This window comes from Natrix helvetica (assembly GCF_964273705.1).
Source record: "Natrix helvetica genome assembly, chromosome: 5".
Taxonomy (NCBI): Eukaryota; Metazoa; Chordata; class Lepidosauria; order Squamata; family Natricidae; genus Natrix; species Natrix helvetica.
The window spans coordinates 64400217-64544395 of NC_138551.1; the positions used below are offsets into that span (position 1 = coordinate 64400217).

At 42.6% G+C, this 144179-nt stretch overlaps 3 protein-coding genes across 3 annotated transcripts; all 3 read left to right on the top strand.

The window, feature by feature from the left end:
- Window positions 1-3536: 3536 nt before the first annotated feature.
- LOC309392643 (putative DMBT1-like protein) lies at window positions 3537-16406 on the top strand (the record flags this gene model as incomplete). Its single annotated transcript, XM_081954073.1, has 5 exons — window positions 3537-3618; window positions 12412-12726; window positions 13678-13698; window positions 13968-14012; window positions 16339-16406. Exons 1-5 carry the CDS (start codon window positions 3555-3557, stop codon window positions 16404-16406), a joined length of 513 nt encoding a protein of 170 aa, XP_081810199.1. The 5' UTR covers window positions 3537-3554.
- A 7763-nt stretch (window positions 16407-24169) lies between these two features.
- On the top strand, window positions 24170-35335 carry LOC309393456 (scavenger receptor cysteine-rich domain-containing protein DMBT1-like). The gene is made up of 8 exons (XM_081955728.1): window positions 24170-24296; window positions 25341-25382; window positions 26960-27104; window positions 28026-28222; window positions 29867-29908; window positions 32296-32474; window positions 32959-33347; window positions 34033-35335. The coding sequence occupies exons 1-8, from the start codon at window positions 24185-24187 to the stop codon at window positions 34301-34303; spliced, it is 1377 nt and encodes a 458-aa protein (XP_081811854.1). The 5' UTR covers window positions 24170-24184; the 3' UTR covers window positions 34304-35335.
- Window positions 35336-76984: 41649 nt separating this feature from the next.
- LOC309393430 (scavenger receptor cysteine-rich domain-containing protein DMBT1-like) lies at window positions 76985-99517 on the top strand. The gene is made up of 8 exons (XM_081955675.1): window positions 76985-77111; window positions 84390-84431; window positions 89982-90126; window positions 91047-91243; window positions 92889-92930; window positions 97399-97577; window positions 98059-98447; window positions 99140-99517. Exons 1-8 carry the CDS (start codon window positions 77000-77002, stop codon window positions 99408-99410), a joined length of 1377 nt encoding a protein of 458 aa, XP_081811801.1. The 5' UTR covers window positions 76985-76999; the 3' UTR covers window positions 99411-99517.
- Window positions 99518-144179: the final 44662 nt, after the last annotated feature.

The window sequence follows — 144179 nt, forward strand, 5'->3', positions numbered from 1 at the left end:
TTTCATCTCTTGTGCTTTTCCTAAGAAATTTAATGTGCACCTCCCTGGGGACATTGTGTGTTCTAGCATATGTGGAGTTCACTCTATAGACCAGGTCTATTTCCCACCCCATCTGTTGTTTTTCTTTCTGGGTATACTCAGCCAAGATAGTTGTCATGATGTCCCTAATGTTTTCATCATCTGTCTCCATCACATTCTGAAATCTAAGATAAAAGGACATTCTCTCAAACTCTATTTTCATTTGTTGGGTGTCAAGCTCTTTGTTTCCCTTTTGCACGCCCTCCACCCCCCCCTCATCTCAGCAGCCCCCTGCTCCAAGAGATCCAATCTCTGTGAGTTCTTATCAATTTTTTCCTGGTTCCCTCTAATTTCTTCTTTCATCTCCTTCAGCTGTTTCTTAATTTCCTCTTGTCCCTGTAGAATTTGTTGAAACATTTGATGAAACTCCAAGTCCGTAGTTTTAACTTGTTTAAAAGCTGTCAATGTTGATTGTGTGCTCGGACTTGAGGTTGCAGATGTCGGGGCAGAGGCAGCAAAGCCGGACTTTCCAGGAGGTGGTCTTTTAGATGTCATTGTTAGTAATAAAGAGTCCAGTCAGTATAGAAAAGAATCAGTCAGAGTGGTAGAGCAGCCAAGGGAGTTCGGGGGGGTAGAGAGACCAGGCACAAGGGAACACTCTAATCACCTTGGCAGGGAACAGACGTTTTTCACTCCAGAAAGTTCAAAAGCAAACAATCCACAAGAGAAGTATCCAAATAACACGGAGACAAAGACCGGAAGCCTGAACCTAAAAGGTGGAGTCAAGTTCAACTTTCATGAAGACAACGGAAGTGTGCCATCTTGCCCTGCCAACTTCGAGTACTGAGGCAACAAATAAAGTTTTCAGAATTCAAAGTTCCCAAAGATCACATTTTCTTAAAGCCTAAGGGTTTAAGTCTGAAGATCCTTTAGTTGGAGTGTGACCTCTTTGGTTTGGCTCTCCCCCTCCTCCTTCCCTGGGGCTACGAGCACTTTTGTTTCTAGCTGCTTGTCCAAGGGGGGGGGAAATCCCCCTCCCCTCCAGCCGCACTTCTCCAAGTTAAACAAAAGTTCCAATTAACACAACTGACAAGTTTTAGGATTGGTAATAGGTATGAAGGGAGTCTACGCCACACCGCACCGCCGCTGCATCCTTCAAGTATCTTTTTTTCTTCCGGACAGCCTCACAGCGAAGACGCTTCAGCGCGCTTCCCCTTCGCGCTACTTGGTGCCTGGAGCGAAGCGAGAGCCCCCCAACGGCCGCCGCCGATGCAGGGATCCTCCCGCTGCACCGCTCCTCCGGCAGAACGCCTCTCCGGGGCGTCCTGTGCCCCCCAAGGAGTGGGGAGCCCACCGGGGATACGCGGGGCGAGCAGTCTCTGCCCGTCGCCATCAGCCGCCGGAACTGGAAGCCAATTGCATTAGATGTTATTGTATGTGATTACCAAGCTTTTCCACGAATATTGGAAACTTAGCCACTTCCTCACTTCTCCTAAGTAGTAACTCTGTGTTCCCTGGACTAAATATTGTGAAATGAAAATATTACTAACTTCCTTGATACAGACTTAGGGGATGAAGATAGAAGATCAAATTGCATGCTAAAAATTTTCCTGTTTGGATTGGAACATTTATAAATTCTCAAGTTTCCTGTTTCTTTAGATTAGCAGAACACAAGTTGAAATATGGTCCCCCAGAAACTATTCCCTTGGATGCTGCTAATACATGCTGCACTTCTACAAGAATCAGGTATTGTGGATATATTATTATATTACATCTCATCTGGAGAAAGGGGGCGGTCTAGAAATCTAATAAATTGATTGATTGATTTGATTGAGATATATTAGAACTGAGGAAAAATTTCCTGACAATTAGAACAATTAATCAGTGGAACAGCTTGCCTCCAGAAGTTGTGAATGCCCCAACACTGGAAGTCTTTAAGAAGATGTTGGATAGCCATTTGTCTGAAACAGTATAGGGTTTCCTGCCTAGGCAAGGGGTTGGACTAGAAGTGTCTCAGTTTTGATCATGTGACCATGGGGATGCTGCATTGGGCTTCAATATGACAAATGGTCATACGTCACTTTTTCACTGCTGTTCTAACTTTGAACAGTCACTAAATGAACTGTTGTAAGTCGAGGACTACCTGAAGGCATTCTTCAAGCTGCCTATGGCTTAAAAAAATGTGAATCCTATCAAACATCTTTTGCATAAATATCACCTAAAATGTTCCGCACAAGCCCTTAGTTATACAAAGTCAAACCCAATTAAACAAATGAGTCAAAAACATTTTACTTCTTCATTTATTTACTGAGCAAAATGACCCAAAGCTACATATTGATAATTAAGCACATTAAGGTTTAGAACGGGGATGAATAATATACACTGCAATAATATACACCCTCTTGGAGCTCAGTGACCTGCACCAAAATGTGTTTTTCCCTATTACTTTGAGGATAGAAACATATGAAAACTATAGTACGTACAATTCTAAAGAAGTTGACAGTTGCATCTGGCTTTATCCTTAGAGAAAACCAATCACAAACCACAAAAAGCACAAGCACAAATTACACAATTTTTTTTGTTGCTTTTCTGAAGAAAATAAACAATCTCAATTCATTGCAACTCCTCTTAGAGTGGAGACTTACTGTAGGCACTCAGGCCAGCAGCAGAGGAGATAGTATGCTTTTTCAAATGCATTATAGGTAAGTCTTCATTTAATGATGGTAATTGGGACAGGAATTTCCATTGCTAAGCTACATAAGGATCATAAAGCACAATATCACATGCCTGCACTGCTTAGCAATGGCATTTCTGGTTGCCGGCATTTAATGATTCACTGCAGGTTGTTCAGTGAGGACTTGACGGGGTTCCTATTTGCAACCTTTGCCTACCTTCTCCACTAATTTGGCTTGTGGGAAGCCAGAAAATGGTGCAAATGATGACCAATGATTGCAGGGACATTGTGATTGACATAAATGCAAGGATAGGTCATAAAAACCACTCATTCAGCCAGTGCCTTCATATGTTTGAACAGTCACTGAATGAATAGTTGTTAAACGAGAACCACTTGAAGTTAAATATGTTTCTGGGCTACATCATCACAAACTTCACTTGGGGATTTATACCTCATATGGATAGATCTCAGAACACAGAACGCCCTGTACCTGGTGAATGGTTCTAGCCTATTTCTCAGAGATTGTATATAATTGGATAGCTTTGATATGCATAAACTTTGCTATTAACTTTTAAAACGAACATTTCCTGGAGCAATTGCATTAGATGTTATTGTATGTGATTACCAAGCTTTTCCACGAATATTGGAAACTTAGCCACTTCCTCACTTCTCCTAAGTAGTAACTCTGTGTTCCCTGGACTAAATATTGTGAAATGAAAATATTATTAACTTCCTTGATACAGACTTAGGGGATGAAGATAGAAGATCAAATTGCATGCTAAAAATTTTCCTGTTTGGATTGGAACATTTATAAATTCTCAAGTTTCTTGTTTCTTTAGATTAGCAGAACACAAGTTGAAATATGGTCCCCCAGAAACTCTTCCCTTGGATGCTGCTAATACATGCTGCACTTCTACAAGAATCAGGTATTGTGGATATATTATTATATTACATCTCATCTGGAGAAAGGGGGCGGTCTAGAAATCTAATAAATTGATTGATTGATTTGATTGAGATATATTAGAACTGAGGAAAAATTTCCTGACAATTAGAACAATTAATCAGTGGAACAGCTTGCCTCCAGAAGTTGTGAATGCCCCAACACTGGAAGTCTTTAAGAAGATGTTGGATAGCCATTTGTCTGAAACAGTATAGGGTTTCCTGCCTAGGCAAGGGGTTGGACTAGAAGTGTCTCAGTTTTGATCATGTGACCATGGGGATGCTGCATTGGGCTTCAATATGACAAATGGTCATACGTCACTTTTTCACTGCTGTTCTAACTTTGAACAGTCACTAAATGAACTGTTGTAAGTCGAGGACTACCTGAAGGCATTCTTCAAGCTGCCTATGGCTTAAAAAAATGTGAATCCTATCAAACATCTTTTGCATAAATATCACCTAAAATGTTCCGCAAAAGCCCTTAGTTATACAAAGTCAAACCCAATTAAACAAATGAGTCAAAAACATTTTACTTCTTCATTTATTTACTGAGCAAAGTGACCCAAAGCTACATATTGATAATTAAGCACATTAAGGTTTAGAACGGGGATGAATAATATACACTGCAATAATATACAGCCTTTTGGAGCTCAGTGACCTGCACCAAAATGTGTTTTTTCCCTATTACTTTGAGGATAGAAACATATGAAAACTATAGTATGTACAATTCTAAAGAAGCTGACAGTTGCATCTGGCTTTATCCTTAGAGAAAACCAATCACAAACCACAAAAAGCACAAGCACAAATTACGCAATTTTTTTTGTTGCTTTTCTGAAGAAAATAAACAATCTCAATTCATTGCAACTCCTCTTGGAGTGGAGACTTACTGTAGGCACTCAGGCGAGCAGCAGAGGAGATAGTATGATTTTTCAAATGCATTATAGGTAAGTCTTCATTTAATGATGGTAATTGGGACAGGAATTTCCATTGCTAAGCTACATAAGGATCATAAAGCACAATATCACATGCCTGCACTGCTTAGCAATGGCATTTCTGGTTGCCGTCATTTAATGATTCACTGCAGGTTGTTCAGTGAGGACTTGACAGGGTTCCTATTTGTGACCTTTGGCTACCTTCTCCACTAATTTGGCTTGTGGGAAGCCAGAAAATGGTGCAAATGATGACCAATGATTGCAGGAACATTGTGATTGACATAAATGCAAGGATAGGTCATAAAAACGACTCATTCAGCCAGTGCCTTCATATGTTTGAACAGTCACTGAATGAATAGTTGTTAAACGAGAACCTCTTGAAGTTAAATATGTTTCTGGGCTACATCATCACAAACTTCACTTGGGGATTTATACCTCATATGGATAGATCTCAGAACACAGAACGCCCTGTACCTGGTGAATGGTTCTAGCCTATTTCTCAGAGATTGTATATAATTGGATAGCTTTGATATGCATAAACTTTGCTATTAACTTTTAAAACGAACATTTCCTGGAGCAATTGCATTAGATGTTATTGTATGTGATTACCAAGCTTTTCCACGAATATTGGAAACTTAGCCACTTCCTCACTTCTCCTAAGTAGTAACTCTGTGTTCCCTGGACTAAATATTGTGAAATGAAAATATTATTAACTTCCTTGATACAGACTAAGAACAGACAATTAGAACAATTAATCAGTGGAACAGCTTGCCTCCAGAAGTTGTGAATGCCCCAACACCGGAAGTCTTTAAGAAGATGTTGGATAGCCATTTGTCTGAAACAGTATAGTGTTTCCTGCCTAGGGGTTGGACTAGAAGACCTCCAAGGTCCCTTCCAACTCTTCTATTGTATTGTATCTCATCTCATCTCATATTATAATGTTTTATGTTATATATTTTCTTGGATCTTAGAAGGTGATAGGTGGTTGTTAAATCTCAGTAAACTGGGAAATTGTTGCTGCTTTGCTCACAGTATTCAGAAAACACTCAGCAATATTGTAAAGCATGAATCAGCTATGCTGTCAGCGTTCCAAATATCATGCAGAATTAAATCATTGTCCAAGGCAAAGTAGTCCTTAAAACTCCAATTTAATAAGACAGGCATGTTGGCATTAAGCTGGTGAAATTTCAACTCTAAGGCACATCCGGTGAATTCCCCAAGTTAAAAGTTCATCATCTATCCCCACACCCCATAATTCATCACATGGTCCAATCTTCATCTTCCACTCTGGCATGTACACCCCTCTTCTTCCGGCCAGGTGTCGAGGTGCGGAGACAAAAGACGACCTTGAGCTTCTAAGAAATCCATAACAATACATTCCACAATCCTACTCCTTTCTATTCCCCCCTCCCAACTACTATACCAATGAAACAGCATAATATGTATGTTTTAATTATGTGGCAGGCCAAAGATCCTAAAAGGAACAGAATTACAGGCCTGACAGGCGGCCTCTCCTCAAGAGATAAACGTTTCCTGAAAAGAGAATAACATAAATGTTAACTATCAAAATTTAACCACCTCTTCCTCCCCCAGGGGGACCCTTTGGCTTATCAGGGAATTTCTCATGGAATTGCTTCACTAATTTATCTGCTTTCAGATCCCAACTTTTCACCCACGTAGCTTCTGACAAAGGGTATCCCTTCCAAGCTACGCCATCATTAATTGTTAGGATGTCTTTGTTGTTGTTGAACCATGGGTCTGTCTGGAGGGCTGCTTTCAGTTCGGTTCTCAGTTTATCTTGGCTTCGACTGGTGACTTGAGCTGCCTTTTGGTGAGAAGGAGATATGATGGGGTGGAAAATTTCTTCCTTCTTACTGTCAAACTGGGGTTTTCTCGACAGTGCATCTGCTAACAAGTTCTTCCCTGTGGGGATGTGTTTAATTTCAAATTTGAACCTTTGGAAATATTGGGCCCAACGGACCTGTTTGGGGGATAACTTTCGATGGGCAAGGAGAGTTTCGAAGTTTTTATGATCAGTCCATACCTCGAACGGTATATCCCCCCCTTCCAGGAGATGCCTCCAGGTGAGCATGCTCCATCTGATCGTGAATGCCTCCTTCTCCCAAATGGGCCACCTTCTTTCCGTAGTGGTGAGTTTCTTGGAGATGTAAGCGCATGGTAAGAGGTGGCCTTCTTTATTCTTTTGTAGTAGCACCGCGGCTATCGCGACATCACTGGCATCCGTTTGGATTATGAAAGGTCGCTCTGGATCGGGGTGTTGCAATATGGGTTCTTGAGCAAAGAGCCGTTTTAATTTCTCAAAAGCCTTTTGACAGTCGATTGTCCATTTTAATGGTTGGTTTGCTTTTGGTTTAGTAGGGGAAGGCCCCGTTCTTAATAGGTCAGTCAATGGTAGGGCAATTTCAGCAAAGGTTGGAATAAACTGCCTATAAAAGTTTGCAAATCCAAGGAAGCTTTGTAATTGTTTGCGAGTGCTTGGAGGTTTCCAATCTAACACCGCTTTCACTTTTTCTGGGTCCATTTCTACTCCTTCATTGGAGATACGATATCCCAGATAATCTAGCGAGGTCTTGTGGAATTCACACTTTGACAATTTTGCATAAAGTTTGGCAGCTAGAAGTTTTTTCAGGACTTGCCGTACCAGTTTCACATGTTCTTCCATGTCTCAGAGAAGATCAAGATGTCATCTAAATAAACGAGTACTCCGCGGTACAGGTGGTCATGTAGCACTTCATTTATGTACTGCATGAATACTGCGGGTGCTCCTTGTAGTCCGAAAGGCATGACTTTATATTGGAAGCTGCCTAAGGGAGTATTAAAAGCGGTCTTCCACTCATCCCCTTTCCGGATTCGTATACGGTAATACGCCTCTCTCAAATCCAGCTTGGTGAAGATCTTGCCCTTAGCCAAGTGGTTCAACATATCTTTCATGAGAGGGAGGGGATAGGTATTCTTTTCGCATACCGCATTCAAAGCTCGTAAGTCCACACAGAGGCGAACCCCCCCATCTTTCTTTTCCCTGAAGAGCACTGGGGCCGCTACTTTTGATTTTGCTGGTTCAATAAACCCTCTTTTCAAATTGGTGTCGATGTACTTCCTCAATTCTATCATCTCTTTAGGCGTCATAGAGTACATTTTGGGCTTTGGTAAGGTTACCCCAGGTTTGAACTCTATGGCACAATCTGTGGCGCGGTGAGGTGGAAGGTAGTTTCCGTCTTCCTCACTGAACACCTCCGCCAGATCCCAATAGATCTTTGGGACTCGTTGGATTCCCGGAAGTTTAGTGTCTGCTGCGGTTGCTGCAGGTTCTGGATGGGTTGGGCTGTTAGGTTCCAATGTTCCTGGGTGGCCTTTTGGTTCCACTGGTGGTAACGGCCCAAGTCCAATAGTCACCTTTCTAACGCCATCCTCCCACTTTATGGTAGGTTCCCACTTGTCCAACCATGCAAGCCCTAGGATAACTGACTCCTGCATTCCAGGGGCCACGATGAATCTGAGGAACTCATAGTGGCGGCCTATCACCAGTTTTACTAACTCAGTGATCTTTGTAGCCAGAGCTCCCCCAATTAGGGTTCCATCCACTTGCTCAAACGGAATGGGTTGTTTCAGGGGTCTGGTGCGTATACCTAGTTGCTCCACTATTGACATGCTGATTAAGCATCGGGTGCAGCCAGTATCTATAATCACCCCAACTTCCCCTTCTACCCCCGTTTTCGGTATTTGGAGTTTGGCTTTTATTTGGAAGGGGCGGATAGGTGCACTCACCATTGGGTCGTCTTCTGGGTTTCCTTCCTCTTCCTCCTCTGAAGTGTCCAGGGCGTTTTCAGTGGCTCCGCTCTCTGCCCCTGCTGGCTGTTGTGCCAGACGACTTTTTTCTGGTGGTTTTCTGGGGGTTTTCTTGACTGTGCTGGCAGGTGGTTGGCGTGGTTGTGGAACTGGGGCTGGAGCCCAGCATGTAGATGCCCGGTGGCCAAGCTGACCACAACGGTAGCACTTTATTTTGGGGCCCCAGGAACGAGGGGTTGGCGGGAGCTTTTCAGTTTGCTGCCTCTGCGTTCGGTGGGCTAACGGTTTTTTTTCAGGGGTTCTGGTACCAGGCTTTGGATAGGTATTAATCTCATGGTCCAGTATGATTGCAGTGGTGTACCATTCTTGGATACGATCTGGGGTCCCCCTTACGGCACAAGCTTGTTTCAGTTTGGGATCTAAGGCCTTTTTGAACGTATAGACCAATAGTCTCTCTGGCCAGTAACGTAGTCTTCCAGCTATTCTCAGGAATTCCCAAACTAATTCTTTGACCGGCCGACCCCCCTGTCGTAATTCCTGGATCTGGTCTTCAGCATCTACCTGTTGGGCCACATCGTAAAATCGGGCCCGCATCAGTTGGATGAACCCCGTTATGTCATCTAACTCAGGAGCTGCTTCTTCATGGAGTTCCGCTATCCATTGTGCTGCCTCTCCTTCATTCATCCCCTCTGCTTGGATCAGTTCTCGATCCGTCAGGTATTGTGGGCCTACTTGGTCAACGTATGCCAACACTCGATTCATAAAGTAAGCTAGTTTGTCTCTGCTGCCATCATAGGTTGCACGGAACCTTGGGGGTGTGGGAGGAGGAGGGGGTGCTGGTGGTTGAACCGGAGCAACCTGTTGGCCTGCTGCTTGGGGTGGTAAGCTTCTTTGTGGGGCCACACCCATCGGTTGGGCAAAAACCTGCTGAGGCATTGGTGGGGGGGGCTGGGCCCTGTGGTGGTCCCATTCCCTGGCTCTGCCTCTGAGCAGCTATTTGGGGTGGCGCCATTGGTTGGGAAGGGGCAGGCGTCCACTGGCATTGAGCCCATCCATGACCCGGGAAGAAAGCCCAACCTGAATTGGCTTGATTGATGGGTCCAGAGCCATCGCTTTGCAGAGGGGGGGGGAGGTGAACGTGTTCCAGGCCCCTTTCGGCTGGTTAAGTTTTACTTCCCAACTTTTTTCACTCCAGGAGGGGGGGGTGCTGATTCGCTGATGGCTGTGTGGAAAGACCCAAGGTCTCCGCTCCACTGCGCAGCAGTTTCTCTGCTGGGGAAGGATAATGTGGGCTTTGCTAGGCTCCACCCGGGTGGTTCTGGGGGCCCCAGGGGTTTTTGTTCACTCACATTTAGGCGTCGGAATTGGTCCTGAAGGCCCATCAAAGACTGGCTGCGTGAGAGCGACTGAGATCTCCATTCATTTGCTCTTCTCCCCATGCTCCAGCCGTCTGTCAGAGTTCCCTTGGGGGGCCCCCCTCCTTCCAGCAGGCATTCCTGAGAAGCAATAAATCCCGAAACTTCCTCTCGCAGGTCTAACTCTGTCTGTGAGGAAAATCTTGGTTTCGGTTCCTTTTCCCTCGCCTCTGCCTGTTGAACTATTTCTTTAGAAGGTGCATAGATAGTCTCGACAAAAATAAGCAATCCATCATCCTTAGCTTTCTCTGCTGCATTCTTTCCCTCCTCCATCTTCACTGAAATTTCGTCCTGCCCAGGGTTGGGTCAGAACTGGGATTCAGTACCCCGATGAAAGAAAAAATTTATGGTAGAGTTGAAATAATGTCAGCGTTCCAAATATCATGCAGAATTAAATCATTGTCCAAGGCAAAGTAGTCCTTAAAACTCCAATTTAATAAGACAGGCATGTTGGCATTAAGCTGGTGAAATTTCAACTCGAAGGTACATCCGGTGAATTCCCCAAGTTAAAAGTTCATCATCTACCCCCACACCCCATAATTCATCACATGGTCCAATCTTCATCTTCCACTCTGGCATCTTCTTCCGGCCAGGTGTCGAGGTGCGGAGACAAAAGACGACCTTGAGCTTCTAAGAAATCCATAACAATACATTCCACAATCCTACTCCTTTCTATTCCCCCCTCCCAACTACTATACCAATGAAACAGCATAATATGTATGTTTTAATTATGTGGCAGGCCAAAGATCCTAAAAGGAACAGAATTACAGGCCTGACATATGCTTGGCTCAATATTACCTCTTGATTCTATGAATTTGGATGCACAGAATCAAAAGAATCAGTGTACAAATCTTGTACAAAAAGCACAAGGCCAGTGTGTACCAGTGACGTGCAGTCAGGTGAGGCAAGTGAGGCATAGCCTCTGTCAGGCCTGTAATTATATTCTTTTTAGGATCTTTGGCCTGCCACACTTTTTAATAATTCTCTATGCTGTTTCATTAGTGTAGTAATTGGGAGGGGGGAATAGAAAGGAGTAGGATTGTAGAATGGATTGTTGACATTCTTTTGTAGAAGCCAAGGTCATCTTTTGTCTTCGCATCTCGACACCTGGCCGGAAGAAGATGGGTGTACATGCCAGCGTGGAAGATGATGATTGGAACATGTGATGGATTTGTGGGTGTGGGGAGAGATCATGAACTTTCAACTGGTTGAACTTAGAGGATGTAATTTAGAGTTGAAATTTCCATAGCCGTGCTAACATGCTTGCGGAATAAATTGCACCATTAAGGATGTTTTGCCTTGGACAATGATTTATTTCTGCATGGTATTTAGAACCCTAACAGCCTCACCACTCTCATCATGAAAAAAAAAGTAAAAGGAAAAAGCTGAGCTAGTTGCTGCCTCACCGTGGATGACTCTGCTTAACCTCACTGGTGCTCTCCCTCCCCAAGTGTAGTGACTTCCTCCCCAGGCCCCCATTCATTTCTCTCTCTCTCACACACACAGCTGGATAAAACTATATAAAAATCTAGCCCAGCTTCACTGATTACAAGTTTGAAAAGGCAACGTGGCTCCACCTGCAATCAAACTACACTTGGGGAGGGAGAGCACAAGCGAGCACTGAGGAGACCACAGGAGGAGGCAGGAATCCAGGCAAAGAGCCATGCTGTAGTACGCACACTTCCCCCCAGCCTCTTTCTTTTGGAAGGCTCAGCTTCTCTGCCTCTCCTCTCACCCCAGCCTGCCAGCAGGAGGTGGTGGGTGGGCTTTATTGTGTTCCAGGCATTTCCCACCCAGACAGCAAGCTGCATTTGCAATGGTGGAGGTGTTTGGGAAAGGCAGCAGGGGAATGGGGGGGGGGGATGGCAGAGGAGCTGCTTTCAAGCCACTGGAAAAGATATCCAATCCAACTTTTGTGTGTGGAGGGGTTTGTTTGAGAGTGAGTGAGAGAGGGAAGGGGTAGGAGAGATAGTCCAATCCAACTTCTGTGTGTGTGTGTGTTTTTTTGTGTGTGTGTGTGTGTGTGTGTGTGTGTTTGAGAGAGGGGGAGGAAGGGAGAGAGGGAGGAAGGATGGGAAGGAGAAGAAAAAGAAAAAGAAAGAAGGAGCAAAGGAGAAAAACAAATGCTGTCACTTTAAATTGGAACTGACCATGCCTGGCTGTGGAATTCTGGGAGCTGAAGTCCACAAGTCTAAAAATATTTGAAACTCAGCACTGTGTCAGTGCCTCACCAGTCATAAACCTCACCGCACGTCACTGGTGTGTACACATTTTAATGCTTTTATGCTAATCCAAAAATGGTTTTCATGAGAATTGTGAAAAGACACCATCCAATGTCTTTGGATAGTGCTAGCAATCATTCATCAAGAAATGCCCACAAAACCACTCTCAGTTAATCCCTTTCGGTGATTTCTATGAATAAAATGAATCAACTTAGGAATTATGGTAAGACATAATAAAACTACTATGAATCCATCATCTACCATGTTGATCTAAAGTTATTATTTTGCAGATGATATTGTAGCATTATTCAGAACAGTATTGAGAAAATTCAGAACAGTATTGAACTGACCTAATTGTATTTTACCACAACCACTTACTATAATATCATTTTTGTTTTTGAAAGGGACACAGGAACTACGCTTAGTAAATGGATGGAACAGATGTGCCGGAAGATTAGAGGTTTATTTTAAAGGAGTTTGGGGGACTGTTTGTGATGACTACTTTGATCCGATTAATGCACAAATAGTGTGTAGACAACTTGCATGTGGCAATGCAACGAAGGTGGTAGGATGGGCATACTTTGGCCAAGGAACAGGGCAGATCAGTCTGGATGATGTAAGATGCACAGGAAGTGAGCCCACCATCTGGGATTGTGTTCACCCTGAGTGGTTCAATCATGACTGTGGACACAATGAGGATGTCGGTGTCGTTTGCTCAGGTATACATCTGTCTGTATATTTATATATGATGTAGATCTTTAAAAATGAAGCCAAGCCAGATATCTCAACTAAAAAGTTACTAAAGGATGACTAAAAGTAGAACATTTAGTCAGTGTACAAACTAACATCATTTGGTCGAGTAATCTGAATCAGATAGTACCAAGTCAAAAGCTGAAGAAACAGAAACATATATAGGGTTTATCTGAAATGCAGAACTAATGAAGTTAGTGAACTATTATTCTTATTAGCTAAGAAAACTGTGTTCTATAAGAAAAGGTAACTGCTTCTTCAGATTAAACTCAGCTCCTTTTATAACTAAATTAACACATTGGCCTAATGAAGGACTTTACTATTGCCTTATTTGGTCTAACCTAAAATTCTGTGGCCTTGCATGCAAATATTAAATAAGTCAAACCCTCTTTAGTTTTATTGAGATCAACCATGTGAGTTAAGTGCTGGTCTCTGTTTGATCAATGTCTACTAAGTAACATATATGCAATTGTTTCCTAAACTGAAAGTTTATAAATGGCAATGGACAAACATTAGCCATCTACTGTAATCAAGATGAAACAATCCATGATAATCTCAAAGTGGACTATTATAGTCTTTCTAATTGACTATTAATGACAAGTTATTTGTTATTTACAAATGGGAATGCAGTGCCTTATGCAAAAGATCAAAGAACTTATTAAAATGCTATTACTCTGTATTAGTAATTTTATAATCCTTTTATAGTCCTTTTATAGTATGTAAATTATGAAGCTAATTGCAGTTTTTGTTAATCTGATTCGATCATAAGCATCATAAGCATCAGTGAGAGATGAAAATGCAAATGATTTCTTGTAACTAAATATCTAGATTTTCATAAAAATAATATATGATAATATTATAATTTATGCAGTAACAAAATTAAATAACATTATCAACATTTTCTGCCTTTTTGTTAAAAGATGCTGCATTACTACCAACAGGTAAGTTTCTTTATTTACACTTGGTTAAAAATGAGAGCGGGTTGATTTTTCTTAAATCCATAACCATTCTGGGGAATCATAGTCATGATTTTGTTCATTGAGTTTATTTATTTTTATTTATTTTATTTATCAAATTTATTAGCCGCTCCCTCTCCACAAGGGACTCGGGGCGGCGTACAATAAATAAAAGCACATATATATATTACACGTCTATACTTTACAAATTGAAATGTGGTTTCTCTGAAATGTTTTGCTTTTCCTGATGACAGGCAGTACAAAAATACCAACCCCAACTCCATTTGCTACATCTAAAGGTAAGCACCTTAAAACACTATTTATTTATTATATTTTCATCCCATTTCATCTTCCATTTATTATTTTACAAATAAATGGTGGCAAATATGCCTAATACTCTTCTCTTTCCATCTTTCCCACAAAAACCCACCCTGGGACATGAGCTGAGTTAAGAAAGGGTGAGAGGCTCAAAGTCACCCAGTCGGCTTTCACGCCTAAAATGAGACTAGAACTCGGTCTCCTGATTTCTAGGCCAGCACCTTATCCACCTCTGCAAAAGGAGTACAAAGATATAAAATATGGGTGAGGGCAGATGAAGCGAGGAAGGTTAGGTTTGTCAGCAACTTTTACCAAGAGTTTGCTCCATTGATATCAGGGGTGCTTTCGGCATAAATAGCGTTTGTTCTTAACTTTTAGGAAGAATAACAGTTTTGTTCCCAATATACCACTGTTAAATTTGTTAACTGCTATTCAGGAAGCAGTACTATATAATAAGATAGTGTGAGTCTATATGGAAACGGTATGAGTGTGTGAGGCGTCTGCACCCAACTTTCAATTTTGCCAGAGGTAGTCTGTTCCTTCAGATTATAATGTGGGTTTTTGGTGAGAAAAACAATACTTGGCTCCAGGGTCACATGCAGTTCCCCCAAAACTTGGTCGTGAGCTTGGGCCTCTCTGCCATTCATAATATGTCATAAAGAGAACATTATTCAATATTTGTAAAATTTAAATTAATTCAATTTAAATCAATAAATAATGTGAAATCATTTTTTTTTCATCTTGAGCTTTCATCTGAGGCATTTCTGGATCCCAATTTATTTCTTGCACTGTAGCTCTAACACCAAAGTCAAAAATTCTTGATCTGAAAGAGGTGTTGTACCCTGCTCTAAATATATCTATTTATTAATTAATACCTGATAAATGGAGACCAAAGTTGCAGAAGTGATGCTGACCTTTGCTATAATGGGGTACAAATTTTTATTTGTTGGGGAAAGATAGGTGCAGGTGTAGTGTGCCAAAAGATTAATTGTGATGTTACCTTGCCTGTGCGTGGAAAGGTTTATTTTTGTGATGCCTCAGAAATACAGGTAGTCCTCAACTTTCAACCACAATTGAGACCAACATTTCGGTTACTAAGCAAGACATCTGTTAAGTGAGTTTTCCCCACTTTGCAACCTTTCTTGCCACTGACAATTGACCCCGACAATTAAATGAATCACTTCAGTTGTTAAGATAGTTAACATGGTTGTTAAATGAATCTGGCTTCCCTATTGACTTGCTTATCAGAAGGTTGCAAAAGGTGATCGCATGAACCTGGGACACTGCAATTGTCATAAATAAGAGTCAGTTGTCAAGTGTCTGAATTTTGATCATATGATCATGGGGATGATGCAACAGTCATAAGTGTCAAAAAAGGTTGTAAGGCACTTTTTTTAGTGCCATTACAACTTTGAACAGTCACTAAATGGACTGTTATAAGTTGTGGGTTACCTGTAATCCTTCTTGAATATGTTGAACATAAAGACCAGCCTGGGGCCAATGTTATTGCCCAGAATGGTTTGAATGTTCGGAACTGATTATGGTGGAGACTGAAGTGTAATTTTGTGCAGGTAATTTCCAATTTCGTGTAACGAACTGCCTTGATTGTGTAACCAGAGGTAGGTTGCTCCCGGTTCGGCCTGGATCAGGAGGATCCGCCATTTGCCCAGATCTATGCGCATCTGCCCAAGTGTATGCGCATAAATGAGCGCACAAACAAACCAGTATTTTAAAAAATGGAAACCCACCAGTGTGTAACATATTATACAGTATCAGGGTACTTCCACACATTGTTTTTTTATATTTCTCAACCCTCAGAATCAGTCTGAGAACAATTGTTCTTCATCTTTAGTGTTGCCACTTCAGAAATGCTAAGAAGCAAACTCAGTGCTCCACCCAATAGCTTTATATCTTCAAAAGGGAGAGGTGGGAGATGAAAAACATCCAGTTAGCTGACACTTTGTTCTTTGACATAAGATGCTTGCTTTTTTTTTTCCCCCCCCAAGAGGCAACTGGACTTTCTGGAGTTGCCTCTTGGGCAAACAAAGCACCTTTGGAACCTTTTGTGAAATTACTGAGAATCTCCATATACATTTGACAAAAGGTCTGTGCAATTTCACTTGTTCCCATTTTGTCTGGATGAATGAAGTGGAGCTACGAACAGATCCATGAACTCTGTCTTTGATGGAGATACAGAAATACAGATTCTCAAAATAAGTATACAAACAAACAAAGCAGGTACACAGAATGTTTTAGTGCAAGCTGTTTGCCTAACAAGTTAACTCTACAATTTATTGTTTTTGTCAGACCTTTCTACAACCTCCGTAGATCTGACTACACAGGAAATAAGAGGTATTTCTTATATGCTGAAATAGATTTACCTTTTTGTGTGTGTCGTTCTGTTCAATAAATGATTATGATTAATGGTGAGACATTTGTAAAGCCTGTTTTCTACACTTGGGTGTACTTTTTTTAAAGTGGACAACATTGTTCTGTGTGATAAAATATTGCATCTAAATAAAATATACACAGACTGTTGGGCAAAATTCAACTATTTTCTGTGTTCAATGTAGCTTAATAAAACTGATCTGTTATGTCATTGCATAAGCACCCAGAGACAAGAGTTTAAAAAAACCTCTTATGTAACTATTTGCTGAATAGCATTAGTGTTGTGGTTTTTACATTAAATCGAGTGCCTTTGAATCTAAAGAAGATATTTTAAAAGGATTTAAAAAATAAAAAACACAGTTAAGAACCTGAATGTGTCAACAGATACAATTCTATTAAAACTTGTTATTATCACTTGCAAAAAGCATCATCTTTAAAAATGGCTGATTACTCTGAGCCCTTTTTTCCTTTTTCTTGATTTCCTGCTATTCTTAAAATTGCACACATGGCAAGTTGGTTACCCAAGCTGAAATTCATTTAGTGAAATAAAACAAATCCTTATTGAGATCACAGGTGGATGTGTAAGAATGGGATTTTTTGTTTCTGAAAAAAAAAAACTTTTATTTATAAACCGCACCCTTTCCTAAACAGGACTCGGGGCGGTGTACAGTCATTATTAAAAACCATATACATATCAAAATAGAATACAAATACATAAACATAGACATAGACAGAGGAGGTAGAAAATATACTGTACCATATTTACTTAAAATACAAATAAGATTAAAATTCCCTTAAAAATTCCACGATAAGATGTTTGCCAGGAGGTGAAAGATGGAGCTATAAATAGGCTAAGCCAGCTAATTGGAACAGGTGGGTCTTAAGCTTCTGTTGGAAGGAGCGGAGGTCATTAATAGTTCTAATATCGGGGGGAAGGTCATTCCAGAGGGTTGGGCCCATCACAGAGAAGGCTCTACTCCTAGGCGTCACCCGTTGGCACTGCTTGGCGGATGGCACCTGGAGGTGTCCCTCCCTGTGAGAGCAGATAGGTCGTAGAGATGTGTGAGGTGAGATGCGATCCCGCAGGTAACTAGGTCCCATGCCATGGAGTGCTTTAAAGATAGTAACCAACACCTTGAAATATATATATATATTTGTCAGCCCTTTCTACACCCTCTCCTAAGCTGACCACTCAGGGAATAAGAGGTATTTATTATATGTGGGACTTTCATCCTTATAACAGTAATAACTATTATAACAATAAACCTACAACACTTCCAGCTGATCACGAGGGTTGCAAAACAGAACAGCAGAGGTGATTCCTCTCTCTTTGGTAAGACGGGCAACTCGTTGCTCGCTCCGGCTCCCCGGTGGGCTTCCCCACTTCTTGGGGGGCACAGGACTCCCCGTAGAGGCGTCCTGCCGGAGGGGCGGCATCGCGGGGGATCCCTGCATCGGCGGCGGCCGGCGGGAGGTCCCCTGCGCGCTCAAGGCACCGGGGAGCAGATCGGAGGACGCGTGGGCGTCTTCGCTGACAGGCTGTTCGGAGTGAAAAAAGAAAGCTGAAGGATGCGGCGGCGGAGCAGTGAGGTGTACACTCCCTTCATTCCTATTACCAACTTTAAAATCTGTCAGCTGTGCAAACTTGAACTTTTGGCTTGATTTGGAGAGGTGCGGCTGGATGGGAGGGGGATTTCCCCCCCCCTTGGAAACAAGTGAGCTCTCAGCCCCAAGGGAAGGAGGAGGGGGAGAGCCAAACCAAAGATGTCACACCCCTACTAAATGGATTTTCAGATTTAAACTTTTAAGGTTTAAGACAATGAGATCTGGAAGCCCTGGGAACTTTGAACTTTGAAAACTTTATTTGTTGCCTCAATATCCGAAGCTGGAAGGGCAAGATGGCACACTTCCGTTTTCTTCATGAGATGTGAGACTTGACTCCACCTTTTAGCTTCAGGCTTCCGGTCTTTGTCTCCGTGCTACCTGGATAATTCTCTTGTGGATTGTTTGCTTCTGAACCCCCTGGAGGGAAAAACGACTGCTCTTTTGCCAGGGTGATTAGAAAACTCCCCTATGCTTGGACTCTCTGTCTCCTGGATTCTCTTGGCTGTTCTATCTCTCTGACTGATCCTTCTTTATACTGACTGAACTCTCTACTTGATAAACAATGGCATCTAAAAGACCACCTCCTGGAAAGTCAGGCTTTGCTGCCTCTGCCCGAACATCTACAACCTCCAGTCCTAGCACTCAATCAACGTTAACAGCCTTCAAGCAACCTAAATCTACGGACCTGGAGTTTCATCAAATGTTACAACAACTTCTACAGGGACAAGAGGAAATAAAGAGACAATTGAAGGAGATGAAAGAAGAAATTAAAGAGAACCAGGATAAAATTAATAAGAACTCACAGAGACTGGATCTTTTGGAAGATGAGGCGGCTGAGATGAAGGGGGGGATAGAGGGGGTGCAGAGGGGAAACAAAGAACTTGACACCCAACAAATGAAAATAGAGTTTGAGAGAATGTCTTTTTATCTTAGATTTCAGAATGTGATGGAGACAGATAATGAAAACATAAGGGACATCATGACAACCATTTTGGCTGAGTATATTCAGAAGGAAAAACAACAGATGGGGTGGGAAATAGACCTGGCCTATAGAGTGAACTCAGCGTATGCTAGAACACACAATGTCCCCAGGGAGGTACACATTAAATTTCTTAGGAAAAGCACAAGAGATGAAATCCTGAATGCACAAAGGGGGCAAGCCTTGACATACAAAGATAAGGAGATAACCATTCTGAAACAGATCCCCAAGAAAGTGAGGGAGAAAAGAAAATCTTATTCGCGATTGGCGAATAAACTATACCAGAAGGGGGTGTGGTTTCGATGGTTACTGCCTGAAGGTATGCTAATATTCTGGGAGGAGACAAGAGTTAGAATTAATACACCCATAGAGGCGCAGGCCTTTATGGAAAAAAATAAACTACTCCTAGAAAAACCAGAAGATACTTCAGTAGATGTACAAGACACGGGAGGGGCCGGAGCACTGGCAACTGGGGGACATGGGGCAACATCAAGAAAGCTCAGATCACACAAATAAGTAAGAAAATCCATGTGATATAAACTGACCGAAATTACCAATTGAATTTACCACACTGACTATATGCTATTATGTAATATTTGAATTTTATGTAAATGTATACTATGAGTCTGGAGAGGGGGGTGCACCTACCGCATTTCGCAGCTGTCAAAATTTGTAACCTTTCCGTTACCTTTTCCCTATGTAAAACATCAAAAAACCAATAAAAAACTTTGTTTTTTAAAAAAAGAAATCTGTATAACAAATAAAAAACAAATTCATACACTAGACCTTTCTTTCTATTACATATATCAGATCAGTAAAAATCCATTTTAATTCCAATTACTCATTACGTCACTCCCACTATCTTGTCCGTATAGAATAAAATATTTTTCTTCTGTGCAATAACTATCAAGCAATTATAAACTTCTTTTTCTCAAAGGATTCTCAACCTTGTTAGTATCTATGAAGAAAAAAATTCCACGCCTGTTTTCTTGAGAATTGTAGATTTACTTGGAACTTTTCTTTCAACTATATGGAAGGCTTGTAATTAAACGATCATCGTAATAGAGAGTAGTACCAGATTTATATTCCAAAATTGCAGTTAAATTATTTGCATTGTCTGGTACTTGTGAAATTGCCTCAGTGATTTGATAACTTTCTACACTTAATGGCACCTCTGAATTAGTCATTATTATTCCAATTACTTAAATAGTTCGTTCCTCTTGCTTTTCTAACATTTTTAGAACATAATTGAACCATAAAGTGAATTGTTTTATTTAAATACTTCTCAAGCATACTCTGGCAATCTGATAAAGGCCACGATTTTTTTCCATGTTCTTAGCCCCCTCTTGTGGTCAAGGAATAATTTTTTAATACATTGTTTATGCTTCCTGGCCAATCAGAATTTATACAAATTGAAAACTTTCAGCCACCCACAACTAAACAATCCAAAGCTGCAGAGCACAAAATAAATAAATAAATAAATAAAACCACAGATTGTTATATTCTTATGTTTTCCATCAAAGTTTAAAAAAAAAAACCTCCATTCTTCCTTATTTTAACTTGTCTCCAACAACCCTCTTCCCTGTCATTTACAATACAATACAATAATAGAGTTAGAAGGGACCTTGGAGGTCTTCTAGTCCAACCCCCTGCCTAGGCAGGAAACCCTATACCGTTTCAGACAGATGGCTATCCAACATCTTCTTAAAGACTTCCAGTGTTGGGGCATTCACAACTTCTGGAGGCAAGCTGTTCCACTGATTAATTGTTCTAACTGTCAGGAAATTTCTCCTCAGTTCTAAGTTGCTTCTCTCCTTGATTAGTTTCCACCCATTGCTTCTTGTTTTACCATCAGGTGCCTTGGAGAATAGTTTGACTCCCTCTTCTTTTTGGCAACCCCTGAGATATTGGAACACTGCTATCATGTCTCCCCTAGTCCTTCTTTCTCTTAAGCTAAACATACCCAGTTCCTGCAACCGTTCTTCATATGTTTTAGTCTCCAGTCCCCTAATCATCTTTGTTGCTCTTCTCTGCACTCTTTCTAGAGTCTCCACATCTTTTTTACATCGTGGCGACCGGAACTGAATGCAGTATTCCAAGTGTGGCCTTACCAAGGCATTATAAAGTGGTATTAACACTTCACGTGATCTTGATTCTATCCCTCTATTTCTGAAGCCTAGAACTTTGTTGGCTTTTTTGGCAGCTGCTGCACACTGCTGGCTCATATTTAAATGGTTGTCCACTAGGACTCCAAGATCTCTTTCACAGTTACTACTACTGAGCAAGGTATCATCTATACTGTACCTGTGCATTCCGTTTTTGTTGCCTAAATGTAGAACCTTACTCTTTTCACCATTGAATTTCATTTTATTAGATAGTGCCCAATGTTCAAGTTTGTCAAGATCCTTCTGTATCTTAAGCCTATCTTCTGGAGTGTTAGCTATTCCTGCCAGCTTGGTGTCATCTGCAAATTTGATGAGTTCCCCATTTATTCCCTCATCCAAATCATTGATGAAGATGTTGAAGAGTACTGGGCCTAAAACAGAGCCTTGGGGTACTCCACTGCATACTTCCCTCCATGAAGATGCAGTTCCATTGAGGACTACACGTTGAGTGCAGTTGGTCAGCCAGTTACGAATCCATCGGGTGGTGATGCTGTCTAACCCACATGCTTCTACTTTCTCTAGTAGTAGGTTATGGTCTACCTTATCAAAAGCCTTACTGAAGTCCAAGTAAACTATATCGATGGCATAGTTATTATTTATATAATAACTATGTTTATTATTTATTATTATTATTATTTATTTACCAATAAGGAAGTCTCAGAAATGAGACAGATCTTCAAAATGTATAAAAGGCTGTGACTGCAAAAAGTTTATTTTAGCTTAATAAAGATAATAAACTTACAAACTGATTAAGAGTAATATGCACTTCTTATTATCTGTTTAAAAAATAAAATCCAAAATGGCTGCTATTTAAACAGCAAAGTGATTGCAACCCTGTCCCCCAGCTGCTCCTGAAGCTTCTTGCAGACCATTGTTGTATGGAGGGTCTTGTGGGGTGATACTAAGACTATACCTAACCTGGGAGAGTCATATAAATGAAAGGAAAATGGTTCCCTTATTAGTAGTTAAAGAAATCTTGGTCCAGAGGAAATCCCACCAGACTGATCATTCGGCCATTTTCAGGAAGGTCAATTGTTTGAGGATATATCACTCACTGGGGGAAAAAGACTTCATTAAGTCACAACAGCTGCTGTTTTGTATTATAAATGTTAGATACTTGTTCTAACTATAGTGGTTTCCACCAAGGTCCTCTGTTCCAACGGGAACAGAGGTTTAATCCTATTGGTCGAAGGGTCTGACAGCTCCCTATAAAAGGGCTGGTGTCAGACTTAACCTTCACTGGATTGTTCTCACTTGTACTTAATAAAGAGGTGTTGTTACCGTTGAGCCTGTGTGTGCCTATCCATTACCTAATCTAACAATAAACATTGTAAATGTTTAGCATGCAAAATCCTTCCTTAGTAAGTGATTATATATAAGCCCTTTATATCCTTAGTAAGTGAACATATATAAGCCTTTACTACTAAAGATATCATCCACAGTCTCATACTGGGGAGTAAGGCAATTTCACGTACTGTATACAATTTATTTCGTGCCTGTATTCATTGTTATTATCTCATAAATATGTTCTGATTTTTTGGGGTGCCATTTTTAGCTCCAGCTACTCCATCTCCACCTCCTATCAAAACAACCATCAAAACAGCCATCACGCCAGAAGTGGCCCCTAGTAAGAAAATTCACACTTTTATTTTCTATAAGAATGCACTGATGAGTGATCAAAAATGTAGTCTAGTAATAATTGTTATATTCACATCACTTATTGCACTTCAAGTGACAAGGATCAAAGGAAGGAACATGTAGGGAGTCTTGGGGGGAGGAGTTATAAGCCACTTGGAGAGGTAATTCTCAATCAAATGAGAGAAGATTAACAATATTCTATGAATCAATGTCAGAATTCTATGAAACAAATAACTAAAGTTATATCGGACAACACACGTTTTGTATCTTCCCATACTTTTTCAGCACTAATTTATTGTCAAATTATAAAATAAATATGAACTATCTTATTTTTTTTCAAATAAGAATGTTATATACAAAAGGATATATTAAAATAGATGCATGAAAGCTGACCATTCTTCATGACAGAGAACTATATACTTGCCATATGAACCTTCTTTAATTAATTTTGAATACACACACAGAGACAGACATATATACACACATACATGTATACACATACATATATTTACACACACACGTGCACACATACAGGGAAATTTCCTTTTCCACAGTATAACATTGAAGGAAAAGTTTATATGTATATAAACTTAGTACAAGATCATATTTCAGTCACAAATATGAAGATACATCATTAAAGAAAATGGACTTCATGAGTAATGTTGAAAGTTTATGTGCTAATATTAGTTCTGCAAATACTAGTATAGAAATATCGTTAGAAATGTCCACAGGTTCAATGTTTTTTCTCTGAATATTTTGCCCCTGCAGCTTTATACTGTGGGGGAAAGAAAATTTCACTAATTACCAGTATATATCATTTTTAGTGATGAACTGTAGCACTGTTACCCCAAAACTGGGAGTAATTATGCTCCACTATAATTAACCTAATTATAGATTTTATGCCTTATTTCTTTTCTTTAATGTAACTATTTCACATGATGCTATTTCACACTCAGAAATGTTGCCTGGTAAGTCTGCATAAGAATTCTAAAGTTGAATGCTATGAACTATGAATACTATGAAGTAACATATATTATGTTTTTCATAGAAGAAGTTTATACTAATCCTAATTAATTGGCAACATTTTGAAAAATTGTTTGCTCATCTTTAGAGCATCAAATGCCTCATTATTTCCAGTTTCACATTCAAAAACATGGATTCTGACTCATCTTTCTCAGATAAATCTATAAGACTGGTCAATGGAAAAAATATGTGTGAGGGACGTGTTGAAATCTTACGCGATGGATTGTGGGGGACCGTCTGTGATGACTCCTGGGATATAAAGGATGCAAAGGTCGTGTGCAGGCAGCTCGGTTGTGGACGTGCTAACAAAGCATTTCAAGGAGCTTACTTTGGTCAAGGCTCAGGAAACATAACTATGGATGATGTGAGTTGTAAAGGGACTGAAGACAGATTGGAGAAATGTTCTCATAGTGGATGGTTCCTTCATAATTGCAACCATGGAGAAGATGCTGGTGTCATGTGCTCAGGTATCATCTGAAATATAAGGACACAACAGGAAAGAAAATGCAATGTGTTTACATATTTTTCTTCCAATGGAACAGGTTTAATGTTTTGAATATATGTGTGTGTGTGTTGTATTTGTGCTGATAAATAAATAAAGGGAGACTAGTATGGATCCATTTCAAGCTATTTAGCTCTCATCAGCTAGCCATACCCTTACTGTGATTTGAACCTGGGCTGCATTACCTATTAGGCAGGAGTCTTAGCCACTAAGCCACAGGCTCTCCTCCTTATCAGCTGAGCCAGGGAAATAGGTATGTATTTGTGTTACAACCCCTGGTATGCCCAAATATGGGAGGAAGCTCACTACTCTCTCTTTCTGTTCTTCGGCTCATCACAGAAAACCATCCAGGCAGAAAACCATATTTTTATTTTTAATGTTGCCTTTTTATATTTGTGTTGTATTTGTGCTGATAAATTTATTTATTTATTTATCAGCACAAATACAACACACACACACACACACACACACACACACACATTCAAATAAAGGGGGGTAAAGCAGCACATAGACTAAACAAATCCAGTTTGACATCTCTAATGGGCATGTTCCTCAACAGAATATTAAGTTGTAATCCTCAGGCTTGTTATAATGAAAAAGAACTAAAACATTTTTTTTATCAGACCATCATGCAAAACTATATATATATATTAGTTTTGAGATGAGAATGCAGTAGACACAGTGTACGTGCCCAAATGCTGCTATTAAATAGATTGGCAGTTGGCCAAATGAATCACTGTATCCAAAGAAAGCTCATGGGTGACTCAGGCTTGGAGGGAAAGTCTATTCACCTTCATTTGAAAGGCCTTGAGCACCACAGGGATCTCTTCCCTTTATTAACCGACATTTTAATAATAACCTGGTTGCAGCAGTTGGGATAACGCTGATAAATTTTGGCAGACGAATAAGACTAATTTCATTTAGCAGGTATAATGTTCTCTGTTTGTCTCCAATATTAATCCCTCTGTATTTATGTTTCATTGCTTGATTAAGTTTGTTTTCTTAACAGGTTCTCCTACACCTGCTCCTCCAGTGATAGAGACCACCCCTAGTAAGTCTGCATCTGAGATCCTCATTTGTTAATTCAGAGAAATGGCTATTGACATTCTCTGTATCATTCATGTTGCACATATGTTTTGTAATAACAGACAATCCATTTAATTCAATTCTTATTAATAATTGCAATGAACCACCTGTTGACACTGGAGAAACAAAGTAGAAGCAATGAATGTTACCTAAAGAAAACTGCCCTTCAGGCTCCGGAAACAGCAAAAGCATGAGAAAGAAGCTCAGACTGACTTCCTCGTAACTTTCTTCTGATAGCATCTGAAGGAAGGAAAGAGAGTAAAGTTCAGTCAGGCCTTGAAGACTGATATCAGCCCTATAGGATGAAACAGATTAAGAAACCAACTGGGACTGTAGTGCTATAGCTACATACACAGATTCTTGAAAGCCTGACGAGAATGTGTCTCCTCTTCCTTATTATACTGAATTAGGGAGAAAGTGCAGGGGTGGGTTCCTGCCAGTTCAAATCTACCATGCCGTTTAGAACTGGTTCCAGCTCCCTCCCCCCGCCCAGTTGCACCACGCTTGCCCCGCCCACCACTCACTGATTGGATGGCTCAACAAACGTCCTGCCCACCTCTAAGAATCCTATCTAAACCTTGAAGTCTTAAAGCTGTCAAGTTTGAACATCCCTGGGGGTTTTTTTCCTAAAGGGTTAGGGGTGCAAGGGTCTTGTAACTTGACAGCTTTAAGATTTGTGTGCTTCAAATGCCAGAATTTCTGAGCCAACATTTTGGTTGCTAAGCAAGAGCGTTGTTAAGTAAGTTTCACCACATTTTACAAGTTGGCCACGCCCCCAGTCACATGACTGCCAAGCTACTTCCACTCAGTCACATGGCTGGCAAGCCACTCCCACAAAGCAGGCCACACCTACAGAAGAGGTTCTAAAAAAAATTGAAACCCACCACTGAATCAGTCTTACCTTTTTTTCCTCATCCTTCCTTTTGGAAGTTTCAAAAACTGAAAGGATGCTTTTGTTTATGTAACTGTCATTTTTACAGGTAGTCCTCAACTTACAACCACAACCGAGCCCCAATTTTCTGTTGTTAAGTGAGACATTTGTTAAATAGGTTTTGCCCAATTGTGGATAGTTTTCCCCAAATCCGACTATATTGGGCTTTACCCCCCAGCTATTTTGCTTCACATGTTTATATATATAATCTCTGTGTGTGTGTGTGTGTGTGTGTGTGTGTGTGTGTGTGTGTGTGTAACAATAGCACAGGTTTTCAGAGTCAGCAAATAGATATTTATACATCTATAATAGTGATTGTGTGTGTGTTATTTCTTTTTTTAAAATCATAAATCATTGCACTGCACTTGCCTTGCAGATTCTCCTAATTAATTCGGTTTAAAAGTAAAATAATTTATTGATGGTATTGCCTATGTTGTATTCTTCCAAATTCTCAGAAATTTTAATTTTTTTCTAAAACACTGGCAGGAAAGGAATTCTTGATCTCATTTCCTATAACAAAACGAAATTAACTGTAGCATGGGAAATAATTCTTAAAATCTACAAAGTTTCATGTGCCTTACATGCACAATATTTGTCTTTGTGTTGTCTAGCAAATCAATGTGGAGGGCAGCTGACAAATGCTTATGGATCCTTCTCTGGACCTTATTATCCTGGAAATCACACCAATATGACCTGTGTCTGGAAAATTCAAGTGAGGCCCCTTGAACGCATAAATTTAAAGTTCTCTTCTATTAAGTAAGTTGAATGATCCGTTAACTATTTCCTTCTATATGCTTAATAAATGTGTTTTTGGCTTTGTAAACAACTAATACATTATCGGGGTACATCAGCAAATAATTATTATTCCAGAGTGAACCAGACTGAGTTAGCAAGGCATAATATACATTTGGGATGAAGCAATCAACTCCATATTTAACTGAATTCAACACAGTTTGACTGAGATAATGTCTTTACGATTTTAAATATCTCCCTTAAAAGAAACTCTAAGTACGGTACTCCTTTTGGCTTAATGTGATTATTTCTTCCTTAAATGATTTAACACAATTTGTTAAGTGAGGTGTACCACCCAACTTTATAACATTATAATCTATTTTGGCCACAGTTGTTAAGCAAATCATTGCAGTTAAGTGAATCATTTGGTCATTAAGTGAGTCCAGCTTCAACCGTTGGCTTTGCTTGTTGGAAGCTGTCTGGAATGGTTACATATGGCAATCACATGACCCTGGGATAGTGCAACTGTCATAAATACATGCCGATTGCCAAGTGCCCAGATTTTGATTGTGTGATGCTGGATTTGGCAACGTTTTCAAATCCAAGAACCAGTCATAAGTCCCATTTTTTCAGTGCCATTGTAACTTTGAATGGTGGCTAAATGAATAGTTGTAATTGAGGACTAGTGGTTAGGGCATCAAGCTAAAAACTGGGAGACCGTGAGTTCTAGTCCTGCCTTAAGCATAAAGCCACCTTGGGTCAATCATTTTCTCTCAGTCCTAGGAAGGAAGCAGTGGGGAAAAAAATCAATTCTGAAAACAGTTTGCCAAGAAAACCACAGGGACCTGTCCAGGCAGTCACAGAAAATCAGTGATTGAATGGAAGGGGGAAAAATGGTGGCATAGTAAGAGATAAGGAGTGAAATATTTATCTATTTCTGTACAGCTTGGACTGTGATAAAGAATATGTTGAGATTTATGATGGATTCCGATATGGTTCATATCCACTTGGAAGAATTTGTTCTAGCGCCTATCTCAATTATACCTATTCATCAACTTCCAACATAATGACAATAGTGCTGCATAGAGATTCAGGTGACTCAGGAAATGGGTTCTCTGCTCGTTTCCAATCTACTCCACCAGGTAAGGTTATTTATGTAATTCATTTAACCTGTATCCTGTTAATGATGTAATTTAGGGATTCAATATTGTTTTAAACTAACTTCTATTTAGTTGTATACTGTGAATGAATGAATGAATGAAATTTAATTTGTTAGCCGCACCCTCTCCTAAAGGACTCGGGGCGGCGTACAATAAAACACATACAATATACATATATATACAATACATATACAAATAAACACATACACATACATGTACCTGGAGGAGGTAACACTCATAAAATATATATAAAAATAAAATTAAAATAGCTATTTAAAACACCCTCAGTTAAAATTAGAAAAATTTAAAAAACCCGTCAGGAGCAATAGGATAAAACTATGGTTGAGCCAGGCCAGCTAATTGGAAGAGGTGGGTCTTGAGCTTTACACGGAAGGAGCGGAGGTCAGAGGTAATCCTGATATCAGGGGGGAGGTCATTCCACAGGGCTGGGCCCGCCACAGAGAAGGCTCTGCTCCTAGGCGCCGCCCCCCGACACTGTTTGGTGGACGGCACCTGGAGAAGTCCCTCTCTGTGCGAGCGAATTGGTCATAGGGATGTATGGGGCAGGACGTGATCCCGCAGGTAACTAGGTCCTGTGCCATGTGTAGGGCCATTGGTTCATATGAATATTTCAACAGCCTATCTTCATGAACAAAATAATCTTTATCATCTTTGAACTTTCTGAAACTGAATAATATTTAAATAAATGAAACAAAATAAGGACACAACAATATAACAATGCTATAATTAATTAGAAGAGGCATCAGATGCAACAGAGCAGAACACAACTAATTTAATTTAATATTTAAACTAGGAGAATCAACAATGTTTTAAAATGGTGCTAGACTACTGGCAGTGTACCAGTTGTATCGAAAGGTTCCACAGTTGAGATGGCATAATAGAACATATTTTCTCTAGTTGTGCCTTATAATGTATTTAAAATGCTTGGAGAAATGCCTTTTTTAAAAGTTCAAAAATAGATAAATGGAATGCAGATCTTATTTTCAAGTCATTTAGAATTTTAAAAGTAAACCTGAAAATCTTAAAAGAAGTATTCAGTACAACCCTTTCAATACTTGTATAATCCAGTTTGGTTGTACAAAGTTTGTTCAACAGCTATACTTCTATATTTCAGTAGAAGCCTCACTATATGTAATCCAATCACATACGTTCGTAGCATAGATCACCCAACCCTTGTTCTCCCCATCTTACCCATTGCTTTTATGAGATTTCAGATTTGGTTCCAAAGCAGCCAATCACTGCTTGACACCAGATGACTGATGCAGGGGCCAGAAGGAGGTTGGAAAGAATGTGGGGATAGAGCCCACTATCTTCCCCTATGCCATGCAACCTATGGGTTTCTGGGAAGTATAGTTGGAAGTTGCAGTGGTTCTGAAGTGACCACAATTTCCCCAAATTTCATTCCCACAATTGCCACAGCACCTAGCATTCTGTAAATTAAGCCATTTGAATTTCTTCAGTTTAATAACTGTTGCCCTACGCACTTTCCAATTTCACCCAATTTTAGGTTACAAACAAACAGACCAAAGAGTTTTAGTAGTATGCAGATTGGATGAAAGTAATAATCATCTCATGTTTAATGAAATTGTTTTATTGTGTTCACAGAAATGAGACCTACTACACCAGTTTCTACTTCTAAATATACAAGTAAGATATTCTTTTTTCTCTGATATTGTTTAATTGATGAGCTGTAAAGAGTTAAACCTTCACTGGAGATGGTAGGTAAAGTTATCTAGGAATAAACGTGCAAATGTTGTACAAGTATCGTGGCATGGAGGTAGGAGGATTTGAATCCACTATATGAGATGAATCAGGCATGTTTATTTGCTTTGTAAAAAATATGAAAAGCTGGATTTACCTACCCCTCTCAGTTTGGATCAAAGTAGCAGCAGGCATATTAGAATAAAGTTTTCTCGAGTTTTCTTGTTCTTTTGTTCAAGACCCATTCATAAATTACTACTGTCATATTTAGTGTATTCTCGGCATGTCAAGAGTCTAAAATTTCATAATCATTTGAGTAGGTTAACGGGTGTCAAACTGATGGCCTATGGGCCGGATGAGTCACACACAGACCAGGTCCACCCCAGCTCTGAAAATGGGGAAAATGTCATGAAACAGTTTGTAATATGGCGAGTTTGACATCTGTGACCTAGGAAGTACTTTCCTTCTCTGCAAGGGATTGTCTACCTAAGTTTTAAAAATATTATGTTTTCACCATTTATATGTCTAAATCAAGCAACAGATTAAAGTCTAATAGTTAGACTTTAACTATTAGATAGCCCAGCAATCATGAATATCATTTTGAATCAATTTCAGCATTAGCCTAATGAAATGGTTCTATTCACAGACCAACGCTGCTATAATTGCTTAATAATTTAATGAATATTTAATTCCAAATCAGCTTTCCTTTTACTTGGTTTTAAGTAAATCTTTCATCCCTCTTTAAACTGAATTTAGATTACAGGCTTACTCCTTTTTCCTACTTTCCTTTTGAAATTTAGAATGAGAAATTTAGAAATTTAGAAGTGCAGAAGTTTGAACATCTATCTTAGCAACCCCTTCAGCCCTTTTTCCTTCAGAAAATCTTGCATTTATTTCCTTTTCATGGTTTCTAGAGATATAATACCATAATATATGTCTCATATAATGAATTTGACATGTCAGAAATACATTTCACATATAGTACTTTAATATGGTATTGTCCCATGTGTTTGAGTGGCAAGGATTCAAGCTGACCACAGTGTGTGCTCTGATTCTTGATCCAGATTTTTGAATTTCTTAGTTGCATGTAAACTTGTGAAGTTATCCAGCATTAAAATCCTAAACTAATAAAAAAAGAAAAATATTCTCATTATCATTATGTTGGTAGAAGAAAGTGGGTTGGTTACTGTAAATTGAACTGTTGAACCACTAGTTCGGTGAAGATATTCACCTTGGTTGTATTTTCAGATTCCCAGTTTGCATTACAGATGCAAGAACTATAACTTTTCTTTTTTAGAATCTTGGTTGTAAAATATATTTGTAAGAATCGGAAGCGTTCTGGAATCATTTGTACATAACTGATAGTCTTCTCAAAGCTAGAATGCCGGGACAACAGATTGAGGAAGGCTTAAACATGACATTTATCCTTTGACACAATTATGAAAAGATAGTAGAGATGAAGTTGTGGCATGATAAAGCAGTTTATTTCTTAGTTTTGACTGAAACTTAATATATGGTGACAATACAATACTGAGCTTAGTATTGTATTATGTACACACCATACACAAAGAAGTGATTTCAGATGGGACTCATCTAACATTATTTTGATTATATAGAACATGAGCATTTATAAAATGAATTGTTTAGCTTCTAGAGAGAAGTGGAATTTGACATTCTAAATAAGGTAATAAAAGTTTCACTGAAACCAATTAGTTGTGTTAAGGCTTGTGATTTTCCATTTTTTTTAGTTCAAAGGTCCATGACTGTACTTCTCAGAACACAATGATCAACTTCTCTTACTGACATTAAGCACTCTGAAAATTGGTTGATGATTGTGTGGTTTGCATTACTGGCATGTGGATCTCTCTCCCTCTCCCTCTCCCTCTCCCTCTCCCTCTCTCTCTCTCTCTCTTCCTCCCTACCTCCCTCTCCCTTCCTCCCGCCCTCCCTCTCCCATTCTCCCTCCCTCTCCCATTCTCCCCCCTCTCCCTTCCTCCCTCTCCCTCCCACTGTCTCTCACTGTCTCTCTCTCTCCCCCCTCTCTCTCCCATATGGGGAGAGGGGGTGACTAATAAGTTCAAATAAATAAATAAATAAATATTTCTGAAAAGATGAAAAGTTCATAACTATTTCTGATAAACCCACTTTTCTATGCATTATTTGATTTGGATGCTTCTACTCTCAGGAAAAATGAAAGTTTCCTTTGCTGGCTAAGTAGAAGAGATATTTCTTAATTAGTTTATTTGGTCCACAAGCAGATTCAATAATTAAAATAATAGTAATCCTTGGATGTATTTGTATTTTGCTTAACGTTTCTCTGTGTTATTATTTAGGACTTTCATGTGCTGATGGATTCATGCGTGCACGGATTAGCATACCCTATCTCAATTCACTCGGCTATAATGCATCACAGGTTTACCTGAATACCCTAGATGGATCATGTAGATCCCAAATTATAAGAGGTTTTGTTTATTTTGTTATACCATTCTATGGCTGTAACACAAAGACAAGGGTGAGAATCATTTGTTGTTCTTAAAGCTAATAACGGTTTGCTCTCTCTTCTTGTCTTAACTATTACTATAAGAAAATGTACTCTGGATTGGGTTTTAAATTGAACTAATGTTACAAACAATTATGTTTAATAGCAATATGAAATGTAAGTTTAAAGTTAATTTCCGATATTGGGTTTAAGAAATTCTGCTTAACTTTGAACACATTAACTGGATCTAATATTACAATTAAAATTTTAAAAGGGGGAATTTTGGAAGGGAGAAAAAAAATCAATGTCTTTGAGACTGATTCCCTACTTTATAATCCGAGGAAAAGCCAGGATTGGGGCTGCTGAAATGTTTTGTAATGGGTAACATGGTTTTTGTTAACATCACTTTTGTTACTATAATTCTAAAATAATAGTAGTCTTTAAAATGATGATGTTTAATTAGTGTTTTTATGTCGCTACTGTTGATTACTTTTTCTGTCTTTCTGTGCTTTTTTAGGTGAAGAATGAGACAATAATTTATTACAATGTAATCAAGACTATCGACTCCGATTATATTATTACAAGAAAGAAAAACTTTCAATTTCATATTATGTGTGAAATGAAGCAAAACACTATAGTAGAAACAATGTTTGTTGCCCAAAATGCTGTTGACCTTACTGAAAGGCGTATTGGCCATTGCAATGTGTCTCTGGCATTCTATTCATCATTATCCTTCGCCCGTAAAGTTGTGGGATCACCATACTACGTTTCACTCAACCAGAATTTATATCTCCAAGCTACTCTGCACACTGCTGATCCAAATATGTTACTCTTCTTAGACACATGTATCGCATCTCCAGATAGTAATGATTTTAGAACATTGACCTATGACTTAATCCGAAGTGGGTAAGTGTGTATTAAATATGTAAGAACCATAATCCACGTTGCCACAAAGAAATTGCCATTGTGTCAGACACATAGATTCTGAATGAGATTTTCTGCATATTTCTTAACACAGTATAGAAAGAACTGCAAACTATAATAACTCATTTTCAAACAAAATAATACCAGGTGATGTTAATATTTCACTTAAATTATCGAATGTTAAGTGTTAATATCAAATTATAAAATTAAGAGTTAATATCAAATAATTCAATCACATATACAAAAACTAAGGCGAATAAAAGGATATTATGGGCTGAATTGATTGGTCACAAAATGTATACTAATGACCAAACTTTCTTTAGATTATGGTCAATTTCACATACTTTGTACAAAAATAGTTATTACTACAGAGCCATTGCCTTGCTCTCACTATACAGTCCTCTGTACTAACAACATATTACTTTCCCTCCCAAGTACATATCTTAAAGCACTTTTACAAGCCCCAAATTTGGGTTTTATTTATTCATTTTGATATTCCAATATTGCAATATATGCTTTCCCCATTGCTCTCTAGTGCATCTTATAATCATCAGCTTTAATCTAATGCAGAAATTTAGGAATTACATACATCATTACCCTGTAATAAAATATTTGAAATAAGCATCTTGGCATACCTGACACAACAATATTTTCTTTTATTTTTCAGATGCCCACGAGACTCTACTTATAGAAGCCTGCCCGCACCGACAAACAATGTAGTTCGTTTCCAATTCAATTCCTTTAAGTTCCTTAACATGCACAATTCAGTATACCTACAATGTAAATTCGTAGTGTGTAGAGCAGATGATCGTTCATCTAGATGCCACCAGGGATGCTTAATGAGAAAAAAGAGAGGCCTGGATGAGTCTCAGGAGAAGGTTAATGTTGTTGTGGGACCACTTAGACTTCTGAAGGATGAAAATGAAGTTCAAAAATAAGGATCTCCCCCATTTGACTATGTTTTCTGGTTAAAATGATGAAAGCTAGATAGATACCTAAAAAAATAATCATACCCATGTTACTCGATGGAGAAAATATTTCAAATCCACAGCTGAATACTATCTTTTATACAAGTAACTAAAAGCGAATGAAATATTAAAACAACTTTTTAAAGATCTTCAGAGCTCTTCATCAGGCAATATTAGGGGGTGAGGGAAAGGAAAATTAGTCTAAACAGCATTTTACATAGACAAGGACTTTTCCTAAATGGCTGTGCAATTTGCTGATGTAGTAGATCATAACATAAACAGGCCGTTTATATAAGCACTTTATATATAAAAATGCCAAAGTCCAGTTGAGGTTTGTGTTCCTCATGATGATTGTTAGCCTTTAAAATATCTGAGAGTCCATCAATAACATACTCTTAGTAAAACGATTAGAAAACAGCTAACTTTTAAAACGTTCTTCATATGTTTTGTCATTCTTATTTTATTAAAGTCTGACACAGAATATATACAAATTTTAATAGTCAACCTACACAGAAAAAAAATATGTCCCTGTATTTCACACAGGAAGGATACATACTAGTTGTATTTAATATCTAAATTGTATAAATCTATCATGTATTGTAACATCCCTTCATGCTCTGAAAAGCAAAATTACTTCAACTATTTCTGAAAATGATTGTGGATTATTCTTCTTTCTCTCACACACCAATGGCACTTTATGAGGCAGCTTCTGCTGTCTGAGAAGTTACATGATATATTAAGATTTGGTCAGACTTTTAATAAATTGAATAATTTGTTGAAGACTAAAGGGGTCAATATAGGCCAACATGTGGTTTGCTAAACTAATGAGAGAAAGGATAATTTTTAAAGGACCCCTAAGGTGAATGAGCTACAAAAATAAAAAGTTTTAGTATTCCATGCTGTATATATGAATACAAAAGCTTTGTCACTAAATTAATTTCAAATTATCGGAAATTGTATTTTGCTTCCAATGCATTGCAATAAAATTGCTATCTTTGCAAACTAAGAGTGAGCTTATTATTTTGGTACAAGGAGAACTACTTTTATAGAAAAACCAAACCTATGAATTACTATATGTATTTACTTTTGAAGATTTCTTTTTCTTTTATTTCAAAATTTATAGACCGCCCCCTCTCCCCGAAGGGACTCGGGGCGGTGTACAGGCATCTCATTAAAAAACCAAATACAAAAGATAAATACCCTTAAATACCCTTAAAATTGAATTAAACCTAATAGCTGTACAAGATGATAAAAGTTAAAAGTCAACCTAAAACTCACCCCTAAACATTAAAAATACGGATTGGAGGGACTAAAGCTGGGATTAGGCCAGGCCGGCTGAATTGAACAGGTGGGTTTTATGCTTCTTACGAAGGAGCGGAGATCGGTGGTGGTTCTGATATCAGGGGGTAGGTCATTCCAGAGGGTCGGGCCCATCACAGAGAAGGCCCTACTCCTGGCCGTCGCCCGCTGGCACTGCCTAGTGGACGGCACCCGGAGGAGTCCCTCTCTGTGAGAGCGGATTGGCCAAAGGGATGTATGGGGCAGGATACGATCCCGCAAATAGCTAGGTCCTGTGCCATGGAGCGCTTTAAAGATGATAACCAACACCTTGAAACGCACCCGGAAAGCCACAGGTAGCCAGTGCAGCCCGCGCAGGAGAGGTGTTACGTGGGAGTATCTAGTAACTCCCGCAATTGTCTGCGCGGCCGCATTCTGGACCAACTGCAGCCTTCGGGTGCATCTCAAGGGGAGCCCCATGTAGAGAGCATTACAGTAGTCCAGTCGGGACGTCACAAGTGCATGGGTGACTGTGCAGAGGGCGTTCCAGTCCAATAGGGGATGCAATTGGCGAACCTGGTGAAACGCCCCCCTTGCCACGGCCGTCACATGGTCATCCATTGACAGCCGGGCATCCAGGAGGACGCCCAAATTGCGTACCCGATCCACGGGGGCCAGCTGTTCACCCCCAATGGACAGTGATTGCAGCAACTGGTTGAACCGGGGTGCCGGTAGCCACAGCCACTCCGTCTTGGACGGGTTGAGCTTGAGTCTGTTACTTCCCATCCAGATCCGCACAGCTTCTAGACACCGGGGCATCACTTCGACGGCATCGTTGGGGTGGTTCGGGGTAGAGATGTACAGCTGAGTGTCATCAGCGTACAGATGGTAATCTACCCCGAACCCACGAATGATCTCGCCCAGCGGCTTCATGTATGCGTTGAACAGGAGAGGCGAGAGGACTGACCCCTGTGGCACCCCGCAAGTGAGCAGCCTCAGGGTCGACCTCTGCCCCCCTGTCAACACACATTGAGCTCGGCCAGAGAGGTTGGAGGAGAACCACCGCAAAACGGTGCCCCTCATCCCCAACCCCTCCAGACGATGCAATAGGATACCATGGTCGATGGTATCAAAAGCCGCCGAGAGGTCTAATAGGGCTAAGATGGAGGAACAACCCCCATCTCTGGCCCTCCAGAGATCATCCACCAACGCGACCAAAGCCGTCTCCATGCTATGACCGGGCCGGAAGCCGGACTGGCGCGGGTCCAGATAATCCATTTCCTCCAAGTGACGTGGGAACTGTTGCGCCACCACACTCTCTACAACCTTCGCCAGGAAGCAAAGGTTGGAGACGGGACGATAGTTAGCTAACATAGCTGGGTCCAGGGAAGGCTTCTTGAGTAGGGGCCTCACCACCACCTCTTTTAAGACGGCCGGCAAGAACCCCTCTCTCAACGAAGCGTTCACTAGCTCCTGGAGCCAGCCTCGTGTGACCTCCCACGATGCCAGTATAAGCCAGGAGGGACACAGGTCCAGTAAACATGTGGTGGCTCGCAGTCGCCCACGTAACCTGTCCATATCGTCAGAAGTAACAGAGTCAAACTCCTCCCAGGATGGCGCCTCAAGACCCACCTCCGACGTCCCTTCTAGACCGCTAAAGGGGACCCACTCGCTGCGAATCTGAGCGATTTTGTCCTGCAGATATTCCCCAAATTCCTCTGCTCTACCCTGCAAAGGGGCTTCCCGCGGCCTCTGTGAATGGAGGGAGCGGGTCACCCTAAACAGGGCGGCAGGGCAGTTATCTGCGGACGCAATAAGAGTGGCACAATACTGCTTTTATTTCATGAAACAGTCCCAGAGAAAAATACAACATATGTTAAATTTTACAAGAAATGAAAACAATTTAAAATAAAAATATTTTTACCATATAAACTGTAAAAACCAGAAGAACCCTTATTTTGGGAAACCTAAGAATATCTACATCTTTAAAATAATAAAATGCTATTATGTGTACCAAAAAGATACAGTTCAGAAGAACTTCAGATTAAAAAGAAAAAATAAAGATTCAAAAGCCCAATTTGACCACAAGCTAGTAACGTGCGGTGAGGTTTATGGCTGGTGAGGCTGGTGACGTCATCAAACCGCATAGTTTCTCCGATCTCACGGGCACAGCTGACCAGAGAAGTTTCTCTTCTCAGAAATGTCAGAAAGGGACAGGCAGACTGCCACAGCTCCACTGAGAAGACATTTCTGAGAAGAGAAACTTCTCCTTTCTCCTCCTCCCCCCCCCCACTCCCTTCTAGCACTGATGATGTTACCTAGGCATTTTTTGCATCGGGCGAGCCCAGGATCCTTGCAAGGGGAATGGGATCACGTGTGCAGGAGGCTCCTCAGCGCCAGCCTCAGATCAGCGCGAGCCGCGGTCCCCTTCCCCTGCACACGTGGTCCCATTCCCTTCCTTCCTGAGCCAACATGAGGGGGATCTAGGCTGCGCTGATCTGAGGCTGGCGCTGAGGAGCCTCCTGTACATGTGGTCCCTTGCAAGGATCCCAGGCTCACCCGATGCAAAAAATGTCGAGATCGGCACACTTGGGGTTGCTGCTGCGATGTCCAGGGAGGCTAAACCAAGGCGCGCGCCTCTCACAGCCACTTTCGCAGCTTTCCAGAGTAATTTTTTTTATTTTCATGGTGAGAATGGTGAGGCTCTGCCTCCCCTGCCTCCCCTGACTGCACGTCACTGCCACAAGCCTTACAGGAAAGGATATATTTTGAAATGGAGACAAGCATCTATTGTGCTATATGCGAACTGTAGCACAATGGGCAAATAATTTCACAGACTTGTTATCAAGAATGGCTTTTTTTAGGTGGCAGCATGAAATTTCTAGCAAAGTAATCTTCTAAAAAATATCTACTGTCTCAGATATACCGTGTTTCTCTGAAAATAAGACAGGGTTTTATTTTCTTTTGACGCCCCCCCCCCAAATAAGCGCTTGGCCTTATTTTCAGGGAGGTCTTATTATTTTTGAGATGCAGGAGGTGGGGAGCATGGTCACCTCATGGCTGCTGCTGTGTTGCAATATTTGGGAGGGGCTTATTTTGGAGGGAGGGCTTATTTTAGCACATGCGCTAAAGCCCCACTGGGCTTATTATCCAAGGAGGTCTTATTTGGGGGAAAACATGGTATAAGAGAGAGGGAATGATCTTCAGGTTCTAACTTACATACAGATTTGTAAATTGTTATAGTCACACCAAACACAGTTCAGCGTCAAATTGGAAATTGGTACAGCTCCTTCAGAACCAATATTGCTGTAATGCTTGGGTTATGCATTTTTCTGGCCAAGCATAACTGTGGCTCCAAGCACAGCAAATTGCTATAATCCAACATAGATTTAGACACTCAGGAAAACTTTTAAAGCTCAGGCAAGCTTTTAAAAATAAAGTGAAAAACAAGCATTGTTTCTTATGGAATATGATTTACTGAAAGTAATGGCTCAACATTCTTCAAGATTTTGTAAATGCTTTTTGGCACAGTTTCCAAACCTTTCACCTGGAAACCCCTCAGACTATTCTGGAATTCACCAATCCTTACAAGCGTAATGGATCCCTTCCTACTATAAGAAAAACAGATGACTATCAATCCAACCCTTACCAGAAAATTATTTGATTATGAGAACAGGGGGCTAACAAAGCCTTCCCATGCATAACCTTTACACAATACTTATTATGAAGAGGCTCTGCTTTATGTGCTACTGACATAGACTGATGATATAGTAAAATTGCCCATAATGGAAATCATGAGGTCTTTAGATGGAAATATGAAAAAGACCATACGTGAATGCTTGTGAGTTTTAAAGAGCCTCAGATTCTCTACATCAGGGGTATCAAACTCATCACATGAAATATCATGACCTTTCCCCCCTTCGCTAAACCCGGCATGGGCGTGGCCAGTGTGTGATGCCCTGCTCTACATCATAGGTAGATCACATAGAGTGGCTTTTAGGCAATGGGATGGACACTGTATCAACAAGTCTTTGTGCTGCTGCTTTAACTTAACTTACAATGTAAATTCTCAGATCCTTCAATGAAGCAGAAGAGTCTCTAGATAAGACTAGTAAACTACAACCGTTCTTCTCAATTCCTTCAGTCTGGGCTGATACAGCATCATATAGTCTAGCCAACTACGTATATACAAGTTCACTCATTCAAATTAAAACTAATTAAATATGCCAAGTTGGCCCTCTCACCTACTAATTACACTTAAATGATAAATTAAGCATACCCTACATTCAGTAACAGAATCATTAGAAAACCTGGTAGGCTGATTCGATGATATAGATTATGACTTGAGGGATATCTCTGTTTTCTTTTATTTCCGCACTCCTGTCCAACTTTTAATGCTATCAGTCCCCTTGTTTCGTTTGGTTAGAATTATATTATTCAGTTAGAACTATGTTATTTGCCTAAGCTGATGTACAACAACATTCAACAAAATTTATATATGTACGCGCGTGTGCACATACAGAGATTCACCCTCACACATAGATCGTATGAAAAGGTGGGGGAAATAAATATTCTTTCAGATTTTCAGTTATTAGTATTAGTCCCCTTGTAAAGAGAAAATTTTAACACAATTTCACAGTCTTTCAGAATTTCCAGAGCTATTAGAAGTAGTCAAGTTGTTACTTTAGTTCAATCAAGCTCTTATCTTGGTTCAAATCGACATTGCAAATCAGGCTACTCAATGGGTTGGGAGAAAACCTGAAAGGAGATACCAGGGAAGGTTGAAAAACGAAACTGATCCAAAGTTTTAGTAGGAATCATATCCTAATTATGGCTATCTTCATAAATGTACATACTACATCAGACGCTTTACTATCAAAATGTGTAAATTTTTGCATTATTCATAATAACTATATTAGAGCAAGTGGTAAAATGTAGGAATGAGAGGTAAAGCTATGTAAAGGCATGCGTAGAAATTACCATGATCTCAGTAGCTGGTTATCTTGGAAACCTACAAGCTCACCTAATTAGCAGAACCAGATGCGGGAATAAGGGAAAGGTGATGCACAGCCGTTATCTATTAGCTCATTAATTCACCAGAGCAAAGGCATGAGGTATCCTTGGCCTGAATAGCATTCTTGATTCACTAGGGAAGATTTGGGGGAGTGAACCGAAAGCAATGTGTTGTTACTCTGTGCTTTGCTTGTAAAAACTTTATAAAAGCCAAATAAACTCAGTGAAAGGAAGACAGATATTTTGGACACAATATCCGGTTTACCTTGAGTTTGCCTGTGTATTATTGAGGTTTTCCTATATACTAGGAATTTTCCTATATATACTAGGAATATATAGGTTTTTTTTAATAATACTAGGAATGTGAAGAAGAGCGCTCCATGAAGGCTTACTGAGTACTGGAGAGACCATGCTTCCCTCCAAGAAAGTGACATGGCAAGACAAATATCCACGGCCAGTACATTAAAAATAATTCTACCAGGTAAAGGAGGTAACAAAAAGACCTGTCAATGGCTAAGAACGGAATGTTGAAGAAACATTCCGTTCTTAGCCATAATTTTGAATGCACAAGACCAAGGCTTAAGAGTAAATTCATACAACTTCAGAACTGAGAAAACAGCAATAGGCAGGAAATGCTGCCTATACCATGCCGTGTAAGGACTATGACAGCAACTATGTACTACAGAGAGGCAGAAGATTAGCAGAATGCATCCACATCAACTAGCAGTCAGAATACATGATGAAAATTCCTTAAACTCATAACACATGGACAGACTCACCCATAGTTTCACCTGGGAAACAGTGAGCATCCTAGACCAAACTAAATTCAAAAAATTATAGGGAATTCCTGGAGACTTGCCATTTAAACAAATCAGCTATCAATAGACACATAGATAATAGCCACATTTAAACACCAGTCAAAAGAGACAATAAAAAAGTGAAGAAAGAAACAAAAAGACCTCTTCAACAACCAACATATAAGTATGCAGAGTTTAATACTAGACAAACTTTTCTTTTTTTGGTCCTGTAAACCATTAATTCGGGTAGAGTCAGGGTAACTCAGTAGAGCTCAGCATTTACCTACTTGGAGTTCGCAGGAAATATGTTTTCCTTGCACTCTGAGAGAAAAATATCTGCCGCTATCTAGGAATGAATTCTCAACCTTCTGAATCTGAGGCAAATGTTTTCACCACTAAGCCACCACATCATTCAGAAAAACTCATTTTCTTTTTTCTCTTTCTCACTCTCTCACTCTCTTTCCTTCCTTCCTCCCTCCCTCCCTCCCTCCCTCCCTCCCTCCCTTGACTTTGAGTTCCCTTATCAATTCTTTTACTTTAAAATAAATATTGAAGCAGGCTTGAAAGATAACATTGAAACACAGATCTGGATGTTGAGAGAAGAATGACTCAGTTAATGAACTTGCTAGGATGGCAGAAATACTATCATTTTTATGGATATTAGATGGAATGTACAGATTCATTTATTTAAAATATGATGTCCTTTAGAGCAGTTGCAAAATATAGTAAAATGAAACCCAATAAATTTTCCTTAATGTAAATAATTGAATAACAGACACTTCATATTGTAAGCATGATTCTGTATAAAGAACATTTTTATAATGAAGAACATTTCTCATTAGGCCAAAACACCTGCTTAGTCCAACATCCTGTTTTCTATAATAGGCAATCAAATGTTTTTGGGATATCTACATTTAACTATCTACAGTCCTTTGTCAGTAAACTATAACATTTGAATCAGTAGAAGTACATTTATCTAACAAGACACAGGAAATATAGAACTAAAGTGGTCCATTTTCTGCTACTTAATATGAGAAATTTTATATCAAAATATATTTTATTCTTTATACTGTTTCCATCTCCGTTTAATACATTAATATACAATACAATAGTAGAGTTGGAAGGGACCTTGGAGGTCTTCTAGTCCAACCCCCTGCCTAGGCAGGAAACCTTATACCGTTTCAGACAGATGGCTATCCAACATCTTCTTAAATACTTCTAGTGTTGGGACATTCACAACTTCTGGAGGCAAGCTGTTCCACTGATTAATTGTTCTAACTCTCAGGAAATTTCTCCTCAGTTCTAAATTGCTTCTCTCCTTGATTAGTTTCCACCCATTGCTTCTTGTTCTACCCTCAGGTGCCTTGGAGAATAGTTTGACTCCCTCTTCTTTGTGGCAACCCCTGAGATATTGGAACACTGCTATCATGTCTCCCCTAGTCCTTCTTTCTCTTAAACTTAACATACCCAGTTCCTGCAACTGTTCTTCATATGTTTTAGTCTCCAGTCCCCTAATCATCTTTGTTGCTCTTCTCTGCACTCTCTCCAGAGTCTCCACATCTTTTCTACATCGTGGCGACCAGAACTGAATGCAGTATTCCAAGTGTGGCTACTACTGAACAAGGTATCATCTATACTGTACCTGTGCATTCCATTTTTGTTGCCTAAATGTAGAACCTCACTCTTTTCACTATTGAATTTCATTTTATTAGATAGTGCCCAATGTTAAAGTTTGTCAAGATCCTTCTGTATCTTAAGCCTATCTTCTGGAGTGTTGGCTATTCCTGCCAGCTTGATGTCATCTGCAAATTTGATGAGTTCCCCATTTATTCCCTCATCCAAATCATTGATGAAGATGTTGAAGAGTACTGGGCCTAAAACAGAGCCTTGGGATACTCCACTGCATACTTCCCTCCATGTAGATGCAGTTCCATTGAGGAGTACACCTTGAGTGCAGTTGGTCAGCCAGTTACGAATCCATCTGGTGGTGATGCTGTCTAACCCACATTCTTCTACTTTATCTAGTAGTAGGTTATGGTCTACCTTATCAAAAGCCTTACTGAAGTCCAAGTAAACTATGTCGACGGCATTCCTCTGGTCCACTAATTTTGTCACATTATCAAAGAATGCAATAAGATTAATCTGGCATGATCTGTTTTTGACAAACCCATGATGACTTTTAATAGAATGCACAATGGTCTGAGAATCAACGTCTCCCTTAGATAATTGACAGTCAAGCTGAAACTAAATTAATCAAATAAAAAATAGCAAACGGAAAAATCCTTTACCCAAATTTGTTCAAACTTCCAAATTAGTTACCCAGACCTAACTCTCATATCAAAGGAGAAAAGCTGCAAAACCAGTTAATTAAATTAGGTCTCCCATCAGAACTGCATGTTTACAAGAATACATGCCTACAAACACATGCCCCTCAAGGGTCACTCTAGAATCAGCACACAGATACTTCCACACCCTGGACAAGCTCCCCCTATATGGGGTGCTGCTGTACCCTATTTCTCTGCAGCTGCCTCTAAAAGCAAACTGTTTTCTTTAAGGAATAAATATTTCTCCTTTCCTCACAGCTGTCTGGATCTCATTTTTATTCTTGCACAACCCTAGTTTGAGTTGGAACTCCAAATTATTCTTCCGACATTAACTAATTAGTTAGAACTAATAGAGTATTAACTGAGAATTTTAAAAAAAAGTATTCTTAATTGTAAGCTACAATGATTTAAATATTGCATAGCTTACGTTGCTAGTTAAGTAGGGTTACATAGGGTGATCATTCAGTTTGTCACATATATTTAATTTTTTCAGCTTCTGACAATGATCCAAACAGAAAGAGAAAAGGAAGTACCTCTTCAGAGCATTAAATGTATTTCATTGACATGCGGAAAAAAGCAGCACTTAAGAAAAGAACAATTAGTTCCCAGAAGTCTCATTCTACCTGTTATAGATATAGACATGGTCTTCAACTGTTACATATGCTCTTTGTTTTACTTGGAAGTTAGATGGAGGTTTTTAAACTAGAGGTTATAATAAACAACTTTATAAGCATGCCAAATCCACAAAGGTCACCCTCGGAGCTCATTTCTTTTTTTTTTGCATTTTAAAATAATATAATATATTTCATATTAGTGACTAAGCATTCATTTATTCTTTTACAAAATTTACTGCCTGTGCAAGAAGATAAAATTTGCTATTCATTACGGTTGCAATTTTCTTTAAAATCAGTTGGCACCACAATTATTCGAAGGTAGCAGATCGTCTGTATATTTGCATGCTAAAGAGTTACAGCAAAAGAAAGAAATGAAGAGGATTTTTAGATCTTAGCTCTCAAATCCAAAACATCTGGGAATGTATATCAGATCAGTGTTTTCTTTATTTTGATCTAAGGAACACATGAGGACATGTTGCAACTGAAATTCAGAATGGTATTGTGGCAATATAGTTTTCAAAATAGGTGTATCTGTTCCTAGTGAACAGCACTTTTCTATGTGTATTAGGACTGAATGAACCAGTTCTAAGGCCAAACATGGCCCTTTAGATGTCACTGAATGACATTTCCCAGAAGGTCCTGGGAAGCTCATTGAAAGGGCTGCTGGGAGTTGTAGTTCATCAACCCAGGGAAAACCACGCTTACTATTGCTGACCTTCATTTTAGGTTGTACAGAAAAAAATCAAAACTGTTTCCAATCAAACGTAATATAGAAGAGAAAGGTAAATTTCATCAAGACCTCAGTTCGCATGGAAGGTAGGCTTGAGTTTGATCCTCCAATTGAAGAAATCCTTCCTGGCATAAAAATTAGTCTAGAGAAAAATAAATAGCTGCTATAGAGTTTCTAAGAAGAGTAGGACTGAAAGTCCTTCACTTCCCACTTTCCAGGGGTAATTCAATTTTCTCAAAGTGTGCCACTAACTTTTCAGAAAGGGAACTGCTCATCGGATGGATGAAACCGTGTTTAATTTCACCGTGTGATTTTAGGAATGCAAGATAAATTCTGCTTGTGGGATTTTATGTCTTCCTTTTCTCTGATCTTTTTATCACAAAGTCATTCCATACGTAACAGTAGTACATATGGAAGCTTAATAAATGGAACTCCACAATCCCAAGAAATTGTCACTTGTGTGTATTCTAAGCAGGCGATCAGTCTTACAGTGAGGTTTATTTTGATTTGATTATGAACCATCAAGTTAGTGTTAACTTTTAGCAAATGCGTAACTACAGGTAGAGTTTGAATTAGCACCAGAATTGAGCCCAAATTTTCTGTTGCTAAGTGTTAGGTTCTAGTGCGATTAAGCACTAGCAATGAACCCCAGGTCGAGGTTATAACAGAGCAACCCTGTAAAGTATACGCAGCGTGCGATAGATAAAGCAACCACACTGAATAATGGATAGTAAAGTAACAAAATAAACTTTACTTTTTGAAGAATATAGCAAAATCCATAAACACAGCCAAAAAGTCATACACAGAAAAAACAGTCCAATACTACCAAGATAACTTGGATACAAGTAGCAAATAACTTACACACAGTAAGTAATAGCAACAGTAGTAACCGTTATACAGCAGTTATCATACATCAATCAAGAGAGAGAGAGAGAGAGAGAGAGAAAAAGAGAGAGAGACAACATCAGCTGCAATTTAAATGCTGTAATCTACTAATTAGCAGAGTTCCTCTCTTAAAGATACATAACATGCCTGGTGCAATATATTGTCTACCCAACTTGTTGGTTACACCCTAACATTCTCCCCTTTGGGTAGATCAATATATCCACTCACAATGTAAGATGATAACCTTCACATGATGAGGTATGTTTCACTGAACTTTGTGCCTTAGTGAAGTTGTCTGCTAAATTGTCTTCAGTTGAACAATATTCCAACTTTATCAGGCCATCCTTAATGCTTTGTCGAACATTAAGATACCTCAAATCAGTATACTTCGATCTCGTCTTAATAGCTAAACTAGTCGCCATTTTTATTGCTGCCTGATTATCTTCATAAACAGTAAAAGGTTCATTGATACTTAATCCCATATCTATAAGCAACTGCTTATAATATATCAGCTCAGTACATGTCAACGACAAACATGAAAACTCAGCTTCCATTGTGGATAAGCTTATGTGTTTCTGTCGTATCGACTTCCATCCAATCAGTACACCACCTAGCATAAAGGCTATGGCGGAAGTTGACTTCCTATTATCTATAGCAGCTGCAAAATTAGCATCAGCATAAACAGTCAAAACTAAATCCCTATTCGGTTCTAAATATAATGCATAGTGGATAGTTTTCTTCAAATAACGCAGCACACGCTTTGCTGCTTGCCAATGCCTCTCTGAAGGACTATCATTGAATCTAGCCAGTTGGTTCACACTAAATGATATATCTGGTCTAGACCAATTACTTAGGTACATTAGGCTACCTATCAAAGATTGATAGATTCCCTTATCAAAACCAGTACCCTCAGTAACCTCAGGTTTAAACTCCAATGCCATTGGTGTCTTTGCAGTCTTACATAGCTCCATGCTATATTTCTTAAGTAAATGATTAATTTTACCAGCCTGCGACAGCTTAAAACCTTTACTGGTTCTAACCATGTCTAAGCCCAGATAATGCTTAATTTCACCCAAATTCCGGATTTTAAATTTACTCTCTAATTGTGAAACAATGTCAATAGCTTCCTGCTCAGACCTAGTAATAATAGCTATATCGTCCGTGAACAAAAGCAACAACGAGATCAAACCATTTTTCACCCGTCTAAATAAACAAGGATCAGCCAAACCTGGAATAAATCCCATAGCTTTTAGTTCATTTACTATGCATCTGTTCCACTCAAAACCGGACTGTTTTAAACCATAAAGGCTCTTTTTAAGTCTCCAACAACCAGTCTGGCCATTAGAATCCACACCTGGTGGCATCTTCATATAAATGGTATGCTGCAATGGAGCATGCAGATACGCTGTTTCAACATCAATATGGGTAACATTACACCGATACTTAGCAGCCCACACCAATGCTGCCCTCAACGTAGAGGCTTTCAAGCTCGGAGCAAAAACCTCATCATAATCCCTCTCAGTTTGGGAAAACCCTTGAGCAACTAAACGAGCCTTATAAATGGCATTGCCAGCAGCATCGTTTTTAATTTTAAACACCCATCTACAGCCAATTGCACTCTCCCCTGAAGGGAGCCTAGCTTCTTCATAAACCTTCAATTCCTGTAAGGATTTCAACTCCTTCTCCATAGCTGTTTTCCACAATTTCTTTTCCTTTTCAGGATACAGCCTTAACTCTGCAAAACTAGAAGGTTCTATGCTAACTTGCAATACTACACTGGCTTGGTATCTGTCGGGTGGATGCCTGTCCCTAGTAGACCTCCTAGGCAATACAGGACTTACAGAATCATCCTGTTCCACCTCACGAGTAGATTCTACATCTACATCTTCCTCCCTTTTCAGAGTAATAGATGGACCATCCTGATTCTCTAACTGCTCATTTGGTGTATCATGATTAACTAAACGATCAACATCTATATCATCACAAACCTTGTGAAACTCTTGTTCTAGCTTCTCCCAACCAACATGTTCTGAAAATTTAGCACTAGCACTGTGCATAATTCTCCGAGTTCCAGGTTCCCAGAACCTAAACAATCTATGATTGGAATTGTACCCAACAAAAACCATCTTCCTAGCTCTGCTTTGATCCTTCCGTCTAGTCTGTGAGGGAATATGCACCCAAGCAGGGACACCAAATGTGTGTAAATAACTCAAATCAGGCTTCCTACCATGCCAAAGAGTATAAGGAATCTTACCTGTAGTTGAGTTAACTACTATGTTCAGAATATGGTTTGCACACATTATAGCCTCACCCCAAAGCTTTTCTGACAAACCAGAATCAACCAGCATAGTTCTGGTCATTGCCTGCAATGATTGACCACGTCTTTCAATAAATGAATTATGTTCTGGCCTGTAGGGGGCAGAACGCCTATGTTCTATACCAGCATTCTCCAACATTGATGTAAACCTATGATTAGTGAATTCAGACCCATTATCAGTGACTAGGCAAAGTACTTTTTTATCCATCTTATGTTCAACAAACTTTAACCATTTAGTAAAATGTTGGAAAGTTTCTGCCTTTGATTTCATTACATAACAGAAACCATACCTAGAATAATGGTCCATAATGCTGAGTATATAACAGGCACCTCCTAAGCTAGGTTTCTTAGGGCCAATTAGGTCTGCAAACACTACATCCAGTGGTTTAGATGTCTTGAATCCTTGAAACCGGTTTGCAGGGGTAACCTTACTTTTAGCCTGGTTACAGGCATTACAGTTAAGATATTTTGAACAAGGTTTCAAATTGATTCCATTAGATAGAATAACAGTTTGACGTACCATTTTAAAATTTACATGGCCTAAACGTCTATGAAGTAGATGTATACAGTTATCATGGGGCTGTTTATTCTTATAACCAGGTTCAGAACTCGCAATATTTAAAGAGTTCTCATGTAGAATAAATAAATTATTCTCCAAATTGGCAATAACACTATTACCTTCTTTTTCAATAATGCATCTATCATTCTTAAATGTTACTGTAAACCCACATTTCACAAGGTCTTTTACAGATAATAGGTTAAATTTCATTTTAGGTACATATAACATTTCCAATTTTTCATTAATACATGGACAATACGCTGTACCTTCACCTGAAGCCTTAATTTTCCAACCATTTGCTAAGGAAATGTGCTGTTTGCTAGCCTTCATAGTAACAAACCTTTCTTTAACCTTAGTTATAGAATGGGATGCGCCACTGTCAACCACCCAGAAACTATGGTTTACAGCCTTATCTACCTTAGCTACAGTTACAGTAACATTGTTGCTTTTTCTTTTACTATTAGCAACACTCCTTTTCTTGCTATTTTTACAGTTCTTAGCAATATGCCCCTTACCACCACAAGAATAACATTTCTTAACAAAATTTACAGTTGAAAACTGTGTTTCTTCTTGTGATTGATTGTCTCTGAACTGAACTCTATCCTCTCTTCGTCTGGACTCTTCAAGCAATCTCCCGGTAACCTCAGATAATGTCAGTTCATCTCGTGAAAGAACTTCCAATGAGGAAACAAAAGAGTCGTAGCTTTCATCAAGCGATGATAGAATAATATACACCTGTTGAAGCTCAGAAAAAATTAACTCTTTTTCTTGCAAATCCTGCAAAGTTTTCTTCATGAAGTCTAAATGAGCCAACATATCACCACCTTTTTGCAAACGGGCTCTAAACAGTTTCCGTGTGAGATGAATATGAGCACCCACACTGTCCCGAACATAAATTCTCCGCAATGTGTTCCAACACCTAGCAGCAGACTCTTCGCCACGAATATGGACCAGTTACTGGTCATTCAGTGTTAGTCCGATAATGCAGAGAGCTCTCTCATTGTCCCTGTTAAACTGCGCAATCTTCTTCGCATCCTCATTATCAGCAGGATCCCAATCTGTAACATCTGGTGGGTTCTGAACCACAAACCACAGTCCTTCTTTACGCAGAAGTAGGGAACACTTCAAGGACCAGGAAACATAGTTGGTTCCATCAAACCGGGTAATCATGGAGAGTGCAGCAGACTGTTCTTGTGCCATATTCACAAAAATAAAATATCCAAAAAGTGGTGCTTAAAAAAAAATGGTTAAGGCAGGGCGTCTGGGCCCATAACCAATGTTAGGTACTGGTGCGATTAGGCACTAGCAATGAACCCCAGGTCGAGGTTATAACAGAGCAACCCTGTAAAGTATACGCAGCGTGCGATAGATAAAGCAACCACACTGAATAATGGATAGTAAAGTAACAAAATAAACTTTACTTTTTGAAGAATATAGCAAAATCCATAAACACAGCCAAAAAGTCATACACAGAAAAAACAGTCCAATACTACCAAGATAACTTGGATACAAGTAGCAAATAACTTACACACAGTAAGTAATAGCAACAGTAGTAACAGTTAGACAGCAGTTATCATACATCAATCAAGAGAAAGAGAGAGAGAGAAAAAGAGAGAGAGACAACATCAGCTGCAATTTAAATGCTGTAATCTACTAATTAGCAGAGTTCCTCTCTTAAAGATACATAACATGCCTGGTGCAATATATTGTCTACCCAACTTGTTGGTTACACCCTAACACTAAGTTAAACTTTTGTTAAGTAAATTTGCCTCGTTTTTACGATCTTTCTAGCCTAGTATTACAGCTTTTCTTGTTGTTGTTAAGTGAATCACTACACTTATTAAGTTAGTTACACGGTTGTTAAGTGAATCTAATTTCCCCATTGCTTTTGCTTGTCAGAATAGCCAAAGGTGATTACATGACCCAAGGACGCTGCAACTGTCATAAATATTTTAAGGGTATTGTTTTAAATTTAATTGATTTTAGGGGTTTTAAAGCCATATTCATATTCTTGCTGTACAGTTATTTTAATTCTTTTACCTCCTCCATATATATTTATTTATTTATTCATCTGTTTATCTATTTAATGAATTTTACTGTGGATGATGTATGTGCTATGTGGACTGTACACCGCCCCGAGTCCCTTTTGGGAGAGGGGGCAGTCTAGAAGTGCAAAGAAATAAATAAATAAATAATAAATAAATATGAGTCACATGCTAAGTGTCTCAGTTTTGATCATGTGACCATGGGGATGCTGCATTGGGCTTCAATATGACAAATGGTCATACGTCACTTTTTCACTGCTGTTCTAACTTTGAACAGTCACTAAATGAACTGTTGTAAGTCGAGGACTACCTGAAGGCATTCTTCAAGCTGCCTATAGCTTAAAAAAATGTGAATCCTATCAAACATCTTTTGCATAAATATCACCTAAAATGTTCCGCACAAGCCCTTATTTATACAAAGTCAAACCCAATTAAACAAATGAGTCAAAAACATTTTACTTCTTCATTTATTTACTGAGCGAAATGACCCAAAGCTACATATTGATAATTAAGCACATTAAGGTTTAGAACGGGGATGAATAATATACACTGCAATAATATACACCCTTTTGGAGCTCAGTGACCTGCACCAAAATGTGTTTTTCCCTATTACTTTGAGGATAGAAACATATGAAAACTATAGTATGTACAATGGGGTTCCTATTTGCGACCTTTGCCTACCTTCTCCACTAATTTGGCTTGTGGGAAGCCAGAAAATGGTGCAAATGATGACCAATGATTGCAGGGACATTGTGATTGACATAAATGCAAGGATAGGTCATAAAAACCACTCATTCAGCCAGTGCCTTCATATGTTTGAACAGTCACTGAATGAATAGTTGTTAAACGAGAACCACTTGAAGTTAAATATGTTTCTGGGCTACATCATCACAAACTTCAGTTGGGGATTTATACCTCATATGGATAGATCTCAGAACACAGAAAGCCCTGTACCTGGTGAATGGTTCTAGCCTATTTCTCAGAGATTGTATATAATTGGATAGCTTTGATATGCATAAACTTTGCTATTAACTTTTAAAACGAACATTCCTGGAGCAATTGCATTAGATGTTTTTTTTTTTAAACAAAGTTTTATTGGTTTTTTGGTGTTTTGCAAAAGGAAAAGGTATGGGGAAAGTTACAAATTGTGGCAGCCGCAAACTGCGGTAGGTATACGCCCCCTCCAGACTCATGGTGTACATTTGCATAGCATTCAAATATTACATAATAACATATAGTCAGTGTGGTAAATTCAAAAATAATTTCAATCAATTTTATCATGTGGATTTTCTTACTTATTTGTGTGATCTGAGCTTTCTTGATGTCGATCTACTGGGATGTCTTCTGTTTTTTCTAGGAGTAATTTATTTTTTTCCATAAAGGCCTGCGCCTCTATGGGTGTGTTAATTCTGACCCTTGTCTCCTCCCAGAATATTAACATACCTTCAGGCAGCAACCAACGAAACCACACCCCCTTCTGGTATAATTTATTCGCCAATTGCGAATAATATTTTCTTTTCTCCCTCACTTTCTTGGGGATCTGTTTCAGTATGGTTATCTCCTTATCTTTGTACATCAGGGCTTGTCCCCTTTGTGTATTCAGAATTTCATCTCTTGTGCTTTTCCTAAGAAATTTAATGTGCACCTCCCTGGGGACATTGTGTGTTCTAGCATATGTGGAGTTCACTCTATAGACCAGGTCTATTTCCCACCCCATCTGTTGTTTTTCTTTCTGGGTATACTCAGCCAAGATAGTTGTCATGATGTCCCTAATGTTTTCATCATCTGTCTCCATCACATTCTGAAATCTAAGATAAAAGGACATTCTCTCAAACTCTATTTTCATTTATTGGGTGTCAAGCTCTTTGTTTCCCTTTTGCACGCCCTCCACCCCCCCCTCATCTCAGCCGCCCCCTGCTGCAAGAGATCCAATCTCTGTGAGTTCTTATCAATTTTTTCCTGGTTCCCTCTAATTTCTTCTTTCATCTCCTTCAGCTGTTTCTTAATTTCCTCTTGTCCCTGTAGAATTTGTTGAAACATTTGATGAAACTCCAAGTCCGTAGTTTTAACTTGTTTAAAAGCTGTCAATGTTGATTGTGTGCTCGCACTTGAGGTTGCAGATTTCGGGGCAGAGGCAGCAAAGCCGGACTTTCCAGGAGTTGGTCTTTTAGATGTCATTGTTAGTAATAAAGAGTCCAGTCAGTATAGAGAAGAATCAGTCAGAGTGGTAGAGCAGCCAAGGGAGTTCGGGGGAGAGACCAGGCACAAGGGAACTCTCTAATCACCCTGGCAGGGAACAGACTTTTTTCACTCCAGAAAGTTCAAAAGCAAACAATCCACAAGAGAAGTATCCAAATAACACGGAGACAAAGACCAGAAGCCTGAAGCTAAAAGGTGGAGTCAAGTTCAACTTTCATGAAGACAACAGAAGTGTGCCATCTTGCCCTGCCAACTTCGAGTACTGAGGCAACATATAAAGTTTTCAGAATTCAAAGTTCCCAAAGATCACATTTTCTTAAAGCCTAAGGGTTTAAGTCTGAAGATCCATTAGTTGGATTGTGACCTCTTTGGTTTGGCTCTCCCCCTCCTCCTTCCCTGGGGCTACAAGCACTTTTGTTTCTAGCCACTTGTCCAAGGGGGGGGGTAAATCCCCTCCCCTCCAGCCGCACTTCTCCAAGTTAAACAAAAGTTCCAATAAACACAACTGACAAGTTTTAGGCTTGGTAATAGGTATGAAGGGAGTCTACGCCTCACCGCACCGCCGCTGCATCCTTCAAGTATCTTTTTTTCTTCCGGACAGCGTCACAGCGAAGACGCTTCAGTGCACCTCCCCTTCGCGCTCCTCGGTGCCTGGAGCGAAGCGAGAGCCCCCCGACGGCCGCCGCCGATCTAGGGGTCCTCCCGCCGCGCCACTCCTCTGGCAGAATGCCTCTCCGGGGCGTCCTGTGCCCCCCAAGGAGTGGGGAGCCCACCGGGGATATGCAGGGCGAGCAGTCTCTGCCCATCGCCGTCAGCCGCCGGAACCGGAAGCCAATTGCATTAGATGTTATTGTATGTGATTACCAAGCTTTTCCACGAATATTGGAAACTTAGCCACTTCCTCACTTCTCCTAAGTAGTAACTCTGTGTTCCCTGGACTAAATATTGTGAAATGAAAATATTACTAACTTCCTTGATACAGACTTAGGTGATGAAGATAGATGATCAAATTGCATGCTAAAAATTTTCCTGTTTGGATTGGAACATTTATAAATTCTCAAGTTTCCTGTTTCTTTAGATTAGCAGAACACAAGTTGAAATATGGTCCCCCAGAAACTCTTCCCTTGGATGCTGCTAATACATGCTGCACTTCTACAAGAATCAGGTATTGTGGATATATTATTATATTACATCTCATCTGGAGAAAGGGGGCAGTCTAGAAATCTAATAAATTGACTGATTGATTTGATTGAGATATATTAGAACTGAGGAAAAATTTCCTGACAATTAGAACAATTAATCAGTGGAACAGCTTGCCTCCAGAAGTTGTGAATGCCCCAACACTGGAAGTCTTTAAGAAGATGTTGGATAGCCATTTGTCTGAAACAGTATAGGGTTTCCTGCCTAGGCAAGGGGTTGGACTAGAAGTGCCTCAGTTTTGATCATGTGACCATGGGGATGCTGCATTGGGCTTCAATATGACAAATGGTCATACGTCACTTTTTCACTGCTGTTCTAACTTTGAACAGTCACTAAATGAACTGTTGTAAGTCGAGGACTACCTGAAGGCATTCTTCAAGCTGCCTATGGCTTAAAAAAATGTGAATCCTATCAAACATCTTTTGCATAAATGTCACCTAAAATGTTCCGCACAAGCCCTTAGTTATACAAAGACAAACCCAATTAAACAAATGAGTCAAAAACATTTTACTTCTTCATTTATTTACTGAGCGAAATGACCCAAAGTTACATATTGATAATTAAGCACATTAAGGTTTAGAACGGGGATGAATAATATACACTGCAATAATATACACCCTTTTGGAGCTCAGTGACCTGCACCAAAATGTGTTTTTTCCCTATTACTTTGAGGATAGAAACATATGAAAACTATAGTATGTACAATTCTAAAGAAGTTGACAGTTGCATCTGGCTTTATCCTTAGAGAAAACCAATCACAAACCACAAAAAGCACAACCACAAATTACAAAAAAAAATTTGTTGTTTTTCTGAAGAAAATAAACAATCTCAATTCATTGCAACTCCTCTTGGAGTGGAGACTTACTGTAGGCACTCAGGCCAGCAGCAGAGGAGATAGTATGCTTTTTCAAATGCATTATAGGTAAGTTTTCATTTAATGATGGTAATTGGGACAGGAATTTCCATTGCTAAGCTACATAAGGATCATAAAGCACAATATCACATGCCTGCACTGCTTAGCAATGGCATTTCTGGTTGCCGTCATTTAATGATTCACTGCAGGTTGTTCAGTGAGGACTTGACGGGGTTCCTATTTGCGACCTTTGCCTACCTTCTCCACTAATTTGGCTTGTGGGAAGCCAGAAAATGGTGCAAATGATGACCAATGATTGCAGGGACATTGTGATTGACATAAATGCAAGGATAGGTCATAAAAACCACTCATTCAGCCAGTGCCTTCATATGTTTGAACAGTCACTGAATGAATAGTTGTTAAACGAGAACCACTTGAAGTTAAATATGTTTCTGGGCTACATCATCACAAACTTCACTTGGGGATTTATACCTCATATGGATAGATCTCAGAACACAGAACGCCCTGTACCTGGTGAATGGTTCTAGCCTATTTCTCAGAGATTGTATATAATTGGATAGCTTTGATATGCATAAACTTTGCTATTAACTTTTAAAGCGAACATTTCCTGGAGCAATTGCATTAGATGTTTTTTTTAAACAAAGTTTTATTGGTTTTTTGGTGTTTTGCAAAAGGAAAAGGTATGGAGAAAGTTACAAATTGTGGCAGCCGCAAACTGCGGTAGGTATACGCCCCCTCCAGACTCATGGTGTACATTTGCATAGCATTCAAATATTACATAATAACATATAGTCAGTGTGGTAAATTCAAAAATAATTTCAATCAATTTTATCATGTGGATTTTCTTACTTATTTGTGTCATCTGAGCTTTCTTGATGTCGCCCCATCTCCCCCCGTTGGCAGTGCTCCGGCCCCTCCCGTGTCATCTCCCGACATCTACTGGGATGTCTTCTGGTTTTTCTAGGAGTAATTAATTTTTTTCCATAAAGGCCTGCGCCTCTATGGGTGTGTTAATTCTGACCCTTGTCTCCTCCCAGAATATTAACATACCTTCAGGCAGCAACCAACGAAACCACACCCCCTTCTGATATAATTTATTCTTTACTTTACTTTACTATTTTTCAAACTTTTATACCGCCCCCTCTCCCAAAAGGGACTCAGGGCGGTGTACAGTCAGATTAAAACACATAAATACATGGGAATAAATACAAATATAGTTAAATACTAAATACTTAAAAGAGGAGGCTGTAAAAAACTGTACCTAAAGTAAAGCAATTAAAACAATGTTTAAAAATAACCCCTAAAAATACCCAATTAAAAATATCTGCCAGGAGGTAAGAAAGACTATGAATGGGCCAAGCCGGCTAAACGGAACAGGTGAGTCTTCAGTTTTTGTCGGAAGGAGCGGAAGTCGGTGGTGGTTCTGATATCGGGGGGGAGGTCATTCCAGAGGGTTGGGCCCATCACAGAGAAGGCTCTACTCCTAGGCGCCGCCCGTTGGCATTGCTTAGTGGACGGCACCAGGAGGAGTCCCTCCCTGTGAGAGCGAATTGGTCGCAGGGAAGTATGTGGTAGGATGCGATCCCGCAAGTAGCTAGGTCCTGTGCCATGGAGCACTTTAAAGATGGTAATTAACACCTTGAAACGCACCCGAAAGACCACAGGCAGCCAGTGCAGCTCGCGCAGGAGCGGTGTTACGTGGGAGTACCTAGTACTCCCCATAATGGCCCACGCTGCTGCATTCTGGACTAGCTGCAGTCTTCGGGCGCGTCCCAAGGGAAGCCCCATGTAGTGGGCGTTGCAGTAGTCCAGCTGAGACGTCACCAGTGCATGAGTGACCGTGCGTAGGGCATCCCGGTCCAGTAGGGGGCGCAATTGGCGCACCAGGCGAACCTGGTGGAACCCCCCCCCCATCCACGGCTGCCACATGGTCATCCATTGACAGCTGGGCATCTAGGAGGACGCCGAAATTGCGTGCCCATTCCACAGGGGGCAATTGCTCTCCCCCTATGGCCAGTGATGGTATCAACTGGCTGAACCGGGGTGCCGGTAGCCATAGCCATTCAGTCTTGGAAGGGTTGAGTTTGAGTCTGTTGTCCCCCATCCAGACCCCGATGGCTTCCAAACACCGGGTCATCACCTCGACAGCCTCGTTGGGGTGGTTTGGGGTGGAAATGTACAGCTGAGTATCATCAGCGTACAGATGATACTCCACCCCAAAACCATGGATGATCTCCCCCAGCGGCTTCACATATGCGTTGAACAGGAGGGGCGAGAGGACCGACCCCTGCGGCACCCCACAAGTGAGTGGCCTCAGGGTCGACCTCTGCCCCCCTGCCAACACACATTGCGTCCGGTCTGAGAGGTAGGAGCCAAACCACTGCAGGACGGTGCCTCCAACTCCCAACCCCTCCAGCCGGCGCAATAGGATACCATGGTCGATGGTATCAAAAGCCGCTGACAGATCTAATAGGACCAGGATAGAGGAACAACTCCTATCTCTGGCCCTCCAGAGATCATCTACCAACGCGACCAAGGCCGTCTCCGTGCTGTGTCCGGGCCGGAAGCCGGACTGGCGTGGGTCTAGATATTCGGATTCCTCAAGGTGTCGTGGAAACTGCTGTGCCACCACGTTCTCTACAACCTTCGCTAAAAAGGGAAGGTTGGAGACTGGACGGTAATTAGCTAGCTCCATCGGGTCAAGGGAAGGCCTCTTGAGTAAGGGCCTCACCACCGCCTCTTTCAAGGCGGTAGGTAAGGACCCCTCGCCCAATGAGGCGTTCACCAAGCCCAGTAGCCAGCCTCGTGTCACTTCCCAGGATGCCAGTACCAGCCAGGAGGGACACGGGTCCATTAAACATGTGGTCGGTCGCAGCCGTCCACGCAACCTGTCCAAATCCTCGGGGGCAACAGAATCAAACTCCTCCCAGAATGGTCTCACAAGACTCACTGTTGACGGCTCCTCTGGTCCACTGAAGGGGGCCCATCCGCTCTGGATCTGAGCGATTTTGTCCTGCAGATATTCCCCAAACTCCTCTGCTCTGCCCTGTAAAGGGGCTTCCCGCGTTCCCTGTGATAAGAGGGAGCGGGTCACCCGAAACAGTGCGGCAGGGCGGTTATCGGCGGACGCAATAAGAGTGGCACAATATCTACGTTTGGCCACTCTTAATGCCACAAGGTAGGTCCATGAATAGGCTCTTACATGTGTTCGATCAGATTCGGACTGTGAGGACCTCCACCTGCCGTCTAGGCGTCTCCTATGGCGCTTCATCACCCTCAGGTCCTCGGTAAACCAAGGAGCCCGGGTGGGTCGTCGCCGCAGGAGAGGCCGCAAAGGCGCAACTCGGTCCAAGGCCCCAGCGGCCGCCCTATTCCAGGCGGCCACTAGGTTCTCGGAGCGAGAGCGGGTCAGGGCTACAGGGAATGGCCCAAGCTCCGTCTGGAACCTGTCCGGTTCCATCAGGCGCCTGGGGCGGTACCAACTTGGACAGTTTGGTTCCGCCTCCTCGCGGTGGGGGGTGGCGCCAGGGAAGTCCAGCCGGAGAAATGAGTGATCTGACCATGACAGGGGAGTGATGATTACATCTCCTCTTCCCAGATCACTCTTCCACTGTTCAGATACAAAAACAAGGTCCAGACTGTGGCCACCTTCGTGTGTGGGGCCCTGAATTAATTGGGTTAATTAATATCCATAACCTCATATGGATAGATCTCAGAACACAGAACGCCCTGTACCTGGTGAATGGTTCTAGCCTATTTCTCAGAGATTTTTTTATTATTGGATAGCTTTGATATGCATAAACTTTGCTATTAACTTTTAAAACGAACATTTCCTGGAGCAATTGCATTAGATTTTTTTTTTTTAAACAAAGTTTTATTGGTTTTTTGGTGTTTTGCAAAAGGAAAAGGTATGGGGAAAGTTACAAATTGTGGCAGCCGCAAACTGCGGTAGGTATACGCCCCCTCCAGACTCATGGTGTACATTTGCATAGCATTCAAATATTACATAATAACATATAGTCAGTGTGGTAAATTCAAAAATAATTTCAATCAATTTTATCATGTGGATTTTCTTACTTATTTGTGTGATCTGAACTTTCTTGATGTCGCCCCATCTCCCCCCGTTGGCAGTGCTCCGGCCCCTCCCGTGTCTTGTGTATCTACTGCGATGTCTTCTGGTTTTTCTAGGAGTAATTAATTTTTTTCCATAAAGGCCTGCGCCTCTATGGGTGTGTTAATTCTGACCCTTGTCTCCTCCCAGAATATTAACATACCTTCAGGCAGCAACCAACGAAACCACACCCCCTTCTGGTATAATTTATTCACCAATTGCGAATAATATTTTCTTTTCTCCCTCACTTTCTTGGGGATCTGTTTCAGTATGGTTATCTCCTTATCTTTGTACATCAGGGCTTGTCCCCTTTGTGTATTCAGAATTTCATCTCTTGTGCTTTTCCTAAGAAATTTAATGTGCACCTCCCTGGGGACATTGTGTGTTCTAGCATATGTGGAGTTCACTCTATAGACCAGCTCTATTTCCCACCCCATCTGTTGTTTTTCTTTCTGGGTATACTCAGCCAAGATAGTTGTCATGATGTCCCTAATGTTTTCATCATCTGTCTCCATCACATTCTGAAATCTAAGATAAAAGGACATTCTCTCAAACTCTATTTTCATTTGTTGGGTGTCAAGCTCTTTGTTTCCCTTTTGCACGCCCTCCATCCCCCCCCCTCATCTCAGCCGCCCCCTGCTCCAAGAGATCCAATCTCTGTGAGTTCTTATTAATTTTTTCCTGGTTCCCTCTAATTTCTTCTTTCATCTCCTTCAGCTGTTTCTTAATTTCCTCTTGTCCCTGTAGAATTTGTTGAAACATTTGATGAAACTCCAAGTCCGTAGTTTTAACTTGTTTAAAAGCTGTCAATGTTGATTGTGTGCTCGGACTTGAGGTTGCAGATGTCGGGGCAGAGGCAGCAAAGCCGGACTTTCCAGGAGGTGGTCTTTTAGATGTCATTGTTAGTAATAAAGAGTCCAGTCAGTATAGAGAAGAATCAGTCAGGTGGTAGAGCAGCCAAAGGAGTTCGGGGGGGTAGAGAGACCAGGCACAAGGGAACTCTCTAATCACCCTGGCAGGGAACAGACGTTTTTCACTCCAGAAAGTTCAAAAGCAAACAATCCACAACAGAAGTATCCAAATAACACGGAGACAAAGACCGGAAGCCTGAAGCTAAAAGATGGAGTCAAGTTCAACTTTCATGAAGACAACGGAAGTGTGCCATCTTGCCCTGCCAACTTCGAGTACGGAGGCAACAAATAAAGTTTTCAGAATTCAAAATTCCCAAAGATCACATTTTCTTAAAGCCTAAGGGTTTAAGTCTGAAGATCCATTAGTTGGAGTGTGACCTCTTTGGTTTGGCTCTCCCCCTCCTCCTTCCCTGGGGCTACGAGCACTTTTGTTTCTAGCCGCTTGTCCAAGGGGGGGGGGAATCCCCCTCCCCTCCAGCCGCACTTCTCCAAGTTAAACAAGAGTTCCAATTAACACAACTGACAAGTTTTAGGCTTGGTAATAGGTATGAAGGGAGTCTACGCCTCACCGCACCGCCGCTGCATCCTTCAAGTATCTTTTTTTCTTCCGGACAGCCTCACAGCGAAGACGCTTCAGCGCGCCTCCCCTTCGCGCTCCTCGGTGCCTGGAGCGAAGCGAGAGCCCCCTGACAGCCGCCGCCGATGCAGGGGTCCTCCCGCCATGCCACTCCTACGGCAGAACGCCTCTCCGGGGCATCCTGTGCCCCCAAAGGAGTGGGGAGCCCACCGGGGATACGCGGGGCGAGCAATTTCTGCCCGTCGCCGTCAGCCGCCGGAACCGGAAGCCAATTGCATTAGATGTTATTGTATGTGATTACCAAGCTTTTTCACGAATATTGGAAACTTAGCCACTTCCTCACTTCTCCTAAGTAGTAACTCTGTGTTCCCTGGACTAAATATTGTGAAATGAAAATATTACTAACTTCCTTGATACAGACTTAGGGGATGAAGATAGAAGATCAAATTGCATGCTAAAAATTTTCCTGTTTGGATTGGAACATTTATAAATTCTCAAGTTTCCTGTTTCTTTAGATTAGCAGAACACAACTTGAGATATGGTCCCCCAGAAACTCTTCCCTTGGATGCTGCTAATACATGCTGCACTTCTACAAGAATCAGGTATTGTGGATATATTATTATATTACATCTCATCTGGAGAAAGGGGGCGGTCTAGAAATCTAATAAATTGATTGATTGATTTGATTGAGATATATTAGAACTGAGGAAAAATTTCCTGACAATTAGAACAATTAATCAGTGGAACAGCTTGCCTCCAGAAGTTGTGAATGCCCCAACACTGGAAGTCTTTAAGAAGATGTTGGATAGCCATTTGTCTGAAACAGTATAGGGTTTCCTGCCTAGGCAAGGGGTTGGACTAGAAGTGTCTCAGTTTTGATCATGTGACCATGGGGATGCTGCATTGGGCTTCAATATGACAAATGGTCATACGTCACTTTTTCACTGCTGTTCTAACTTTGAACAGTCACTAAATGAACTGTTGTAAGTCGAGGACTACTTGAAGGCATTCTTCAAGCTGCCTATGGCTTAAAAAAAGGTGAATCCTATCAAACATCTTTTGCATAAATATCACCTAAAATGTTCCGCACAAGCCCTTAGTTATACAAAGTCAAACCCATTTAAACAAATGAGTCAAAAACATTTTACTTCTTCATTTATTTACTGAGCAAAATGACCCAAAGCTACATATTGATAATTAAGCACATTAAGGTTTAGAACGGGGATGAATAATATACACTGCAATAATATACACCCTTTTGGAGCTCAGTGACCTGCACCAAAATGTGTTTTTTCCCTATTACTTTGAGGATAGAAACATATGAAAACTATAGTATGTACAATTCTAAAGAAGTTGACAGTTGCATCTGGCTTTATCCTTAGAGAAAACCAATCACAAACTACAAAAAGCACAACCACAAATTACAAAAAAAAAAAAATTGTTGCTTTTCTGAAGAAAATAAACAATCTCAATTCATTGCAACTCCTCTTGGAGTGGAGACTTACTGTAGGCACTCAGGCCAGCAGCAGAGGAGATAGTATGCTTTTTCAAATGCATTATAGGTAAGTTTTCATTTAATGATGGTAATTGGGACAGGAATTTCCATTGCTAAGCTACATAAGGATCATAAAGCACAATATCACATGCCTGCACTGCTTAGCAATGGCATTTCTGGTTGCCGTCATTTAATGATTCACTGCAGGTTGTTCAGTGAGGACTTGACGGGGTTCCTATTTGCGACCTCTGGCTAGCTTCTCCACTAATTTGGCTTGTGGGAAGCCAGAAAATGGTGCAAATGATGACCAATGATTGCAGGGACATTGTGATTGACATAAATGCAAGGATAGGTCATAAAAACCACTCATTCAGCCAGTGCCTTCATATGTTTGAACAGTCACTGAATGAATAGTTATTAAACGAGAACCACTTGAAGTTAAATATGTTTCTGGGCTACATCATCACAAACTTCAGTTGGGGATTTATACCTCATATGGATAGATCTCAGAACACAGAACGCCCTGTACCTGGTGAATGGTTCTAGCCTATTTCTCAGAGATTGTATATAATTGTGTTAAGTCTGGTCACTGAGGAGACGGAGGCAGAAGTAGTTTAACGCATTTATTAAGTTAACAAGAACTGACAGGAACCGAGGAACCAAAGCTGTCTGACAGCTATTTATACCGGCAGCTGTCAGACGGAGAACCAATGGAAACAGGGAAGTTTCCCGCCGACCGGCAGGCGTGCCTGGGCCAATCAGAGGGTTTCTTTGAACTAACGCCCTCTGCTGGCCAGGCTCGCCAGGACACAACACACCTTTCCCCTGGATTGCGCAGGCGTAATCATCGAGATATGATGGTCGTCTGTGCATGCGTTGGGAACGCCTTGGCAGTGATGGTGCCTCGCTGGAGGAGAGAGGAGTGTCGGCTCCGCCCTGATGACGAGTCGGCCGCGTGGAGTCCCCAACTGGCCCGCCCCCCGGCAGACACCAGCACGCCACGGTAAGGCTGCCAGCGCACCGGGACTGGGCTGCGCGGACTCGGAGACAGCGGTGTTTGGATGGTCGGGCCGGCAGGCGGCGTTGTCAGGGCCTGGCTGTTTTTGTGGTGGTGGTCTGTTTTCAGGCCCCTCGGTTGGTCGCCGACGCAGCTGGTCTATGTGCCGCCGCCAATGTCTCCCATCGCAGAGGAGGACCCTGTAAGAACAGGGCCCCGTATTGTCAGTGACTCGTCTAGGTAGCCATTTGGGATCGCCCGTAAAATTGCGGGCAAATACCCCCTCCCCCACCAGAAAAGACCTCGGGGGAGAGGGCTGGGAAGGGCAGGGAGGAGAATAAAGGGGGTGAAGGCGGTCAAGAGTTGACCGAAGGCGGCGGCCCATCAAAAGTTCGGCAGGGCTTTTGCCGGTAGTAGGGCAAGGGGTAGAGTGTTGGGAGCGGAGGAAAGAAGTAAGTCGTGAAGACCAAGGCAGGGAGGACATGCGAGCAAAAGCTTCCTTGGCAGAACGGATGGCCCGTTCTGCCAGGCCATTGCTCGATGGGTGATAGGGAGAGACGGGGGCGTGGCGAATGCCGAGAGAAGACAGGTAGGAGGGAAACTCAGCAGAGGAAAATTGCGGGCCGTTATCGGAGACGATAACGTCCGGCAGCCCATGGGTGGTAAATAAGGAGTCAAGGACACGGATGGTGGCCGAGGAGGTTGAGCTGGGCATAGGAAACAGCTCAACCCATTTCGACCACGCATCCACAACAAGGAAAAAGGAGCGGCCCTCAATGGGGCCCATGAAGTCGATGTGAAGACTACTCCATGAGCCCATAGGGGTTTCCCACTCCCGGGCCGGAGCGGCCGGTGAAGCGGCGCGTACTTGCTGGCATGGTGTGAAGCGTTGTACCTAGGAAGCGATATCGGCGTCCATGGACGGCCATCAGACATACCCGCGGCCGAGGCTCTTCATGCGGACTATGCCTGGATGGCCGTCATGGAGGCGAGACAGCACTGCGCTGCGCAGGGAGGAAGGGACAACCACACGGTTGCCCCAGAGCAGGCAATCCTGGAGGACAGAGAGCTCCAGGTGGCGGCGGAAAAATGGCAAGAGCTGGGAGTCCGAGGAGGCGGTAGACCAACCTCGACTGACAGCGGACATAGCGTGGGAGAGAATGGGATCGGCAAGGGAGGCCCGAGCGATGTCTGAAACAGACACCGGGAGGCTGAGGTCTTCGAGGACGCAGAGGGAGTAAGTGGGGGCAGGGTCAGCAACAGGCAAAGGTAGAGGGAAGCGGCTCAGCGCGTCCGCGTGGGCAATGTGGCCCCCAGGCTTGTAGGATAGGGTGTAGGAGTAGGAGGATAGGAATTCGGCCCATCGGGACATGTGGGGGGAGAGAATGGGCAGAGTGGGACGGTCCCCGGCAATGATGCCGAGGAGGGGCTTGTGGTCCGTGACAAGGGAGAAGGGGCGGCCATAGAGGTAGTAGTGAAAACGTTTTACTCCTACAACGGCGGCAAGTGCCTCCTTATCAAGCTGGCTGTAATTTCGCTCAGGCTTTGATAAGGTGCGGGAATAAAAGGCAATAGGTGCCTCAGAACCGTCCGGGTAGGCGTGGTTGAGAACAGCCCCCACGCCGAAGGGGGAGGCATCGCAAGCGAGGACTAAGGGGTATCGCTCGTCATACTGAGCGAGGACAGGAGGGGCAGTGAGCGAGCGCTTGACAGCCGCGAGCGCATGCGCTTCGCGGCTTGTCCAGGACCAAGGGGTGGAGGAATCTAGCAGGCAGTGGAGAGGCTCGGCAAGGGAAGCTTTGTGGGGAATAAAAGAGGAGTAGAAGTTAAGGAGCCCCAGGAAGGCTTGGAGCTCTACTTTGTTGGAAGGGGTGGGGGCAGAGAGAATGGCGTCGACTTTGGAGGGGTCGGGGTGGATGCCGTTGGCATCGATGAGGAACCCCAGGAAGGTGACAGCAGGGACGCCTAACTTGCATTTTGAAGGTTTTAGGTGAAGTCCGGCAGCGCGGAAGCGCTGGAGAACTGAGCGCAATGTTTTGGCGAGTTCTAATCGGTCAGGAGCGGCGATTAGAACATCGTCAAAATAGGGAGTGACCCCGGGAATGCCATGGAGCAAGCGCTCCATGAGCCCTTGGAATATGCCCGGGGCCTCACTGATGCCAAACTGTAGGCGGCGGCATTTAAATGCGCCGCGGTGGGTTACAATGGTTTGCGCAAGCATGGTGGCGTCGTCCACAGGCAGTTGTTGGTACGCCTGCGCAAGGTCGAGTTTAGCGAAAACCCGTCCCTGACCCAAAGAGTACAGGACGTGTTGCACCACGGGCACGGGGTAAGGGTGTGATTGGAGGGCTTTATTGACAGTCGACTTGAAGTCCGTGCAGATCCTAATGGATCCGTCGGACTTCAAAGGGACTACAATCGGCGTCTCCTATGGAGAGAAATCTACCGCACAGACATCGTTCTAAGACGCCTTGGGCTATGAGCTTATCTACCTCCGCGTCCACTTTTGCTTTAAGCGCTAGAGGTAGATGGCGGGCTTTGATGCGGATGGGCGCCACAGAAAGATCGAGGTTGAGGGAAATGGGCGTGCCCGTATAGCAGCCCAGGGAGGTGTCGAAGACATCAGAGAATTCGGAAAGGAGTGAGGAAAGAGAAGGGAGGGGGGAAGGAGGGGAGGCAGCGATAGAATGCACCCCTGAAATGGAGAGGCCCAGGGCTTTAAACCAGTCCAGCCCCAGCAAGGAGGCAAGGGGATGCGTAACAATCAATAGGGGCAGGCGAGCTCGACGGGAGCCGTAGGCGATTTGGAAGCGTCCACACCCCAGTAATTCAATGGAGTTGCCCTGGTAATCACGCAGCCGGCAGTCAGGGGGGGAAAGATTTTGGTGGCGGAACCAGGGCAGGAGAGAGTGAAGGGTGTCCCAGGACATAATGGAGCGGGCCGACCCAGTGTCCACTTCCATAGAGCAAGGGACACCCTCGATACGTATTGGAAGGTGCAGCTTACCTCGGCCCTCCATAGATGAAGAGGCCGAGTCAAGAAGCCACTCAGGAAAAGCCTCAGCAGGGTCCCCCACAGAGAGAGAGTGCTGGCGGCGCGATGGCAAAGGAGCCGGGGCGCGGGGAGGCGGAGGCTGCGAGATTTGAGAGCGTCGGTCTGGAGGCGCGGAGCGGCAGACAGCTGCAAGGTGGCCCTTCTTGCCGCACTGGTGGCAGAGTGCAGTGCGGAAACGGCATGCTGAGCGAGGGTGGCGGCCGCCACAGCTGAGGCAGGATCGCCCGTCTTTAGCGGAGAGAGCTTGAAGGCGATCGATATCCTGGTCGATGTCTGTGCGGTAGGAAGAAGCGGTGGACGGAGCGTAGGAGGACGGAGCAGCGTAGGCAGCGTTGTAGGGTGCCTGTGGAGTCTGGGCGAAGTGGCTGAAATCTGGGGTGGATTGATCAGCCATCTCATACGCAAGAGCGTCATCCACGGCGATTTTCAATGTGAGCTCTGGTCGGGCTAAAATGCGGCGGTGCAGTTTGACATCGCGTAGGCCATAGATGAACTGCTCGAGTAAGGCTTCCTCGAGATCGGCAAATTTGCAGTGGATCGCCTCAGCGCGGAGGGTGGCCACGTACTGCGCGACAGATTGTCCTTCCTTCTGTATACAGCGGCAAAAGTATTGTCGTCGGGCGAAGAGAGAAGGCGCTGGCTCGTAGTGTTGTTTTATTTAAGTAGGAGCTGATCCCAGGGCACCGTGTGTGCTGGATCAGGCGACGAAAGAGCCCTGGCGGTGGCAAACATTTCAAGGCCACAGTAGTTCAGAAAAATGCCCCGTTTCCGCTCGAGAGAGAGGCTTGAGAGGTCATGGGCGATTAAGAAACATTCGAAACGCTCTAAAAACGCGTCCCATGCCTCAACCTCCTGCCGGAAACGCAAGAAAAAGGAATTAGTAGCCATGGGAGGGACGGTGTAGGGTTCCCCGTCGCCCGATTGGATAGCTTTGATATGCATAAACTTTGCTATTAACTTTTAAAACGAACATTTCCTGGAGCAATTGCATTAGATGTTATTGTATGTGATTACCAAGCTTTTCCACGAATATTGGAAACTTAGCCACTTCCTCACTTCTCCTAAGTAGTAACTCTGTGTTCCCTGGACTAAATATTGTGAAATGAAAATATTACTAACTTCCTTGATACAGACTTAGGGGATGAAGATAGAAGATCAAATTGCATGCTAAAATTTTTCCTGTTTGGATTGGAACATTTATAAATTCTCAAGTTTCTTGTTTCTTTAGATTAGCAGAACACAACTTGAGATATGGTCCCCCAGAAACTCTTCCCTTGGATGCTGCTAATACATGCTGCACTTCTACAAGAATCAGGTATTGTGGATATATTATTATATTACATCTCATCTGGAGAAAGGGGGCGGTCTAGAAATCTAATAAATTGATTGATTGATTTGATTGAGATATATTAGAACTGAGGAAAAATTTCCTGACAATTAGAACAATTAATCAGTGGAACAGCTTGCCTCCAGAAGTTGTGAATGCCCCAACAAGAAGATGTTGGATAGCCATTTGTCTGAAACAGTATAGGGTTTCCTGCCTAGGCAAGGGGTTGGACTAGAAGTGTCTCAGTTTTGATCATGTGACCATGGGGATGCTGCATTGGGCTTCAATATGACAAATGGTCATACGTCACTTTTTCACTGCTGTTCTAACTTTGAACAGTCACTAAATGAACTGTTGTAAGTCGAGGACTACCTGAAGGCATTCTTCAAGCTGCCTATGGCTTAAAAAAAGGTGAATCCTATCAAACATCTTTTGCATAAATATCACCTAAAATGTTCCGCACAAGCCCTTAGTTATACAAAGTCAAACCCAATTAAACAAATGAGTCAAAAACATTTTACTTCTTCATTTATTTACTGAGCAAAATGACCCAAAGCTACATATTGATAATTAAGCACATTAAAGTTTAGAACGGGGATGAATAATATACACTGCAATAATATACACCCTTTTGGAGCTCAGTGACCTGCACCAAAATGTGTTTTTTCCCTATTACTTTGAGGATAGAAACATATGAAAACTATAGTATGTACAATTCTAAAGAAGTTGACAGTTGCATCTGGCTTTATCCTTAGAGAAAACCAATCACAAACTACAAAAAGCACAACCACAAATTACAAAAAAAAAATGTTGCTTTTCTGAAGAAAATAAACAATCTCAATTCATTGCAACTCCTCTTGGAGTGGAGACTTACTGTAGGCATTCAGGCCAGCAGCAGAGGAGATAGTATGCTTTTTCAAATGCATTATAGGTAAGTTTTCATTTAATGATGGTAATTGGGACAGGAATTTCCATTGCTAAGCTACATAAGGATCATAAAGCACAATATCACATGCCTGCACTACTTAGCAATGGCATTTCTGGTTGCCGTCATTTAATGATTCACTGCAGGTTGTTCAGTGAGGACTTGACGGGGTTCCTATTTGCGACCTTTGCCTACCTTCTCCACTAATTTGGCTTGTGGGAAGCCAGAAAATGGTGCAAATGATGACCAATGATTGCAGGGACATTGTGATTGACATAAATGCAAGGATAGGTCATAAAAACCACTCATTCAGCCAGTGCCTTCATATGTTTGAACAGTCACTGAATGAATAGTTGTTAAACGAGAACCACTTGAAGTTAAATATGTTTCTGGGCTACATCATCACAAACTTCAGTTGGGGATTTATACCTCATATGGATAGATCTCAGAACACAGAAAGCCCTGTACCTGGTGAATGGTTCTAGCCTATTTCTCAGAGATTGTATATAATTGGATAGCTTTGATATGCATAAACTTTTCTATTAACTTTTAAAACGAACATTTCCTGGAGCAATTGCATTAGATGTTATTGTATGTGATTTCCAAGCTTTTCCACGAATATTGGAAACTTAGCCACTTCCTCACTTCTCCTGAGTAGTAACTCTGTGTTCCCTGGACTAAATATTGTGAGCGAAGGAGATGGGAGGAGCGAATGTAGAGGCCCTTCATCTACCATCATTGACCATCTGCCCCCTGTTACTATCCCCGGGTTACCATCCACCGACCACCTGCTTCCTACTGTTTTTCTACTGCCCACCTATGCTTTAACCATCTACAGACTGATTGACTGGTCTGCTATATCCATCATCCCCACCTAGGACTTTTGGTTCTTATCATAGATACCCCGGCCCTGGCTTTTTGCATCTCTCTGCATTTTCCTTTTACCTGGACTCAGTGCTGTAAGCAGCATCTATTTTAACATCTTTTAAAGTGATTTTAACATCTGTAGCACCCTCAATAGATCTGAGGCCCTGCTGAATTATGGTTTATTTTTACTCAAGGGTAGACCTGATTTTATTGCGGGAGTACCCCCTCTCTCAAATATGGCCCTCTGCCCTTTCGAGGGCCCACCTTAATGATGGATGCATTAATCCAGAGAGGTGGAGGAAGAGGAGGGTCCGGGGGTTTTTGTGCAAATGTTTTTTAAGTGTTTTAAGGGGATCCGGGGGGGAGGGCTTAGCCAGACCAGGAAGAGGAGCAGAGCCATGCGAACAGGTGGGACTGAGGAGGAAGAGAGCGGAGTTGGGGAGGGGAGTCAGTATGATGTTCCTTTAGAGGGTTCCTATATCACAACGGTCGCAGGAAGGGGTGGATGCGAGGACAGAAGAACATTCTGCAGTCGGTTGGGAGACCGCGGGCGCTGGATACGCCCGGTCGTTTGTACCAACCCCCGCACTCTAGGTGGTCAGGGCTTACAGAGCCGGGGCATGAAGCTGATGTTGTGTAACGCAAGGTCCGTTGTTAATAAGGCCCCCCTCATCCATGATCTGGTTTCTGAGGTGGAGCCGGACCTTGCAGGGATCACGGAAACCTGGTTGGGCCACGAGGGGGGTTTGCCCCTCGTGGAAATGTGCCCACCAGGATACCGTGTATTCTATCAGCCTCTTGCCTGGGGTAGGGGTGGTGGGGTAGCGGTCATTATACGGGAAGTCCTGGCACCGAGATAATTCACCGTACCTCAGATATCCGGATGTGAGACTCTAGGTGTGAGATGGGGCCCAGGGAGTCAGTTGGGCCTGCTGATTGCATACTTGGCTCCTCTCTATGCATCAGCGGCCCTGCCAGAGCTCCTCGAGGTGATTGCAGAGGTGGCGGTTGAGACCCCCAGACTATTAGTTATGGGGGACTTCAACCTGCCATAGACGGGTGAATCATCCGAGGTAGCTTGGGATTTCATGGCTTCCATGACAGCCTTGGACCTGACCCAAATAATTCAGGGCCCCACACACGAGGAAGGCCAAATGCTGGACTTTGTTTTTATCTCTGGTCGATGGAAGAGTGATCTGGGAATAGGGGATCTGGTTATTACTCCCCTGTCATGGTCAGATCACTCGCTTCTCCGACTTGACTTCCCTGACGCTACCCCCCATCACGGGGAGGCGGAACCAGAAGATCTTAGATGGTTCCGCCCCAGGCGACTGATGGAACCAGAAAGGTTCCAGACGGAGCTTGGGCCACTTCCTGTACCCCTGACCCGCTCCCGGACGGAGGACCTGGTGGCCGCATGGAACAGTGCGGCGGCCGGGGCCTTGGACCGGGTGGCGCTTTTGCAGCCTCTCCGGTGGCAGCGAACCACCCTGGCCCCTTGGTTCACCGAGGAGCTGAGGGTGATGAAGCGCCACAAGAGACGCCTAGAGAGCAGATGGAGATCCTCTCGTGCCGAATCTGACTGAACACAGGTAAGAGCCCATTTACGGACCTACCTTGTGGCACTAAGGGTGGCTAAATGTCGATATTACGCCACCCTTATAGCTTCTGCAGAAAACCACCCTGCCGCCCTGTTTCGGGTGACCCGCTCCCTCCTTTCACAGAGGCTGCGGGAAGCCCCTTTGCAGGGTAGGGCAGAGGAATTTGGGGAATATCTGCAGGACAAAATCGCTCAGATCCGGAGCGAATGGGTCCCCCTCAGTGATCTTGGGGAGACACCGGAGGCGAGTCTTGAGGTACCACTCTGGAAGGAGTTTGAATCTGTTGCCGCCGAGGATATGGACAGGCTACGCGGGCGACTGCGGGCCACCACATGTTTATTGGACGCGTGTCCCTCCTGGCTTGTACTGGCAGCCTGGGAGGCTACACGAGACTGGCTCCTGGGTCTGGTGAATGCCTCACTGGGGGAGGGGTTCCTACCAGCCGCCTTGAAAGAGGCGGTGGTGAGGCCCCTACTTAAGAGGCCTTCCCTGAACCCAGTAGAGTTAGCCAATTATCGTCCTGTCTCCAACCTTCCCTTTTTAGCGAAGGTTGTTGAGAGTGTGGTGGCGCAGCAGTTCCCTTGACACCTGGAGGAAATTACCTATCTAGACCCGCGCCAGTCCGGTTTTCGACCCGGCCACAGCACTGAGACGGCTTTGGTCGCATTGGTGGATGATCTCTGGAGGGCGAAGGATGGGGGTTGTTCCTCCATCCTAGTCCTGTTAGATCTCTCAGCGGCTTTCGATACCATCGACCATAGTATCCTATTGCATCGGCTGGAGGGGATGGGGGTGATGGGCACCGTTTTGCAGTGGTTCTCCTCCTTCCTCTCCGGTCAGACGCAATGTGTGTTGGCAGGGGAGCAGAGGTCGACCCTGAGGCCGCTCACGTGCGGAGTGCCACAGGGGTTGGTCCTCTCACCTCTCCTGTTCAACACATACATGAAACCGCTGGGCGAGATCATTCGAGGATTCGGTGTTGAGTGCCATCTGTATGCAGATGACACTCAGCTATACATCTCTACCCCGAACCACCCCAACGAAGCCGTCGAGGTGATGTCCCGGTGTCTGGAAGCTGTGCGGGTCTGGATGGGTGACAACAGACTCAAGCTCAACCCTTCCAAGACGGAGTGGCTGTGGCTACCGGTGCCCCGCTTTAGTCAATGTGTTCCATCTCTGGCCATCGGGGGGGAACAACTGCCCCCGGCGGATAGGGCACTCAATTTGGGCGTCCTTCTAGATTCCCGGCTGACGCTAGATGATCATGTGACAGCCGTGGCTAGGGGGGCGTTCCACCAGGTTCGCCTGGTGCGCCAATTGCTCCCCCTACTAGAGCAGGACGCCCTTCGCACAGTCACTCATGCCTTGGTGACTTCCCGTCTTGATTACTGCAATGCTCTCTACATAGGGCTCCCATTGAGATGTACCCGAAGGCTCCAGCTGGTTCAGAATGCAGCCGCGCGGATACTAGGTACTCCCATGTAACACCTTTCCTGCGTGAGCTGCACTGGCTGCCTGTGGCTTTTCGGCTGCCTTTCAAGGTGCTGATTGTCATCTTCAAAGCGCTCCCTGGCTCGGGACCTAGTTACCTGCGGGATCGCATTCTACCCCACACATCCCTGCGACCAATCCGCTCTCACAGAGAGGGACTCCTCCAGGTACCTTCCGCTAAGCAGTGTGGGCGGGCGGTGCCTAGGAATAGGGCCTTCTCTGTGATGGGCCCAACCCTCTGGAACGACCTCCCCCCCGATATTAGAACCACCTTGGATCTCCGCTCCTTCCGCAAGAAACTCAAGACCCACCTGTTTCGACTAGCCGGCCTGGCCTAATTATAATTGTAATTGTACTTACAGGGAACACCCACTACTGACCTTCCTGGATGGCTTTCTAAATTTTAAATTTTGGGGTTTTAAACTGGTTTTAGAATTGTTTTTAATTATTTAATTAGTTTGGGTTGTATATACAGACGGTATGTGTGCGTTGTTTTGTCTGATGTTTTATGTTATGTTTTGTTGTTTTATACACGAACGGTCTGTACACCGCCCCGAGTCCCTATGGGGAGAGGGGGCGGTCTATAAATTTAATAAACCATAATAAACCATTTTTCATGTTCTTAGCCCCCTCTTGTGGTCAAGGAATAATTTTTTAATACATTGTTTATGCTTCCTGGCCAATCAGAATTTATACAAATTGAAAACTTTCAGCCACCCACAACTAAACAATCCAAAGCTGCAGAGCACAAAATAAATAAATAAATAAATAAAACCACAGATTGTTATATTCTTATGTTTTCCATCAAAGTTAAAAAAAAAAACACCCTCCATTCTTCCTTATTTTAACTTGTCTCCAACAACCCTCTTCCCTGTCATTTAAAATACAATACAATACAATACAATACAATACAATACAATACAATACAATAGTAGAGTTGGAAGGGACCTTGGAGGTCTTCTAGTCCAACCCCCTGCCTAGGCAGGAAACCCTATACCGTTTCAGACAGATGGCTATCCAACATCTTCTTAAAGACTTCCAGTGTTGGGGCATTCACAACTTCTGGAGGCAAGCTGTTCCACTGATTAATTGTTCTAACTGTAAGGAAATTTCTCCTCAGTTTTAAGTTGCTTCTCTCCTTGATTAGTTTCCACCCATTGCTTCTTGTTCTACCCTCAGGTGCCTTGGAGAATAGTTTCACTCCCTCTTCTTTGTGGCAACCCCTGAGATATTGGAACACTGCTATCATGTCTCCCCTAGTCCTTCTTTCTCTTAAGCTAAACATACCCAGTTCCTGCAACCGTTCTTCATATGTTTTAGTCTCCAGTCCCCTAATCATCTTTGTTACTCTTCTCTGCACTTTTTCTAGAGTCTCCACATCTTTTTTACATCGTGGAGACCAGAACTGAATGCAGTATTCCAAGTGTGGCCTTACCAAGGCATTATAAAGTGGTATTAACACTTCACGTGATCTTGATTCTATCCCTCTATTTATGCAGCCTAGAACTGTTTTGGCATTTTGGGCAGCTGCTGCACACTGCTGGCTGATATTTAAATGGTTGTCCACTAGGACTCCAAGATCCCTTTCACAGTTACTACTACTGAGCAAGGTATCATCTATACTGTACCTGTGCATTCCGTTTTTGTTGCCTAAATGTAGAACCTTACTCTTTTCACCATTGAATTTCATTTTATTAGATAGTGCCCAATGTTCAAGTTTGTCAAGATCCTTCTTTATCTTAAGCCTATCTTCTGGAGTGTTGGCTATTCCTGCCAGCTTGGTGTCATCTGCAAATTTGATGAGTTCCCCATTTATTCCCTCATCCAAATCATTGATGAAGATGTTAAAGAGTACTGGGCCTAAAACAGAGCCTTGGGGTACTCCACTGCATACTTCCCTCCATGAAGATGCAGTTCCATTGAGGACTACACGTTGAGTGCGGTTGGTCAGCCAGTTACGAATCCATCTGGTGGTGATGCTGTCTAACCCACATGCTTCTACTTTCTCTAGTAGTAGGTTATGGTCTACCTTATCAAAAGCCTTACTGAAGTCCAAGTAAACTATATCGACGGCATAGTTATTATTTATATAATAACTATGTTTATTATTATTATTATTTATTTACCAATAAGGAAGTCTCAGAAATGAGACAGATCTTCAAAATGTATAAAAGGCTGTCACTGCAAAAAGTTTATTTTAGCTTAATAAAGATAATAATTTTACAAACTGATTAAGAGTAATATGCACTTCTTATTATCTGTTTAAAAAATAAAATCCAAAATGGCTGCCATTTAAACAGCAAAGTGATTTCAACCCTGTCCCCCAGCTGCTCCTGAAGCTTCTTGCAGACCATTGTTGTATGGAGGGTCTTGTGGGGTGATACTAAGACTATGCCTAACCTGGGAGAGTCATATAAATGAAAGGAAAATGGTTCCCTTATTAGTAGTTAAAGAAATCTTGGTCCAGAGGAAATCCCACCAGACTGATCATTCGGCCTTTTTCAGGAAGGTCAATTGTTTGAGGATATATCACTCACTGGGGGAAAAAGACTTCATTAAGTCACAACAGCAGCTGTTTTGTATTATAAATGTTAGATACTTGTTCTAACTATAGTGGTTTCCACCAAGGTCCTCTGTTCCAACAGGAACAGAGGTTTAATCCTATTGGTCGAAGCGTCTGACAGCTCCGTATAAAAGGGCTGGTGTCAGACTTAACCTTCGCTGGATTGTTCTCACTTGTACTTAATAAAGAGGTGTTGTTACCGTTGATCCTGTGTGTGCCTATCCATTACCTAATCTAACAATAAACATTCTAAATGTCTAGCATGCAAAATCCTTCCTTAGTAAGTGATTATATATAAGCCCTTTATATCCTTAGTAAGTGAACATATATAAGCCCTTTACTACTAAAGATATCATACACAGTCTCATACTGGGGAGTAAGGCAATTTCACGTACTGTATACAATTTATTTCGTGCCTGTATTCATTGTTATTATCTCATAAATATGTTCTGATTTTTTTGGGTGCCATTTTTAGCTCCAGCTACTCCACCTTCACCTCCTATCAAAACAACTATCAAAACAGCCATCACGCCAGAAGTGGCCCCTAGTAAGAAAATTCACACTTTTATTTTCTATAAGAATGCACTGATGAGTGATCAAAAATGTAGTCTAGTAATAATTGTTATATTCACATCACTTATTGCACTTCAAATGACAAGGATCAAAGGAAGGAACATGTAGGGAGTCTTGGGGGGGGGAGTTATAAGCCACTTGGAGAGGTAATTCTCAATCAAATGAGAGAAGATTAACAATATTCTATGAAACAAATAACTAAAGTTATATCTGACAACACATGTTTTGTATCTTCCCATACTTTTTCAGCACTAATTTATTGTCAAATTATAAAATAAACATCTTATTTTTTTTCAAATAAGAATGTTATATACAAAAGGATATATTAAAATAGATGAATGAAAGCTGACCATTCTTCATGACAGAGAACTATATACTTGCCATATGAACCTTCTTTAATTAATTTTGAATACACACACAGAGAGACAGACATATATACACACATACATGTATACACATACATATATTTACACACACACGTGCACACATACAGGGAAATTTTCCTTTTCCACAGTATAACATTGAAGGAAAAGTTTATATGTATATAAACTTAGTACAAGATCATATTTCAGTCACAAATATGAAGATACATCAGTAAAGAAAATGGACTTCATGAGTAATGTTAAAAGGTTATGTGCTAATATTAGTTCTGCAAATACTAGTATAGAAATATCGTTAGAAATGTCCACAGGTTCAATGTTATTTCTCTGGATATTTTGCCCCTGCAGCTTTATACTGTGGGGGAAAGAAAATTTCACTAAGTACCAGTATATATCATTTTTAGTGATGAACTGTAGTACTGTTACCCCAAAACTGGGAGTAATTATGCTCCACTATAATTAACCTAATTATAGATTTTATGCCTTATTTCTTTTCTTTAATGTAACTATTTCACATGATGCTATTTCACACTCAGAAATGTTGCCTGGTAAGTCTGCATAAGAATTCTAAAGTTGAATGCTATGAACTATGAATACTATGAAGTAACATATATTATGTTTTTCATAAAAGAAGTTTATACTAATCCTAATTAATTGGCAACATTTTGAAAAATTGTTTGCTCATCTTTAGAGCATCAAATGCCTCATTATTTCCAGTTTCACATTCAAAAACATGGATTCTGACTCATCTTTCTCAGATAAATCTATAAGACTGGTCAATGGAAAAAATATGTGTGAGGGACGTGTTGAAATCTTACGCGATGGATTGTGGGGGACCGTCTGTGATGACTCCTGGGATATAAAGGATGCAAAGGTCGTGTGCAGGCAGCTCGGTTGTGGCCATGATGGCAAAGCATTTCAAGGAGCTTACTTTGGTCAAGGCTCAGGAAACATAACTATGGATGATGTGAATTGTAATGGGACTGAAGACAGATTGGAGGAATGTTCTCATAGAGGATGGTTCCTTCATAATTGCAACCATGGAGAAGATGCTGGTGTCACGTGCTCAGGTATCTTCTGAAACATAAGGACACAACAGGAAAGAAAATGCAATGTGTTTACATATTTTTCTTCCAATGGAACCGGTTTAATGTTTTGAATATATGTATGTATGTATTTGTGTTACAACCCCTGGTATGCCCAAATATGGGAGGGAGCTCACTACTCCCCCTTTCTGTCCTTCGGCTCATTACATAAGACCATCCAGGCAGAAAACCATATTTTTATTTTTAATGTTGCCTTTACAACACACACACACACGCACACAAACATGTTTTGTAATAACAGACAATCCATTTAATTCAATTTTTATTAATAATTGCAATGAACCACCTGTTGACACTGGAGAAACAAAGCAGAAGCAATGAATGTTACCTAAAGAAAACTGCCCTTCAGGCTCCGGAAACAACAAAAGCATGAAAAAGAAGCTCAGACTGGCTTCCTCGTAACTTTCTTCTGATAGCATCTGAAGGAAGGAAAGAGAGTAAAGTTCAGTCAGGCCTTGAAGACTGATATCAGCCCTATAGGATGAAACAGATTAAGAAACCAACTGGGAGTGTAGTGCTATAGCTATATACACAGATTCTTGAAAGCCTGACGAGAATGTGTCTCCTCTTCCTTATTATACTGAATTAGGGAGGAATCAGTGCAGGGGTGGGTTCCTGCCAGTTCAAATCTACCATGCCGTTTAGTACTGGTTCCAGCTCCCACTCCCAGCCCGTCCGCACCACGCTTGACCTGCCCACCACTCAGTGAAAACAACAAATTGGAAGGACCTTCTATGGCTATTGGTAGAAAAGCAATTGAAAAGCAGAGAAAACAACTGAGATTTGTAATAATAATAAGTAAACTAAACTAAATAATCAACTAAATAATAATAGAATGACTATGGGAAAAGAAAGCAAATGTAGTAAGCAACAGTGGTGGGTTCCTACCAGTTTGGACCGGTTTGGCTGAATTGGTAGTGATTTGGCAGCCTGGGTCACCAGCAGCGACCCAGGCCTGCCACTCCCCCGAACTGGTTCTCCGGGTGCCGCCGTATGCGTGGCCATCTTGTTTTTTGCTTCTGCGCATGCACAGAGCAATTTTTATTGCACTGTGCATGCACGCACAGTGTGCATCAAGTATATGTGTGCGTGCTGCACGGCCATTAGCAAACCAGCAGTAGTAACTGCCAGAACCCACCCCTGGTAACCAATAGTAATAGATCGATTGGATGCAATCCCAAACCAACTGGAGCAAATTCATCATCAGTCAGCTACAAAAGACAACTTTACTTGGAACAGCGTATATCCTGCGACAATATCTGCAACACAATCGAACATCCACATCTGCCTATGCCAAGTCCTTGGAAAGGACTCAAAAGATAGACAAAAATGCCAAATTCAGGCTGACTGTGTGATGAATCATAAATTGTCAGGTTTACTTTTTGTTCAGTAATTAAGAACAATGTATACAATTCAAGAGGGTTACATTAAAATAGAACAGGCTCTCAAGCATGAACCTTAGTCCAGAGATTTCAACAATATTACAGAACTCTGAGTTTATCTTGCTTCTAGGAACTTCAGCCCTATTCCATTTGGGGAAATCCATGTTAGGAAAGCCTACCATTTTACTCTGAGGAGTAAATGAGTTTTAACTGCCAATCATTAAGATGCACATTACTGTGTAGATACTGTATGTGTACTGAGATGTCTTTTTCAGGACCACTCTTCCTTCATTCTTCCAATTCCAAAACAAAATCACATATGGAAAATATAAGGCATTGGATTCCTATTTTGTGGGATTGTTCTAAATTGGGAAATGTGACCATATTTCTGCCTTTGTTATTTTATTTTTCTCTCTTTCCTTCCTTCCATTCTGTCTTTACATTGACCCTCATGATGTTTTTGACAAAATTCAGTTCACTATCACACTTTAGTTGTAATCATACCAGATTTTAGTGACTGTTTATAATAGTATTGACAATTAATACAAGTGATATTATTTACATATAATTGTATTTAATTTTATTTTCTGAACAGCTCGTCCTGAAGAAACAAGTTGTAAGTTTAATAACCCCTTTTTCATGTCTTAAAACCACTTCTTTCTGGTTAGTTACTCTGTTTAAATGATACCTTTAGTCATTTAAATAACTGATTTAAAAAACCCTCATTGAAGAAATATTTTTTTGGCAGAAAAAGTCCAAGAGTATCTCTTTCCTCAAAATTAGGAATAGTTAGTTGGATATTAAACCACAGACTGTTAATGCAATATTCAGTAGTGAAAAAGTATTTCTTTCTTTAGCAATAGCACTTAGACTTATATACTGCCCCATAGTGTTTTACAGCACTCTCTGTAAAACACTACAAAGTCAGCATTATTTACATATTGGCCGAAAAAATCTGGATCCTCATTTTACTGATCTCAGAAGGATGGAAGGCTGAGTCAATCTTCATTTTACTTTTCTTTATTGTTTGTTGGATATGAATTGCGTTTGGTCCTCTTGTTATCTAAATGCATGGCTGGATTTGGAGGGGCATCAAAAGGATATATTAAAATAGATGCATGAAAGCTGACCATTCTTCATGACAGAGAACTATATCCTTGCCATATTAACCTTCTTTAATTAATTTTGAATACACAGTCAGAGACAGACATATATACACACATATATGTATACACATACATATATTTACACACACACGTGCACACATACAGGGAAATTTCCTTTTCCACAGTATAACATTGAAGGAAAAGTTTATATATATATAAACTTAGTACAAGATCATATTTCAGTCACAAATATGAAGATACATCAGTAAAGAAAATGGACTTCATGAGTAATGTTAAAAGGTTATGTGCTAATATTAGTTCTGCAAATACTAGTATAGAAATATCGTTAGAAATGTCCACAGGTTCAATGTTTTTTCTCTGGATATTTTGCCCCTGCAGCTTTATACTGTGGGGGAAAGAAAATTTCACTAAGTACCAGTATATATCATTTTTAGTGATGAACTGTAGCACTGATACCCCAAAACTGGGAGTAATTATGCTCCACTATAATTAACCTAATTATAGATTTTATGCCTTATTTCTTTTCTTTAATGTAACTATTTCACATGATGCTATTTCACACTCAGAAAAGTTGCCTGGTAAGTCTGCATAAGAATTCTAAAGTTGAATGCTATGAACTATGAATACTATGAAGTAACCTATATTATGTTTTTCATAAAAGAAGTTTATACTAATCCTAATTAATTGGCAACATTTTGAAAAATTGTTTGCTCATCTTTAGAGCATCAAATGCCTCATTATTTCCAGTTTCACATTCAAAAACATGGATTCTGACTCATCTTTCTCAGATAAATCTATAAGACTGGTCAATGGAAAAAATATGTGTGAGGGACGTGTTGAAATCTTACACGAAGGATTGTGGTGGACCGTCTGTGATGACTCCTGGGATATAAAGGATGCAAAGGTCGTGTGCAGGCAGCTCGGTTGTGGACGTGCTGACAATGCATTTTCAGGAGCTTACTTTGGTCAAGGCTCAGGATACATAATTACGGCTGATGTGGATTGTAATGGGACTGAAGACAGATTGGACGAATGTTCTCCTACTGGATGGTTCCATCATTGGTGCAACCATGGAGACGATGCTGGTGTCAGGTGCTCAGGTATCTTCTGAAATATAAGGACACAACAGGAAAGAAAATGCAATGTGTTTACATATTTTTCTTCCAGTGGAACAGGTTTAATGTTTTGAATATGTGTGTGAGTGTGTGTGTGTGTGTTGTGTTTGTGCTGATAAATAAATAAAGGGAGACTAATATGGATCCATTTCAAGCTATTTAGCTCTCATCAGCTAGCCATACCCTTACTTTGATTTGAACCTGGGCTGCATTACCTATTAGGCAGGAGTCTTAGCCACTAAGCCACAGACTCTCCTCCTTATCAGCTGAGCCAGAGAAATAGGTATGTATTTGTGTTACAACCCCTGGTATGCCCAAATATGGGAGGAAGCTCACTACTCTCTCTTTCTGTCCTTCGGCTCATCACAGAAAACCATCCAGGCAGAAAACCAAATTTTTAATGTTGCCTTTTTATATTTGTGTTGTATTTGTGCTGATAAATTTATTTATTTATTTATCAGCACAAATACAACACACACACACACACACACACACACACACACATTCAAATAAAGGGGGGGAAAGCAGCACATAGACTAAACAAATCCAGTTTGACATCTCTAATGGGCATGTTCCTCAACAGAATATTAAGTTGTAATCCTCAGGCTTGTTATAATGAAAAAGAACTAAAACATTTTTTTTATCAGACCATCATGCAAAACTATATATATATTAGTTTTGAGATGAGAATGCAGTAGACACAGTGTACGTGCCCAAATGCTGCTATTAAAAAGGTTGGCAGTTAGCCAAATGAATCACTGTATCCAAAGAAAGCTCATGGGTGACTCAGGCTTGGAGGGAAAGTCTATTCACCTTCATTTGAAAGGTCTTGAGCACCACAGGGATCTCTTCCCTTTATTAACCGACATTTTAATTAATAACCTGGTTGCAGCAGTTGGGATAACACTGATAAATTTAGGCAGACGAATAAGACTAATTTCATTTAGCAGGTATAATGTTCTTTGTTTGTCTCCAATATTAATCCCTCTGTATTTATGTTTCATTGCTTGATTAAGTTTGTTTTCTTAACAGGTTCTCCTACACCTGCTCCTCCAGTGATAGAGACCACCCCTAGTAAGTCTGCATCTGAGATCCTCATTTGTTAATTCAGAGAAATGGCTATTGACATTCTCTGTATCATTCATGTTGCACATATGTTTTGTAATAACAGACAATCCATTTAATTCAATTCTTATTAATAATTGCAATGAACCACCTGTTGACACTGGAGAAACAAAGCAGAAGCAATGAATGTTACCTAAAGAAAACTGCCCTTCAGGCTCCGGAAACAGCAAAAGCTTGAAAAAGAAGCTCAGACTGGCTTCCTCGTAACTTTCTTCTGATAGCATCTGAAGGAAGGAAAGAGAGTAAAGTTCAGTCAGGCCTTGAAGACTGATATCAGCCCTATAGGATGAAACAGATTAAGAAACCAACTGGGACTGTAGTGCTATAGCTACATACACAGATTCTTGAAAGCCTGACGAGAATGTGTCTCCTCTTCCTTATTATACTGAATTAGGGAGAAAGTGCAGGGGTGGGTTCCTGCCAGTTCAAATCTACCATGCCGTTTAGAACTGGTTCCAGCTCCCTCCCCCCGCCCAGTCGCACCACGCTTGCCCCGCCCACCACTCACTGATTGGCTGGCTCAACAAATGTCCTGCCCGCCTCTAAGAATCCTATCTAAACCTTGAAGTCTTAAAGCTGTCAAGTTTGAACATCCCTGGGGGTTTTTTTCCTAAAGGGTTAGGGGTGCAAGGGTCTTGCAACTTGACAGCTTTAAGATTTGTGTGCTTCAAATGCAAGAATTTCTGAGCCAACATTTTGGTTGCTAAGCAAGAGCGTTGTTAAGTAAGTTTCACCACATTTTACAAGTTGGCCACGCCCCCCAGTCACATGACTGCCAAGCTACATCCACTCAGTCACATGGCTGGCAAGCCACTCCCACCTGGTCACATGGCTGCAAGCCGCTCCCACAAAGCAGGCCACACCTACAGAAGAGGTTCTAAAAAAAATTGAAACCCACCACTGAATCAGTCTTACCTTTTTTTCCTCATCCTTCCTTTTGGAAGTTTCAAAAACTGAAAGTTGAATGCTATGAACTATGAATACTATGAAGTAACATATATTATGTTTTTCATAAAAGAAGTTTATACTAATCCTAATTAATTGGCAACATTTTGAAAAATTGTTTGCTCATCTTTAGAGCATCAAATGCCTCATTATTTCCAGTTTCACATTCAAAAACATGGATTCTGACTCATCTTTCTCAGATACATCTATAAGACTGGTCAATGGAAAAAATATGTGTGAGGGACGTGTTGAAATCTTAAGCGATGGATTGTGGGGGACCGTCTGTCATGACTCCTGGGATATAAAGGATGCAAAGGTCGTGTGCAGGCAGCTCGGTTGTGGACGTGCTGACAATGCATTTCGAGGACCCTACTTTGGTCGAGGCTCAGGATACATAACTACGGCTGATGTGGATTGTAAAGGGACTGAAGACAGATTGGAGGAATGTTCTCATAGTGGATGGTTCCGTCATTATTGCAACCATGGAGAAGATGCTGGTGTCAGGTGCTCAGGTATCTTCTGAAATATAAGGACACAACAGGAAAGAAAATGCAATGTGTTTACATATTTTTCTTCCAGTGGAACAGGTTTAATGTTTTGAATATGTTTGTGTGTGTTGTATTTGTGCTGATAAATAAATAAAGGGAGACTAGTATGGATCCATTTCAAGCTATTTAGCTCTCATCAGCTAGCCATACCCTTACTGTGATTTGAACCTGGGCTGCATTACCTATTAGGCAGGAGTCTTAGCCACTAAGCCACAGGCTCTCCTCCTTATCAGCTGAGCCGGGGAAATAGGTATGTATTTATGTTACAACCCCTGGTATGCCCAAATATGGGAGGAAGCTCACTACTCTCTCTTTCTGTCCTTCGGCTCATCACAGAAAACCATCCAGGCAGAAAACCATATTTTTATTTTTAATGTTGCCTTTTTATATTTGTGTTGTATTTGTGCTGATAAATTTATTTATTTATTTATCAGCACAAATACAACACACACACACACACACACACACACATTCAAATAAAGGGGGGGAAAGCAGCACATAGACTAAACAAATCCAGTTTGACATCTCTAATGGGCATGTTCCTCAACAGAATATTAAGTTGTAATCCTCAGGCTTGTTATAATGAAAAAGAACTAAAACACTTTTTTATCAGACCATCATGCAAAACTATATATATATATTAGTTTTGAGATGAGAATGCAGTAGACACAGTGTACGTGCCCAAATACTGCAATTAAAAAGGTTGGCAGTTGGCCAAATGAATCACTGTATCCAAAGAAAGCTCATGGGTGACTCAGGCTTGGAGGGAAAGTCTATTCACCTTCATTTGAAAGGCCTTGAGCACCACAGGGATCTCTTCCCTTTATTAACCAACATTTTAATTAATAACCTGGTTGCAGCAGTTGGGATAACGCTGATAAATTTTGGCAGACGAATAAGACTAATTTCATTTAGCAGGTATAATGTTCTTTGTTTGTCTCCAATATTAATCCCTCTGTATTTATGTTTCATTGCTTGATTAAGTTTGTTTTCTTAACAGGTTCTCCTACACCTGCTCCTCCAGTGATAGAGACCACCCCTAGTAAGTCTGCATCTGAGATCCTCATTTGTTAATTCAGAGAAATGGCTATTGACATTCTCTGTATCATTCATGTTGCACATATGTTTTGTAATAACAGACAATCCATTTAATTCAATTCTTATTAATAATTGCAATGAACCACCTGTTGACACTGGAGAAACAAAGCAGAAGCAATGAATGTTACCTAAAGAAAACTGCCCTTCAGGCCCCGGAAACAGCAAAAGCATGAGAAAGAAGCTCAGACTGGCTTCCTCGTAACTTTCTTCTGATAGCATCTGAAGGAAGGAAAGAGAGTAAAGTTCAGTCAGGCCTTGAAGACTGATATCAGCCCTATAGGATGAAACAGATTAAGAAACCAACTGGGACTGTAGTGCTATAGCTACATACACAGATTCTTGAAAGCCTGACGAGAATGTGTCTCCTCTTCCTTATTATACTGAATTAGGGAGGAATCAGTGCAGGGGTGGGTTCCTGCCAGTTCAAATCTACCATGCCGTTTAGTACTGGTTCCAGCTCCCTCTCCCAGCCCGTCCGCACCACGCTTGCCCCGCCCACCACTCAATGAAAACAACAAATTGGAAGGACCTTCTATGGCTATTGGTAGAAAAGCTATTGAAAAGCAGAGAAAACAACGGATTTGATTATTTATTTGTATCCCACCTTCATTATTTTTCCAAATAACTCATAACTACTATCTAAGGGTATTGGGAAAAGACTGATATATATATATTTTTCTTATCAGAGGCTTTCACAACTCCATTGCCAAGAGCTGACCTCACAAGTAAGTTTATACACTCAATCTGTAATTTTTCCAAGAAGTTCAAAAATTATTGTTTGCAAATAATAAGTAAACTAAACTAAATAATCAACTAAATAATAATAGAATGACTATGGGAAAAGAAAGCAAATGTAGTAAGCAACAGTGGTGGGTTCCTACCAGTTTGGACCGGTTTGGCTGAATTGGTAGTGATTTGGCAGCCTGGGTCACCGGAACCAGCAGCGACCCAGGCCTGCCACGCCCCCGAACTGGTTCTCCGGGTGCCGCCGTATGCGTGGCCATCTTGTTTTTTGCTTCTGCGCATGCACAGAGCAATTTTTATTGCACTGTGCATGCACGCATAGCGTGCATCAAGTATATGTGTGCGTGCTGCACGGCCATTAGCAAACCAGCAGTAGTAACTGCCAGAACCCACCCCTGGTAACCAATAGTAATAGATCGATTGGATGCAATCCCAAACCAACTGGAGCAAATTCATCATCAGTCAGCTACAAAAGACAACTTTACTTGGAACAGCGTATATCCTGCGACAATATCTGCAACACAATCGAACATCCAGGCATGTTCTCAAGCATGACCCTTAGTCCAGAGATTTCAACAATATTACAGAACTCTGAGTTTATCTTGCTTCTAGGAACTTCAGCCCTATTCCATTTGGGGAAATCCATGTTAGGAAAGCCTGCCATTTTACTCTGAGTAGTAAATGAGTTTTAACTGCCAATCATTAAGATGCACATTACTGTGTAGATACTGTATGTGTACTGAGATGTCTTTTTCAGGACCACTCTTCCTTCATTCTTCCAATTCCAAAACAAAATCACATATGGAAAATATAGGGCATTGGATTCCTATTTTGTGGGAATGTTCTAAATTGGGAAATGTGACCATATTTCTGCCTTTGTTATTTTATTTTTCTCTCTTTCCTTCCTTCCATTCTGTCTTTACATTGACCCTCATGGTGTTTTTGACAAAATTCAGTTCACTATCACACTTTAGTTGTTATCATACCAGATTTTAGTGACTGTTTATAATAGTATTGACAATTAATACTAGTGATATTATTTACATATAATTGTATTTAATTTTATTTTCTGAACAGCTGGTCCTGAAGAAACAAGTGGTAAGTTTAATAACCCCTTTTTCATGTCTTAAAACCAATTCTTTCTGGTTAGTTACTCTGTTTAAATGATACCTTTAGTCATTTAAATAACTGATTTAAAAAACCCTCATTGAAGAAATATTTTTTTAGCAGAAAAAGTCCAAGAGTATCTCTTTCCTCAAAATTAGGAATAGTTAGTTGGATATTAAACCACAGACTGTTAATGCAATATTCATTAGTGAAAAAATATTTCTTTCTTTAGCAATAGCACTTAGACTTATATACTGCCCCATAGTGTTTTACAGCACTCTCTGTAAAACACTACAAAGTCAGCATTATTTACATATTGGCCGAAAAAATCTGGATCCTCATTTTACTGATTTCAGAAGGATGGAAGGCTGAGTCAATCTTCATTTTACTTTTCTTTATTGTTTGTTGGATATGAATTGCGTTTGGTCCTCTTGTTATGTAAATGCATGGCTGGATTTGGAGGGGCATCAAACCTTGCTTCTATTTGAAGGTACCTCTTGTTGGTTTGGAATTTTCCTGGAAGCAACCAAGTGGCAAATGTGTGGCACATTCATTTCTCATTTTTTAACTTCTCTTTATACCAAAGCAGTTCATCTGATAGCTAAGAAAATATACTCTACAGAAAGCCTAATTCTCTGTTATATCTAGAATCTGTAGCAGTTTGTCTCATGGTATGCATAAGGCTTTGCTGTTTTAAATCCTGGTTCTACTCAAGCATCAATAATGGATCTATAACCCCCATGACCCTTCTGGATAATCTTCAATCATCCTGAAGGAACGGCATTATCTGGTCTTAGATGCTGTCCTTCCTTACTGCAATATTTGATCTGATTTGATTATTAAAAATGAAGTAGTGTATCTTTAATATTGATCTTCTAAAAGATCTTAGCACATCCTCTTCCCCCATCCCACCCCTTTTTTAATGATATTGATTCTTCAGAAAATTATTCACACCACCATCAACTAACGCAATCTCTGAGTAGCACATGGGGAACTTTCTTTTGCCATGCATCTTAAGGAAGACGTAAATGACTGCAATATGAAATTGCCTCTTCCTTGTGGAAGAAATAGCCACATATGTCTTATTATGCTGCCCATTCTAAATGACTTGATGATTGGCCATTTGATATTTGCCTAGTTAATGAGTGTCAAATTCCATCAATAGATCAGAATAGGAGAAAGCTCTCCTGGGGGGCACACTTGTTGCCAGAAATTTATAGAAATATAAAGTAGAATACACATTGCTATTCAAGAATTAATGGTAAAGGTTTCCCTTTTAAAACAGACTTTAAAAGTATGTGGGTGCATCTCAGTGGTGGGTTCCAGATCCCGTTGCAACAGAGCCCGGTATCCTCCACATGAACGCATCTGGCACAGCGCGTGCATGTGTCTTACTTTCCAGCGACGCCTCCGCAAGCCTCCACGATGCTCCAGCTGCTCGGCGGAGTGTCGCGCAGGCGCTGTTTTGTATTATAAATGTTAGATACTTATTCTAACTATAGTGGTTTCCACCAAGGTCCTCTGTTCCAACGGGAACAGAGGTATAATCCTATTGGTCGAAGGGTCTGACAGCTCCCTATAAAAGGGCTGGTGTCTGACTCAACCTTCGCTGGATTGTTCTCACTTGTACTTAATAAAGAGGTGTTGTTACCGTTGAGCCTGTATGTGCCTATCCATTACCTAATCTAACAATAAACATTGTAAATGTCTAGCATGCAAAATCCTTCCTTAGTAAGTGATTATATATAAGCCCTTTATATCCTTAGTAAGTGAACATATATAAGCCCTTTACTACTAAAGATATCATACACAGTCTCATACTGGGGAGTAAGGCAATTTCATGTACTGTATACAATTTATTTCGTGCCTGTATTCATTGTTATTATCTCATAAATATGTTCTGATTTTTTTGGGTGCATTTTTAGCTCCAGCTACTCCACCTTCACCTCCTATCAAAACAACTATCAAAACAGCCATCACGCCAGAAGTGGCCCCTAGTAAGAAAATTCACACTTTTATTTTCTATAAGAATGCACTGATGAGTGATCAAAAATGTAGTCTAGTAATAATTGTTATATTCACATCACTTATTGCACTTCAAGTGACAAGGATCAAAGGAAGGAACATGTAGGAAGTCTTGGGGGGGAGTTATAAGCCACTTGGAGAGGTAATTCTCAATCAAATGAGAGAAGATTAACAATATTCTATGAATCAATGTCAGAATTCTATGATCAGAAGCAATGAATGTTACCAAAAGAAAACTGCCCTTCAGGCTCCGGAAACAGCAAAAGCATGAAAAAGAAGCTCAGACTGACTTCCTCGTAACTTTCTTCTGATAGCATCTGAAGGAAGGAAAGAGAGCAAAGTTCAGTCAGGCCTTGAAGACTGATATCAGCCCTATAGGATGAAACAGATTAAGAAACCAACTGGGACTGTAGTACTATAGGTATATACACAGATTCTTGAAAGCCTGACGAGAATGTGTCTCCTCTTCCTTATTATACTGAATTAGGGAGAAAGTGCAGGGGTGGGTTCCTGCCAGTTCAAATCTACCATGCCGTTTAGAACTGGTTCCAGCTCCCTCCCCCCGCCCAGTCGCACCACGTTTGCCCCGCCCACCACTCACTGATTGGCTGGCTCAACAAACGTCCTGCCCGCCTCTAAGAATCCTATCTAAACCTTGAAGTCTTAAAGCTGTCAAGTTTGAACATCCCTGGGGGTTTTTTTCCTAAAGGGTTAGGGGTGCAAGGGTCTTGTAACTTGACAGCTTTAAGATTTGTGTGCTTCAAATGCCAGAATTTCTGAGCCAACATTTTGGTTGCTAAGCAAGAGCGTTGTTAAGTAAGTTTCACCACATTTTACAAGTTGGCCACGCCCCCCAGTCACATGACTGCCAAGCTACTTCCACTCAGTCACATGGCTGGCAAGCCACTCCCACCTGGTCACATGGCTGCAAGCCGCTCCCACAAAGCAGGCCACACCTACAGAAGAGGTTCTAAAAAAAATTGAAACCCACCACTGAATCAGTCTTACCTTTTTTTCCTCATCCTTCCTTTTGGAAGTTTCAAAAACTGAAAGGATGCTTTTGTTTATGTAACTGTCATTTTTACAGGTAGTCCTCAACTTACAACCACAACCGAGCCCCAATTTTCTGTTGTTAATTGAGACATTTGTTAAATAAGTTTTGCCCAATTGTGGATAGTTTTCCCCAAATCCGACTATGTTGGGCTTTACCCCCAGCTATTTTGCTTCACATGTTTATATATATACTCTGTGTGTGTGTGTGTGTAACAATAGCACAGGTTTTCAGAGTCAGCAAATAGATATTTATACATCTATAATAGTGATTGTGTGTGTGTTATTTCTTTTTTTAAAATCATAAATCATTGCACTGCACTTGCCTTGCAGATTCTCCTAATTAATTCGGTTTAAAAGTAAAATAATTTATTGATGGTATTGCCTATGTTGTATTCTTCCAAATTCTCAGAAATTTTAATTTTTTTCTGAAACACCGGCAGGAAAGGAATTCTTGATCTTATTTCCTATAACAAAACGAAATTAACTGTAGCATGGGAAATAATTCTTAAAATCTACAAAGTTTCATGTGCCTTACATGCACAATATTTGTCTTTGTGTTGTCTAGCAAATCAATGTGGAGGGCAGCTGACAAATGCTTATGGATCCTTCTCTGGACCTTATTATCCTGGAAATCACACCAATATGACCTGTGTCTGGAAAATTCTAGTGAGGCCTCTTGAACGCATAAATTTAAAGTTCTCTTCTATTAAGTAAGTTGAAAGATCCGTTTAGCTATTTCCTTCTATATGCTTAATAAATGTGTTTTTGGCTTTGTAAACGACTAATACATTATCGGGGGACATCAGCAAATAATTATTATTCCAGAGTGAACCAGACTGAGTTAGCAAGGCATAATATACATTTGGGATGAAGCAATCAACTCAATATTTAACTGAATTCAACACAGTTTGACTGAGATAATGTCTTTACGATTTTAAATATCTCCCTTAAAATAAACTCTAAGTAAGGTACTCCTTTTGGCTTAATGTGATTATTTCTTCCTCAAATGATTTAACACAATTTGTTAAGTGAGGTGTACCACCCAACTTTATAACATTATAATCTATTTTGGCCACAGTTGTTAAGCAAATCATTGCAGTTAAGTGAATCATTTGGTCATTAAGTGAGTCCAGCTTCAACCGTTGGCTTTGCTTGTTGGAAGCTGTCTGGAATGGTTACATATGGCAATCACATGACCCTGGGATAGTGCAACTGTCATAAATACATGCCGATTGCCAAGTGCCCAGATTTTGATTGTGTGATGCTGGATTCGGCAACGTTTTCAAATCCAAGAACCAGTCATAAGTCCCATTTTTTCAGTGCCATTGTAACTTTGAATGGTGGCTAAATGAATAGTTGTATTTGAGGACAAGTGGTTAGGGCATCAAGCTAAAAACTGGGAGACCGTGAGTTCTAGTCCTGCCTTAAGCATAAAGCCACCTTGGGTCAATCATTTTCTCTCAGTCCTAGGAAGGAAGCAGTGAAAAAAAATCAATTCTGAAAACAGTTTGCCAAGAAAACCACAGGGACCTGTCCAGGCAGTCACAGAAAATCAGTGATTGAATGGAAGGGGAAAAAATGATGGCATAGTAAGAGATAAGGAGTGAAATATTTATCTATTTCTGTACAGCTTGGACTGTGATAAAGAATATGTTGAGATTTATGATGGATTCCGATATGGTTCATATCCACTTGGAAGAATTTGTTCTAGCGCCTATCTCAATTATACCTATTCATCAACTTCCAACATAATGACAATAGTGCTGCATAGAGATTCAGGTGACTCAGGAAATGGGTTCTCTGCTCGTTTCCAATCTACTCCACCAGGTAAGGTTATTTATGTAATTCATTTAACCTGTATCCTGTTAATGATGTAATTTAGGGATTCAATATTGTTTTAAACTAACTATTTAGTTTTATACTGTGAATGAATGAATGAATGAATGAAATTTAATTTGTTAGCCGCACCCTCTCCTAAAGGACTCGGGGCGGCGTACAATAAAACACATACAATATACATATATATACAATACATATACAAATAAACACATACACATACATGTACCTGGAGGAGGTAACACTCATAAAATATATATAAAAATAAAATTAAAATAGCTATTTAAAACACCCTCAGTTAAAATTACAAAAATTTAAAAAACCCGTCAGGAGCAATCGGATAAAACTATGGTTGAGCCAGGCCAGCTAATTGGAAGAGGTGGGTCTTGAGCTTTACACGGAAGGAGCGGAGGTCAGAGGTAATCCTGATATCAGGGGGGAGGTCATTCCACAGGGCTGGGCCCGCCACAGAGAAGGCTCTGCTCCTAGGCGCCGCCCCCCGACACTGTTTGGTGGACGGCACCTGGAGAAGTCCCTCTCTGTGCGAGCGAATTGGTCATAGGGATGTATGGGGCAGGACGTGATCCCGCAGGTAACTAGGTCCTGTGCCATGTGTAGGGCCATTGGTTCATATGAATATTTCAACAGCCTATCTTCATGAACAAAATAATCTTTATCATCTTTGAACTTTCTGAAACTGAATAATATTTAAATAAATGAAACAAAATAAAGACACAACAATATAACAATGCTATAATTAATTAGAAGAGGCATCAGATGCAACAGAGCAGAACACAACTAATTTAATTTAATATTTAAACTAGGAGAATCAACAATGTTTTAAAATGGTGCTAGACTACTGGCAGTGTACCAGTTGTATCGAAAGGTTCCACAGTTGAGATGGCATAATAGAACATATTTTCTCTAGTTGTGCCTTATAATGTATTTAAAATGCTTGGAGAAATGCCTTTTTTAAAAGTTCAAAAATAGATAAATGGAATGCAGATCTTATTTTCAAGTCATTTAGAATTTCAAAAGTAAACCTGAAAATCTTAAAAGAAGTATTCAGTACAATCCTTTCAATACTTGTATAATCCAGTTTGGTTGTACAAAGTTTGTTCAACAGCTATACTTCTATATTTCAGTAGAAGCCTCACTATATGTAATCCAATCACATACGTTCGTAGCATAGATCACCCAACCCTTGTTCTCCCCATCTTACCCATTGCTTTTATGAGATTTCAGATTTGGTTCCAAAGCAGCCAATCACTGCTTGACACCAGATGACTGATGCAGGGGCCAGAAGGAGGTTGGAAAGAGGGTGGGGATAGAGCCCACTATCTTCCCCTATGCCATGCAACCTATGGGTTTCTGGGAAGTATAGTTGGAAGGTGCAGTGGTTCTGAAGTGACCACAATTTCCCCAAATTTCATTCCCACAATTGCCACAGCACCTAGCATTCTGTAAATTAAGCCATTTGAATTTCTTCAGTTTAATAACTGTTGCCCTATGCACTTTCCAATTTCACCCAATTTTAGGTTACAAACAAACAGACCAAAGAGTTTTAGTAGTATGCAGATTGGATGAAAGTAATAATCATCTCATGTTTAATGAAATTGTTTTATTGTGTTCACAGAAATGAGACCTACTACACCAGTTTCTACTTCTAAATATACAAGTAAGATATTCTTTTTTCTCTGATATTGTTTAATTGATGAGCTGTAAAGAGTTAAACCTTCACTGGAGATGGTAGGTAAAGTTATCTAGGAATAAACGCGCAAATGTTGTACAAGTATCGTGGCATGGAGGTAGGAGGATTTGAATCCACTATATGAGATGAATCAGGCATGTTTATTTGCTTTGTAAAAAATATGAAAAGCTGGATTTACCTACCCCTCTCAGTTTGGATCAAAGTAGCAGCAGGCATATTAGAATAAAGTTTTCTCGAGTTTTCTTGTTCTCTTGTTCAAGACCCATTCATTTTATTTATTTATTATTTATTTCTTAGATTTTTAGACCGCCCCTCTCCCAAAAAGGGACTCGGGGCGGTGTACAGTCAATATAATAAAATCATTCATAATAATTAAATACATTTAAACTACATTTAAGATACATTTGGGGGGGGAAATAGGCTGTACTAAGAAATAAATAATTCTAATCTTAAAACATCACAATTAAAACCCCAAACCCTAAAATAAAATAAATCCCTGGGAGGTAAAACTAAGAAAGTGCCAGGCCAGCTGATTGAAACAGGTGAGTCTTTAACTTTTGCCGGAAGGAACGGAGGTCGGTGGTAGTTCGAATGTCTGGGGGGAGGTCATTCCAGAGGGTTGGGCCCATCACAGAGAAGGATCTACTCCTAGGTGTCGCCCGCTGGCATTGACTAGCAGACGGCACCAGGAGGAGCCCCTCTCTGTGTGAGCGGATAGGTCGCAGGGACGTGTGTGGTAGGATGCGATCCTGCAGGTAACTAGGTCCTCTGCCATGGAGCGCTTTAAAGATGGTGATCAATACCTTGAAACGCACCCAAAAGGCCACAGGTAGCCAGTGCAGCTCGCGCAGGAGAGGTGTTACGTGGGAGTAACGTGTACTTCCCATAATAACCCGCGCGGCTGCGTTCTGAACTAGCTGCAGTCTCCGGATGCGTCCCAAGGGAAGCCCCATGTAGAGGGCATTGCAGTAGTCCAGGCGAGACGTCACCAGCGCATGAGTGACCGTGCGTAGGGCACTCCGGTCCAGTAGGGGGCGCAATTGGCGCACCAGGCGAACCTGGTGGAACGCCCCCCTTGCCACGGCTGCCACATGGTCCTCCATTGACAGCCGGGCATCAAGGAGGACGCCCAAATTGCGCGCCCGCTCCACAGGGGACAATTGTTCGCCCCCTATGGCCAGCGATGGAGTCAGCTGGCTGAACCGAGGTGCCGGTAACCACAGCCACTCGGTCTTGGAGGGGTTGAGTTTGAGTCTGTTGTCCCCCATCCAGACCCCGACGGCTTCCAAACACCGGGACAACACTTCGACAGCCTCGTTGGGGTGGTTTGGGGTTGAAATATACAGCTGAGTATCATCAGCGTAAAGATAGTACTCAACCCCAAAACCACGGATGATCTCACCCAGCGGCTTCACATATGCGTTGAACAGGAGAGGCGAGAGGACCGACCCCTGTGGCACCCCACAAGTGAGTGGCCTCAGGGACGATCTCTGCCCCCCTGTCAACACACATTGCTTCCGGTCGGAGAGGTAGGAGCCGAACCACCGCAAAACGGTGCCTCCGACTCCCATCCCCTCCAACCGGCGCAATAGGATACCATGGTCGATGGTATCAAAAGCCGCCGAGAGGTCTAATAGGACCAGGATAGAGGAGCAACCCCTATCTCTGGCCCTCCAGAGATCATCAACCAACGCGACCAAGGCTGTCTCAGTGCTGTGCCCGGGTCGGAAGCCGGACTGGCGTGGGTCTAGATAGTCGGATTCGTCTAGGTGCCGTGGGAGCTGCTGCGCCACCACATTCTCGACAACCTTCACCAAGAAGGGGAGGTTGGAGACTGGACGATAGTTAGCTAGCTCCATTGGGTCGAGCGCAGGCCTCTTGAGCAAGGGTCTCACCACCGCCTCTTTCAAGGCGGTTGGTAAGTATCCCTCACTCAGTGAGGCGCTCACCAGGCCCAGGAGCCAGCCTCGTGTCACCTCCCAGGCTGCCAGTACCAGCCAGGAGGGGCACGGGTCCGTTAAACAAGTGGTGGGTCGCAGCCGTCCACGCAGCCTGTCCAAATCCTCGGGGGCAACAGAGTCAAACTCCTCCCAGAATGGTCTCTCAAGACTCGCTGTTGGCGGCTCGTCTGGTCCACTGACGGAGGTCCACCCGCTCCGGATCTGATCGATTTTGTCCTGAAGATATTCCCCAAACTCCTCTGCTCTACCCTGTAAGGGTGTCTCCCGCGCCCCCTGCGATAAAAGGGAGCGAGTCACCCTAAACAGGGCGGCAGGGCGGTTATCCGCGGACGCAATAAGAGCAGCACAATGTCTACGTTTGGCCGCTCTTATTGCCACAAGGTAAGTCCGCAAATAGGCTCATAAATTACTACTGTCATATTTAGTGTATTCTCGGCATGTCAAGAGTCTAAAATTTCATAATCATTTGAGTAGGTTAACGGGTGTCAAACTGATGGCCTATGGGCCGGATGAGTCACACACAGACCAGGTCCACCCCAGCTCTGAAAATGGGGAAAATGTCATGAAACAGTTTGTAATATGGCGAGTTTGACATCTGTGACCTAGGAAGTACTTTCCTTCTCTGCAAGGGATTGTCTACCTAAGTTTTAAAAATATTATGTTTTCACCATTTATATGTCTAAATCAAGCAACAGATTAAAGTCTAATAGTTAGACTTTAACTATTAGATAGCCCAGCAATCATGAATATCATTTTGAATCAATTTCAGCATTAGCCTAATGAAATGGTTCTATTCACAGACCAACGCTGCTATAATTGCTTAATAATTTAATGAATATTTAATTCCAAATCAGCTTTCCTTTTACTTGGTTTTAAGTAAATCTTTCATCCCTCTTTAAACTGAATTTAGATTACAGGCTTACTCCTTTTTCCTACTTTCCTTTTGAAATTTAGAATGAGAAATTTAGAAATTTAGAAGTGCAGAAGTTTGAACATCTATCTTAGCAACCCCTTCAGCCCTTTTTCCTTCAGAAAATCTTGCATTTATTTCCTTTTCATGGTTTCTAGAGATATAATACCATAATATATGTCTCATATAATGAATTTGACATGTCAGAAATACATTTCACATATAGTACTTTAATATGGTATTGTCCCATGTGTTTGAGTGGCAAGGATTCAAGCTGACCACAGTGTGTGCTCTGATTCTTGATCCAGATTTTTGAATTTCTTAGTTGCATGTAAACTTGTGAAGTTATCCAGCATTAAAATCCTAAACTAATAAAAAAAGAAAAATATTCTCATTATCATTATGTTGGTAGAAGAAAGTGGGTTGGTTACTGTAAATTGAACTGTTGAACCACTAGTTCGGTGAAGATATTCACCTTGGTTGTATTTTCAGATTCCCAGTTTGCATTACAGATGCAAGAACTATAACTTTTCTTTTTTAGAATCTTGGTTGTAAAATATATTTGTAAGAATCGGAAGCGTTCTGGAATCATTTGTACATAACTGATAGTCTTCTCAAAGCTAGAATGCCGGGACAACAGATTGAGGAAGGCTTAAACATGACATTTATCCTTTGACACAATTATGAAAAGATAGTAGAGATGAAGTTGTGGCATGATAAAGCAGTTTATTTCTTAGTTTTGACTGAAACTTAATATATGGTGACAATACAATACTGAGCTTAGTATTGTATTATGTACACACCATACACAAAGAAGTGATTTCAGATGGGACTCATCTAACATTATTTTGATTATATAGAACATGAGCATTTATAAAATGAATTGTTTAGCTTCTAGAGAGAAGTGGAATTTGACATTCTAATAAGGTAATAAAAGTTTCACTGAAACCAATTAGTTGTGTTAAGGCTTGTGATTTTCCATTTTTTTTAGTTCAAAGGTCCATGACTGTACTTCTCAGAACACAATGATCAACTTCTCTTACTGACATTAAGCACTCCGAAAATTGGTTGATGATTGGGTGGTTTGCATTACTGGCCCGTGGATCTCTCTCTCTCCCTCCCTCTCTCTCTCTCTCTCTCTCTCTCTCTCTCTCTCTCTCTCTCTCTCTCTCCTCCCTCCCTCCCTCCCTCCCTCCCTCCCTCCATCTCCCTCCCTCCCTCTCCCTCTCTCCCTCCCTCTCCCTCCCTCCCTCCCTCTCCCACTCTCCCTCCCTCCATCTCCCTCCCTCCCACTGTCTCTCACTTTCTTTCTCTCTCCCCCCTCTCTCTCCCATATTTCTGAAAAGATGAAAACTTCATAACTATTTCTGATAAACCCACTTTTCTATGCATTATTTGATTTGGATGCTTCTACTCTCAGGAAAAATGAAAGTCTCCTTTGCTGGCTAAGTAGAAGAGATATTTCTTAATTAGTTTATTTGGTCAACCAGCAGAATCAATAATTAAAATAATAGTAATCCTTGGATGTATTTGCATTTTGCTTAACGTTTGTGTTATTATTTAGGACTTTCATGTGCTGATGGATTCATGCGTGCACGGATTAGCATACCCTATCTCAATTCACTCGGCTATAATGAATCACAGGTTTACCTGAATACCTTAGATGGATCATGTAGATCTCAAATTATAAGAGGTTTTGTTTATTTTGTTATACCATTCTATGGCTGTAACACAAAGACAAGGGTGAGAATCATTTGTTGTTCTTAAAGCTAATAATTGTTTGCTCTCTCTTCTTGTCTTAACTATTACTATAAGAAAATGTACTCTGGCTTGAGTTTTAAATTGAACTGTTACAAACAATTATGTTTAATAGCAATATGAAATGTAAGTTTAAAGTTTATTTCAGATATTGGGTTTAAGAAATTCTGCTTAACTTTGAACACATTAACTGCATCTAATATTACAATTAAAATTTTAAAAGGGGGAATTTTGGAAGGGAGAAAAAAAATAAATGTCCTTGAGACTGACTCCCTACTTTATAATCCGAGGAAAAGCCAGGGTTGGGGCTGCTGAAATGTTTTGTAATGGGTAACATGTTTTTTGTTAACATCACTTTTGTTACTATAATTCTAAACTAATAGTAGTCTTTAAAATGGTGACATTTAATTAGTGTTTTTATGTCGCTACTGTTAATTACTTTTTCTTTCTTTTTGTGCTTTTTTAGGTGAAGAATGAGACAATAGTTTATTACAATGTAATCAAGACAATCGACTCCGATTATATTATTACAAGAAAGAAAAACTTTCAATTTCATATTATGTGTGAAATGAAGCAAAACACTATAGTAGAAACAATGTTTGTTGCCCAAAATGCTATTGACTTTACTGAAAGGCGTATTGGCCATTACAATGTGTCTCTGGCATTCTATTCATCATTATCCTTCGCCCGTAAAGTTGTGGGAACACCATACTACGTTTCACTCAACCAGAATTTATATCTCCAAGCTACTCTGCACACTGCTGATCCAAATATGTTACTCTTCTTAGACACATGTATCGCATCTACAGATAGTAATGATTTTAGAACATTGACCTATGACTTAATCCGAAGTGGGTAAGTGTGTATTAAATATGTAAGAACCATAATCCAAGTTGCCACAAAGAAATTGCCATTGTGTCAGACACATAGATTCTGAATTAGATTTTCTGCTTATGTCATATTTCTTAACACAGTATAGAAAGAACTACAAACTATAATGACTCATTTTCAAACAAAACAATACCAGGTGATGTTAATATTTCACTTAAATTATCGAATGTTAAGTGTTAATATCAAATTATAAAATTAAGAGTTAATATCAAATAATTCAATCACATATACAAAAACTAAGGCGAATAAAAGGATATTATGGGCTGAATGGATTGGTCACAAAATGTATACTAATGACCAAACTTTGTTTAGATTATGGTCAATTTCACATACTTTGTACAAAAATAGTTATTACTACAGAGCCATTGCCTTGCTCTCACTATACAGTCCTCTGTACTAACAACATATTACTTTCCCTCCCAAGTACATATCTTAAAGCACTTTTACGAGCCCCAAATTTGGGTTTTATTTATTCATTTTGATATCCCAATATTGCAGTATATGCTTTCCCCATTGCTCTCTAGTGCATCTTATAATCATCAGCTTTAATCGAATGCAGAAATTTAGGAATTACATACATCATTATACTGTAATAAAATATTTGAAATAAGCATCTAGGCATACCTGACACAACAATATTTTCTTTTATTTTTCAGATGCCCACGAGACTCTACTTATAGAAGCCTGCCCGCACCAACAAACAATGTAGTTCGTTTCCAATTCAATTCCTTTAAGTTCGTTAACATGCACAATTCAGTTTATATACAGTGTAAATTAGTAGTGTGTAGAGCAGATGATCGTTCATCTAGATGCCACCAGGGATGCTTAATGAGAAAAAAGAGAGGTGTGGATGAGTCTCAGGAGAAGGTTAATGTTGTTGTGGGACCACTTAGACTTCTGAAGGATGAAAATGAAGTTCAAAAATAAGGATCTCCCCCATTTGACTATGTTTTCTGGTTAAAATGATGAAAGCTAGATAGATACCTAAAAAAATAATCATACCCATGTTACTCCATGGAGAAAATATTTCAAATCCACAGCTGAATACTGTCTTTTATACAAGTAACTAAAAGCGAATGAAATATTAAAACAACTTTTTTAAGATCTTCAGAGCTCTTCATCAGGCAATATTAGGGGGAAAGGAAAATTAGTCTAATCAGCATTTTACATAGGAAAGGACTTTTCCTAAATGGCTGTGCAATTTGCTGATGCAGTAGATCATAACATAAACAGGCTGTTTAATTTTGTTAAGCACTTTATACAAAAATGCCAAAGTCCACTTGAGGTTTGTGTTCCTCATGATGAACCTTGAAAATCTTCATGTTAGCCTTGAAAATATTTGAGAGTCCATCAATAACACACTCTTAGTAAAACCATTAGAAAAAAGCTAACTTTTAAAACGTTCTTCATATGTTTTGTCATTCTTATTTTATTAAAGTCTGACATAGAATATATACCAATTCTAATAGTCAACCTACACAGAAAAAAATGTACCTGTATTTCACACAGGAAGGATACATACTAGTTGTATTTAATATCTAAATTGTATAAATCTATCATGTATTGTAACATCCCTTCATGCTCTGAAAAGCAAAATTACTTCAACTATTTCTGAAAATGATTGTGGATTATTCTTCTTTCTCTCACACCAATGACACTTTATGAGGCAGCTTCTGCTGTCTGAGAAGTTACATGATATATTAAGACTTGGTCAGACTTTTAATAAATTGAATAATTTGTTGAAGACTAAAGGGGTCAATATAGGCCAACATGTGGTTTGCTAAACTAATGAGAGAAAGGACAATTTTTAAAGGACCCCTAAGATGAATGAGCTACAAAAATAAAAAGTTTTAGTATTCCATGCTGTATATATGAATACAAAAGCTTTGTCACTAAATTAATTTCAAATTATCAGAAATTGTATTTTGCTTCCAATGCATTGCAATAAAATTGCTCTCTTTGCAAACTAAGAGTGAGCTTATTATTTTGGTACAAGGCGAACTACTTTTATAGAAAAACCAAACCTATGAATTACTATACGTATTTACTTTTGAAGATTTCTTTCCTGCTTTTATTTCATGAAACAGTCCCAGAGAAAGATACAACATATGTTAAATTTTACAAGATATGAAAACAATTTAAAATAAAAATATTTTCACCATAGAAACTGTAAAAACCAGAAGAACCCTTATTTTGGGAAACCTAAGAATATCTACATCTTTAAAATAATAAAATGCTATTATGTGTACCAAAAATATACAGTTCAGAAGAACTTCAGATTAAAAAGAAAAAATAAAGATTCAAAAGCCCAATTTGACCACAAGCTAGTGACGTGCGGTGAGGTTTATGGCTGGTGAGGCTGATGACGTCATCAAACTGCGTAGTTTCTCCGATCTCACGGACGCAGCCCGACCGGAGAAGTTTCTCTTCTCAGAAATGTCAGAAAGGGACAGGCAGGCTGCCACAGCTCCACTGAGAAGACATTTCTGAGAAGAGAAACTTCTCCTTTCTCCTCCTTCCCCCCTCCCACTCCCTTCTAGCTCTGATGATGTTACCTAGGCACTTTTTGCATCGGACGAGCCCAGGATCCTTGCAAGGGGAATGGGATCAGGTGTGCAGGAGGCTCCTCAGTGCCAGCCTCAGATCAGTGCGAGGCGCGGTCCCCTTCCCCTGCACACGTGGTCCCATTCCCCTCCTTCCTGAGCCAACATGAAGGGGATCGCAGCTGCGCTGATCTGAGGCTGGCGCTGAGGAGCTTCCTGCACACGTGGTCCCATTCCCCTTGCAAGGATCCCAGGCTCACCCGATGCAAAAAATGTCGAGATCGGCACACTTGGGGCTGCTGCTGCGATGTCCAGGGAGGCTAAACCAAGGCGCGCGTCTCTCACAGACACTTTCGCGGCTTCCCGGAGCAATTTTTTTTATTTTCATGATGAGAATGGTGAGGCTCTGCCTCCCCTGCCTCCCCTGACTGCACGTCACTGCCACAAGCCTTGCAGGAAAGGATATATTTTGAAATGGAGACAAGCATCTATTGTGCTAAATGCCAACTGTAGCACAATGGACAAGGAATTTCAGACTTGTTATCAAGAATGGCTTTTTTCAGGTGGCAGCATGAAATTTCTAGCAAAGTAATCTTCTAAAAAATATCTACTGTCTCAGATATACCGTGTTTCTCTGACCCCCCACCCCCAATAAGCGCTTGGCCTTATTTTCAGGGAGGTCTTATTATTTTTGAGATGCAGGAGGTGGGGAGCATGGTCACCTCATGGCTGCTGCTGTGTTGCAATATTTGGGAGGGGCTTATTTTGGGAGAGGGCTTATTTTAGCACATGCGCTAAAGCCCGACTGGGCTTATTATCCAGGGAGGTCTTATTTTTGCGGGAACATGGTATAAGAGAGAGGGAATGATCTTCAGGTTCTAACTTACATACAGATTTGTAAATTGTTATAGTCACACCAAACACAGTTCAGCGTCAAATTGGAAATTGTTACAGCTCCTTCAGAACCAATATTGCTGTAATGCTTGGGTTATGCATTTTTCTGGCCAAGCTTAAGAGTGGCTCCAAGCACAGCAAATTACTATAATCCAACATAGATTTAGACACTCAGGCAAACTTTTAAAGCTCAGGCAAGCTTTTAAAAATAAAGTGGAAAACAAGCATTGTTTCGCATGGAATATGATTTACTGAAAGTAATGGCTCAACATTCTTCAAGTTTTTGTAAATGCTTTTTGGCACAGTTTCCAAACCTTTCACCTGGAAACCCCTCAGACTATTCTGGAATTCACCAATCCTTACAAGCGTAATGGATCCCTTCCTACTATTAGAAAAACTGATGGCTATCAATCCAACCCTTACCAGAAAATAATTTGACTATGAGAACAGGGGGCTAACAAAGCCTTCCCATGCATAACCTTTACACAATGCTTATTATGAAGAGGCTTTGCTTTATGTGCTACTGACATAGACTGAGACTGATGATATAGTAAAATTGCCCATAATGGAAATCATGAGGTCTTTAGATGGAAGTATGAAAAAGACCATATGCAAATGCTTGTGAGTTTTAAAGAGCCTCAGATTCTCTACATCAGGAGTATCAAACTCATCACATGAAATATCATGACTTTTTCCCCCTTTGCTAAACCCGGACTGGGCGTGGCCAGTGTGTGATGCCCTGCTCTACATCATAGGTAGATCACTTAAAGTGGCTTTTAGGCAATGGGATGGACACTGTATCAACAAGTCTTTATGCTGCTGCTTTAACTTAACTTACGATGTGTAAGAGTCATGGGAGGGCCTCCCATGAACCGGCCGAATGATGAGAAGACACAGTTTTCTCGTGATGGGAGCGCCGAAATCTAAACCTACACGTCCCTTTTATTGGTTACAAAAGTGGGTGGTTACAGAAGGCAAACAAAGGAATCATAGGGAAGATTATGATTTCATACATAGCAACACTCTACACGTGATTATAAAAAGTAGTTACAAGCCAGAGATAGAGATGAACACCTCCCCTTCATTACGGCCAGGAAAGGAATGTTATCTGTCCATCCTTGGAAGGTCAGAGAGAAATGTGTTTCTTTGAAGTCTGTATGTGTCAGTCTTTTGTATAAACCGAAGTATCAGCCTTCACAAGGTACCAGGCTGATTAATAATTGTAACATCTCCTCTGTTTTTATTTTTTTAAAATATGTTGTCTTCTTTGTCGATGTCATGTAAATATAACTATGGCGTGCAGAATTTTTTTCCTCTTCGCTGCTGAGCGCAAACTCCGGTTTTTGCAGCAGCTAGGGTTATTCTCCATTATTAACTGAGGTAATAACATTGATTTGCTGATTTTTTGGTAAGAAATTCCTAGCCATAGCAATTAAGGACAGGGTACATTGAATAAAACAACAAGAACAAATTAGTGTTTTTGGCTTAGCTAAAAAATAACAGGCTACTCAAAACCATAGCTGTAATGCGTATGTCCATACGTAACCATTCCTCTATTCCCACATCTGGTTCTGCTAATTAGGTGAGCTTGTAGGTGTCCAAGATAACCAATTACTGAGATCATGGTAGCTTTCCACGCATGTCTTTACGTAAGGTTACCTTTAGCACAAATGATGACTAAATAATTTAGAACATTTCCCAACAGACCTGTGGGTAACCAAAAGCTTTCCCACCAAGATCCTAGGGTATCAATTTTCAAATCAAAGGCCAAATTGTATAAAATATTGAATTGGTACTGGATAGTTCTGGATTCATCTGAAAAATTAAAACAACACATTAATTACTAAACTAAAATAGCTAAAAAGTAGCATTAATTATTTTTACCAAATTACATACAACCACATTAATCTCAAAGTCACAAGTGATGTCTGAAGTTGCTGTTTGGAAAGCAACACAGGAATTAACTAGCTAAAGCAAGATTGTGCTTCAATAATATTAGCAGGAATGTAATTAAAAGTTTTGTGACCATATGTAAAAAACCATCCTTGCAAGAGCCAAACATAAGCAAAGTGAAAGGAAATTTCCTCAAAGCTGTACAATTTAAAGCAGATGAGCTAATATGGAAACAGTAAGGCTTTTTACATATAGATATACAGTTAACTACTTTAGCACATGTTGTATTCTCAGGAACTGCTACTATCAGTGTATACAAAGCAATTGCATCAGGGGGAGGATCATAAGCAATTAATCTTCAATGAAAGATAGTCTTATAATTCGAACCAATGAAGTGTTGAATTACTGCAAACAAGATTCAAACAGGATCCAAGCATGTAGAAAGTAAATGTTTCATGTACAATTCAGGTCAGTGTGTGTGATGTTAGTTGCACCCATAGATTTGTACTTCAGTCACTGTTCAAATGAGTTTTTGGGTGAGATGACAGAACAAGTAAACATAAACAAATGATGACTAATGATGACTAAGGATTTGGCAAAAATGGCAGCGCATAAGTTCTCGTGTCGTTGTTTCAGCACTGCTTTGGTGGTTTTTGGTTTTTCACATCACTGGACAGCTGTTTTGGCAAGATCGTATTAGCCACTATGCTGTCTGTAAAGTCATCTTGGTCATCTCTGGAACTGGATTTGGGAACTGGTACGACAATATTTTTGGCTGGACAAACATCACGTACTAGAATCCACAAAAATCTGTAAAAGCAAGCACAACATATCCTCCTCCCCCTTGCGGGGGAGGCAAACAAACTTTTTAAATCTATTATGTTACCTATGCCAAATTAGCCAAATTGGGGTACACCAAATTGTTAGGTACCCAAAATCCCTCTTTTTTTGTTTGTTTGAGAAAACAGTCCTTAAAGGACCAATTAACACATTCCATGGTGGCTTAACCTGTGGAATTATAAGGAAAAAAACCCAAAAATTAAAACAATGTTCCAATTAGTACAAAATTACAAAAAAAGCCAATGAAAAATAGGCCAGGCCATTGTCAGGCTTTAAAAAAAAGTTTGCCCAAGGCAGTAAAGGCTGAAAAAAGATGAGAAAATGTGGCCAAAAAATAAACATAAATAAATGAATTTACTTCTAAGGAGCCAAAAAGGAAACATAGGTGACATCCATTTGCCATAATAATTAGAGGTCAAATCATGGGGATTAACTTCCTTGTCCCCAGAGGGGGATGCCCCAAAACACTGGGGGCAAGATGAAATAATTTGCTTGGCCTGGTTGAGTGGCATATGGCAAGATTGTGCCAGTCTCCAGGCATTTTGATAAAAAAAATAATCAAAAAAATAAATCTGAAGAAAAAACGTAGTTAAAACAAATACCTAGAAAATTAAAAATAAATTGACACACATAATGAAAGTCAGAAATGTAGTTAAAAAGCTTGTTGAGAAAAGATGTGAAAAGCTAAAATAGCAAAAAACAATTTTTAGTGTTGCAAGAACAACAGTATTGCAAGGTAGGAAAAGAAAAGTCATTAAACACGCAATCCAAAGATCTTTAGGCAAATGATATGAAATACAGACCACATAGTCAGTTAAAACACACTGAAGAAAGAAGTTATTCTGAAAACAAAATTAAAAATCAGATTTTGGAGTAGGAAAAATAATATTAATTAAATCAGTCCAATTTCTACAACAAACCCAAGGTTATTAATTCAACAACTGCCTAAAAAATATAATGGCAAAACATTTTAAAACGGAGTCCGTTGTCTTAAAAAAACATCAAAAGAATTAGCTGACAAGTTACGCAAACCACAAATGGAATGCTCAAAATCTCATTAATCTTTTCAACTGTGGCAAGGGCACGAAAAAGAAAAAAATAAATCAAATAAAAACTTTAAGGCAGATGCAGACGGACAAACCCAATAAAGGTTCCCCAATAGCTGCCATAAATTAATTAGCAAAATATCTCTGTGTTCATTTAAACAAAGAAAAATTTGGAGCAAAAAAGATTGTAACATTTCATGTAGTTATGCTTTTTTTCTGGAACAATCTGCAATTCATACAATACAATACAATACAATACAATAGCAGAGTTGGAAGGGACCCTGGAGGTCCTCTAGTCCAACCCCCCTGCCTAGGCAGGAAACCCTATACCGTTTCAGACAAATAACCATCCAACATCCTCTCAATGACCTTCAATGTTAGGGCATTCACAACCCCTGGAGGCAAGCCGTTCCATTGACCAACTGCTCTAACTGTTAGGAAATTTTTCCCTAGCTCCAAGCTGTTTCTCTCCTTGACCAGCCTCCACCCATCGCCTCTTGTTCCACCCTTAGGTGCTGTTGCATTCCCTGTTTTCCTTGACCTACGATCGGGGATTCCCTCACTGACAGCTAGCAACAGTCAAGCCGCGTCTTAGCCAATCAGACGTGGCCTGGCTGTAGGCGGGCTGTTCCGATTGGTTTCCCTGCTTGACAGCTCTCATATAAATACCTGTCAAGTAGGGGAACACTTGCTTCTCTCCTGTACTGTTGTATTACTGCTAGTTCTAATAAATCGTTTAACTTTACCTCAGCTGTGTCCAGCCTCGTCCTTCGCCCACCATTCAGCAGGTGCCTTGGAGAACAGTCTGATTCCCTCCTCTCCGCGGCAACCCCTGAGATATTGGAACAATGCTATCATGTCTCCCCTACTCCTTCTTTCTCTTAAGCTAAACATACCCAGTTCCTGCCACAAGCCAAACATACCCAGTTCCTGCAACAAGCCAAACATACCCAGTTCCTGCAACCGTTCCTCACATCAATCACCTTTGTTACCCTTCTCTGCACTCCTTCCAGTAAAAAATCATTTCTTTTATTCTTAAAAGCCAATTAGGTTATATCTTTGGGGCTCCAAATATCATCCATATAATGATTTACCAAAGCCAATGAATAGCACTTATACAAAGAATTCAATTCTGCAACATAAATCTAAATCAAAAAAAGAACTAAGTAAATGTATAATCATATCTACCATCTCAAAATCATTCTCAAAACCAATAAATGCCCTCCGGCATTCAAACGTAACATTTCCCTTTGCTAATTTCACCAAAACTTCATTTGCGCCTCAAAATTATCTCTCTGTTGTTTTAAAACATCCTATAATCTGTTAAACCGACACAGGCTCTTCCAAAAAAGGGAGGAGGTGGGGGAAGGGAACATAAGCCAACACAAACTCTTTCAAAAGAAAAGAAAGTGGGGGGGGGGGGGAAGCAACAAGCAGAAGCCGACACAGAGTCTTTCTAAAGAGGGAAAAGTGAGGGGGGGAGCAACAGACATCCCGAAGAGTGGGAGGTAAAAGGCAGGCACACAGAAAACAGACTTTTCTTGCAAAGCCGTGCAAGGAAGGATAGAAAAAAAGCAATCCTTTAAACTAAATACTTCATGATCTTGTGGAATCAATTTAGGTGGAGAGAAAGAAAACATATCTTTATTCACCTTCTCTTTTGCCACTTATTCCTCTAACACCAATTGAAAATGATTTTGGGGAAAGAATTTTTACTTGATAGATAACACTTTTGCAGGGGCTCTTTGTGTCTTGTGGAAATAAATTCCCAATCTTCCACATAGACATTTTGATAGAGCCTTTTCCAGATAAGCCGGACATTGTAAAAAAGCCAAATCAGATTTACTTGGTTTTTGTAAAATCTTTCCATTATTCTTTTTAAACCTTGATTAGCTCACCAAGTTCCTTCAGGTAACCTGCTGCTTGGTTAGCTTTTCTTCCCATACTCACGAAGGGATCTCGTCTTCTTGCTTCAGACGGGATGGTGTGTACACGGCCTTCCAGGCAGTGAGCAAAGGAAGTTCAAGGGACGTATGACCGACTTCCGGTTCCGGCGGCTGACGGCGACGGGCAAGTTTGGCTCGCCCCACGCTTCCCCAGTGGGCTCCCCACTCCTTGGAGGGCACAGGATGCCCCGTAGAGGCTCCTGCCGGAGGAGCGGCACGGCGGGGGATCCCCTGGATGGGGATGGAGGAGGAGGAGCTTCTGGGGAATGGCGGCTGACTTCTTAGCTCCGAAAATGCTACGGAGCTCCTTGACAAAGAAGGGGTTGCTGCCGGCCCTTTTTCCACCTTTGGGCCAGGATTGAGTCTCAACGACCACCCTGGCTCTCTTTGGGACCTAAATTGGTCCATCAGGGTGGTCGAATAGCCAGAGGGAGATCAAGAAAGCACCGGCTGGTATGGGGACTGCGGTTGGAGTCAGGGGCCGATTATGGTGGCGGCGGCGGCGATGGCGGTAACGGAGCTGGCGGTGGCGGCAGTAGTGGGGGCACGGGTAGAGGAAGAATGAGATGCCGCCACTAAATGAGACACTAAAAGAGATACCATCACAAAAAGCCCCCCTGCGGCAGCAGAAGTGTCTCGGGACGCTGAATAGATTGGTGAGAGCCATCGGAGGGCAGCGCGAGGACAGAGGGTGGCCCGTGACACCGGACGCTGATGGGAGGCCTTTGAGAGGCCTTCGAGAAGGCCGTAAGTCGGCTGGAACGGCGCCCGGACCAGGAGCAGCGGCTGAGGTTCGTGGAAGCATGGGGAGGCAGGTTGAGGCCAGGACTAGCTACTGGAAGCTGTGCTGGAGCCAGGCAGAAGGGGGAAGAACTATGGCATTAGGGGCAGGGCAGGGCTTGCCCTAGAGACAGGCAGGAGCCCCCTCACCTGGCAGGCTGAGGATTTATTGTCCCCTTGTCAGCGACCTGCCATGGCTTGTGCCCAGGTGCCCCTTGATGACTACCTTCTATAATCTGCCTGTTTAACATCTGGTATCCTGCTATCTTCCTGCCATTTATAACTGCTCCTAGATGACTTTTGGCGTTCACCTGCCGGGTTACCCCTACGATCTCTCCCCCTCTCACCCTCGCCATCTGCTATTTTACAACAACTAGCTACTACAAACTATCTGCCCTCCTCCGCCCACAATGGACCGCACCCAGGCCTCCAGGACTCCATTTATTTATTATCCATCTTTCAACCGATCACCTGACCAACATAATATCTTCCCACCTAGATGTGATCGTGGACATTGCTTTCCTCCCATTAGGAATCCTAGCTTACTAACTTTAACATCAACAGCACCTGGACTTTGTCATAGCTTTTACCATTACGTACTCGAGGTCGGACTTGCTCCTGCTGCGGGAGTCCCCCCTCTCGCAGGCATGGCCCTTTGACCCCTTTAGGGCCCACCTTGATGACAGGTTTGTGAACCCAGAGAGGTGGAGGAAGCGCAAACTTAGGGGTTTTTTAATGAAATGCTTTTTATCCTTTTTAGGGGGTTCCAGGGTGGGGGTGGGGGTTAATCAGGCCAGGAGAGGGACCAGTGCCAGGCGAACAGGTGAGTTCAGGAGGGAAGTGAGCGTAGTAGGGGGGAGGGAGAATGACACTCCAACAGACGGTTGCCCTATTACAACGGTCGTAGGGAGGGGTGGGTGTGAGGACAGAAGAAGATCTCATAGTCAGTTGGGAGACCGTGGCTGTTGGACACACCCGGTCGCTTGTACCAACCCCCGCAGCCTAGGTGGCCAGGAACTACAGAGCCAGGGCCTGAGGCTGATGCTTTGCAACGCAAGGTCCGTGATCAACAAGGCCCCCCTCATTAATGAGTTGATCTCAGAGGGGGAGCTGGACCTTGCAGGGATAACGGAGACCTGGTTGGGCCACCAGGGTGGTTTACCCCTCGTGGAAATGTGCCCACCGGGTTTCCGTGAATTCCATCAGCCCCGGGCCCTGGGTAAGGGTGGTGGGGTGGCGGTAGTTATACGGGAAGGTCTGGAGCCGAGGGAGTTCACTGTACCTCAGATATCCGGGTGTGAGTCACTTGGTGTGAAATGGGGCCCAGGGAGGCAGTGGGGCCTGCTGATTGTATACTTGGCTCCTCGCTATGCATCAGCAGCCCTGCCCGAGCTCCTCGAGCTGATCTCAGAAACGGCAGTTGAGACCCCCAAACTTATGGTTATGGGGGATTTCAACCTGCCGTCGATGGGGGAAGCGTCCGGGGTAGCTCGGGAGTTCATGGCTTCCATGACAGCCATGGACCTGACTCAATTAATTCAGGGCCCCACACACGAGGGTAGTCACACACTGGACCTTGTTTTTGTATCTGAGCAGTGAACGAGTGATCTGGGAATAGGGGATTTGGTCATTACCTCCCTGTCATGGTCAGATCACTCATCTCTCCGGCTCGACTTCCCTGGCACTACCCCCCACTGCGGGGAGGCAGAACCAGACTGTCCAAGTTGGTACCGTCCCAGGCGCCTGATGGAACCGAATAGATTCCAGACGGAGCTTGGGCCACTTCCTGTAGCCCTGACCCGCTCTCGGTCGGAGGACCTAGTGGCCGCCTGGAATAGGGCGGCTGCTGGGGCCTTGGACCGGGTTGCGCCTTTGTGGCCTCTCCTACGGCAATGAGCCACCCTGGCTCCTTGGTTCACCGAGGACCTGAGGGTGATGAAACGCCATAGGAGACGCCTAGAGAGCAGGTGGAGGTCCTCGCGCTCTGAATCTGATCGAACAAGGTAAGAGCCTATTCACGGACTTACCTTGTGGCATTAAGAGCGGCCAAACGTAGACATTGTGCCACTCTTATTGCGTCTGCCGATAACCGCCCTGCTGCCCTGTTTCGGGTAACCCGCTCCCTCTTATCACAGAGGGCGCGGGAAGCACCTTTACAGGGCAGAGCAGAGGAGTTTGGGGAATATCTGCAGGACAAAATCGCTCAGATCCGGAGTGGATGGGCCCCCTTCAGTGGACCGGAGGAGCCGTCAACAGCGAGTCTTGAGAGACCATTCTGGGAGGAGTTTGATTCTGTTGCCCCCGAGGATTTGGACAGGTTACGCAGACGGCTGCGACCCACTACATGTTTATTGGACCCGTGCCCCTCCTGGCTGGTACTGGCATCCTGGGAAGTGACACGAGGCTGGCTCCTGGGCCTAGTGAACGCCTCATTGGGTGAGGGGTCCTTACCGGCCGCCTTGAAAGAGGCGGTGGTGAGGCCCTTACTCAAGAGGCCTTCCCTGGACCCGACGGAACTAGCTAATTATCGTCCTGTCTCCAACCTTCCCTTTCTAGCGAAGGTTGTAGAGAATGTGGTGGCACAGCAGTTTCCGCGACACCTGGAAGAAACCGATTATCTAGACCCGCGCCAGTCCGGTTTCCGACCCGGTCACAGCACGGAGACGGCCTTGGTCGCGTTGGTTGATGATCTCTGGAGGGCCAGAGATAGGGGTTGTTCCTCTATCCTGGTCCTATTAGATCTGTCAACGGCTTTTGATACCATCGACCATGGTATCCTATTGCGCCGGCTGGAGGGGATGGGAGTTGGGGGCACCGTTTTGCGGTGGTTCGGCTCCTACCTCTCCGACCGGAGGCAATGTGTGTTGGCAGGGGGGCAGAGGTCGACCCTGAGGTCACTCACTTGTGGGGTGCCACAGGGGTCGGTCCTCTCGCCCCTTCTGTTCAACACATATGTGAAGCCACTGGGTGAGATCATCCGTGGCTTTGGGGTTGGATACCATCTGTACGCTGATGACACTCAGCTGTACATTTCCACCCCAAACCACCCCAACGAGGCTGTCGAAATGATGTCCTGCTGTTTGGAAGCCGTCCGGGTCTGGATGGGGGACAACAGACTCAAGCTTAACCCCTCCAAGACCGAGTGGCTGTGGTTACCGGCACCTTGGTTCAACCACTTGATCTCATCACTGGCCATAGGGGGCGAACTATTGCCCCCTGTGGAATGGGCGCGCAATTTGGGCGTCCTCCTAGATGCCCGGCTGTCGATGGATGACCATGTGGCAGCCGTGGCAAGGGGGGCGTTCCAACAGGTTCGCCTGGTGCGCCAATTGTGCCCCCTATTGGACCGGGATGCCTTACGCACAGTCACTCATGCGCTGGTGACGTCTCGTCTGGACTACTGCAACGCTCTCTACATGGGGCTCCCCTTGGGATGTACCCGAAGACTACAGCTAGTTCAGAATGCGGCCACGCGGGCCATCATGGGGAGTACTAGATACTCCCACATAACACCTCTCCTGCGCGAGCTGCACTGGCTGCCTGTGGTTTTTCGGGTGCGTTTCAAGGTGTTGATTACCATCTTCAAAGCGCTCCATGGCACAGGACCTAGCTACCTGCGGGATCGCATCCTACCACATACATCCCTGCGACCAATTCGCTCTCACAGGGAGGGACTCCTCCAGGTGCCATCCACCAAGCAATGCCAACGGGTGGCGCCTAGGAGTAGAGCCTTCTCTGTGATGGGCCCAACCCTCTGGAATGACCTCCCCCCCGATATTAGAACTACTACCGACTTCCGCTCCTTCCGACAAAAACTTAAGACTCACCTGTTCCGATTAGCCGGCCTGGCCCACTTATAGTTCTACTCTTACCTCCTGGCGGATATTTTATTTTGGGATAGTTTTTAGGATAAATGTATTTTTAATTTTTTAAATTTTAATCTAACTTAACTAAATTGTACAGTGAATCATTACTACCTCCTCCAGTCCTATTTTTAATTTATTTATTTTGTATTTATAACATGCATATTTATTGTTTAATTATTTTAATATGACTGTACACCGCCCCGAGTCTCTTTTGAGAGAGGGGCGGTCTAGAAATTGAATAAAGTTAAAGTTAAGTTAAGTGGATCGGCGGCGGCCTGGGGGGCCCGCTTCGCTCTAGGCACCGGGGAGCATGATGGGGTACGCTCTGGCGTTTTCGCTGCGAGGCTGACAGAAGAAAAAGACAAGCAGAAGGACGCAGCTGCGGTGCGGTGAGGCGACAACTCCCTCTCATTCCCTTCATTGACTTGGAAAAATTGCCAGCAGTTTAAACTTTTTTCGGCTTGGCTGGAGAAGCCTGGCTGGAGGGAAGGGGATTTCCCCCCCCCCTCGGACAGGTGGCTTGAAACAATTTTGCTCTCAGCCCCAAGGGAAGGAGGAGGGGGGAGAGCCAACTAAGGATGTCACGCTCCTATTAATGACGAATTTTGAACTTAAACCCATAATGGAATGATGATCTGGAAAGTTTGGAAAGTTTGAAAACTTTGTTATGCCTCTAAGCCCGAAGGTGGCAGGGCAAGATGGCACACTTCCGTTGTCTTCATGAACTGTGAAACCTGACTCCACCTTTAAAACTTCAGGCTTCCGGTCTTTGTCTCCGTGCTACTCAGACAAATCTCTTGTTGACTGTTATCTTTTGTACTCCCTGGAGTGAAAAATTTAACTCTATTGCCAGGGTGATTAGAAAAATTCTCCTCTGCCTGAACCTTCTGTCTTCTGGACTCTCCTGGCTGTTCTACCTCCCTGACTGACCACTCTCTACACTGACTGAACTCTTTATCCTATAAACTATGTCTCCTAAAAACCACCTCCTGGAAAGCCTGGATTTGCTGCTTCTGCCCCAACATCTGCAACGTCCAGTCCTAGTACACAATCAACGATAACAGCTTTTATGCAACCTAAAACTACAGAGACTGAGTTTCAACAAATGTTTCAGCAACTCCTACAGGGACAAGAGGAAATAAAAAAACAACTAAAGGAGATGAAAGAAGAAATCAAAGAGAATCAGGCCCAAATCAACAAAAACTCACAGGGATTGGATCTTTTGGAGGGTGGGATGGCTGAGATGAGGGAGGGGATGGAAGGAGTGCAGAAGGGGAACAAAGAACTTGACACCCAGCAGATGAAAATAGAATTTGAGAGAATGTCCTTTTACCTTAGATTTCAAAATGTGGTGGAGGCAGATGATGAAAACATAAGGGACATTATGACAAGTATTTTGGCTGAATACATCCAGAGAGAGAAACAACAGATGGGGTGGGAAATAGATTTGGTTTATAGAGTGAACTCAGCTTATGCTAGAACACATAACGTACCCAGGGAGGTACACATTAAATTTCTTAGAAAAAGCACAAGAGATGAAATTCTGAGTGCACAAAGGGGGCAAGAATTAAAATACCAGGACAGGCAAATAACCATTCTGAAACAGATCCCCAAGAAAGTGGGGGAAAAAAGAAAAAGCTATTCGCAGCTGGCAAAGAGACTATACCAGAAGGGGGTGTGGTTTAGATGGTTGATGCCTGAAGGTATGCTAGTATTCTGGGAGGACACAAGAGTTAGAATCAACACACCCATAGAGGCACAGGCCTTTATGGAAAAAAATAAAGCTCTCTTAGAAAAACCAGATGATTCTACACCAGATGCATAGGACACGGGAGGGGCCGGGGCTCTGCCAGCGGGGGGAGATGGGGCGACACCAAGAAAGCTCAGATCACAAAAATGAATAAGATATCTGCTTGACATAAATTGACCGAAATTATTAATTGAATCTATATGCTGACTATATGTTACTATTTTATAATGACTTCTGTATAAATGTAAACTTTGAGTATGGAGGGAGGGGGCACCTACCGCAAACTGCAACCGCCAAAATTTGTACCTTTCCATTACCTTTTTCCCTGTAAAATTTTTAAAAAACCAATAAAACTTTGTTTAAAAAAAAGGGGAACGTATGACCTAAGTCATCACGTCAGGGTCAGCAGTTGTAAGAGTCACTGGAGGGCCTCCCATGAACCGGCCGAATGATGAGAAGACACAGTTTTCTCGTGATGGGAGCGCCCAAATCTAAACCTACACGTCCCTTTTATTGGTTACAAAAGTGGGTGGTTACAGAAGGCAAACAAAGGAATCATAGGGAAGATTATGATTTCATACATAGCAACACTCTACACGTGATTATAAAAAGTAGTTACAAGCCAGAGATAGAGATGAACGCCTCCCCTTCATTACGGCCAGGAAAGGAATGTTATCTGTCCATCCTTGGAAGGTCAGAGAGAAATGTGTTTCTTTGAAGTCTGTATGTGTCAGTCTTTTGTATAAACCGAAGTATCAGCCTTCACAAGGCACCAGGCTGATTAATAATTGCAACAATGATGTAAATACTCAGATCCTTCAATGAAGCAGAAGAGTCTCCAGATAAGACTAGTAAACTACAACCATTCTTCTCAATTCCTTCAGTCTGGGCTGATTCAGCATCATATAGTCTACCCAACTATATACAAGTTCACCCATTCAAATCAAAACTAATTAAATATGCCAAGTTGGCCCTCTCACCTACTAATTAAACTTAAATGATAAATTAAGCATACCCTACATTCAGTAACAGAATCATTAGAAAACCTGGTAGGCTGATTCGATGACATAGATTATGATCGGAGGGATAGCTCTGTTTTCTTTTATTTCTGCACTCCTGTCCAACTTTTATTGCTATCAGTCCCCTTGTTTCATTTGGTTAGAATTATATTATTCAGTTAGAACTATGTTATTTGCCTAAGCTGATGTACAACAACATCCAACAAAATTTATATATGTACGCGTGTGTGCACACACACAGATTCACCCTCACACATAGATCGTATGAAAAGGTGGGGGAAATAAATATTCTCAGATTTTCAGTTATTAGTATTAGTCCCCTTGCAAAGAGAACATTTTACCACAATTTCACAGTCTTTCAGAATTTCCAGAGCTTTTAGAAGTAGTAAAGTTGTTACTTTAGTTCAATCAAGCTCTTATCTTGGTTCAAATCAACATTGCAAATCAGGCTACTCAATGGGTTGGGAGAAAACCTGAAAGGAGATACCAGGGAAGGTTGAAAAACGAAACTGATCCAAAGTTTTAGTAGGAATCATATCCTAATTATGGCTATCTTCATAAATGTACATACTACATCATAGGCTTTACTATCAAAATGTGTAAATTTTTGCATTATTCATAATAACTATATTAAAGCAAGTGGTAAAATGTTAATTCACCAGAGCAAAGGCATGAGGTATCCTTGGCCTGAATAGCATTCTTGATTCACTAGGGAAGATTTGGGGGAGTGAACCGAAAGCAATGTGTTGTTACTCTGTGCTTTGCTTGTAAAAACTTTATAAAAGCCAAATAAACTCTGCGAAAGGAAGACAGATATTTTGGACACAAACTGCGTGATTGATTTCTGAAACCTACATCTGGTGCTGAAACCCGGGAACAAAGACACCCTTCAGGACCAAAGACACCCTTCGGGGGAGCAACAGCCAACATAATTACCTCCCATCTGAAACAGACCCCAAAGCGTGCTTCGTCCTACGGGACCCCTCAGAGGTAAGTATGGGTTGCAATCCGTCTCACTAGCAGCAAAAACATGTTCAAGAACTTAAATTCTTGTTACAGAAGTCAGGTGATACCACACCTGAGGCAGAAATAAGGAAGCTAGTTGGTGAGATAGGGAAAGATTGTTTTTGGTACCCTGAAAGGGGAACGTTTCGTTTATGTGACTGGGAAAAAATAGGGCAAACTTTACATCTTGAACCCAGAGCCCCAGTAAAGACATTACAACTATGGTTTCAGTGCTGTCATGCAGTGGGAAAATTTGGCTCTAAGGTTTTGGCAGAACAACAATTGACCACAGAGCCTCCACCTAATTGTGAGCAAGTAAAAATTCTTCCCCCAAAATCATCTTTAGTTGGACTTTCAGCTCCTGACGGAGAGGTTAATTCATCTGCTTCTCCACAGTCAGAGGAGCAATTAGCAAAAGAGGAGGGGAAGAAAGTGTTGGAAGAAATGTCCTTCTGGGTTCGCCACCAAGTGGGGGAAAATACACTGGAGGCATGGAGGCTGCTTACAAAGATGGTTTAATGTTTTAATGGATATTTCCTAGGATATTTCATTTTTCTGGGAGAGGGCTTGCTGATAACTTCCAACAAAAGAAGATATGTTTTCTGTCTGTCCACCTAAATTGATTCCACAAGATCATGAAGTAATTGGCTTAAAGGATTGTTGTTCTTCTATCATTCTTTGCCCTGCTTTGCAAGAAAAGTTTGACTTTACTGCCAGTCAGGAAAAGTCCGTTTTCTGTGTGTTTGCTTCCCTCCCCCCACCTCTCCCTCTTCAGGAAGAGTCTGTGCCGGTTTATGATACTTTAAAACAACAAATAACTAATTCTGAGGCTCAGATGAAGTCATTGATGAAATTAGCAAAGGGAAATGCTACTTTTGAATGCTGGAGGGCAATTATTGGTTTTGGGAATGATCCTGAGTTGGCAGAAATGATTAAAGCATGTCAAGATATAGGAACAGCCTCTCATCAGGCTAATTTATTGGCAGCCACTTTCTCACAAGGCAGCAAACCTCAAGGGTTGAAGCTAAAAGCAAAATACCCAAAATATCAGATTTATGTTGCAGAATTGAATCCTTTTCGTAAGCGTCATCCGTTGGCTTTAGTATATCATTATATGGATGATATTTTAATTGGAGCCCCAAAGATACCACCTAATTGGCTTTCAGAAATACAAAATGATTTGGCTGTTTATGGGTTGCAAATTTCCCCAGAAAAAAAGTACAACTACATGCTCCTTATCTGTATTTGGGTCATAAGATGTTGCATTCCTATTCTGCCCCGGCATTTCCTTGTTTGAAATTGCCTAACGTTATGTCACTAGTTAATTTACAACAGTTATTGGGTACTCTTAATTGGGTAAGGCCATATTTTTCTTTGCCGACACATTTATTGTTTGAATTACTGACCAAAGGAAAACAACCTGGAGATGTTATCGTGATTTCCTCAGCTGCATTTGCCACAGTTGAGAAGATTAATGATCTTTTGAGCATTCAATTTGTGGATCGCATCCCTCATAGAGATTGTCAGCTAACTCTTTTGATGTTTTTTAAGACAGAAGATTCCGTTTTCTAAGACAGAAGATCTCCTAGAATTAGACATTATTGTAGACATTAATTTTAAAACTTGTTAAAATACAAATTATGCCCTCCCCCCCCCCCCAAAAAAAATAATTTTCTAAATTCCAACATTGCCATCTACTGGAACTTAAAACTCATGACAAATACAACTAGGTAACATTTTCTGTTGTGCTCTTGAAGCAACAAAAAACTGAGTAAACCGGGCAGTTAAATTGTGTTCTTTTTTTCCTACATTTTAATTTGTATTTTAAAAGGATGGTTGACATCAAGTCTATTTATTTGTTTATCAAATTTATAGACCAATCATCTGTCTCAAAAGAACTTTTTTAAAGCAAGTTTTATTGCGGTCTTTGAAAAGTGTGAATCCTGGCATGATGCTTATTTAGGTTTGTATTTTGTATTTGTATTTATTATTTTGTCAAACACGTACAAAATAGCAGGTATAAAGATAAACATGTATATAAATGAAAAAAATGAATGCAAACAGATGGGGACAGTAGGACAGGGATGCTAGGCATGTTAAGGATGGGAAGGTTCCCTCCCGCCTTCAATAAACGAGATGTGGATCGCAGCCCTTCCGAGAAGCATATCTCTTAATGAGCAATAAATGAAATCCGAAAACATGCTCTAATGAAAACAACTTTAATATGAAAATAAAAATAAATCTCACTATCTAAACTTTACATTTTGGCAAGAGCAATTGTCGCCCACCTCCTCCGGCAGGCTAACGAAGATCAGAAGAAAAGTACAAGAATGTGTGCTGGAGCACTTATGCACACACCCTTCACGGACCTCTTAGGAATGGGGTAAAGTCCATGGTAGACAGTTTAAGGTTGAAGCTGTGAGGGTTTGAGGATGTAACAACGGAGTCAGGTAGAGCATTCCAGGCATTGACCACTCTGTTGCTGAAGTCATATTTTCTGCAATCGAGCTTGGAGCGGTTTACCTTGAGTTTGCCTGTGTATTATTGAGGTTTTCCTATATACTAGGAATTTTCCTATATATACTAGGAATATATAGGTTTTTTAAAATAATACTAGGAATGTGAAGAAGAGCGCTCCATGAAGGCTTACTGAGTACTGGAGAGACCATGCTTCCCTCCAAGAAAGTGACATGGGAAGACAAATATCCACGGCCAGTACATTAAAAATAATTCTACCAGGTAAAGTAGGTAACAAAAAGAGCTGTCAATGGCTAAGAACAGAATGTTGAAGAAACATTCCGTTCTTAGCCATAATTTTGAATGCACAAGACCAAGGCTTAAGAGTAAATTCATACAACTTCAGAACTGAGAAAACAGCAATAGGCAGGAAATGCTGCCTATACCATGCCGTGTAAGGACTATGACAGCAACTATGTACTACAGAGAGGCAGAAGATTAGCAGAATGCATCCACATCAACTAGCAGTCAGAATACATGATGAAAATTCCTTAAACTCATAACACATGGACAGACTCACCCATAGTTTCACCTGGGAAGCAGTGAGCATCCTAGACCAAACTAAATTCAAAAAATTATAGGGAATTCCTGGAGACTTGCCATTTAAACAAATCAGCTATCAATAGACACATAGATAATAGCCACATTTAAACACCAGTCAAAAGAGACAATAAAAAAGTGAAGAAAGAAACAAAAAGACCTCTTCAACAACCAACATATAAGTATGCAGAGTTTAATACTAGACAAACTTTTCTTTTTTTGGTCCTGTAAACCATTAATTCGGGTAGAGTCAGGGTAACTCAGTAGAGCTCAGCATTTACCTACTTGGAGTTCGCAGGAAATATGTTTTCCTTGCACTCTGAGAGGGAAATATCTGCCCCTATCTAGGATTGAATTCTCAACCTTCTGAATCTGAGGCAAATGTTTTCACCACTAAGCCACCACGTCATTCAGAAAAAATCATTTTCTTTTTTCTCTTTCTCCCTCTCTCACTCTCTTTCCTTCCTTCCTCCTTCCCTCCCTCCCTCCCTCCCTGACTTTGAGTTCCCTTATCAATTCTTTTGCTTCAAAATAAATATTGAAGCAGGCTTGAAAGATAACATTGAAACACAGATCTAGATGTTGAGAGAAGAATGACTCAGTTAATGAACTTGCTAGGATGGCAGAAATACTATCATTTTTATGTATATTAGATGGAATGTACAAATTCATTTATTTAAAATATGATGTCCTATTAGAGCAGTTGCAAAATATAGTAAAATGAAACCCAATAAATTTTCCTTAATGTAAATAATTGAATAACAGACACTTCATATTGTAAGCATGATTCTGTATAAAGAACATTTTTATAATGAAGAACATTTCTCATTAGGCCAAAACACCTGCTTAGTCCAACATCCTGTTTTCTATAATAGGCAATCAAATGTTTTTGGGATATCTACATTTAACTATCTACAGTCCTTTGTCAGTAAACTATAACATTTGAATCAGTAGAAGTACATTTATCTAACAAGACACAGGAAATATAGAACTAAAATGGTCCCTTTTCTGCTACTTAATATGAGAAATTTTATATCAAAATATATTTTATTCTTTATACTGTTTCCATCTCCGTTTAATACATTAATATACAATACAATAGTAGAGTTGGAAGGGACCTTGGAGGTCTTCTAGTCCAACCCCCTGCCTAGGCAGGAAACCCTATACCGTTTCAGACAGGTGGCTATCCAACATCTTCTTAAATACTTCTAGTGTTGGGGCATTCACAACCTCTGGAGGCAAGCTGTTCCACTGATTAATTATTCTAACTGTCAGGAATCTGTTAAGTGAATCTAATTTCCCCATTGCTTTTGCTTGTCAGAATAGCCAAAGGTGATTACATGACCCCAGGACGCTGCAACTGTCATAAATATGAGTCACATGCTAAGTGTCTCAGTTTTGATCGTGTGACCATGGGGATGCTGCATTGGGCTTCAATATGAGAAATGTTCATACGTCACTTTTTTCACTGCTGTTCTAACTTTGAACAGTGACTAAATCAACTGTTGTAAGTCGAGGACTGCCTGAAGGCATTCTTCAAGCTGCCTATGGCTTAAAAAATTGTGAATCCTATCAAACATCTTTTGCAGAAATATCACCTAAAATGTTCCGCACAAGCCCTTAGTTATACAAAGACAAACCCAATTAAACAAATGAGTCAAAAACATTTTACTTCTTCATTTATTTACTGAGCAAAATGACCCAAAGCTACATATTGATAATTAAGCACATTAAGGTTTAGAACGGGGATGAATAATATACACTGCAATAATATACACCCTTTTGGAACTCAGTGACCTGCACCAAAATGTGTTTTTTCCCTATTACTTTGAGGATAGAAACATATGAAAACTATAGTATGTACAATTCTAAAGAAGTTGACAGTTGCATCTGGCTTTATCCTTAGAGAAAACCAATCGCAAACCACAAAAAGCACAACCACAAATTACACTTTTTTTTGTTGCTTTTCTGAAGAAAATAAACAATCTCAATTCATTGCAACTCCTCTTGGAGTGGAGACTTACTGTAGGCACTCAGGCCAGTAGCAGAGGAGATAGTATGATTTTTCAAATGCATTATAGGTAAGTTTTCATTTTATGATGGTAATTGGGACAGGAATTTCCATTGCTAAGCGACAGGATCATAAAGCACAATATCACATGCCTGTATTGCTTAGCAATGGCACTTCTGGTTGCTGTCATTTAATGATTCACTGCAGGTTGTTCAGTGAGGACTTGACGGGGTTCCTATTTGCAACTTCTGGCTAGCTTCTCCACTAATTTGGCTTGTGGGAAGCCAGAAAATGGTGCAAATGATGACCAATGATTGCAGGGACATTGTGATTGACATAAATGCAAGGATAGGTCATAAAAACCACTCATTCAGCCAGTGCCTTCATATGTTTGAACAGTCACTGAATGAATAGTTGTTAAACGAGAACCACTTGAAGTTAAATAGGTTTCTGGGCTACATCAACACAAACTTCAGTTGGGGATTTATACCTCATATGGATAGATCTCAGAACACAGAAAACACTGTACCTGGTGAATTGTCCTAGCCCAATTCTCAGAGATTGTATATAATTGGATAGCTTGGATATGCATAAACTTTGCTATTAACTTTAAAAACGAACATTTCCTGGAGCAATTGCATTAGATGTTATTGTATGTGATTATCAAGTTTTTCCATGAATATTGGAAACTTAGCCACTTCCTCACTTTTCCTAAGTAGTAACTCTTTGTTCCCTGGACTAAATATTGTGAAATGAAAATATTATTAACTTCCTTGATACAGACTTAGGGGATGAAGATAGAGATCAAATTGCATGCTAAAAATTTTCCTGTTTGGATTGGAACATTTATAAATTCTCAAGTTTCCTGTTTCTTTAGATTAGCAGAACACAAGTTGAAATATGGTCCCCCAGAAACTCTTCCCTTGGATGCTGCTAATACATGCTGCACTTCTACAAGAATCAGGTATTGTGGATATATTATTATATTACATCTCATCTGGAGATATATTAGAACTGAGGAAAAATTTCCTGACAATTAGAACAATTAATCAGTGGAACAGCTTGCCTCCAGAAGTTGTGAATGCCCCAACACTGGAAGGCTTTAAGAAGATGTTGGATGTTGGATAGCCATTTGTCTGAAATGGTATAGGGTTGGACAGGGGGTTGGACTAGAAGACCTCCAAGGTCCCCTCCAACTCTGCTATTGTATTATATCTCATCTCATATTATATTATAATGCTTTATGTTATATATTTTCTTGGATCTTAGAAGGTGATAGGTGGTTATTAAATCTCAGTAAACTGAGAAATTGTTGCTGCTTTGCTCACAGTATTCAGAAAACACTCAGCAATATTGTAAAACATAAATCAGCTATGCTTGGCTCAATGTTACCTCTTGATTCTATGAATTTGGATGCACAGAATCAAAAGAATCCATGTACAAATCTTGCACAAAAAGCACAAGGCCAGTCTGTACATATGCTTTTATGCAAATCCAAAAATGGTTTTCATGAGAATTGTGAAAAGTTTGAGTTTGAGTTTTATTAAATTTATATACTGCCCCCCTCTCCCCGCAGGGACTCGGGGCGGTGTACAGACAGTACAAATAAAACAACAAAGCAAGAACAACAATACATTAGACAACTGACATAAACATACGGTCTGTGACATACCCAACTCATTTCAAGTTAAAAACAGTCTAAAACCAAATTAAAACCCAGGAAGGGCAGTAATAGATTGTACTTAAGATTCCGATTAGGCTAGGCCTGCTAGCCGGAACAGGTGGGTCTTGAGTTTCTTACGGAAGGAGCGGAGATCAACAGTAGTTCTAATGTCAGGGGGGAGTTCGTTCCAGAGGGTTGGGCCCATCACAGAGAAGGCCCTACTCCTGGGCACTGCCTGCCCGCATTGTCTAGCGGAGGGTACCCAGAGGAGACCCTCCCTGTGTGAGCGGAGTGGTCGTAGGGATCTATGGGGTAGAATGCGATCTCGCAAATAACTAGGTCCCAAGCCATGAAGCGCTTTGAAGATGACAATCAACACCTTGAAACGCACCCAAAAAGCCACAGGTAGCCAGTGCAGCTCGCGCAGAAGTTGTGTTACATGGGAGTACCTGGTACTCCCCAAGATTGTCCGCGCGGCTGCATTCTGAACCAAATGGAGCTTTCGGGTGCATCTCAAGGGGAGCCCCATGTAGAGAGCATTGCAGGAATCAAGACGGGAAGTCACCAGGGCCTGAGTGACTGTGCGAAGGGCGTCCTGCTCAAGTAGGGGGCGCAATTGGTGCACCAGGCGCACCTGGTGGAACGCCCTCCCAGCCACGGCCGTCACATGATCATCCAGCGACAGCCGGGAGTCTAGGAGAATGCCCAAATTGCGTGCCCTATCCACCGGGGGTAGTTGTTCCCCCCCGATGGCCAGAGATGGAGCAAACTGGCTAAAGCGGGGTGCCGGTAGCCACAGCCACTCCGTCTTGGAAGGGTTGAGCTTGAGTCTGTTGTCCCCCATCCAGATCCGCACGGCTTCCAGACACCGGGATATCACCTCGACGGCTTCATTGGGGTGGTTCAGGGTAGAGATGTGTAACTGAGTGTCATCTGCCTACAGATGACGGAGTAGGGGAGGAGGGGGAGGATAGCATTCCAATACAGGGCTCCTTTATACCAACGGTCGTAGGGAGGGGTAGGTGCGAGGACAGATTAAGAACTCGTAGTCGGTTGGGAGACCATGGCTATTGGTCATACCCGGTCGCTTGTACCAACCCCCGCATGCTAGGTGGTCAGGATCTACAGACCCAGGGCCTGAGGCTGTTGTTATGCAATGCGAGGTCCGTTGTCAACAAGGCCCCCCTCATCAATGATTTGATCTTGGAGGGGGAGCCGGACCTCGCCGGAATAACAGAGACCTGGTTGGGCCATGAGGGAGGTCTACCCCTCGTGGAAATGTGCCCACCAGGTTATCGAGCATTCCACCAGCCACGGGCCCAGGGAAGGGGCGGTGGGGTAGTGGTGATTATCCGGGAAGACTTAGAGCCGAGAGAGTTCACTGTGCCCCAGACATCCGGGTGTGAGTCCCTTGTCGTGAGATGGGGCCCAGGGAGACAGTTGGGCCTGCTGATAGTATACCTGGCTCCTCGCTATACATCAGCGGCCCTGCCTGAACTCCTCGAGCTGATCGCATCGGTGGCGGTTGAGACCCCCAAACTTTTAGTGATGGGGGACTTCAACCTGCCGTCGATGGGAGAAGCGTCCGAGGTGGTTCGGGAGTTCATGGCTTCCATGACAGCCATGGACCTGACTCAATGAATTCAGGGCCCCACGCACGAGGGAGGCCACACGCTGGATCTTGTTTTTGTCTCTGGCCAGTGGATGAGTGATCTGGGAATAGGGGATTTAACTATCACTCCCCTGTCATGGTCAGATCACTCACTTCTCCGACTTTAATTCCCTGGCGCTACCCCCCGCTGCGGGGAGGCGGAACCGGAAGGCCCTAGATGGTTCCGCCCCAGGCGCCTGATGGAACCGGATAAGTTCCAGACGGAGCTTGGGCCACCTCCTGTAGACCTGACCCGCCCCCGGGTAGAGGACCTGGTAGCCGCATGGAATAATGCGGCTGCCGGGGCCCTAGACCGGGTGGCGCCTTTGCGGCCTCTCCTGCGGCAACGAACAACCCTGGCCCCTTGGTTTACCGAGGAGCTAAGGGTGATGAAACGCCACAAGAGACGCCTAGAGAGTCGTTGGAGATCCTCCCGCTCCGAACTTGACCGAGCACAGGTACGAACCTACTTAAGGACATACCTTGTGGCAATAAGAGCGGCCAAACGTCGACATTGTGCCGCTCTTATTGCGTCCGCAGATAACCGCCCTGCCGCCCTGTTCCAGGTGACCCGCTCCCTTCTGTCACAGAGGCCGCGGGAAGCCCCTCTACAGGGCAGGGCAGAGGAATTTGGGAAATATCTGCAGGATAAAATCGCTCAAATCTGGAGGGAATGGGTCCCTTTCAGTGGGCTAGGGGAGACGTCCGAGGCGAGTGTTGAGAGACCACTCTGGGAGGAGTTTGACTCAGTTGCCATCAAGGATTTGGATGGGTTACGCGGGCGACTGCGGCCTACCACATGTTTATTGGACCCGTGTCCCTCCTGGCTTGTACTGGCATCCTGGGAGGTTACACGTGACTGGCTCCTGGGACTAGTGAATGCTTCGTTGGACGAGGGGTCTCTTCTGGCCGCCTTGAAAGAGGCGGTGGTGAGACCCTTACTCAAGAAGCCTTCCCTGGACCCAACGGAGCTAGCCAATTATCGTCCTGTCTCCAACCTTCCCTTTTTAGCGAAGGTTGTAGAGAGTGTGGTGGCCCAACAGTTCCCACGTCACCTGGAGGAAAATGATTATCTCGACCCGCGCCAGTCCAGCTTCCGACCCGGGCACAGCACGGAGACGGCCTTGGTCGCGTTGGTTGATGATATCTGGAGGGCCAGAGATAGGGGTTGTTCCTCTATCCTGGTCCTATTAGATCTCTCAGCGGCTTTTGATACCATCGACCATGGTATCCTTTTGCACCGGCTGGTGGGGCTGGGGGTTAGGGGCACTGTTCTACAGTGGTTCGGCTCCTACCTCTCCACCCGGACGCAACGTGTGTTGGCTGGGGAGCAGAAGTCGACCCTGAGCCCCCTCACTTGTGGGGTGCCACAAGGATCGGTCCTCTCGCCTCTCCTGTTCAACACATACATGAAGCCGCTGGGCGAGATCATTCGTGGTTTTGGGGTAGGATATCATCTGTACGCTGATGATACGCAGCTGTACATCTCCACCCCGAACACCCCAACGAGGCCATCGAACTGATGTTCCGGTGTTTGGAAGCCGTACGGGTCTGGATGGGTGACAACAGATCAAACTCAACCCCTCCAAGACGGAGTGGCTGTGGCTTCCGGCCCCCTGGTTCAACCAGTTGCTTCCATCTCTGGCCATCGGGGGCAACCAACTGGCCCCCATGGAGCGGGCGCGCAATTTGGGCGTCCTCCTGGATGCCCAGCTGTCCATGGATGACCATGTAACAGCCGTGGCAAGGGGGGCGTTCCACCAGGTTCGCCTGGTGCGCCAATTGCGCCCCCTATTGGACCGGAATGCCTTACGCACAGTCACCCATGCGCTGGTGACATCCCACCTAGACTACTGCAATGCTCTCTACATGGGGCTTCCCTTGAGATGCACTCGAAGACTACAGTTGGTCCAGAATGCGGCCGCGCGGGTGATTATGGGGAGTACTAGATACTCCCATATAACACCTCTCCTGCGCGAGCTGCATTGGCTTCCTGTGGTCTATCGGGTGCGTTTCAAGGTTTTGATCACCATCTTCAAAGCGCTCCATGGCACAGGACCTAGCTACCTGCGGGATCGCATCCTGCCCCATACATCCCTGTTGTGGCCCAGCCGGTGCCACTGCCACCAGACTCCGAGAGTGATAGTCCATACGAGTCAGCTCCAGAGGAGATGGGCGATCCTGGACAGGATTCGGAGGCTGAGCAGGGATCCGAGAGTCTGGTCGGCCACCAGGTGGCGCCAGAGGCATGGAGCAGCGGTGAGAGCCAGAGGAGGAGGACTCCCGATGCCCTGCCTTGGAGCAGCGGGGAGGACAGTGACTCAGGACTTAGCAGGGCGTTTCTAGATGCCCGTTTCCGGCGCGCCCACATACGCAAGGAGCGTGGGCATAATTATAGGCAGTAAAGAGCTCTCAGGTGCTGTTTGGGAGACGCCCTTTTTAGGTTATAAAAGGGTTGACTCTGGAGAGGCTCTGCGTAGCAGTCAACAAAGGACTTATGCCAGAAACTCTAGTCTGGGATCCTGGCAAGCTGGATAGCTGCTTTTGTGTTCTGTCCCTGTGAGTTTTGTCTTGGTGGCTTGCTGCCACGAAACCTCTTGTCTGTTCGTGTAATAAACCTTGTTCCCTTGTACTGTTCCAGAGTGTGTCTGCTGTGTGGGCAACGGAGGAAGGGGGGTCAGAACAGATTGACTGCTACCCCAAACGTATCTCCATTCATCTGTAATGGAGCAACTTCAGGCGGAGAATGCTCTCTTCACACAGCAACTTGCCTTGCTAACAGTGCAGGTTGCGCAGCTGTCTGCTCCTGTCAACCCCCCCACCCCCCCAGCAGCAATGAAGGAAATCCCCAGTGGCCATGCCGGATAAGTTTGATGGCAGTCCGAAACTTTTCTCGGCGTTCCTGGGCCAATGCCGGTTGTTCATTGCCCTGAGAGCGGAGGACTTTCCCACCGACCAGACGAAGGTGGGCTTTGTTATAAGCTTGCTCTCAGGCACAGCAGCACGGTGGGCTACGCCTTTGCTGTCTCAGCCGAGCCCCCTGCTGGACGACTTCCAGGGTTTTTGCACTCATCTTCGGCTGACGTTTGAGGATCCCATCAAAGGAGAAACAGCCACCAGACTCCTGAAAGAGTTGCACCAAGGGCATGGTTCTTTACTGGACTACGTTACCGAGTTCCGGCTGCTCAGTCAGGACTCTGAGTGGAATGAGCCAGCCCTTATGGATGCTTTTCAGGATGGCCTGTCAGAGGACCTGCAGGATGAGCTGGTGAGAGTGGACAGGCCTCCAACGTTTGACGCGTTGGTTCATTTATGCCTCTGGATTGACGGCCGGCTGCAGAGGCGGAGGCCTCGCCGAGCGCCCCAGGAGGTTCTGAGAGTGCCAGTTCCACGAGAGTCTCCTGTCCCACGGGAGGAGCCCATGGAGTTGGGTGCAGCCAGACCCCGCTTGTCACGCACGGAGATGGAGAGACGGCGTGCAGGGGGGTTGTGTTTTTACTGTGGGGAACAGGGACATGGCTACGGGTTGCCCCAAGAAGGGAGGTAGAGGGGCTGCACGGTCTACGGCCTTCCCTCAACGACCGACCTCCGTCTCGGGAAACGGGGAAAGCCCGATCTGAGGGAGACTTCGGGTCGGGCACAGGCTGGAACAGAGGCGGAGGGGCCTCCATGACATCTGATTCTTGCAGCGCACATTCTCTTGGCGGGTAGTCCGCAGGGAATTCCAGCCCATGCCTTGGTCGATTCCGGGGCTACCACGAATTTTATGGATGCAGCGTTTGTCACGAGATATCACGTCCCTCTGTGCCCGGTAGACCCTCCGATGCGAGTGGAGACCATTGATGGTCGGGTGCTTCTGTCTGGGCCCATCAAGAACGTCACACAGCCTTTGTGCCTGATCCTCGGGGAGCATGAGGAGGCCATCCAATTTTACGTGGCTTCGGGTCTGCATTTCCCCGTGGTGTTGGCTGCGGGCGCATGATCCCCAGATCCACTGGTCACAGAACCGCATCTCGTTCCCGTCCTTGCAATGCGTGGACCATACCCGTCATGTTTGCGTGGCTCAGGTACCCAGTTCGGCCGAGGTGACAGTGCCGCCGGATTTAGCGGAGTTCGCGGACATGTTTAACGAGCAGGAGGCGGACCAACTGCCACCACACCGGCCTTACGACTGTCCCATTGACCTGGTACCTGATGCGAAACTCCCGACGGGCCGCCTATACTCCATGTCTGAACCGGAGTTAGCCGCATTGCGGGACTTCATTGACAAGAACCTTGCCCGGGGTTTTATCCGGCCTTCGTCTTCGCCCTTGTCTGCCCCGGTTTTGTTCGTCAAAAAGAAGACCGGGGATCTAAGACTTTGTTGCGATTACCGGCGCTTGAACGCCATCACGATCCGTAATTGCTACCCGTTGCCTCTGATTCCCGAGTTGTTGGAGCGGCTCCGGGAGGCCGCAGTGTTTACAAAACTGGACTTACGTGGAGCTTACAATCTGCTCCGAGTCAGGGCGGGCGACGAATGGAAGACAGCCTTTGGTACCCGATACGGACATTTCGAGTATACGGTCATGCTGTTCGGGTTGACCAATGTCCCAGCTGTCTTCCAACATTTTATGAATGATATCTTTCGGGACCTTTTGGATCAGTTTGTCGTCATCTACCTGGACGACATCTTGATCTACTCTACGTCTCGGAAGGATTATCAACAGCACTTGCGTCAGGTCTTGCAGCGCCTTCGAAAGCATCGCTTATTTGCCAAGCTGGAGAAGTGTCAGTTCTGGCAGACCACCATCAAGTTCCTGGGGCACCGTATATCCCCTGAAGGAATTGCGATGGAGCCAGGCAAGGTGGAGGCATTACGAAGTTGGCAATCTCCTCGACGGATGAAAGACGTTCAGAGACTCCTCGGGTTTGCCAACTACTACCGGTCCTTCATCCCCGGCTTTGCTTTCTTGACCACGCCCCTCACTCAGCTCCTGCAAAAGAAAGTGCCGTTTCACTGGGGGTCCACGGAACAACAAGCGTTCGTGGCCTTGAAGCGCGCTTTTACAAAGGAGCCGATCTTGAAACACCCTGATCCCCATCGCCCCTTTGTAGTCGAGGCAGATGCGTCCAACATCACGGTGGGGGCGGTGTTATTGCAGACTCACGCCCCTGATGGCACCCTTTTCCCTTGCGCCTATTACTCTCGGAAACTCAATCCTTCCGAGCGCAATTATACCATCTGGGAGAAGGAGTTGCTGGCTATCAAGGCGGTGTTCGAAGCCTGGCAACATCACCTGGAGGGGGCCAGGCATCAGGTCGAAGTCCGGACAGACCATCGGAATTTGGAGTTTTTGACAACAGCGCGGAAGCTGAATCAACGCCAGATCCGGTGGTCTCTGTTTTTTGCCCGGTTCCACTTCAAGGTCACGTATATCCCCAGTGCCTTGAACCAGAGGGCGGATGCCCTGTCTAGAAAGCCGGAGTACTCAGACCCTGCTGATTCACTGCCCCCCCAGACGGTCCTACCCGTCGAGTCCTTTGCTGCAATGCAGGAACCCGGGGCTTTATGGTCGTTGATACGGAATGCGCAGCGAAATGACGAGTGGGTGGAACAACGGCGGGCAGAGGTAGGGCCGACATCCCTGTGGACCTTTGACGAGGACCTTTTGAGGTATCGGGATCGGCTCTACGTGCCTGCAGGACTGCTCCGTGGATTGGTTCTCTCCCAGTGTCATGACACTCAGGCAGCGGGACACTTTGGCCTGTTCAAAACTTTGCACCTGGTTTCCCGTACGTTTTGGTGGCCTAGCCTGCGACATGACGTGCAGACATACGTCACGTCGTGTGTGCAGTGTCGACAGGCCAAATCAGCGACGGGAGCTCCTCCAGGCTTGCTACAGCCATTGCCGACCACGGACAGACCCTGGGGAGCTGTGTCCATGGACTTCTTGACGGAACTGCCTCCGTTGTCCGGTTTCACTACGGTCCTAGTGGTGGTGGACATGCTCACCAAGATGGCGCATTTCATCCCCTGCCGGAGATTGCCGACAGCCCGCGCCACCGCCCGCATGTTCATCCAGCACGTGTTCCAGCTGCACGGCCTACCTGACCGGGTCGTCTCCGATCGTGGTACACAATTCACGGCCCAGTTCTGGAAAGGGCTGATGGCCGCTCTTGACGTCCAAGTTTGTCTGTCCTCGGCGCACCATCCCGAAACCGATGGAGGGACGGAGAAGGTGATTGGGATTCTGGAACAATATCTGCGCTGCTTCGTGAACCAGCAGCAGAACAATTGGGCGGAGTACCTCGCCGTGGCGGAGTTTGCGTTCAACAACTCGCAGCACTCCTCCACACGGACGACGCCTTTCATGGCGAACGTCGGGTACCACCCTCGTTTTTTCCCTCTCACCCCCATGGACTCCTCGGTCCCCGCAGCGCAGGATTTCCTCTCTGAGCTTCAGCGGTTCACCAGATGGTGCGCCGCTACTTGAATCAGGCGAAGGAGGATTACAAGCGGGTGGTGGACAGGTCTCGCCGTGCGGTGCCGGAATTGGCCGTGGGTGATCGTGTGTGGTTGTCCACGCGTCATCTTCCGTCCCACCGGCCTACGAGGAAGTTGGACCAGCGATATCTGGGGCCGTTTCCTGTGGAGGCCGTTATCAATCCGGTGGCCTATCGCCTGACCCTCCCGCGCTCGATGCGAGTACACCCGGTGTTCCATCGCTCGCTCCTGATCCCTGAGCGGTCGGATTGTCCTCTCCGACGTCCCTCTTCGCCCCTGCCGTCGTCGCCTGAGGTGCACGCACGGCCATCGCACAGAGTGACCCGGATCCGTGACTCAAGATGGCTCAAGGGTCGGTTCCAGTATTTGGTCGACTGGGCGGACGAGGACTCGGACAGGGGAACCTGGACCGATATGACGGCTGTGCATGCTCCAGCTTTGGTGCGGGCCTATCATGGACGATTTCCCTCCCGACCGCATCCCGAGCGCCAGGCCCAGGGGAAGGGCCCTGCGGTGAGGGATAGTGTTGTGGCCCAGCCAGTGCCGCTGCCACCAGACTCCGAGAGTGATAGTCCATACGAGTCAGCTCCAGAGGAGATGGGCGATCCTGGACAGGATTCGGAGGCTGAGCAGGGATCCGAGAGTCTGGTCGGCCACCAGGTGGCGCCAGAGGCATGGAGCAGCGGTGAGAGCCAGAGGAGGAGGACTCCCGATGCCCTGCCTTGGAGCAGCGGGGAGGACAGTGACTCAGGACTTAGCAGGGCGTTTCTAGATGCCCGTTTCCGGCGCGCCCACATACGCAAGGAGCGTGGGCGTAATTATAGGCAGTAAAGAGCTCTCAGGTGCTGTTTGGGAGACGCCCTTTTTAGGTTATGAAAGGGTTGACTCTGGAGAGGCTCTGCGTAGCAGTCAACAAAGGATTTATGCCAGAAACTCTAGTCTGGGATCCTGGCAAGCTGGATAGCTGCTTTTGTGTTCTGTCCCTGTGAGTTTTGTCTTGGTGGCTTGCTGCCACGAAACCTCTTGTCTGTTCGTGTAATAAACCTTGTTCCCTTGTACTGTTCCAGAGTGTGTGTGCTGTGTGGGCAACGGAAGAAGGGGGGTCAGAACACATCCCTACGACCAATCCGCTCTCACAGAGAGGGATTTCTCCGGGTGCCGTCCACTAAACAATGCCAGAGGGCGACACCCAGGGGTAGGGCCTTCTCTGTGATGGGCCCAGCCCTTTGGAATGACCTCCCCCTCAACATTAGGATTACCTCCGATCTCCGCTCCTTCCGTTCAAAACTCAAGACCCACCTTTTTCAATTATCTGGCCTGGCTCAAACATAGTTCCATCTTATTCCTCCTGACAGTCTTTTTAAATCAGTAATTTTAAACTGGGGTATTTTAATTTCTAATTTCATTATTATTATTTTATGTATTTTAATGCTTGTTACCTCCTCAGTGTAATATATATATGTGCTTTTATTTATTGTACGCCGCCCCAAGTCCCTTGTGGAGAGGGAGCGGCTAACAAATCAAATAAATTGAAATTGAAATTGAAATAGATGGCACTCAACCCCGAATCCTCGAATGATCTCGCCCAGCGGTTTCATGTATGTGTTGAACAGGAGAGGTGAGAGGACCGACCCCTGCGGCACCCCACACGTGAGCGGCCTCATGGTTGACCTCTGCTCCCCCGTCAACACACATTGCGTCCGACCAGAGAGGAAGGAGGAGAACCACCACAACACGGTGCCCCCCACCACCATCCCCTCCAGCCGGCGCAATAAGATACCATGGTCGATGGTATCGAAAGCCGCTGAGAGATCTAATAGGACTAGGATGGAGGAGCAACCCCCATTTTTCGCCCTCCAGAGATCATCCACCAACGCGACCAAAGCCGTCTCAGTGCTGTGCCCGGGCCGGAAACCGGACTGGCGCGGGTCTAGATAGACAGTTTCCTCCAGGTGCCGAGGGAACTGTTGCGCCACCACACTCTCAACAACCTTCGCTAAAAAGGGAAGGTTGAAGACAGGACGATAATTGGCTAACTCTACTGGGTCCAGGGAAGGCCTCTTAAGTAGGGGCCTCACCACCGCCTCTTTCAAGACGGCTGGTAGGAACCCCTCCCTCACCGAGGCATTCACTAGTCCCAGGAGCCAGTCTCGTGTAACCTCCCAGGCTGCCAGTACAAGCCAGGCGGGACACGGGTCCAATAAACATGTGGTGGCCCGCAGTCGCCCGCGTAACCTGTCCATATCCTCGGCGGCAACAGGGTCAAACTCCATCTGCTCTCTAGGCGTCTCTTGTGGCGCTTCATCACCCTCAGCTCCTCGGTGAACCAAGGGGCCAGGGTGGTTCGCTGCCACCGGAAAGGCCGCAAGGGCGCAACCCGGTCCAAGGCCCCGGCCGCCGCACTATTCCATGCGACCACCAGGTCCTCCATCCGGGCGCGGGTGAGGGTTACAGGCAGTGGCCCAAGCTCCGTCTGGAACCTATCAGGTTCCATCAGTCGCCTGGGGCGGAACCATCTAAGATCTTCTGGTTCTGCCTCCCCGCAATGGGGGGTAGCGGAAGGGAAGTCGAGACGGAGAAGCGAGTGATCTGACCATGACAGGGGAGTAATAACCAATTCCCCTATTCCCAGATAACTCTTCCACCGACCAGAGATAAAAACAAGGTCCAGCGTGTGGCCTCCCTCGTGTATGGGGCCCTGAATTATTTGGGTCAGGTCCAGGGCTGTCATGGAAGCCATGAACTCCCGAGCTACTTCGGATGATTCACCCGTCGATGGCAGGTTTATTTATTTATTTATTTATTTGAACTTATTAGTCGCCCCCTCTCCCCACAGGGACTCGGGGCGACGTACAAAAGCAACAGTCAAAACAGTATCATATAGAGGAGGTAAAAATAAATAAATAAATTACAGTGCTTAGAAAAAGTTAAAACCCCAATAACATTAAAAATTTAAAAACTAAAATTAACAGTTAAAAAATGACCAAGGGGTGGAGAAGTTGTAGAGTTATGCCAGGCCGGCTAGTCGAAACAGGTAGGTTGAAGTCCCCCATAACTAATAGTCTGGGGGTCTGAACCGCCATCTCCGCAATCACCTCGAGGAGCTCTGGCAGGGCCGCTGATGCATAGCGAGGAGCCAAGTATGCAATCAGCAGGCCCGACTGACTCCCTGGGCCCCATCTCACACCTAGAGTCTCACACCCGGATATCTGAGGTACGGTGAATTCTCTCGGTGCCAGGCCTTCCCGTATAATTACCCCGGGCACGAGGCTGATGGAATACACGGTATCCTGGTGGGCACATTTCCACGAGGGGTAAGCCCCCCTCGTGGCCCAACCAGGTTTCCGTGATCCCTGCAAGGTCCGGCTCCTCCTCAGAAACCAGATCGTAAATGAGGGGGGCCTTATTAACCACGGACCTTGCGTTACACAACATCAGCCTCATGCCCTGGTTCTGTAAACCCTGACCACCTAGAATGCGAGGGTTGGTACAAACGACTGAGCGTATCCAGCGCCCACGGTCTCCCAACCGACTACAAGATCTTCTTCTGTCCTCGCATCCACCCCTTCTTACGACCGTTGGAATGTAGGAACCCTCTAATGGAACGACGTTCTCATTCCCCTCCCCCACTCTGCTCTCTTCCCCCCTAGTCCCACCTGTTCACCTGGCCCTGCCCCCATTCCTGGTCTGGCTGCCCCCTCCCCCCACCCTGGATCCCCCTAAAACACTTAACAAACATTTAAACAAAAAACCCCTAAACCTCCTCTTCCTCCACTTCTCTGGATTAATGCATCCATCCTCGAGGTGGGCCCTTGTAAGGGCGGAGGGCCATGCCTGCGAGAGGGGGGACTCCCGCAGTAAAATAAGGTCGAACCTCGAATACATGAAAATAAATACACTGGGCTAAAGATCGATTCTGAGTGCTAGAAGTGTTAAATGAATCTACCCATTTAAAAAGTCAAGACAGAGTGGCAACGAAGATTACAAGATGAGAGAGGTGACTAAAGAAATAGGTGGAGGTGGCTAAAAAATAAGTAGAGCCTATAATCTATAGTTCTTAATAGTAGGGGGTTAGGCAGTTCTTAAAAATCCGAGAGAGGGTGAGCGGATGATCCATAGCGGGCAGGGGGGGGTCAACAGCTCCCTGCAGTCCTTCCAAGCCCCAGGTGGTAAGGGGTTAAACCGATCTCAAAATCTATGCAAAATGGGCAGGGGGGGGGGGCGACGGCAACAGCTCCCTGCAGTCCTTCCAAGCCCCAGGTGGTAATGGGTTAAACCAGTACTTCTCAATTATTTTCTGTCATGCCCCCCCAGGAAGAAGAAAACATTTCGCGCCCCCCCGCGCGACTGTAAATAGTGTCATTTGTCTATAAACACCTATAAACACTCTGCATAACACTGTATCCTTATTAACGTATAAGAGAATAAAAAAAGAAAGAAATGTGGATCAATTTACAACAAAGAATAGCTTTATTAACTTTATTACAGTCCAAATGTTTCCTATAAATAGGACATGTTATGAACTTTTTTTTTTAACTTGTAGTGTCTCTTTATTTATCCTAAAATTTAGGACCTAAATAGACACGACAGAGTAAAAAAACAAAAGGAGACAAATATTTTAAACTGCAGAGATAGGCCTGAGTAGTAAACCAGGCACTTGGTCAAAAGATCCATTGGAGGAGATTGCATCTTTCTGGACCCAAAGAGTCACATGGATATGAATGCAAATCCAGACATGCTGCTGTGTCTCCACACCTCCTTTTATGACACAGCACAGAAACATACAGATGTTTTTCAGTCTCTATAAGGTACACACCACAACAAGAGTGACTGACTTACATTCATTCTGCCACACACTCCAAGAGTCAGGAGACAAATAATAGCAATAGTAAAAAATATTGCACTTAAATTTGAAAGGAAACTCAACAGGGAGACATTCTCACAGACACGGTATCCCACTAGAAGGCTTCAATAAATAAACTTAGCAATAACACCCACCAGATACAAGGAACTTCCAAAAGACTTGATAGCAAAAGCTTTTGCTTCCGCTTCCCCTCGCGGCCAGTTGCAGGGCGTGGATCGCGTTCGGAGAAGGCGGAGCGGCAGCTCCTCCCTCAGCCAGGAGCCAGCAGGGGGTGGTCGGACAGGCTGGTCGCATTCGCCTTCGCCTTTGCCGCCTTTGCCGCCGCCTTTGCCGCCTTCGCCGCCGCCGTTGCACCCAGATGGAAAGGGAGCCTTCGCGCCCCCCTTTACGGAGCCTCGCGCCCCCCCAGGGGGGCGCGCCCCACTATTTGAGAACCGCTGGGTTAAACCAATCTCCAAATCTATGCAAAATGGGCAGGGGGGGACGACGGCAACAGCTCCCTGCAGTCCTTCCAAGCCCCAGGTGGTAAGGGGTTAAACCGATCTCCAAATCTATGCAAAATGGGCAGGGGGGGGACGGCTCCCCGCAAACATTCCCAAGCCCCAGCATCGCCTCCGTCGCCTCCGCGCCATTTCAGCCGGCCTCTGTTCTTCACTCCACACCTTCCGCCGGCCTCCGGCGTCCTCCAATGACTCCGGTGATCTCCGATGTTTCAAGCCCAGCTTAAACCTCACACGACCTCCACTGGGCTTCTGGTAGGCTCGGAGCTCCCAGCGGGTCCAACGGGTCGGGGAACTGATGTTTAGAGCCCCCGATAATCTTCCGGGATGCCCCCGCCGCCATTGTCTCCCTCCGCTTTCCCTCGTGTGGGACGCCATCGCACCCCCGTTGCTAGCTGCTCAGGGCGTCGCTGCTCTCACCTCGGGCTGTCGTCGCTGTCGTGGCTTACAAAAATGCCCGCAAACAGATCTTGAATAGTTCATAACTGCCAAAACGCCAGCTCCAACAGCCGTCGACACCATCCAATGTCTTTGGAAGGTGCTAGCAATCATTCATCAAGAAATGCCCACAAAACTGCTCTCAATGAATCCTTTTCAGTGATTTCTATGAATAAAATGAATCCACTTAGGAATTATGGTAAGACATAATAAAACTACTATGAATCCATTATCTACCATGTTGATCTAAAGTTATTATTTTGCAGATGATATTGTAGCATTATTCAGAACAGTATTGAGAAAATTCAGAACAGTATTGAACTGACCTAATTGTATTTTACCACAACCACTTACAATAATATCATTTGTGTTTTTGAAAGGGACACAGGAACTACGCTTAGTAAATGGATGGAACAGATGTGCCGGAAGATTAGAGGTTTATTTTAAAGGAGTTTGGGGGACTGTTTGTGATGACTACTTTGATCCGATTAATGCACAAATAGTGTGTAGACAACTTGCATGTGGCAATGCAACGAAGGTGGTAGGATGGGCATACTTTGGCCAAGGAACAGGGCAGATCAGTCTGGATGATGTAAGATGCACAGGAAGTGAGCCCACCATCTGGGATTGTGTTCACCCTGGGTGGTTCAATCATGACTGTGGACACAATGAGGATGTCGGTGTCGTTTGCTCAGGTATACATCTGTCTGTATATTTATATATGATGTAGATCTTTAAAAATGAAGCCAAGCCAGATATCTCAACTAAAAAGTTAATAAGGGATGACTAAAAGTAGAACATTTAGTCAGTGTACAAACTAACATCATTTGGTCGAGTAATCTGAATCAGATAGTACCAAGTCAAAAGCTGAAGAAACAGAAACATATATAGGGTTTATCTGAAATGCAGAACTAATGAAGTTAGTGAACTATTATTCTTATTAGCTAAGAAAACTGTGTTCTATAAGAAAAGGTAACTGCTTCTTCAGATTAAACTCAGCTCCTTTTATAACTAAATTAACACATTGGCCTAATGAAGGACTTTACTATTGCCTTATTTGGTCTAACCTAAAATTCTGTGGCCTTGCATGCAAATATTAAATAAGTCAAACCCTCTTTAGTTTTATTGAGATCAACCATGTGAGTTAAGTGCTGGTTTCTATTTGATCAATGCCTATGAAGTAACATATATGCAATTGTTTCCTAAACTGAAAGTTTATAAATGGCAATGGACAAACATTAGCCATCTACTGTAATCAAGATGAAACAATCCATGATAATCTCAAAGTGGACTATTATAGTCTTTCTAATTGACTATTAATGACGAGTTATTTGTTATTTACAAATGGGAATGCAGTGCCTTATGCAAAAGATCAAAGAACTTATTAAAATGCTATCATTCTGTATTAGTAATTTTATAATCCTTTTATAGTTCTTTTATAGAATGTAAATTATGAAGCTAATTGCAGTTTTTGTTAATCTGATTCGATCATAAGCATCATAAGCATCAGTGAGAGATGGAAATGCAAATGATTTCTTGTAACTAAATATCTAGATTTTCATAAAAATAATATATGATAATATTGTAGTTTATGCAGTAATAAAATTAAATAACATTATCAACATTTTCTGCCTTTTTGTTAAAAGATGCTGCATTACTACCAACAGGTAAGTTTCTTTATTTACACTTGGTTAAAAATGAGAGCGGGTTGATTTTTCTTAAATCCATAACCATTCTGGGGAATCATAGTCATGATTTTGTTCATTGAGTCTATACTTTACAAATTGAAATGTGGTTTCTCTGAAATGTTTTTCTTTTCCTGATGACAGGCAGTACAAAAATACCAACCCCAACTCCATGTGCTACATCTAAAGGTAAGCACCTTAAAACATTATTCATTTATTATATTTTCATCCCACTTCATCTTCCATTTATTATTTTACAAATAAATGGTGGCAAATATGCCTAATACTCTTCTCTTTCCACTTTTCTCACAAAAACCCACCTGGGACATGAGCTGAGTTAAGAAAGGGTGAGAGGCTCAAAGTCACCCAGTCGGCTTTCACGCCTAAAATGAGACTAGAACTCGGTCTCCTGATTTCTAGGCCAGCACCTTATCCACCTCTGCAAAAGGAGTACAAAGATATAAAATATGGGTGAGGGCAGATGAAGCGAGGAAGGGTTAGGTTTGTCAGCAACTTTTACCAAGGGTTTGCTCCATTGATATCAGGGGTGCTTTTGGCATAAATAATGTTTGTTCTTAACTTTTAGGAAGAATAACAGTTTTGTTCCCAATATACCACTGTTAAATTTGTTAACTGCTATTCAGGAAGCAGTACTATATAATAAGATAGTGTGAGTCTATATGGAAACAGTATGAGTGTGTGAGGCATCTGCACCAACTTTCAATTTTGCCAGAGGTAGTCTGTTCCTTCAGATTATAATGTGGGTTTTTGGTGAGAAAAACAATACTTGGCTCCAGGGTCACATGCAGTTCCCCCAAAACTTGGTCGTGAGCTTGGGCCTCTCTGCCATTCATAATGTGACATAAGGAGAACATTATTCAATATTTGTAAAATTCTTGCGTTAATTGAATTTAAATTAATTCAATTTAAATCAATAAATAATGTGAAATCATTTTTTTTGCATCTTGAGCTTTCATCTGAGGCATTTCTGGATCCCAATTTATTTCTTGCACTGTAGCTCTAACACCAAGGTCAAAAATTCTTGATCTGGAAGAGGTGTTGTACCCTGCTCTAAATATATCTATTTATTAATTAATACCCGATAAATGGAGGACAAAGTTTCAGAAGTGATGCTGACCTTTGCTATAATGGGGTACAAGTTTTTTATTTGTTGGTGAAAGATAGGTGCAGGTGTAGTGTGCCAAAAGATTAATTGTGATGTTACCTTGCTTGTGCGTAGAAAGGTTTATTTTTGTGATGCCTCAGAAATACAGGTAGTCCTCAACTTTCAACCCCAATTGAGACCAACATTTCGGTTACTAAGCAAGACATCTGTTAAGTGAGTTTTCCCCACTTTACAATCTTTCTTGCCACTGACAATTAACCCCGACAATTAAATGAATCACTTCAGTTGTTAAGATAGTTAACATGGTTGTTAAATGAATCTGGCTTCCCTATTGACTTGCTTATCAGAAGGTTGCAAAAGGTGATCGCATGAACCTGGGACACTGCAATTGTCATAAATAAGAGTCAGTTGTCAAGTGTCTGAATTTTGATCATATGATCATGCGGATGATGCAACAGTCATAAGTGTCAAAAAAGGTTGTAAGTCACTTTTTTTAGTGCCATTGCAACTTTGAACAGTCACTAAATGGACTGTTGTAAGTTGAGGATTACCTGTAATCCTTCTTGAATATGTTGAACGTAAATACCAGCCTGGGGCCAATGTTACTGCCCAGAATGGTTTGAATGTACGGAACTGATTATGGTGGAGACTGAAGTGTAATTTTGTGCAGGTAATTTCCAATTTCGTGTAATGAACTGCCTTGATTGTGTAACTAGAGATAGGTTGCTCCCGGATCGGGAGGATCCGCCCACTTGCCCACTTGTCGCATGCGCAGAAATGATCGCACAAACAAACCAGTATTTTAAAAAATGGAAACCCACTACTATGTGTAACATATTATACAGTATCAGGGTACTTCCACACGTGATTTTTTTATATTTCTCAACCCTCAGAATCAGTCTGAGAACAATTGCTCTTCATCTTTAGTGTTGCCACTTCAGAAATGCTAAGAAGCAAACTCAGTGCTCCACCCAATAGCTTTATATCTTCAAAAGGGAGAGGTGGGAGATGAAAAACATCCAGTTAGCTGACACTTTGTTCTTTGACATAAGAGGCTTGCTTCCCCACCCCCACCCCCCAAGAGGCAACTGGACTTTCTGGAGTTGCCTCTTGGGAAAACAAAGCACTTTTGGAACCTATTGTGAAATTACTGAGAATCTCCATATACATTTGACAAAAGGTCTGTGCAATTTCACTTGTTCCCATTTTGTCTGGATGAATGAAGTGGAGCTACGAACAGATCCATGAACTCTGTCTCTGATGGAGATACAGAAATACAGATTCTCAAAATAAGTATACAAACAAACAAAGCAGGTACACAGAATGTTTTAGTGCCAGCTGTTTGCCTAACAAGTTAACTCTACAATTTATTGTTTTTGTTAGACCTTTCTACAACCTCCGTAGGTCTGACTACACAGGAAATAAGAGGTATTTCTTATATGCTGAAATAGATTTACCTTTTTGTGTGTGTCGTTCTGTTCTATAAATGATTATGATTAATGTTGAGACATTTGTAAACCCTGTTTTCTACACTTGGGTGTACTTTTTTTAAAGTGGACAACATTGTTCTGTGTGATAAAATATTGCATCTAAATAAAATATACACAGACTGTTGGGCAAAATTCAACTATTTTCTGTGTTCAATGTAGCTTAATAAAACTGATCTGTTATGTCATTGCATAAGCACCCAGAGACAAGAGTTTAAAAAAACCTCTTATGTAACTATTTGCTGAATAGCATTAGTGTTGTGGTTTTTACATTAAATCGAGTGCCTTTGAATCTAAAGAAGGTATTTTAAAAGGATTTAAAAAATAAAAAACACAGTTAAAAACCTGAATGTGTCAACAGATACAATTCTATTAAAACTTGTTATTATCACTTGCAAAAAGCATCATCTTTAAAAATGGCTGATTACACTGAGCCCTTTTTTCCTTTTGCTTGATTTCCTGCTATTCTTAAAATTGCACACATGGCAAGTTGGTTACCCAAGCTGAAATTCATTTATTGAAATAAAACAAATCCTTATTGAGATCACAGGTGGATGTGTAAGAATGGGATTTTTTGTTTCTGAAAGAAGACATGCAGCATAAATAATAGTTTGATTTTTTATAAAAGAAAAGAACCATAAATATACGGTAGTATTCTTTTGGATATTTAGACTTGACCTTGTTACGCAGCTTTCTATAAGTTGTTATATTATCTTTCAGTAAATTTGTTTAAGGTTCTTAAAATGTTTAACAACCACAGGACAAAGATGGAGGTAGCAGACTCAATTGCAGTCACTAAATGAGGACTACCTTAGTCTCAATATTAAAAGGCAATAGTCATCACTACCAATACTTTATCAGGTTTGCCTTCTTTATTTTAGTTTAGTTTATTGTGTCAAACTGAATAATAAAAATGTATAAAAGAAATAATGAAAATAACAATGGAAATATAATATAACCTCCTAATTCATCAACATCCATATGCTGTCTTCTTCACCCAGAGTGAAGTTATTTCTTCTACTTTCAGGTCCTGCTGTCACCACATCACCACCTGGTAGGTATTTTCTAAAATTTCTATTCTTACATAAAATCAAATCTTCCAATTACTCATTAAGTCACTCCCTCTATCTTGTCCTTATAGAATAAAATATTTTTCTTCTGTGCAATAACTATCAAGCAATTATAAACTTCTTTTTCTCAAAGGATTCTCAACCTTGTTAGTATCTATGAAGAAAAAAATTCCACGCCTGTTTTCTTGAGAATTGTAGATTTACTTGGAACTTTTCTTTCAACTATATGGAAGGCTTGTAATTAAACCATCATCGTAATAGAGAGTAGTACCAGATTTATATTCCAAAATTGCAGTTAAATTATTTGCATTGTCTGGTACTTGTGAAATTGCCTCAGTGATTTGATAACTTTCTACACTTAATGGCATCTCTGAATTAGTCATCATTATCCCAATTACTTAAATAGTTCGTTCCTCTTGCTTTTCTAACATTTTTAGAACATAATTGAACCATAAAGTGAATTGTTTTATGTTAGATTCGGGCAACGAGAGAACAGACTCCGGACACGTAGTGACTTAACAGCTCTTTATTAGTAGTAGTAGTGATCCAGCGTGTTCTGTGGCCAGAGGTTTCCCCTTTTATAGGGATCAGGTACGCCTCTTGACCAATCAGAATGATACCTGTTTCCCGCGGTAGCGGCGGACCAGAGAGGAGACTTGCTGCGATATATGCTAATATCTAACACCCCTCCCCTCTTAGACGGCGCATTCCGGTTAGTTACATAGTCCTTAAGATACGTGGGTGTTTGCCTTACACGGGTGGAACGACGCAGTTCTGGTTGATCTGGAATGGGTTCAGGATCGGTTGCTTTTTCTGCTTCGCGCTCGGGGGTCTGCAGACTTTCGTTGCTTTGGCGTTGTTCGGTTTCTTTTTCGACCTCTTGTTCTACCCTGGGCTCATTGGTGTCGTGGTTTTCTGTGATGGGGCTCTCAAGCGGCTGACTTTGTGCAGGCAGATAGTTTTCATCGCCAGCCCGCAGGTCTGAGTGTGCCAGGCGACCACGTAGTTGATCGATGTGCCTTTTCCAATTCCGTCCATCTTCAAGCTCTAGCAGATACGATCGTGGCCCCTTGATGCCAATGACCCTTGCCGGTATCCACAATGTTCCCCCTGCATAGTTGTGGGCGTATACTGAATCCCCTATGCTATAACTCCGAATTTTGCTTGTAGAGTCTGGGGGCGCTGTGGCAGAGTAATTTGGGTGAAGACGGTCCAGGTGAGACTGTAGACGGCGGCCCATGAGTAGTTCAGCAGGGCTCCTACCCATCGTTGCGCTGGGGGTGATATGTTGAATTAGGAGGTAATGGTCAATGCGTGTTTGCCAATCACCTGGACCCATCCTAGCGAGGGCCTCTTTTGCGGATCGCACCATTCTCTCCGCCTGTCCGTTTGATGCCGGATGGAATGGCGTGACGAGGGCGTGCCAAATTCCCTGACCTGCTAAGTACATTTCAAATTGCATGGCCGTGAACTGGGGCCCATTATCGGAGACCAGGAGGTCGGGCAGGCCATGAGTGGCAAAAAGTCGCCGTAGAACCTTAATGACTGCCTCTGCCGTGGTTGAAGTCATTAGGACTACTTCTAGCCATTTGGAGTATGCATCCACAACTATAAGGAAAGTCTGACCTTGGACTGGCCCTGCGAAATCGATGTGTATTCGTGACCAGGGTGCTTTAGGCTTCTCCCATTCTGTGGCGGGCGCTTCCGGGGGTGCTGGTCTCGATTCCTGGCATGGATCGCAAGTGGCCACCCATTCCTCTATTTCTTTGTCCATGTTGGGCCACCAAACGTAACTTCTTGCTAACGCCTTCATTCTAACGATCCCCGGATGCCCCACATGTAATGCCTCTAATACATTTCTACGTAACGCATACGGAATAACAACTCGATCCCCCCACAATAAGCAACCTTGTAACACTGAAAGCTCATCACGTTTCCCCCAAAATAACTTGAATTCCGGGCCCACGTTTCCCTTCGGCCACCCCCTCCAAACCCAGGTTTGAACTTGCTTTATTATGTTGTCCCTAGCAGAGAATCTGGCAACGTCGCAGGAAGAAACCGGTCCTGAGTCCAAA

Coding starts and splice junctions, on each gene's coding strand:
- LOC309393456 (XM_081955728.1), top strand. CDS start 24,185: ATGGATGATGTGAGTTGTAAAGGGACTGAAGACAGATTGGAGAAATGT. Junction 25,383..26,959: donor AGTGATAGAGACCACCCCTA/GTAAGTCTGCAT, acceptor TGTGTTGTCTAG/CAAATCAATGTGGAGGGCAG. Junction 29,909..32,295: donor TTCTACTTCTAAATATACAA/GTAAGATATTCT, acceptor GTTATTATTTAG/GACTTTCATGTGCTGATGGA.
- LOC309393430 (XM_081955675.1), top strand. CDS start 77,000: ATGGATGATGTGAATTGTAATGGGACTGAAGACAGATTGGAGGAATGT. Junction 77,112..84,389: donor TGCTGGTGTCACGTGCTCAG/GTATCTTCTGAA, acceptor TTTTCTTAACAG/GTTCTCCTACACCTGCTCCT. Junction 92,931..97,398: donor TTCTACTTCTAAATATACAA/GTAAGATATTCT, acceptor GTTATTATTTAG/GACTTTCATGTGCTGATGGA.